Raw genomic sequence first — 112,241 nt, forward strand, 5'->3', positions numbered from 1 at the left:
GATGTACCAGTTGCTTTGCTGTGGCTTTTAAGTAAAGAATAAAGTGTCGTAGGAGGGTTTGCTTTTCTCTTCTGTACTGGAATTCAGTCCTTCCCTGCATAAACGATGAAGGTTACTTAGAGGTAGGAAAAAAAAAAAAAAAAAAAAAAACCTTAGCAGACAAGAGAGCTGTTCATGATCAAAGATGTCAGCAGCATGAGGAGAGAGCAAGATCAAAGGAGAAGAGGTGGCAGGGTAAAGTATCACAGAATACAGGGTATGAAAAGAAATACTATATAATAAAAGTCAAAAGTGGCATAAGAACAGTAAGGAATGGGGCGCCTGGGTGGCTCAGTCGTTAAGCGTCTGCCTTCGGCTCAGGTCATGATCCCAGCGTCCTGGGATCGAGCCCCACATCGGGCTCTCTGCTCCGCGGGAAGCCTGCTTCTCCTTCTCCCACTCCCCCTGCTTGTGTTCCCTCTCTTGCTGTGTCTCTCTCTGTCAAATAAATAAATAAAATCTTTAAAAAAAAAAAAAAAAAAAAAAGAACAGTAAGGATAAGGAAGACAGTGGATGAATCAAATGAGTTAATAAAGATTTCCAGCAAAGCCCTACAAATAATATAACAATAAGACACTGAGATGCTTGTAGAGACGTATTTTAAACATACCTAAAAATTCAGAGATGTTTAAGGTTTTTATTTTTCTTTATTTACTTAAGTAATCTCTACACTCAACGTGGGGCTCAAACTCATGACCCCGAGATCATGAGTCAAATACTCTTCTGACTGAGCCAGCCAGGCGCCCCGAAACCCAGAGATGTTTAAAATATACAAAGCATGACATTCGGGCAGTGGGATGGAAGAGGATGGCATGGGACAGCCCAGAGGATGGTAGGTGACAAAGAAAACAGAAGAGGAGGCTGAGGTGCTGTTCCAGCCTCCCGTCCATGTCCAGCCCTGTCTCCTCGCTGGGAAGAGTGCCCACAGACTGGGGTGCTTTGGACTGTTTTTCTATCCGGGGAAAGCCGCCTTGCCATCTGGTGCCCCCACGGCCGGCCCGGCAGCAGCCCCTCTCCTTGTATGTGGACTCTGACCAGGAAGTGGGGGGAAATGGGAGGTCTGAATAGGGACGGACGCACGAACATCAATTAGATAAATGTATATTGTGTTTGATGGCATTCCCAATCCAAACACCTTATTAATTAAAACACAAGTACTCTGGCTTCACTCATCACAGAAATGTCTTTTCTCCTACTTCATCCACAGAGGCGGCAATCATGTGCTTTGGCACTCGATTCCAACAGTTCTGCGGTCGTCGGTGTTCTCTGTGCCCATGTATGTGGTCTAACGAACACCAAGAGCTCCCATATGACAGGGTCTGATGAGACCAGTGTGATCTCGCAAATATATATATATATATATATATAAGCATTGTATAAAATAGTCAATACATCAGTAAGATGTACCATCACTGTTTTATTTGGCAGTAGTAGAAACACATCCATGTTACAGTGCTTATTTTAGCTAAAGAGCCAGTGCTATTTTTTTTTCTGCTACTGTAGTGTTTCACCTGTAAATTAATAAGTACAGTCCCTACATTTAGGAAATAGACACATTTACTAATATCAGCCAAGTAAGGACAATACATGGTTGTTCCAAACTAAGCAAAACATAACATAATAGAATCATTAGGAACAAAGAAAGAATGCCCTTATTTCCACTAATCACAGATTATACAAATTCTTAAGTCTCACAGAGAAATTTCTAAATGTAATTAATCCAAGCAAAAAACAAAAGATTTGAATTCAGCCTAATTCTTATAATCACTTTGAAATGTATATTCCAAATAATTTCCTAATATGTGTTCACATTAAAATAAAAGCAAATTGTCATGAACATAATTTAAAATTTCTGATTATGAAAGGTCACAGAGAAGTATATTAAATGTTACTTTGGCATTTCTATTTCATAGGTTTAAAGGAATAATAAACTAAATTCTTTTGTGATGCAAATAAGCACTCTTTAGGTAATCATTTAAGCAGAAAATGTGACATCTTTTTTTTCAATTGAAGTACAGTTGACAATGTTACATTAGTTTCAGGTGTGAAAATGTTACATCTTAAGGAAAGAAAAAGTTTGTAAATATTTTTTATAAAGTCATTTAACAATAGAATAAAAATAAATGGATGCAAATAAACAGTACTATTTTATGAGAGAAAGTTTTTTGGAGCTGACTATAACCATATGAAAAACTTGGCTTTTTTAAAAAAAAATCTCATTTTGACATTTAATAAACATATTGTAAGCCTTAAATGAAGAATTACTAGCTTTTTAGTTGAACAAAAATGTAGAGAAACCAAAATAGAAAGTTAAACATAAATCACCTGAACACGGATCTTTTGTCTTCCAGAAAACAAGAGGAAAAACCCATTTTCTCAGGATGAATTCAAGGCCCCCTGATGATCAGGTACACAGGAAGATGGTCGGTAGTAGGACTGGCAGTGGCAAAGGCCGTTCTCTGACTGTACCAGCGTGAGTGTCTAACGGGGTTTTTCCTAAAAAACTCTAGACTAGTTTAATCATTTTTTATTATTTATAACATTGCGTTAGTTGCTTAACCCGATTTCAAGGCAAACTGAAATTGGTACTTATGACTTAAGTACTCTGTTGTGGTCAGAACCATTTTTAAGAGATGTTTCTTTTAAAAAGTTCAAGTTTCTTCCCTTACAATAGAGAGGGGTTTTTTTCTATACTTATTACCCTGAAATTCTATTTGGTCACTCTTGTCTCTTTTGTTTTTTTTTTAAGATTTTTATTTATTTATTTGACAAAGAGAGACACAACGAGAGAGGGAACACAAGCAGGGGGAGTAGGAGAGGGAGAAGCAGGCTTCCTGCCGAGCAAGGAGCCCTACACGGGGCTCGATCCCAGGACCCTGGGATCATGACCTGAGCCGAAGGCAGACGCTTAACGACTGAGCCACCCAGGTGCCCCACTCTTGTCTCTTTTGTCAAAGGCCACAAAGAAAGCATTTTGCTGAAGTAGTAGCTATGTAACTGACCAGAAACGAATGAAACTCAAACACTGAATTTGACAAACTAGCCTCTTGAATATGGGCAACTTTTTTTTTAAGGTGAAGTGAAAAAAGAAAAAAAAAACACCTTCTGGAAAGCCATTCATCTTATCTGATGAAATAAATTCCCCAGAGTTATCTTATGTAGTAGCAGCATTATTAAATAGTGCAATTCTTCAAAATAGATTTCAAATAATATCTTCCTCAAATAAAAAAGTAATTAAGTTTACTTACAGCTTTGTTTATAAAACCACAGCTTAAAACAGTTAGCCCCCCCACAGGAAAATTAATATAAACAATACCTGTCTTGCCTACACAATGATGGGAATGTATGCGTGCACACACACGTGTGTGTGAATCATTCAAGGTCAATGGTACCTCAACAAGAAGCTAAAAATACAAGATATGAATTAAAAATTAAACAACACAATGGAATTTTTAGCTTTGATACTTCTAATGCTATTCCTCCATCAATAATAAGACTTGTGAATAGCCAATTGTTAAATTAAGAATATATGTAAGAAACGTCCGGAGCTAAATATCAGAGCAATATTTCATATTGTTTAATGCTGTAACCCACACATTATGGGACACAGTACATGCAAAGAGCATAAAGATTCTGAAACTCATAATTTGTAACTTAATATTACATAAATGTGGCACAAATGTAAATTTAAAACCTTAAAAGATTATGCTTTTCTCCCTCACTTTTTATTTTCTATTCATTAGTCAGAAACTAGGCACTTTAATCTAAAAATTCATTTTTAAAAAATATATTTTAGATCTTTCTGGGTAACTCCTGCTTGAAATGAATAAAGCCCACCTTAGGAGCAAATTCAACGAATCCAATCTGTTGATGTGCTGAGTGAGCCACTTTAAATAAGTGGTATATGATTTAGACACAAAATTAACACAGCTCTGAATGTATCTAATATACTCTGAAGAACCCTACTCATATGAACAACTCATTTGTTCATTTATTTATCATAAAGGACATGAAATATACTTCCATGCCATTAAAAAATATTTTGTTCTATATTCAGGGGAAACAAACCTTTAAAACCTCACGAAGATTCAAAGTATGAATATTTTTAAAATATGGGCATAATATGACAAATTCCCAGTGTGCTATAAGTTCTACAGAAGGAGAAAGGAGAAATTATTTTACTGTATCCAGATTAATACCTTCAGATATTGGGAAATAGTTTCAAAACTACACACAAAAAATCTTAATTACCTCTCATAGTTAATAAATGTTATCTTTTTAATCAATAATCATTCAAGGGAAAATGCTCTATTCTATAAAAAGGTAACAGAAATTTCTTCAGTCTCGTTATTCTAACTTATAGGACCAACAATAATATATTTTGGAAACTGAGTAAATCTAATATAAACTTCTAACTTGTAAACTTCTCAGTGTCAATTCATTTAAATGTTTATAATGATACTCAGCCATTACAATTTCTTTGATTCAAACATGAGCAAATGCACAAGCAATAATGTAAGCAGTACATATTAAACACCACTACTGCCTATACTTGATTGAATAATAAATAACTTTACAATGAAAAATACATTTTCAGGCAAAGTTCAATTTGTTGACACTAGGAGTAATATATTCTTACATAAGGGGGCCACAAAGGTCTTGGCTAAAGTGTATATTTTCAAGGTGCAAATATAAAAACAGAGCTTTTTAGAAGGATACTGGACTTTGCAGACAGCTTTGGGACGACAAATCAACTAACTCCCAAGTACTGGTTTCAATTCAAGCAATATTTCTATAAAATATACAGCATTTCATGACTTAAATTATTACCTAAAGACAAGAAAGCGCCACTTTGGATACAGTACACAGGGATTCAACTGACAGAACTTCTGTGTAAACACAGTACGATCACTCATTCTCTACCAGATGTCTTTTCCCTCCCTGAGTCCATATCCCCCAATTCCTTGTAACACGTGGTACAAAATCAATAGTTACCTTAACTATTTCATAGCACACTCCAATGGTATGGTTTTTATGGTACTTATTGTACTTTGGCTTCCAACAGGCCACTGGACATAACATGACCATGACTACTTAGACAGCTACTTGTATGCCTCAGTGCATCAGCTCCAAGATAGGCCGTTAACAGTTCAGTGCGGCGAATAAGTAACTGCATGAGGTCTTCAGCCAAAGTCTCTATACTGGAATAGCGCACCTTCTCGAAGTCAAAAATGTCTTTGAGAAAGAAAAGAACTTGATTCTGGAAAATGAACATAAAACAAATTGGCACTATCAGACCAAAATTACATTAATCTAAATAGTTACCAATATTGTAACAAGCACTGAATTAGGAGTCAGAAGGCCTGACTGCCAGTACTAGTTTCATATCCCATTGGAAAAGGGACCTTGAACAAGTGATTAAACCTTTCCTAGGTCTCATTTTCTTTTTCTGTAAAATACGGGATACTACTACTTGTCCTTTATACTATTCAGGGCTGACATGATGATGAAAAAAAAAAAATCTATGGGAAATGCCTGTAAACCTTAAAGCACTGTCTAAATGTAAGGGGCTATTATTAATTCTTTCTTAATAACTGACATTTTCAATGTTACCTCTGAACACTGGTACTACTTTAAGACAGAAGAGTAAACTATTTCCAATAGTTGGAACTTTTAAGATTTTTTTTGTCTTTTTTTTTTTTAAATTTGAGAGAGAGAGAAAGCACGAGCAGGGAAGGGGCAGATGGAGAGGGAGAGGCAGAGAATCTCAAGGAGATTCTGCGCTGAGCGTGGAGCCCCACTCGGGGCTTGATCCTATGACCCTGAGATCATGACCTGAACCAAAACCAAGAGTGGGACACTTAACTGACTGAGCCACCCAAGCACCCCTGTAACTTTTAAGTTTTTCTTTTTTTAATCTTTAAAAAATGTTTTATTTATTTATTTTTGTGAGAGAGTGAGCACATGCGCACAAGCAGGGGGAGCGGCAGGGAGAGGGAGAAGCAGGCTCCCCGCCGAGCAGGGAGCCCGATGTGGGGCTCAATCCCAGGATCCTGGGATCATGACCTGAGCTGAAGGCAGACGCTTAACCAACTGAGCCACCCAGGAGCCCTAACTTTTAAGTGTATATTTTTCTGTATATAAAAAACTTAAGATACATGAAAAATAAAAATTTCAGGTCTCAAACCACTGGAAGATCTGAAGGATATTTCATTTCAGTAAGTTAATACTTATGCTGCAACTCATTTTTTTACTGAAGTACGGATGAAATACAGTGTTTTATTAGTTTCAGGTGTACAACACAGTGATTCAACAAGTCTACACATGACTCAATGCTCCCCATGGAAAGTGTAGTTACCACCCGTCACCATACAAGGTTTTTACAATATTATTGACTATATTCCCTATGTTGTACTTTTCATCCTAGTGACTTATTTATTTTATAACTGGAAGTTTGTATCTCTTAATCCCCTTCACCTATTTTGCCCCTCCTCCCAATCCCCTCTCCTCTGGCAACCACCACTTTGTGCTATTTATGATTCTATGTTTTTTTTGTTCATTTGCTTTGTTTTCTAGTTTCCACATATAAGTGAAATCATGGCATTTGTCTTTCTCTGTCCGACTTATTTCACTTAGCACAATACCCTGTAGGTCCAATCCTGTTATTGAAAATGGCAAAATCTCATTCTTTTTTTCTAAAACTCATTTTAAGCAAGTTGTATACTACTAAGTCACAGGCTGTTATGCCATGATGGGGAAAAAAAAAAGTAATTCCAAACAACAAAAAACAGAAATACTTAATTTCTATCCCACAGAAATCAAGAGTTAAGAAGTACTAGGAAGGCACACTTCATAGATTTGCTTGACTCAGTATCTGGATGAGTTAGCAATCAACCTGTCGAGCCCTGTCATTTTATAGATAAAGAAAAGGAGGACAGAGCATGATTTGCCTAGAGTCAGGCTGTTCATTAATGACAAACTTAATTCCCAGTCCAAATTCTTCCCACTAAACACATACCTTACCTTTTGGGAGTTCAAAAAAACACGAGTCAAAAATTGATCAGTTTTGAATGACAGTAAAATAACTTTTCCTAAACACTTATACAAATGTTACATTAACAGCACATAAACATAATAATTTAACTTTTTAAATGAACAACAGAACGAAAATCCAAACTTTCAAACATCAAAAACTTTCAAATTCATACTTGATTATGTTTACTTTTATTTGCTCCTTGAAACTCAGCCTAAATTCAAGACAAGGAAATAATGAGACTTTTCTTGGCACCGTGCCAGGCAGAAAATTCTGCAAGGAGCTGTAACTTGTGTTTTGGCAAACTGCTAACGACAGGATATGACCTTAAACTCCCATGTTAGCTCTCACAACTGGGTTTTATCATTCATGTTACCTTAAACCAGAACTTCTAAATTGCCCACATGTGCAATAAAGACACATTATTATTTGATTTATACATTTCAGAAGAGTCCGAGGTGAAGAACAACTATCTGCAGCAACTTGATTGTAACAGGGTAACACCCACACAAAACCACGTCTCACACCACACAAAAGCACAAAGCCATTATAGAAGGATTTGATAAGGTGAATGGACTTGCTGAATCTACTCTGGGATAAAGCACCAAATCTATATAATAATGTTCCACTGGCGTTGAAACACTGAATTTAGGTGACTTTTATAACTACCTTTCATTAACATTCTTTTTCCTACAAAAGCAAAAACAAAACAGAATAAAGCCTCATCCACTTTTCGATTTAGAAAAAAAAAGAGATGATTCAATGACTGAACATACCTTAAAGAAGCAACATAAATCATAGAGAGAATTTCGAGGACCCAAAAAGCCCCAGGCGAGGACAGGGCTGATTTGCTCACAAATGGCATAAAAATGGGCAAAAAATCCATCTGGGATCTGTTGGGAAGTAAAGGAGAATCGAGTTATTTTTACCTTCTTGAATTAGCTATCTCTAGCAGAGAAACTTAAATTGCTATCCATCATATGATCAGCTTTTTGAGGACAGACCAAGGGTTAATGATGAGCCAGCCTACTAAGGAACTTTTAGAGTCACAGAATGTTTTATATAATTTTCATATCCTAGCCAACAGTTTCAAATGTGCTGAGGAACATTATTTCGTGAAGGCATTTTCACCTCATAAAAATACTTCATAAAAAAGTAATCATATCAGTGTTACAACCAAGCAATAACAAGAATGCTATAGTGTTCCTTAGCAGTATAATTTTTAGGATGAATGAGATTACTATGGTTTCAGCTGTTAAACAGTTCCATTCAATCACTTAATTAAATTACCTGAAAAAGACCAAAATGATTTTTAAATGACTAAGCACAAAAATATGCTTGTTAGAATCCTAACTTTTAGTTGAGGAACCAGGTATTATTGAAGCATTTAATTGTGTAATTACTACCTCTTTTTGTGCAATAATAATACATATAGTTGTCATTTAGGAACCTCTCTAACTTTATTAACTTTCTGAATTTACCTTGTTAAATAACATCCTGTGGGATTTGTCATATAGCATCAACTGGGGATAACTATGCCTTAAGATTCTGTCTCCTGGAGGGGTTATTTTCTATTTTATAGGCCCCAAAACATCTTCTAAACCTCCATTTAAAAAATATATATACTCTAGCAGCAATTACATTTAATGAGTACCCATTATATTCCAGATAATGTGCTAGGTTCTATTTAATCTAATAAAACGTTCCTGAAAAAGTAGGTTGTGTTAACATCATAGAAAGTGATACATCAGAGGAGTTAAGTAACCTGTCCTAAGTCACACAGAGCTAACCAGTGAAGGCCAAAAAGTTACGAAGGATGCACTGAAGTTATTATTTAGTCTGAGAGGTTCTGCATATATTAAAATTCTAAATCCCATAGACTCTAACTGTAGTAGGAGTTCAGACAGGTAGAACATGAGCATGAGCTGACTGAAGAGACAGGCTTCCCCAAGTAATAACATGAGCTGAACTCAACAAGAGGTAAGATATATTTAAATACAGAGGAAAGAGTACGGCATTCCAGGTCTAGAAAATAGTTCCCCAAGAGGTGAGATATATAGGTAATCTGTGGATATGGACAGAAGACTAGTCTAAGGTATAAGATTTATGCTAAGAAGACATAAAGTTATATATGTTATTATCATGATTATGGAAACTACTACTTATTAAGCTCATTTTTATATTTACTTTTCATTATGTTTAAATGAAGCTGGTTGATATTATCTTATTTCATTCTCACACCAAGCCTGTGAGGCAGGCACCAATTTCATCTGCAAATAGGAGAACTGGAGGTCAGCTGATAGTCAGCAACGTGCCCGAGGTCATAATAGCTAGTGTAAGAATCAAGCCCAAGTCTACAAGTCTGCTCCCTAGCCCCAAACCAGTGGTTCCCAAATGTTAAGAGTTTAGAATACTCATTTGGAAAGCTTGTTTAAAACACAGGGTCTCTGGAATCTTTTTTTTTTTTTTTTAAGTTTATTGAATGATAGAGTACAAAGCTCCCAAAGAGGGAGGGCACCTGAGAGGGTTGCCCTCTGGAATCATTTTAAACAAGAATTATTCACGTACATGGTCCCCAGAATTATCTTAAAAATTCTATCCGAGCCATTTCTAACCCTAAACCCTCTCTCACATAGTAGAAATCCCATACATGCCTCAGTTTTCTCTACTGAAAACTATACAGAATGTTAAGGAAGAGGAAGAAGGAATTCAAAACAGGGGAAGCCAATCCAGCATCAGTAAGTCACTCTCCCAGCTCGAGGGACAGTCCCTATGAGCTGCCATCCCCACTGGAGAACTGACTCAGCAGTTTCTTTGACAGGAGCCTCATATTACCCAAAAAAGAAGAAGTCGAAGGCATAGTGAAGTTTACCTTCATCTGCTGCCTTTTCTGTTTCAGCACTGACCAACAACTTGAAGCCACAGCCTAAATATATACAGAGGAGAAAAAGACTTACATTTATGACTGTATAAACTTTGCATTAGGAGTGATTTTTATTAGAAATTCATAGGTTTATGGGTTTAAAATGTTCAAAACATTTTAGCCAGTCCTGGTTCCTTCTATTGTTTGTGAATAAATAATGAAAAGGTATTTTGTTTTTATAAATTTTAAATTAAATACAAAGCCACTGAAGGAAAAAGGCTGAGCTCTGGCACCAAGAAACCTGGTTACCTATAATTGAACTCTCAGTTCTCCAGTTCTGTTCCTATGGGAAAAGAGTGAAACTATGTGTACACAGATACACATATACAACAGCTGTTTTATGCATAATAATAAAGACAACACAGTATTTTTTTTTCTTCAAGAACAGTACTGCTGGAAATAGTTGTGGGTAGAGCTAACAGTTATTCTAATAAAGAACTAAGAAATACAACCTTAATGATAGGGACTAAAATACCCAAGTGGATCTTAAGGAAATCTGGCATGGCCCAACTTTGATCAAGGTCACTTGACCAAATCAGTTAAGAAATGGGAGAACATGTAACTTTTATGGTTAAAACATATTTTGAGTGAAAAGTGGATTTATTAAAAATTCTTTAAAATTTAGTATCAGAAATTTCCAAGATAATTGTGAAATAGGCAGCTGGAACATTTTTTTAGAGGCATTCTAATTGCAGCATGAATATCTATTTTACCTACTTCCTTCCAAGTACATACTTAAAGCACAACAAAAAAATGTCAACTAGAGATTGAGTACAAAAAAACCAGAGAAACTGAAAACATTCAAAGTATAGAATAGTTTAAACCTGTTTTATTTTTGCATATGCCTATTTCTTTTACTCCCTTTTTTTTAATTTTTAAAAAATTTATCTTTAAGTCTAATCTAGACTTAAAAAATTTAAAAATCTATCTACACTCAACGTGAGGCTTGAACTCACAACCTTGAGATCAACAGTTGCACTCTCTACCGACTGAGCCAGTGAGGCGCCCCTTCCTCCCCTAATTTTTGATAGTATTTGAGAATATAAATCTCCATATTTTCCTCTAAAAAAATACATACTGTCTTTTTACAACTGCTGTATTTTAGGTTAGTCACAGAGACAGTTCAGTTACATTTTTGGTTAGGCCTGAACTGGTCTGAAGCCTGAGTTTGAGATCTGAAGAAACACTAGTCCTCCAGGTCAGCACAGGGACAGACAGAAGAGCCAAAGGGAATTTCATCCGAAGATGTTGTGTATCATACACATCTGATCCCAGTATCAAAGATTGAGCCGTTTCCACACTAGTCATTCTATAGGCAGATGTATAAGTAAATCTTATTGATCTTCCCAGTTCTGACCATTTCTCATCAAATTTAAATGGTTGAGAAAAAGGTAAACCACCACTTACAGTTTCTTTGAAGGAGGAGTTTAGCCAGCGATTATTTACTACATTCTGTATGGATGTGGGTGGGTTTTCTAAATCTTCAAAGGAATCCATTAATATAAAATCCAGAACAACATCATAAAAATTTAGATTTTTCACCTGCATTAAATTATGAGTTAAAACACAAATTATTGTTACATAGAGCTGAAATAAAGTCTGAACCAGGGCTTCATGCTTTATAACAGCAGGGTGTTTATAGTTGACTCAGATTATATCCCTGACGAAAAAAGGGGAAGAGGAGAGACAAATATGAAAACAACTCAACACCAGAAACTGTAATTCACGTGACAGCTATTCCTTCCTAGATGCCTTAATCTCTCCTTCACTGCATTCTAGGAGTCCTTTGTCTATGCTTTGCTTATGGTATCCACCATGCTCCATCTGCTTTGTTCTATAGCTCCTGGGATATCTGCCTATCTTCCCCACCACATCATGAGCCTCTTGCTCCTTCATTCAGTCATGCATATCATGTTGTATTACATGCTGTACCAGGTGCTCAGACCTCCATGGCAACCAAATGAGATGCTTAGAATTTAGTGGGAAAACAGACAGCAACAAATAATCCCACAAATACACAATTATAAACTGTGATAAACCCAGTAAAGGAAAAAGGACATGGGACTATGAGAGCTTATGATGGAGATTCTAATCTAGACTAGATGTCAGAGAGGGCTTTCTTTAGAGAGTGAGGCATCCCAGGTACGGGAAATACCTGTCAAAGTGTTTCAGGTAAGAAGGAACACAGCGGTGTTGAGTTGAAGAAAACCATCGAAAGTGTGCTGTAGCCTCTATAGCAAAGGGCACAGTGGCAAGGGGCTGGAGACAAGGAGAAAGGGCTAGGTCCATGTCTATAATTTTGGATTTTATCCAATATTTTGGAGCGGCAGTGGTAGAGGGAAGATGGATGATCAGATTTGCATTTTTTAAGGACCGTTTGGCAGCAGTGTAGAGATTGGAAATGGAGAGGAGAGAGGGTGACTGGGTAGAGGGATGAGTAGCCAGGGAATCTGGCAATGGAAAGACTCTGAGGCAGTCCAGGGAGAGAGAGTAGTTACTCAGGCTCAGCTATGCTGGCAGGATTAGAGAGAAGATGAAGAAACTAAAAACACTGACAAAACTCAGACATAAATATGATACAGTAGGCAAGGACCAGCGAGGTGTAAAGGATGAGTCCCAGGTTTCTGGCCTGCACAACTGAATGGATACCAATCCCTCCACCAAGTGAGGGAACACCAAAAAAAGAAAGATTATGTCTCTCTGTCTTTGTACCTACTATTTTCTCTGCCTAGAAAGCCTTTCAGCCCCTTGCAAATTCATTCTTTAAGCTTCGTTACAACAGAATGTTCCAGCCTCATTATGTACTTTCCCTATCCCAGTGCTGAAATCAGCCATTTTTCCAAGGAGTCCTAGGTTCCTTTTAGTGAACAGTGGTACTTAGAAGCGAACCTCCGTGTGCTAGGAGTAATTTTTTTTGAGGTGTTGCTGCTCCCAGACTCTCAGTGAACAGAACTAGGAAGTATTCATATGCTTCTAAATATGCAAACCTTTATATTTATTTCTACATCTTTATACACACACATATACACACACACACAGTAAACTACAAATTCACACGGACAGCTCCTACTCCAATCTTAGGCTTTTTATACCTTCCTTCCCTGAGAGTGCAAAACCTGGCTCCCATTATTCTCAATATATTTGATTATTTGTTTAATCCCGTGTAGCCAATCCCCCCCTCCTCCCTCTAAGCTGTCTGCTGTCCCATTCAAAACCATCCCTGCCCAGGCCACCATTCACCCTGCTAGGGCCTTCTTACTGATGAAAGAAGAAGGAAGGAGGGAGGGAGGGAGGGAGGGAGGGAGGGAGGGAGGAAGGAAGGAAGGAAGGACGGGCTTAAACAATTGTTTTCAACTATTGCCCAAAAGTATAAAGACTGTGGTTGTTATTGTTTATGACTGTGATAACCACTACCGCATAATTGGTTTTACTGTCATTTAACAAGGACAAGGAAACAGTGGCCTCAGATTATCTAAATATTTTATGTACATAATTAAGGGGAATGAATATACAAAAAATTGAAACTTACTCCTCTAGCAGCAAGTTCCATTTCAGTACTATCCCAGTGATCAGTTTGCTCTAAAAAATAGATCATTTCATCAAAAACATCTTCAAACTTCTTTGGATTCTGCAGAAGAAAACACACTTTAATCCTAAACTCAACTTTATAACAAGGCCCAAGCCTACAAAGTAAATGAGTTACTCTTCAAGTATGTTTGTTAGATCTTTATTCTATTAAGTAACTGAATTAAAATACATTTTCAAGGTTATGTCATATTCACTTGGTTTAATATTTTGTTGTTCCAACATTAGTAAAGTGTTGTAAGCAAACTGCTTACTAATCAAATATGTATGCCTATCTAGGTCAGTCCTTCAGATGAAAACTTGGTTACAGCAGATACTGTGTGATGCTTTTGATGCAGTTCTATTCCTCTTGGAGGAACTCTAGGTGAAATCACTGGGTTTAATCTGTCATGGAAAGGTCAAGAAAGCAACGTAAGATTTACACCGGGAATTACAAGTAGTGAATATCACCTTACATTTATTTTGCACTTTAAAAAAATTTTGCTTTCCCACTTACCATTTAATTAATGATCATAAGAACCCTCTGACATAGTGTACCATAAATATAATTCTATTATACAAATGAGGTAATTGAGGTTCAAAAGGATTGGGTCAGAAAACCATGTGTTCAAATGGCTCAAGGAAGGCCTGTTTTACTTGATTTTTTTTCTCAACATCTGGACACACCTTACATAAAGGGAAGTGGTTCCTTACAGTCTTAATGAAGTTCTTATGATTGCTCTGCTTCATTCAGTCCCATGAATAAGAGTAAGAGGCAGCTCAATTTGTATTTCCAGATTTCTGAGATCTACACTATTTCCTGGAACCTCACTGAACAGGATTTGAGGGAGGTAAGTGAAGAGGTATTAGGAAATAATAGTGGTGGCTATAGTATCAGATCTAATGATAATCCCCATACGACATTCACAGACTTTACAGCAAGCTGGGAATAACGTATGAGCAACAACTTGATCAAAATAGTGTAGACTTCATACATAGAAACTAAATCAACCCAAGTAGAAGTCAATGCTCTTTAGGTAATTTATTTTTAATATGTGAACCTTTGAAATGATCTACAAAAACTTTTTCTTCTATTAAAAATTCAATGTATTTTAATGTAATGTATGGTAATCTCCAGCAATCAACAGTAAAAAACTTGCCAACAAGTCAAGTTTACCTTTCGTGCTTTCACAATTAATGCTGATAAAATTTTCCTTCCACTCTCAGCAAGGAATATCCTGTTGGCTGTTTCTGAAAGTATTACCTGAAAAAATATCCAACCCCAAAGAGAAAAGAAACCTATAATTAATCTGAACGGACGTCTGACTCTATAGCACATCTACACATGAACGACCCTAATACAGTCGATGCATCGCATGGGCACTACGTCCGCAGGTAGGCCACAGAGAAAAGCTGTCATTTACTAAGGTTTTAAAAAGAGCTCTTGAAACCTATCATCGTAAAAGATTAAAGGGAAATAAATATGAATTAAATTCTGTTCAATTTAATATTAGAAAATCCAAAATAAATGTTATATAGTCCCCAAAACGTAGAAAAATAAAGATAATTTTTTTGTTAAGTGATCTTATGTCCTTTTAGGAAATCAATGATTTTACAAGTGATTCAAATACAAAACAATCTAGAAAGCATACTAATTGATAATAAGCGGATTTTTATTTTAGGCAGCCATCTCCAGCGTCAGAACACCCTGTTTGACAAAGTGTGGTGGACCTGGGAAGCCATGACAGAGGACAAAGACAAATGAAGGAACTAGCAGGCAGGAAAAATAAACTTAGTAGATTTTATAGTTGCCATTAAAAATAAGGATAATAAAGAGCAAAGAGCTGTCTTGTTTATATTCAGCTGGACTCTATAGCATGAGGGTGGGGATGAGTGGCTGGGTGAAGTCACTTAATGTTAAAAAAAATACCTGAAAAGCCTGTCGAATACAGTGAAGTTTGGCAAGAAAATCACTGTCTCCTAGGCACTCCAGCATTTCAGTTCTATGTAACAAACAGGGAAGACAACTGTTAAACTGCATTCAAGATCAAGCCCACTACAAATTTGGACTCAAATAAGGCTTAACCTCAGGACCTTAATATAAAACACATGTCTTTTCAATAATGACAAAAATGTAAAAAAATTTTTGAGCCTAAAAGACATTTCCCCCCATTCTCATAAACATCTTTAATAAATATTATACCAACATAGCAACAGCACCTTAATATTTTTCATAAACAAAAGCACAACTGAAATGGTACCTAAGCACTCTTGAGTAAATTTTCCCTTCTTCAACTAAATGCATGGCTTCTTCATAAAAAGGGCAGTGGCAGAGAGACTCTAGACTGTAAGCATGTCGTCCTTCTCTGTGTTCTGAAAGCTAAGAATACAGTGGGTTACAACAGATTACACTGATATAAGAAGAAAAACTTAGAAAATAGGATCTTGCTAACATCAAAACATACTCAATTTGAACAAACCATGAGAGACTATGGACTCTGAAAAACAAACTGAGGGTTCTGGGGGAGGGGATGGGTTAGCCTGGTGATGGGTATTAAAGAGGGCACGGACTGCATGGAGCACTGGGTGTTATACGCAAACAATGAATCATGGAACACTACATCAAAAACTAATGATGTGGGGCGCCTGGGTGGCTCAGTTGTTAAGCGTCTGCCTTCGGCTCAGGTCATGATCCCGGGGTTCTGGGATTGAGCCCCGCATCGGGCTCCCTGCTCCGCGGGAAGCCTGCTTCTCCCTCTCCCACTCCCCCTGCTTGTGTTCCCTCTCTCTCTGTGTCTCTCTCTGTCAAATAAATAAATAAAATCTTTAAAAAGAAAAAAAACTAATGATGTAATGTATGGTGATTAACATAACATAATAATAATAATAAAAAAATACTCAATTTGATTAAACCATTAAAATCATTCCGTAAGATTTTACAGCTACTGAGCTCTAACTTCACTTTATTTCAAAATTCAGTTGTAAACATGAGTAAAACTTTGTAACAAGCTTTTGAATTCCACAGCTTAAATCCATAGGATACACAGAAAAGCAGTATCTTATAGTTCAATAAGAATAACTGAAGATGAAGCATTGAGGGAAAAAAAGGGAAGGATTTTATCATCCAAAGAATGCTTAAAAGTATTAGAACTCACAATTGCAAATGGAGTAAAACTTCCTACAAAAATACTGCAATCTCAGTTTGGCCAATTCTAAGGAATTTTTTCTCATAGCCAGCTCTGACTAACCTTTGTATAACTGAAAAATAGTCATGCACCTCTGGCTAGCATAACAACGCTACACATGAAATTCCAGTCTTCTGACAATTCATTAAAAAATAACAACTGCAAACACCATAGAGTAGCCAGCTAAGCAAGAAAGCTTTGGAGTGATTTTTATTTTTCAATACCAGATGATCCATTTAAATAGCACGCTGTAGGGGTTTTTGGTTTTTTTGTTAAGATTTTTTTAAATTTTTAAGTAATCCTTGCACTCAGTGTGGGGCTTGAACTTACAATCCCGAAATCAAGAGTTGCATGCTCTACCGACTGAGCCAGCCAGGTGCCCCTGCATTTTTTTTTTTTAAGATTTTATTTATTTATTTGAGAGAGAGAGAGAGAGAGAGAACATCTGTGTGCATGTGCACACATGCACACTAGCATGCTGGCCTGCAAGCTGGAAGCAGGATGGGGAGGGAGCTGGGGCAGAGGGGGAGCGAGAGGGACAAGAACACTCAGCACTGAGTGTGAGTCCGATGCAGGGCTCAGTCTCAGGACCTGGAGATCATGACCTGAGCCGAAATCAAGAGTTGGATGCTGAACCAACTGAGCCACCCAGGTGCCCCTGTTTTTTCTGTGGGGTTTTTTGGTTTATTTTTAATAAACATTTTTTAAAATTTAAATTCAATTAATTAATATATAACGTATTACTGGTTTCAGAGGTATAGGCCTGTCATTCATCAGTCTTATATAATACCCAGTGCTCATTACATCACATAACCCTCCCCAATGTCCATCACCCAGTTATCCCATCCCTCCGCCCCCTTCCCCTCCAGCAACCCTAAGTTTGTTTCCTGTGATTAAGAGTCTCTTACGGTTTGTCTCCCTCTCTGGTTTCATCTTGTTTCATTTTTTTCCTCTCTTCCCCTATGATCCTCTGCCTTGCTCCTTAAATTCCACATATCAGTGAGATCATATAATTGTCTTTCTCTGACTGACTTATTTTGCTTAGCGTAATACCCTCTTAGTTCCATCCACGCCGTTGCAAATGGCAAGATTTCATTTTTTTGATGGCTGAGTAATATCTTTTTTTTAAAAATAGCTTTATTGAGATATAATTCACATACTATAAAATTCATCCTTTTAAGCATACAATTCAGGGGTTTTTTTTTTTTAGCATATTCACAGGGTTTTGCAATTAGCACCAACTTTTAGTTCCAGAATATTTTTACCACTCCAACAGGAACCCCCTTACCCATCATCAGTCATCCCCATTTCCCCTTCTCTCTAGCCCCTGGAAACTAATCTACTCTCAGTCTCTGGAGTTTCCTACTTTGGAAACTTCATGTTTACAAACAGTATGTGGCCTTTTGTGTCTGGTTTCTTTCACTTAGCATAGTGTTTTCAAGGTTCATCTATGATGTAGCTGGTATCAGTACTTCATTCTTTTTTATGGCCAAATTGTATAGATATGCCACTTTCTTTTTTTATCTATTCCTCAATTGATAGACATTTAGGTTGTTTCCACTTTTGTTATCATGAATAAGGCTACTTTGAACATTTCTGTAAAAGTTTTTAATATTTTCAATTCTCTTGAGTATATACCTAAAAGAGGAAGGGTCAGATGATTACTCTATGTTTAACATTTTTTTCTTAATTTTTAAATTTTTGTTTTGAGAGGGGGAGAGAGAGAGAGAATCTTAAGCAGGGTGTGGAGCCCGACGTGGGGCTCGATCTCCCAACCCTGAGATCATGACCTGAGCCAAAATCAAGAGTTGATAAGTCACCCAAGCGCCCCACTGCCAAACTGTTTGGCAAAGGGCTACACCATGCTCCACTCCCACTAGCGATGTACAATGATTAAGATTTTTTCACACCCTCACCAATAATTATATATTTTTTAAAGACTTTTTATTTATTTGAGAGAGAGAGCACACAAGCATACAAGCACACAAGCAGGGGGCGGGGGCAGAGGGAGAAGCAGACTCCCTGCTGAGCAAGGAGCAGAAGGGGCTCAATCCCAGGACCCTGAGATCATCACCTGAGCTAAAGGCAGACACTTAATGGACTGAGTCGCCCAGGTGCCCCTATTATTATCCATTCTTTACATTAGAGCCACTCTATAATTAAAAACATTTTTCATCTCCTTACTGGCCTCTATATATCTTCTTTGGAGAAATGCTTATTCAAATCCTTTGCCCATTTTTTTTTTTAAGATTTTATTTATTTATTTGACAGAGAGAGACACAGTGAGAGAGGGAACACAAGCAGGGGGAGTGGGAGAGGGAGAAGCAGGCTTCCCGCGGAGCAGGGAGCCCATTGCGGGGCTTGATCCCAGGACCTGGGATCATGACCCGAGCCGAAGGCAGACGCTTAACGACTGAGCCACCCAGCCTTTGCCCATTTTTAAATTGGGTTATTTGTCCATTTATTGTTGAGTTATAACCATTCATTATATATTCTGGATATGTGTCTTTATAAGACACATGATTTACAAATATTTCTCCCAATCTGCTGTTTTTTCACTTTCTTGTTGTCCTTTGAACCACAAGTTTTTACTTCTGATAAATTCCAATTAATCATTTTTTCCCCCACTTTTCTGCCTTAACTTTCACTCCCTGCTCATGCAGAACATCAAGGTCAGCCAGAGGTGAGGGGTCAGGGACTTCTTTGGTCTTTCCTGGACATATGCACAATCCTGCACATGCCTGTGGCCTTCTAGATTCCCAGGAATATGTTGGAACTTTTCAAAGCTCCCTGTCAAAATCTCATTGCCCAATTTTTCCTTTTAAGTTTTTTGGTCAGCCTCTTATTAGCCCTCACTGGTATCACCACCTCAGGTAGCTATAATGTTAAACAACTGCCACTGATTGTTTTCAACAAAGGCCACAGGAATAGGACTTTCCTTTGGAGCAAGCTCTAAATCAGATCAAATAAAGATTAAGTCCTGAGAATGGAACTTTACAGGGAGCTGCCATATAGGTCAAAATAGAATTTTGTGAAACTTCAAAATCATTAAGTTTCTTTTAGTGGTTGCCAGGCCTGGTTTTTGCAGTTATCACAGTTGTGAGATTTTTGGTTTTCAAGACTATGGAAGAGAGGCGGATGGGAAGAGATCAAGTTAAAAATCCACAAAGTTCACTGTTCTTAGGGAGATTCAGCCATTTTTCTTGAAATAAAAAGCCCCTTGAATTTCTGAAATGTCTTTCATTAACATTCAGAGTTCTTAAAATTTTGATTTTGACAATTCTTGCCAGTGTTTTCATTGCTTTTATGGAGGAGATTTTTGGAAATTGTTACTCTATCATTCTAGAAGTATTTCTCCATGCCGTAGTTTTGGCACTTCATATGCACCCAGTGCTGTGCTAAATGCATTAACTTGATAATTTGATTTTATCTTTACAACAATTCATAAAGTAGGTACTGTTATTATCCATAATTTACAGGTAAAGAAACAGAGATTCATATTAGCTGGAACTTGCCCCAAGTCCCACAACCAAATGTTGTGACCACAACCAATTTAAACCCAGGCATTTATTCCAGAGCTTATACTCTTAAATATCAAATTACACTCTCCTATCAGCCTTCTCCAAAAACCCAAGGGGAAAGAAGTTTAAGCATCAGCAATATTTAAGATAGTATAAATATGGCTACTGGTCAGAGGCAAAAAAGAGAAGTAAACAGAAATGACAATATCTGATATTATATATTCTCTGCTTTAATATTTCCCCCCATATTTTAAGAGAAACATATTATGCTAAAGGCAATGTGCTTCTGAGGTTAAAAAAACCTAATATGTTTTAATATAACTTAGAAATTCTTTAGCTATTAAATAGTTTAAAGTTTTGTACCACTATCAACACAAATAGGATTTATGTTCACCTGCTAGTAGGGAAAAATCTTAAGGAGGAAAGTGGGACTCCAACTAAACTTTCTACATAAAATAATTTATATTAATAAGAAATGAATAAATCCAACAATGAGAGATTCCAGAGTCAAGCCTCTTATTTATTGGACTACCTTGCTTATTGCTGGTTTCACTGAAGTGATCATTTAAATAAGTCTCTCTTTTTTAAAGAATTATTTATTTGAAAGAGAGAGAGAGAGCATACACATGCATGTGTGCCTGTGTGTGTGTGGGGGGAGGGGGGAATAGAGAGAAAGAATCTTGAAGCAGATTCCCCGCTGAGTGCAGAGCAGAGCCCGATGGCGGGAGGTGGGGGGCTCGATCCCACAACCCATGAGATCATCACCTGAGCCAAAACCAAGAGCTGGATACTCAACTGACTGAGCCACCCAGGTGCCCCCAAATAAGTCTTTTAAAATAAGCTTACAGGGCACCTGGGTGGCTCAGTCGTTAAGCGTCTGCCTTCGGCTCAGGTCATGATCCCAGGGTCTTGGGATCGAGCCCCGCATCGGGCTCCCTGCTCAGCGGGAAGCCTGCTTCTCCCTCTCCCACTCCCCCTGCTTGTGTTCCCTCTCTCACTGTCTCTCTCTATGTCAAATAAATAAATAAAACCTTTAAAAAAACAATAAGCTTACAGCTGTGAAAATACATCATATTGAAGACTTGATACTAGCATTATCATCAACCCTTTTTAAAAGACAACGATAGGGGCACCTGGGTGGCTCAGTTGGTTAAGCGACTGCCTTCGGCTCAGGTCATGATCCTGGAGTCCCAGGATCGAGTCCCACATCGGGCTCCCTGCTCGGCAGGGAGTCTGCTTCTCCTTCTGACCCTCCTCCCTCTCATGCTGTCTCTCATTCTCTCTCTCTCAAATAAATAAATAAAAAATCTTAAAAAAAATAAAAGACAATGATAACTCAGAGACATTTATTTAAATTATTAATTTCTTAGAGCAAAAAGCAAACTACTAACATGATGTCTTAAATCCTCATTTTAGACTATATTGTATAGGAAGAATTTTTTGACAAAATTGCCAAAAACTTTTTTAAAAGTTTTAGAAAAAGACTAACATTTTACCAAAGCTGAGATGTTATTTCTGAAGCAGAGGTCAGTAACACAGTTTAATTCCAGCATATGGAAACATGCAATTTACCATGAAAAAGGGTTTTGGGTGGGTTTGTGGTTTTTTTTGGTTTTTTGTTTGTTTGTTTTTTGCTAGCTGAAACTTGCAATGTCCTTTATTTCTAAATTATTCTTCCCCCAAAGGGCACATTTCAAAAACTCATTTTAATATTTTCAAAAAGAAAAGTAGTATTATATTGGTTTATACAAGGCATCATTTTACTTCACTAGTTATCTCTCATGGCTCACAAATACCATAAAAACGACCGTGTAAAAAATCAAGTAAGTCAATAACAACAGCAGCAACAATAAAAACAGACAAAATAGACAAAACCCATAAATGAAGCAACGTGAAAACAATGTTTTATTAGCTGCAGATTTCCAACATCTTAAATTACTTGTCTCTTATTCTCCATGAGATGCAAGAGTGACTTGGTTGGGCCTTATCTTCCTTGGCAAGCAATGACTTTGCTGAATGTGGAGTTACTTTTTTTTTTAAAGATTTTATTTATGTATTTGACAGACAGAGACACAACAAGAGAGGGAACACAAGCAGGGGGAGTGGGAGAGGGAGAAGCAGGCCTCCCACCGAGCAGGGATCCCAATGTGGGGCCCGATCCCAGGACCCTGGGATCATGACTTGAGCCGAAGGCAGACGCCCAGCGACTGAGCCACCCCGGCGCCCCTGTGGAGTAATATTTTTAAAAGCCTTAATATTTTTCAAGGCTCTGAACAACCATGAAAGAAATGTCCAAAGTCCCGAAACTATAAGTTGGGTCATGAAATAGGCTAAGTTCCATTTTAATATGGACTATTTTTTACATGTTTACATTTTCCTTTCAAACCAACCACCTAAAATTATAGGACTTACAGTTAAAGAAAGCAGGTGACCATATCCCCTTATCTCACTAAAAGAAAAGAAATTAAAAAGGAAATAAACCCACAATAACCACCCTCCAAAATGGCCCTCAATGATTCTCTCTTTCTGGTACTCATGCCTCATCCCACACCTGTGTAATCAACAGCATATTACAGAAATAATGAGTGTGAATTCTGAGGCCATGGGAAGCTAGGTCCCATGTTGTGATGACACTTCAGCAGTCCTACAGAGAAGTCCATGTGGTAAGCAATTTAGGTCTTCTGACAACAGGTAGCATCAGCATGCTGTAAATGAGCTATACTGGGAAGAGTTTCTCCAGCTCCAGTCAAACCTTCATGACTATAATAGCCCCAGTCAATATACTTGGATCATAACTTCACAAAAAAACTCAAGCCAGACCACCCAGATAAGCCACTTCCAAATTCCTGACCTTCAAAAATGATATAATAAATGTTTATTGTTGTTTTTGAATGGGAAAATAACTTTGGGGGAGTGGGCAGGTGTCCAGTCTCACAACTTCTCGAACTGCTTCCTGGTGCCAGCGGCTTAGCCGGCCTTGAGCACAGTAAAGCACATGGTTTGCTCAAGGGCCAACACTTGTCCGTTGTGACTACGTCACTGATCTCAATGTCTCCAAAGCAGGAGGACAGGTGTACAGACATATTCTTATGGCACTTCTCAAAGCAGCTGTACTTCTGGATGTAGTGAAGGTAGTCTTGGCAGATGACAACAGTCCCCGGCATCTTCATCTCAGGCACCACACCAAACAGGATCTGCCCCATTTACCACTAAAGGCACATTTCTTGTCAATATAGATGCCTTCAATGGCCTGCCTAGCCATCTTGCACCCCAGACCAACGTTCTTAAAGTATTGCAGGAGCTTCTCCTTGCTGATTCCTCCAAGCAGGACTCTCTTATTTTGAAAGATGGCCAGCTGCTTTTGTACGCTTGCTTAGTCCAAAAGACACTCCTTATCTAATATATGCAGGTTCAGAATTAAATTCTCAATCTAATTCCCTGAATTAGCCTTTAGGACTCAATTCTCACTTCCAAAAAACCATCCCATAAAACTTGAATTTTAAGAAAACAACTTCCAAAACACTCGAGCCTTCATTAGACCCCAGTGTAATGCAAAGAGATATGCCCTCTGCCCAATTTAATCCCCAGGAAATCAAGGACACCCAGAATTAACCCCCCAATTGGGGCACAGAGTCCTGCTATCCAGGACATGCCGCTGAGGCCTGGGGGATCCTCACAGCTTCAGCCCTAGCTCCAAGTCCACACCTGAGTTTTACTGTTGTCTTAAGACAATATGTTGTGGGTAATTATTACAGAGCAACAGATAACTAATATAATAGTGGGAACAATAAAACAGCAAAAGAAAGACACACAAATTTCCAAAAACTAGAAAACAAATGGAAGTGTGTGGACAGATGAAAATGATGAGAAACCCATAGTCCAGAATATATTTAACAGGGGATACAGTCAAGGGAGAGACATTGCTAAGCAGAGCCTCAAAGAGCACCAGGCTTGGAGTAGGCAGGTATGTGACAGGAGTGAAGAGGAGGGATTAAAAATGGGACATTAAGGGGCGCCTGGGTGGCTCACTTCGTTAAGCGTCTGCCTTTGGCTCAGGACGTGATCCCAGTGTCCTAGGATCAAGCCCCGCATCAGGCTCCCTGCTCAGGATAAATAAAATCTAAAAAAAGGGAGGTTAAATGAAAGTCTGTGTCCAAACAACTATAGTAGTCCCACATATCATTCTAATTCCTGCTCTTTCATCCCTGAATAGGAGAATAGCTTGTAGAAAAACAAATTTTCAACCAGATAACATTTCCCTTTAAAAATTATCTGGGGAGGGGCGCCTGGGTGGCTCAGTCATTAAGCGTCTGCCTTCAGCTCAGGTCATGATCCCAGGGTCCTGGGATCGAGCCCCGCATCCGGCTCTCTGCTCCGCAGGAAGCCTGCTTCTCCCTCTCCCACTCCCCCTGCTTGTGTTCCCTCTCTCACTGTGTCTCTCTGTCAAATAAATAAATAAAATCTTCTAAAATAAATAAATAAATAAATATTATCTGGGGAAGCAATGGACTCTTGAGTTCAGCTCAGGTCATGATCGTGAGTGGGGGGATTAAGCCCCACGTTGGACTTTGCACTGGGTGTGGAGCCTGCTTGGGATTCTCTCTCCCTCTGCCCCCCACCCCACCCTACTCTCTCTCTCAAAAAAGAAAAGTTACCTGGTTTGTCTGGGGAGAGTAAGTCGGCTAGGGTGAGGAATGGGCTTCCCAGAATAAGGCCTTTTTCATTCTCTATGGAGGTACATCCTGCCTACTAGGCTATTTCCAGACCATTATCCTAAAGAAAAGCCTACCAATCAACAGACCTCAAAGAAGTAAACGGAATCCAGTTAGTCTTCCTGTTCATGGGAAAGACAAACATTATAAAACACTGCAAATGCACACAATCTATCTAAGAATATCAATCCAGTCACCAATTAAGCTTTCAGATTTGAGAAGAAAAACATCAGTACAAGAATGAAAGCCCAAGATAGACAAAATTGACCCCAGAGGAAGGAAGACAATTCAGGAAATAGAAATATGAAATGGCAGATACAGCTCTCCCTTTCCAGATTATCATTATTCTAAATATTTTTCCTTGTCATTTTGCATATTATAATTAGTGTATTATTTTGGATTGCTATCAACAAGTGCTATCAAGTCAGAGAAGTGGGTATTAAAAAGCTTTTCAAGGGGCACCTGGGTGGCTCAAACGGTTGAGTGCCAGATGCCTGCTTTCCGCTACGGTCATGATCTCGGGTCATGGGATCAAGCCCCACATCTGGCTCCAAGCTCAGTGGGGAGTCTGCTTGAGATTCTCTCTCTTCCTCTGCCCCTCCCCCACCCTGTGCTCTCACACTTGCTCTCTCTCTCAAATAAATATTGTAAAAAAATAAAAAAATTAAATTTTTTTTTAAAAATTAAAAAAAAAAAAAAGATCTTCAAGCTTCCATTTAGTGTATAAGTAGAAGTATCTGGATTATAAGAAATAAAATTTTCTCTCATTTTTTTTTTTTTTTTTAGAGGGGGAGAGACTCTCAAGCAGACTCCATACCCAGTGCAGAGGCCAATGGGGGCCCATGATCATGATCATGACCTGAGCCTAAATCAAGAGTCCAACACTTAGGCGTGGGTGGTTGGGTGGTTCAGTTGGTTAAGTGTCTGCTTTCAGCTCAGATCATGATATCGGGGTCCTGGGATTGAACCCACACCAGGCTCTCTGCTCTGCTTCTTCTTTTCCCTCTGCCCCTCCCCCTTGCTCGCGCATGCGCGCTCTCTCTCTCTCTCTCTCTCTCTCTCTCTCTCTCTCTCAAGTAAGACACTTAACCAACTGAGCCACCCAGGTGCCCCTAAAATTTTCTCTTTAAAGAGCACTCTAGGGGCGCCTATGTGGCTCAGTTGGTTAAGTGACTGCCTTCGGCTCAGGTCATGATCCTGCAGTCCCGGGATCGAGTCCCGCGTTGGGCTCCCTGCTCAGCGGGGAGTCTGCTTTTCCCTCTGACCCTCCCCTCCTCATGTGCTCTCTCTCACTCAAATAAATAAAATAAAATCTTTAAAAAAAAAAATAAAGAGCACTCTATAATTTATATATTAAACACATATACATGCTGCAGTGTTAATTCTAAGAAAAACTGAATCCACAGCTAAAAATTACTCTTTGCAGTATTAGTTTCTACCTATTAAATGACAATCTCTTTAACAGATGGGAGACCTAGAGGCACTCCGTGCAGCAGTATCCTAACATTAAAAAGATCTTTCAGAACTTGAAAACATTATGCTAAGTGAAAGAACATCAAACCAAAAGGTCACATATTGTATGATTCTATTTATATGAAATGTCCAGAATAGGCAAATCCATAGAGACAGAGGTAGATCAGTACTTGCCAAGGGCGGGGGGTAGGAGAGAACAGGGTGTGATTTCTAAAAGGTGGGGGTTTCTTTTTGGGGTGATAAAAAAATGTTCTGGAAGTATAAAGTGTTACTGGTAGCACAACACTGTGAGTACACTAAAATCCACTGAAGTGTACACTTTTTTTTTAAGATTTTTATTTATTTATTTGACAGAGCGAGACACAGTGAGAGGGGGGAGTGGGAGAGGGAGAAGCAGGCTTCCCGCGGAACAGGGAGCCCGATGCAGAGCTCGATCCCAGGACCCTGGGATCATGACCCGAGCCGAAGGCAGACGCTTAATGACTGAACCACCCAGGCACCCCTGAAGTGTACACTTTTAAAACGTGAATTTTATAGCATGTGAGCTATTTCTCAGTAAAGCTATTATTTAAAAAAAGACTTTTCAGAGAAAAAAGGCTGTAGTTCCAAACCAATGTTTGGCAAAGCTTATATAGGAAAATCTTGTTAATCACTTTCACAAATCACTGACCTAGCTTAGAAAAAAGCCTATGCCAGGATTTCCTTAATCTAAATAGGCAAGAAATCTTTCTGGTAATTCTGAGTAAATCTTTCAAATCTTCACAAACTGTTTAACTTCCCAAGGAGTTCAGATCTTATTTTCTTAATAACTTTCTTCGTTAAAATGGTTTTCCCTAATTTAAGTATCTGGCATATAATAAATGTAATTAAAAATAATTTAACAAACATTTCTTAGAAAAGAACTTATTTTGGAACATTCACATTCCAAGATCATACATTTATACCCTAGAAGCATTCCTAAGATGTTTCTCAAATATTGACCCCTTCTTGTGCTTTTCATGTATTTTGTTTTCCATAAGGATTCTTTTTATCAAACCTCTGTAACTTAAACAACAAAGTAAGTATAATGAACACTTGGCAAAATATTTTTTAAAGTTGCATATTATAAGGAAACTGGACAGATTAGGTATATCATTCCTCACAGCAGAAAAATGCAAAGTGAGTAGAAATTCTCCTTATAAATCATCTAGGACATAAGTATCTACAGAACAGAAAGATAAAAAGTATTTGACAAAATAGAACATCCTTTTATGTTAAAAACTCTCAATAAATTTGGTACAGAAAAAATGTACCTCAATAAAGGCCAGAGTTAGTATCATACTCAACAGTGAAAGACTGAAAGCTTTTCCCCTAAGACCAAGATAAGAGTGCCCACTCTTACCACTCCTATTCAACATAGCACTTAAGTTCTAGCCAGAGCAATTAGGCAAGGCAAAGAAAAAAAGGCATCCAAATTAGAAAGAAAAAAGTAAAATTGTCTCTGTCTGCACATGATATAATCCTATATAGAGAGAATCTTAAAAGACCACCAAAAAACTGTTAGAACATAATGTGGTAAAGTTGCAGGATACAAAAGCAATGTAAAAAAATTAGTTGCATTTCTATACACTCACAACAATCAATCAGAAAGAGAAATTAAGAGGAACATGGCAGAGTAAGAAGATCCTAAGCTCATTTCATCCCAGGGATACAACTAAATAATACTCACATCAGTGTAAATAACCCAAAAACTGACTGAAGACTGGCTGAACAAACTCTCCAAAGCTAAATGTAGAGAATGAGCCACATCAAAGTGGGTAGGAAGAGCAGAGGTGCAGTCAGGAGCTAAATGGACCCATAGGGCTCTTCATGAGAGGTAGGGACACCACAGTGCAGAGAGGGAAGAGAAAAAGACCCTTACGCCAAGCACTCAAGCCACCTGAACCTTCAGAGTAAGACAACCAGAGGCTTTGATCCAAATTTTCAAGTTCTTAACAATTGGCGGGGCTTAACACCTGGAACTTCAAAAATCAGCAGGCTTGGTTCTGTATGAGCCAGAGGAAGACAGGAAACTGAGTCCCCACTCTTAGAGAGGCACCACAACAAATAGCCCCACTGAGATACAGCATAGAAGCAGCAATTTGAAAAATGCCTGGGGTATATGGGAGGGAGATTTGTTTACTAATCTCAGAGCATGTGCTGGAGAGGTGGAGATCTTTGGGAGAATTCTCCAGGAACAAAGGAGCTGGCAAACACTATTTCCCTTCCCCACCACCCAGACTAGATACACAGATACCTGCAGTAACCAGTGAAGCACTAATATCTGACAAATAACTTGCTAACAGTGCACCCTGCCCTGGTGTTCTCCTGTAGGCACACCCTCTCCTGCTAGGCTTTCCTCCAAGTCTCCTCCCATAGCAGACCTGCACAAACCTTGCTAACACACCACCTCTGCCCCTGATTTCTCCTGGAGTCCTCTCCCCTTCAATACACACTTGAATGGAGCCTGTCCAAAGTGATGTTCTAAGCCTGGCAGTCTGCAAGCAGCCCTGACAGGGGCCAGCACCACTCCAAAGTGACTCCAGCCTTGGGGAGAAGGAACAATAACTACACATAACGTCCAAATGTGGCTCCAGCACAGTGGACTGGGGACAGACACCATGTCTGACTGCAGGACCTGCCCAAAAGTGAAAGCTTCTTGGGGAAAACACAGGGCAAGTATCCTGCAGTTCGGGGCTACTGCATCTCCAACATACACCTGGTCTGACTCAACTCAAGCCCAAGGTGGCCCCAAACTGGCCCATCAGAAACACAGGGACCATGAGAAACAAACTGAGGGTTCTAGAGGGGAGGGGGATGGGGAGATGGGTTAGCCTGGTGATGGGTATTAAAGAGGGCACGTACTGAATGGAGCACTGGGTGTTACACGTAAACAATGAATCATGGAACACTACATCAAAAACTAATGATGTAATGTATGGTGATTAACATAACATAATAAAATAAAATTTAAAAAAAAGAAAAACACAGGGACATGCCCTGCCCACATCAGGCAAAGAGAGCCACTTCAGACAACTGGACTGAAGGCAAAAGCGGCTCAGCCACAATAGCTGGGCACATACAACACACAGAGACAACCCTGAAGCACCAGGGGACACTGCACTGTAGGACACTAGACCCCTTTTTTATAAGCCCACTATTTTCAAGGGCAGGAGATACAGCTGATAACTTAGACATAGAAATATATGCAGAGAGTTAGACAAAATGAGGACACAGAGGAATATGTCCCAAATGAAAGAACAAGACAAAATCAAAGCAAGTGAGCTAAGTGAAATGGAGATAAGTAATATGCCTGAAAGAGAATTTAAAGTAATGGCCATAAAGATACTCACTGGACTTGAGAAAGAATGGAGAATCTCACTGAGACCCTCAACAAAGAGATAGAAAACAAAACAAAACAAACACTCAGAGATGAAGAACTCAATAACTGAAACTAAAAATACAGTAGATGGAATAAATACTAGACTAGAGGAAGCAGAAGAACAAATCAGTGACCTGGAAGATAGAATAATGGAAAGCCATCAAGCTGAAGAGGAAAGAGAAAAAAAAATAATAATAAATGAAAATAGACAAAGGGAACTCGGCAACACCATCAAGCATAATAACATTTACATTATAAGGTTCCCAGAAGGAGAAAGAAAAAAGGAGGTAGAAAATGTATCTGAAGAAATAATAGCTGAAAAGTTCCTGAATCTGGAGAAGGAAACAGACATCCAGATCCAGGAGACACAGAGAGCCCCCAATAAGATCTTCCCAAGGAGGCCCACACCAAGATATATAGTAATTAAAATGGCAAAAAGTAGAGATAAAGAGAGAATTTTTAAAGCAGCGAAAGAAAATAAAACAGTTATATACAAGGGAAACCCCATAAGGCTACCAGCTGATTTTTCACCAGAAACTTTGCAGGCCAGAGGGAGTGCCATGATATACTCAAAGTGTTGAAAGAAAAAACAAAAAACAAAAACAAACCTGGAACAAAGAATACTCTATCCAGTAAGGGTATCATTCAGAATAGAAGGAGATAAAGAGTTCCCAGACAAACAAAAGTTAAAAGAATTTGTAACCACTAATTCAACCATACAAGAAATGTTAAAAGGGATTCTTTGAGTGGAAAGACCATATGCAGGAATAAGAAAAGTAGGGAGCACAAAAACAGTAAAAATAAGTATGTTTATAAAATTCAATCAAGTGACTCACAAAATAAAAGGATATAACCTATGACACCCTATGCTTAAAATGTTGGGGGGAGACAAGTAAAGAATGGGTTCAAACTTTAGTGACCATCAACTTAATATAGACTACTGCATGCATAAGATGTGATTACAAAATCAACAGTAACCACAAATCAAAAACCGGTAATACACATGCAAAAAATAAAAAGAATGGAATCCAAATATATCACTACATAAAACCAGCAATCCATGAGAGAAAAGAGGAAGAGAAGAAAGGAACAGAGAAGAACTACAAAAACAACCATAAAGTAAGTAACAAAATGGCAATAAGTACATACCTATCAATAATTACTTTGAATGTAAATGGACTAAACCCTCCAATCAAAAGATGCAGGGTGATAGAATGGATACAAAAGCAAGACCCATCTGTATGCTGCCTACGAGAGACTCATTTCAGACCAAAAAACACATTCAGATTGAAAGTGAATAGATGGAGGAGCTATTTATCATGCAAAGGGAAGTGGGGAAAAAAAGCCAGGCAAGCAATACTTCCATTGGACAAACTGACTTTATTTTTTTTAAAGTAAGTTCTATGCCCAAAGTGGGGCTTGAACTCATGACCCTGAAATCAAGAGTCATATGCTCTACTGAATGAGCCAGCCAGGTGCCCCAGACAAAATAGATTTTAAAAGAAATATTTATTTATTTTAGAGAGAGAGAGCATGAGCAGAAGGGGCAGAGGGAGAGGGAGAGAGAATCTCAAGCAGACTCTGTGCTGAGCATGGAGTCCGACAAGACAGTTCAATCTCATGACCCTCAGATGAAGACCTGAGGTGAAACCAAGAGTCAGATGCTTAACCGATTGTGCCACCCAGGCACCCCAACAAAACAAACTTAAAAAAAAAGACTGTTAGAAGAGAACAAGAAGGACACTATGTAATCATAAAGAGAACAATTCAATAACAAGATAAAACAATAGTAAATTTTTATGCACCCCCAACATGGGAGCACCCAGATACAAAAGCAGCTAATAACAAACATAAATGAAATGATCGATAGTAATACAATAATAGTAGGGGACTTTAACATCCCACTTTTCATCCAGAAAAGAAAAACAAGGAAACAGTGGCTTTCAATGACACATTGGAAAAGATGAATCTAACAGATATATTCAGAACATTCCATCCTAAAACAGAATATATATTCTTTTCAAGTACAAATGAACATTCTCCAGAATAGATCACATATTAGGTCACAAAACAAGGTCAACAAATTAAAAAAAATCAAAGTCGTAACATATATCTTTTCCAACCACAGTGTTTTGAAACTAGAAATCAAGAATAAGAAAAAATCCAGGAAAAAAAAAAAAAGAAAGAAAAAATCTAGAAATAACACACATACAGAGGTTAAGTAACATGATACTAAACAATGAATGGGTCAACTAAGAAATCAAAGATGAAATAAAAAATATATGGAGACAAATGAAAATAAAAACAAAATGGTCCAAAATCTTTGGGATGAAGCAAAATCTGTTGTAAGAGGGAAATTTATAGCAATATAGGCATAACTCAAGAAGCAAGAAAAATCTCAAATAAACAACCTGACCTTACACCTAACGGAGCTAGGAAAAGAAGAACAAACAAAGTGCAACACCAGTAGAAGGAAGGAAATAATAAAGATTAGAACAAAAATAAATGAAATAGAAACTAAAAAAACAACAGAACAGATTAATGAAACCAGGAGCTGGCTCTTTTAAAAGATAAACAAAATGGATAAACCTTTAGCCAGACCCATTAAAAAAAAAAAGACTCAAATAAAAGAAATGAAAGAGGAGAAATGACAACCACCACAGAAATACAAAGGATTACAAGAGAATATTATGAAAAATTATATGTCAACAAATAGGACAACCTAAAAGATATGGATAAATTCCTAAAAATATATAACCTTCCAAAATTGAATCAAGAAGAAACAGAAAATTTGAACAGACCAATTACCAGCAATGACACTGAATCACTAATCAAAAAACTCCCAATAACAAAAGGTTAAGACCAGATGGCTTCAGGTGAATTCTATCAAACATTTAAAAAAAGAGGTAATACTTATTCTTCTCAAAATATCCCAAAAAATAGAAGAGAAAGGAAAACTTCCAAATTCATTTTATGAGGCTCACATTACCCTGATACCAAAACCAGATAGTCAATACAAAAAAGAGAACTACAGGTCAATATCTGTGATGAACATAGATGCAAAAATCCCCAACAATGTTTTTATTAGCAAACTGAATCCAACAATACCTTTAAAAAATCATTCACCATGATCAAGTGGGGTGTATTCCCAGGCTGCAAGGGTGGCCCAATATTCACAAGTAAATCAACATGATACATTACATCAAAAAGAGAAAGGATAAAAAACATATGATCATTTCAATGGATACAGAAAAAGCTTTTGACAAAGTAGAATATGGATTCATGATAAAAACCCTCAACAAAGTAAGTTTAGAGGGAAAATACCTCAACATAATAAAGACCATATATAATAGGTAACATCATACTCAATGCTGAAAAACTGAGAGCTTTTTCCCTAAGATCAAGAACAAGACAAGGAGGGGCAGCTGGGTGGCTCAGTTGGTTAAATGACTGCCTTCAGCTCAGGTCATGATCCCAGGGTCCTGGGATCGAGCCCCGCCTCGGGCTCCCTGCTCTGCAGGGAGTCTGCTTCTCCCTCGCCCTCTGCCTGTCACTCCCCCTGCTTGTGCTCTGTCAAATACATAAAATCTTAAAAAAAAAAAAAAAAAGAACAAGACAAGGATGCCCACTTTCACCACTTTTATTCAAAATACTACTGCAAGTCCTAGCCATAGTAATCAGACAAGAAAAATAAAAGGCATCCAAGTTGGTAAGGAAGAAGCAAAACTGTCACTATTTGCAAATGACACGATGCCATGTATATATATGCCATATATAAAAATGCCAAATATATATATATATATATATATATATATATATATATATATATATATATCTCCACCAAAAAACTAGAACAGATAAATGAATTCAGTAGAGTCACAGGATACAAAATCAATACACAGAAACCTGTGTAATTTCTATACACTAATTATGAAGTAGCAGAAAGAGAAATGAACAAAACAGTCCCATTTACAATTGCACGAAAAGGAATAAAATACCTAGGGATAAACTTAACCAAGGAGGTGAAAGACCTGTGCTTTAAAAACTATAAAACACTGATGAAAGAAACTGAATATGACATAAATAGAAAGATTTTCCATGCTCATTGATTGGAAGAACAAATATTGTTAAAATGTCCATATTGCCTAAAGCGGTCTACAAATTTAATGCAATCCCTATCAAAACACTAACAGCATTTTTCACAAAACTAGAACAATCCTAAAATTTGTATGGAACCATGAAAGACCTTGAATAGCCAAAGTAATCTTGAAAAAGAAAAACAAAATGGAAGTATCACAATCTTAGATTTCAAAATTAACTACAAAGCTATAGTAATCAAAACAGTATGGTACTGGCACAAAAACAGACACACAGATCAATGGAACAAAGTAAGAGCCCAGAAATAAACCCATGATTATATGGTCAATTAATCTATGACAAAGGAGGCAAGAATATGCAATGGGAAAAAGAGAGTCTCTTCAACAAACTGTTGGGAAAACTGGACAGCTACATGCAAAAGAATGAAACTGGACCACTTTCTTATACCATACACAAAAATAAACTCAAGGGGTGCCTGGGTGGCTTAGTTGGTTAAGTGTCCGACTTTTGACTTCAGCTCAGGTCATGATCTCAGGGTTGTGAGATCGAGCCCCGCTTTGGGCTCCATGTGAATTAGAATTTTCTGTCTCCCTCTGCCCCTCCCACCCTGCTCATGTGTGCTCTCTCAAGAAAAGAAAAGAAAAGAAAAGAAAAGAAAAGAAAAGAAAAGAAAAAAAAACAACTTTAAGATAGATTAAGGACCTAAATAGGAGACCTGAAACCATAAAAATCCTAGAAGAGAGTACAGGAAGTTAATTTCTCTGACATAAGTCACAGCAACATTTCTCTAGATAATGTCTACTGAGGTAAGGGAAACAAGAGCAAAAATAAATTATTGGGACTACATCAAAATAAAAAGCTTCTTCACTGTGAAGGAAACAACCAACAAAATTAAAAAATAACCTACTGAATGGGAGAAGATATTTGCAAATGACATATCCAATAAAGGGTTAGTATCCAAAATATAAAAGGAATTTATGCAATTCAAAACCAAAAATCCAAATGATCCAATAAAAAATGAGCAGAAGACGTGAACAGACATTTCTCCAAAGAAGACATCTGAATGGCCAACAGACACATGAAAAGATGCTCAACATCACTCATCATCAGGGAAATGCAAATCAAAACCACAATGAGATATCACCTCACACCTGTCAGAATGGCTGAAATCAAAAACACAAGAAACAAGTATTGGCAAGGATGTGAGAAAAAGGAACTCTCGTGCTCTGCTGGTGAGAATGTAAACTGGTGCGGCTACTGTGGAAAACAATGTGGAGGTTCCTCAAAAAATTAAAAATAGAACTACCTTATGATCCAGTAAGTCAACTATTGGGTATTTACCCAAAGAATATGAAAACACTAATTTGAAAAGATATATGCACCCTTATACTTAATGTATCATTATTTATAATAGCCAAATTATGGAAGTGGCCCAAGTGTCCATCAATGGATGAATGGATAAAGAAGATGTAGTGTGTATATATACATACAATAGAATATTATTCAGCCATAAAAAAGAATGAAATCTTGCCATTTGCAACAACATGGATAGATCTATAGGATATAATGCTAAGTGAAATATATCAGAGAAGATAAATACCACATGATTTCACTCATATGAAAATTTAGGAAACAAAACAAACAAAAAAAACCAAAACGAATAAACAAACTCTTAACTATAGAGAACAAACTGATGGTTATGAGAGGGGAGGTGGATGGGGGGATGGGTGAAGTAAGTGAAGGGGATTAACAGTACACTTATCAGGGCGCCTGGGTGGCTCAGTCAGTTAAGCATCTGCCTTCTGCTCAGGTCATGATCTCAGGGTCCTGGGATTGATTGAGCCCTACATCAGGCTCCCTGCTTAGCAGGGAGTCTGCTTCTTCCTCTCCCTCTACCCCTCCCTCCCCACTCATGTTTTCACTCAGTCTGCTCTCTCTCTCATTCAAATAAATAAAAATTAAAAATCTTAAAAAAAAAAAAGAGTACACTTATCGTGATGAGCACTGAGTAACGTGTAGAATTGTTGAATCACTATATTGTACACCTGAAACTAATATAACACTGTATGTAAACTATACTGGAATTAAAATTTTAGAGAGAGAGAGAAATTAAGAAAACAACCTTATTATAATAGTAATAAAAAGAATAAAATACTTAGGAATAAATTTAACAAAGAAGGGGTGCCTCGGTGACTTAGTCAGCATCTGCCTTCAGCTCAGGTCAAGATCCCAGGATTCTGGGATCGAGCCCCTCATTAGGCTCTCTCTCTCTCTGTCAAATAAATAAATAAAATCTTTAAAAAAAAAATTTAACCAAGGAGGTGAAAATCCGTACACTGAAAACTTTAAGACTTTGTTGAAGAAACTGAAGTGAATAAAGTGAAAAGATACTTCATGTTCATGGGTCAAAAGATTTAATATTGTTAAAATCCATAAAGTCATTTTAGATTCATTGCAATCCCTATCAAAATTCCAGTGGCATTCTTCACAGAAATAAAAAAACAATCCCAAAATTTGTGTGGAACCACATAAGGTCCCAAAGAGCCAAAGTGATCCTGAGAAAGAACAATACTGGAGGCATCACACTTCCCGGTTTCAAACTATACTACAAAGCTATAGTAATTACACAGTATGGTACTGGTATAAAAACAGGCACATAGACCAACATAACAGAATCAAGAGCCTAGAAATAAACCCTTGCATATAAGGTCAACCAATATTTGACAAGAGAGCCAAGAATACTCAATGAGGAAACAATAGTCTCTGGGAAAATTAGATAATCACATATAGAAGAATGAACTGAACACCTATCTTACACCACTCAGAAAATTAGCTCAAAATGCAGTAAAGACTTAAACGTAAGGGGTGCCTGGGTGGCTCAACTGGTTAAGCCTCCAACTCTTGATCTCAGCTCAGGTCTTGATCTCAGGGTTGTGAGTTCAAGCCCCACATTAGGCTCCACACTGGGCATGGAGCCTACTTAAAAAAAAAAAAAAAAAAAAAAGGACTTAAACATAAGACCTGAAACCATGTAACTGCTAAAAGATAACATAGAGAAAAAGCTCTTTGACATTGGTCTTGACAATGATATTTTGGATATAACACCAAAATCACAAGCAATGAAGGCAAAAATAAGTGGGACTACATCAAACTGAAAACCTTCTGTCGGGCAAAAGAAACAATCAACAAAATGAAAAGGTAACTTACTGAATGGGAGAAAGTATCTGTAAACTATCTACTTGATAAGGAGTTAATATCCAAAATATATAAGGAACCCAAAGAACTCAATAGCAGAAAAAATCCAATTAAAAAACGGACAGAGGACCTGAATAGACATTTTTCCAAACAAGACACAAATAGCCAACAGGCACATGAAAAGGTGCTCAACATCACTAATCAGGGAAATACAAATCAAAACCACAATGAGAGGGGCGCCTGGATGGCTCAGTCGTTAAGCGTCTGCCTTCGGGTCAGGTCATGATCCCAGGGTCCTGGGATCCAGCCCGTGTCAGGCTCCCTGCTCCACGGGAAGCCTGCTTCTCCCTCTCCCACTCCCCCTGCTTGTGTTCCCTCTCTCACTGTGTCTCTCTCTGTCAAATAAATAAATAAAATCTTTAAAAAAACAAAAAACAAAAAAACAAAACCACAATGAGATATCACCTCACATCCATTAGAATGGGCTATTATCAAAGTCAAGAGATAACAAATCCTGGCAAGGACAAGGATAATAGGGAACCCTGGTGCACTGTTGGTGGGAATGTAAATTGCTACAGCTACTATGGAAAACAATACAGAAGTTCCTCAAAAATTAAAATAGAACTACCATATCATCCAAGCAATCCCATTTGTGGGTATATATCCAAAGGAAATGAAATCACTATTTTGAGATATCTGCACTGCCATGTTCACTGCAGCATTATTCACAATAGCCAATATATGGAAATAACCTAAATGTCCAATAACAGATAAACAGATAAAGATGTAGAGTGTGTAGGGGAATGTGTGTGTATGAGTGTATGAGTGTGTGTGTGTGTGTGTGTAAAGTATATTATTCACCGATGATAAAGAAGGAAATCCTGGCATTTGTGACAAGATGGATGGACCTCGAAGGCATTATGCTAAGTGAAATAAGTCAAAGAAAGACAAACACTGTATTCTATCACTCACATGTGAAATCTTTTTGAAAAAGCTAAATCCATAGAAACAGAGAGTAGAGGGGCACCTGGGTGGCTCAGTTGTTAAGCGTCTGCCTTCGGCTCAGGTCATGATCCCAAGGTCCTGGGATCGAGCCGCGCATCGGGCTCCCTGCTCTGCGGGAAGCCTGCTTCTCCCTCTCCCACTCCCCCTGCTTCTGTTCCCTCTCTCGCTGTGTCTCCCTCTGTCAAATAAATAAATAAAATCTTTAAAAAAAAAAAGAAAAAAGAAAAAAAGAAACAGAGAGTAGAATGGTGATTGCCAGAGGCTGAGTGAGGGAAATGGGGAGATGTTGGTCAAAGGGTACAAATTTCCAGTGAGAAGATGAAGTAATCCTGGAAATCTACTGCACAGCACGGCAACTACAGTTAACAATACTGTATTATATACTTGAAAGTTGCTAAGAGAGTAAACATTAAACATTCTCACCCCCCCCCATATACACATAATCCTGTGAGGTGAAGGACTATTAACTAATCTTACTATGGTAATTATTTCACAATATATATGTATCAAATCATCACACTGTACACCTTAAATTTATACATTATATATCAATTATATCTCAATAAAGCTGGAAACATTTTTTTAAAAAAGAACAGAAAGATAAAGCTGTCTACATCAAATAGTAAAAGGGAAGAGAAATATCTTTTCTACAAAAGAAGTAGATATGTTTTATCTATTGCAAACTTACAAATATAAAAATATAAGGAAAAATGTAAACAATTCAGGAGATGCTACTGTAAGCAATAACTAAAATAAACGTATACATATAAAGGAAATTCTTGAGAAGATTAAAGATTATGATCAGTACAGCTTTAAAAAAGGCAGAGGGGTGCCTGGGTGGCTCAGTTGGTTGAGCATCGGACTCTTGATTTTGGCTTGGGTCATGATCTCAGGGTCGTGGGATTGAGCCCCACATCGGGCTCTGCACTCAACACGGAGTCTGCTTGGGATTTTCTCTCTCCCTCTGCCCCTGCCCCCCACTCGCTCGCTCTCTCGCACTCTCTCTAATAAATAATTTTTTTAAAAAAATCTTTAAAAAATAATAAAATTAAAATTAAAAAGGCAGAATCAAGGCTTAGGGTACAAGATATTGGAATATTAAAGCTTTCTACACTACAGCATGAATTACAGGATGTGTGATACTATCTGTATGAAAAAAGACAGCATTAATATCCAAAATCTACCATAAAAATAAAGTTATTCTAAGATAAAATTGAGCATATGTGATTTTTTTTTTCCCTAAAACTGCAATTTTTTATTTTTTCTTTTAAGATCCCTTCATTAACAGGAGAAATGCTAATACTTTTTTTTTAATGTGATTTTTTTATTGTTATGTTAATCCCCATACATTACATCATTAGTTTTAGATATAGTGTTCCATGATTGAGCATATGTGATTTTTAAAGTTGTTTTAAGTAGAAAAAATTATAAAAAGATGAGCACTCTGCAAGCATTCTCTTTTGATACAAAATTTAAATCTCAGTAGAAAACAAATCACCTATAAATTTATAATTCATTGATCACCATTGTTTACACATTGGTGTATCTATATCTAGACTTGTTTTCTCTGCCTAAATTCTTATACAATATACTACATACATGTTTTTCTGTTTTATTACAAAATTATAATCATACTCTCTATATAAAGCTTTACGTACTACTCTTTTCATTTAACAAATGTTCCCATGTCATTAAAAATAAATGGAAACATGTTTTTGGCACTACAATATTTCAAATTATGTATACACCATAATTTGGCATTAGACTATTTCCAGTTTTTCATTATTACTAAAATGCCATAGTGATTATTTTTATATATAAATCTTTGAATCTGATCACCTTCTAGAAAGAAGTACCTAGGGGCGCCTTGGTGGCACAGTCAGTTGAGTGACTGACTCTTGGTTTCGGCTCAGATCCTGATCTGAGGGTCATGAAATAGAGCCCCAAGTGGGGCTCTGCACTCAGCATGGAGTCTGCTTGAGTTTCTGTCTCCCTCTCTCTCTGCCCCTCTCTACTGAGTGTTCTTTCTAATAAATAAATAATCTTTAAAAAAATATCTAGAAGTATGATTTCTAAGCTAAGAAATCTAAACTTTTTTTTTTTTTTTTTAAAGATTTTATTTATTTATTTGACAGAGAGAGACATAGTGAGAGCAGGAACACAAGCAGGGGGAGTAGGACAGGGAGAAGCAGGCTTCCCGCGGAGCAGGGAGCCCGATAGGAATCTAAACATTTTTAAGAGTCCTGATATAAGATATTACTTTCCATTAAGATACTTATATGCCTCACCCATAATCCACAGTATATGACAGTGTACCTCTAACGTATGTGTTTACATGTTTACCTCTCTAAAAAGACTATAAACTCCTGTGCAAACTCATGTTCATGTTATAGTCATCTTTGTAACCTGGTATCTACCACATAGTAAATACTACTTAAATGGCAACTGAATTACAGCACAGTGGCAAAACTACTCTCTGGGTGAAAAAGAATGAGAAATTCTCACTGGGAACATACTGTCCTACCTCTGTTGCTGAAGCAAAGGAATCAGTTGATGCAACACTCAAGGAGTCTCGAAGGCCAAATTCATCCATATTCCCCTTCATGGTGGTATCTGTATCTTTATCTTAAAAGTAAAAGAAGAAAAGTTAAGAAATTGATATTCCTTGTCACTGACATTCTATAGTAGGTCTGGTCTGGTCTTTTCTCTTTCTTTCTTTCTTTTTCTTTCTTTCTTTCTTTCTTTCCTTTTCTTTTCTTTCTTTTTTCTGTCCTTCTTTCTTTCTGTCATTATTTAGACTGGAACCTAAAAGAAAAACAGTAAATACAAACCAATGGGATATAATCTGATAAGATTCTCAAAGTGTATTCATTGTTTAACTGATTCTGAAACACTGCCAAGCAGAGGAGAAAGTACTATAAAGCAGATATTTTTTACTTTAAAAAGGGATTAAACTTAATATCAGATTTAACAAGCTTTTGGATATGTAATAATTTAAACTGGTATATAACTAGAGTTGGATTATCTGCCATACATTGTAAGATCAGCATATACCAGAGCAGTCTGAAATAGAGCAAATTAGTTGCAAGTGACCTTGCCCAAACTGTGAGAACGAGTAGGTGCATTCAAATTCAATAAATTATTAACATAAAATGTTGTCTGGCCAGTCACTTGTGATAAACTGATCAATTAAAACTATTCAAGAAGGTATCTCTAGGGATGCCTGGGTGGTTCATTGGTTAAGCAGCTAACTCCTGGTTTTGGCTCAGGTCATGATCCCAGGTCCTAGGATCAAGACCCAAGTTGGGTTCCATGCTCAGCAGGGAGTCTGCTATGGATTCTCTCTCCCTCTCCCTCTGCTCATTCTCTCTCTGAGTCTCAGATATATATATATATATATATTTGTTCTTCAGTCCTTAAGGCTTACTTTAAAACACTGAAAGGCCAAAAACAATCAGAGCTAGGTCCCCGATGTTTACTCTGGCTACCCGAGGGTCAAATATAACCATCCCAATGATTATAAGGGCTGAAAAAATTTAAATACTTTGGCAAATGGTTTATCTGGCCATGCCAAGACAGTCTACCTATTAACATATGCAGCACTCTGATTGTGGGTATCAATGTCTTCACATACTATCATCAGGAATCTGTTAACATTGAGTTTTCAAATAAATACTGAACTTGCTTACAGATGTGTCTACATTGTAGCAAACAACTAATATCCTTTAAAATTTATCACAAGTATGAAAAAGCAAAGAACAAAATATATACTAATTTTTCTTACTGACCCTCAATCTGCTAAATTTGTCAGATACTTTATCTTCTTTAAAAAGGAACCAGAGGGGTGGCCTGGGGCTCAGTCGTTAAGCATCTGCTTTCGGCTCAGGTCATGATCCCAGGGTCCTGGGATCGAGCCCTGCATCGGACTCCCTGCTCGGCAGGAAGCCTGCTTCTCCCTCTCCCACTCCCCCTGCTTGTGTTCCCTCTCTCACTGTGTCTCTGTCAAATAAATAAATAAATAAAATCCTTAAAAAAAAAATAAATTAAAAAAAAATAAAAAGGAACCAGAAATCTCTTTGGCTTTCATTAATCCAAATTTCTATTCCATCATCATTTTCCCCAAAATAAAGTTCATTACCTTTACCAGAAATTTTCCAAGTCCTATTTAAAACACTCAAGTACCAGAAAACACGGACATTTGTGACTCTATACAGGAAATGTAGAGTTGTGTTTTTTTTTAATGCAAACCATTAGTTTAGTTTAAACTCAAGTTTTGCAACCAATTTATATTCCACACTGTAAGCCAAGCAGAAAAGCAAGTAAGCCATAACTGGTACAAAGTTCATTCCTATTAGGTATTGAAAATAAATATACACGTATTTTTTTCCCCTACTTTATATTTAGGAGGCCTACATTTGACAATTTAACCATTTATCTTCCAAGTTTAAATTATAATTGTTTCCAGGGTTCCAGGGGCGCCTGGGTGGCTCAGTCGTTAAGCGTCTGCCTTCGGCTCAGGTCATGATCCCAGGGTCCTGGGACTGAGCCCCGCATCGGGCTCCTGCCCTGCGGGAAGCCTGCTTCTCCTTCTCCTACTCCCCCTGCTTGTGTTCCCTCTCTCGCTGTATCTCTCTCTGTCAAATAAATAAATTTTAAAAAACCTTTTAAAAAAAATTATAATTGTTTCCAGATGAAGGTTACATCAATCCTTTTAAAGTACCTAACTTCACAGCTTAAAATCCTTGTACCACTAAGTGAGTATTAATGGAACAAAATCAGAAGTTAAATTATTCTATTTTCAAAAATACATGTTCTTTTAGAAATTAAATTTTTCATTGAACTTGAGAACTAAACAACATAATTGGTTTTATGCTTATAAACAGCTATAAGATTGGTATTTTTGGACATTCAATTATCCAGAAAAATTCCCATTATTTTCTTTTCAGTGCACATACGATTTTTAAAAATGCGCACACAAACTTTGAGAGATAAATCATTTAAAAAATTGAACTGGCATTTACAACTTTCAAACCTTTATCTTCTTATTTTTCCATTGTTAGTATTAATTGTGCAAAATGAAGTCACAGTACAATTTTCATTATGCCAAACCACTTTTAAAGCAGGATTAAATTACAAGTCAATTAAGTTAAATCTTGGTTCCATATGACTTTTGCTATTTTCAGAGTGGAACACAGACATTTATCTTATGTCACTTTACCTTTCAGACATTACCCATGAGTTGTTAAAAGTCTGTTTTACTTCACTCGACAGTAACCAGCTAGTACTTTACTCAAAAAAACAAAACAAAACAAAACACAAAACACAACACCCTAACAAAGAAAAATGGCTCAGAGGAACTGGAAAGATTTATTCATTAAATATACTTTTGTAAACCACAGACCATACCTTTCATTTCAGTAATTGTTATGAGTCCTGGAATGGCAGCTTAAATTATGAAGGGAAATAATGTATCTATTTTTTTAGATAAGCCAATAAAAAGTATAAAGAAAGAATACTGAGTAATATCCCAAACTACCTGCTTTCATGAATCAAATTAAATTTTAAAATACTCTTTCTAAAAAGTATAAATTCTTGATTGTGGTACTAAAAGAAAGGGACAGCATGGAAAACTGAAAACTAATGGCTTCATGTTAGTTAATATTTTCAGAAACATCTTACCAAATTTTTCTTAGCAGAAAAACACAAAAACCACATTATCATTACACACCTGACAGAATAATATAAATTGGAAAAAATGGCAATTTTTTTTTGTTAAGGATGTACAGCAATGGAAACTCACATACCCCTGGTAGAAATGTCAATTGGTAGAACCACTTTGGAGAGTTTGGCAGTATCTCTGAAAGTTCAAGACTGCATTTTCTGTGATTAGCAATTCTATCCTTAGGTGTTTTTTACAGAAATACATGGTTATATATGCAAAAGAATGTTGGTAACAACACTACTTATAACAACTCCAAACTAGACAAAAAGAAAAAAACCCACAATTGTCCATCTACCATAGAATACACAAACTGGGGTATATTCAAACAATGAAATACTATAAAACAATAAAAGTGAATGAATTACTGCTATATGCAAGAATAAGGATGAATTTCACATGTTGAGTGAAGAATTATATGTATAATTTCATTCATATAAAATCCAAAACAAGCAAAATTAAACTACAGTGATCAGGACTACATTTAGTTGATCAAACTGTAAGAAAAGCCAGGAGGTAATTAGCATGAGCATCAGGACAGTGGTTAGTTTTAGGTGTGTGGGGGAGGGGTGTTGACTGGGACCAGGTATAAGGGGACCTTCTAGAGAGTTGTCAATGTTTTACTTTTTTATTTTTATTTTTTTAAAAGATTTTATTTTGGGGTGCCTGGGTGGTTTAGTCGGTAAAGCATCTGCCTTCGGCTCAAGTCATGATCCCAGGACACACTGGGATCCTGCATCAGGCTCCCTGCTCAGCGGGGAGTCTGCTTCTCTCCCCTCTCTGTCTACCCCTCCCCCCTGCTCATGCTCACTCTCTCTCTCAAATAAATAAAATCTTTAAAATTAAATAGAAGATTTTATTTTATTTTTAAAGATTTTATTTATTTATTTGACAGAGCACAAGCAGGAGGAGCAGCGGAGGGAGAGGGAGAAGCAGACTCTCCGCTGAGCAGGGAGCCCGATGCAAGACTCGATCCCAGGGCCCTGGGATCATGACCTCAGTGGAAAAAGACGTTTAACCAACTGAACCACCCAGGTGACCCAAAGATTTTATTTTTTAATTAGTCTCTATACCCAGTGTGGGTGGGGCTCAAACTCACAAATCTGAGATCAAGAGTCGCACGCTCCACCAACTGAGCCAGCCAGGTGCTCTGGCAGTTTTATTTTTTAAAGTATTTTTTTAAAGATTTTATTTATTTATATGAAAGAAAAAGAGAGAGCATGAACAGGGGGAGGGGCAAAGGGAGAGGGAGAAGCAGACTCTCCACTGAGCGGGGAGCCCTGGAGCCCAATGCAGGGCTGGATCCCAGGACCTCGAGGTCAGACACTTAACCCACTGAGCCACCCAGGCTCCGCAGCAGTGCTTTATTTTTTGATCTACATGATAGTTACACAAGAGAGTGGGATAAATCACTATGCTTTTTTGTTTTGTGCACTTCCCTCTAAGGGTTTACACAGAAGCAAAGAAAACAATGTATCTTTATATCTTGCCCCCAAATGGCTGAAAGCAGAAAAGACAATGAAGTATTTCAGTGTTGGCAGTAAAGCTATAAATTATTAGACATAAATTTTATTCCCGGATACAGGAAGCACCTATAATGATGCCAAGTTCAAAAAGTCAAAAGATCTGATGAGTCTGTTAAGTATAATAGCAAATTGAAAATAATTTATCTGTACCCCATAGTGGAATACAAATAGTTGTGGGAGACTCAAATGCCACGCAGATACCACTCACAACCTTTTTCCTCCTGGCTTATCAATATTTCTTTGCTATTTAATGATTAGTTTAGAATTTTAAGTGGGAATGTTCTGGTGGGAATAATCAACTATTTGCAGGAAGAAGACATGGAAACTAAGCAATGCTTGCTATTTAATGACAACAATAAGAGTGTGATGAAACCAATATACATTTATTTTGCACTTACTACTTGCCAGAAACCAAGTTACAGGCTTTACATACATCATCTCATAATTCTCACAATAATCCTTTATTTATTATTCTTTCTTTCATTTTATATATCAAGAAGTTAACGTACAGAAATGTTAAGTGATGGTCCATACTCACACAGTTAAGAAATGGAATGGCAGGATTCAAAACAGGTCATATGACACCAGATTCCATGCTATGAAACTATGGAGCTGTGGTGTCCCACACAGTAGTGCTAGCCACACATATCTACTGAGCACACGAAATGTGACTAGTCAGAACTGAGATGTGCTGTGAGTGTAAAACACACAATGGACTTTGAAAGCTTTGTACCAGAAATATAAAATCTTATTAATATAAATTGGGTTCAAAAAATATATTATTAAAATTAATTTCACCTCTTTCATTTAACTTTTTCATGTGCCTACTGGAAAATTTAAAGTTATATTTGTCGCTCACATTATATTTCTATTGGACAGTACTGTTAGAGCATTCCTTTCTCATATCTTATCTCAGTGCAAAGAGTTTACAAGTCCTTTACAGGATTCAGATTCAACTCACATTTTTTGAGTGTCTAATAGTAGTGCTAAATGCTTTCACAGGCTATTACACTTAATATGTGTAACTGTAAGGCAGGAATAGTCTAATTATTCACAGGAATAGTTTTATTGGAACTAAAACAAAAAAAGCCATTTTCTAATCACAATCTTCAATAGCTCCTCATCTGGTTTTCAAAGCTTTCCATAATTTCTGAAGAGAAATTATGTCTAATTAGACAGTATGCCTACTGTCTAATCTTGTTTTCTATTAATTAATAAAAGACCCCTGAGCTGTGACTGTACTATACTATATACTACCCTCTTATTATATACTACCATACTATATATTTTATAATGTGTCCTATATGCCATATAGTATACTCGGTACTATACTATATTATATACTATATATATTATACTATACTAATACTATTATACTTACACTATATTATATACTATACTATTCACTGTACTCTCACTTGCCTTAGTAATAATGCAATGGGTAAAAGCTTGGGCTTTCGAGTCAGCCAGGTAGCACTTGGATCCCAATTCTGATCCCAGCTTTGCTACTTGTTATCAAGGTACACTAGGGATAACGATACTGATTTCATAGAGTTGTCATAAGGATTAAATGAGATTCATGGAGGCATAGTACTTAGTACATAGTAAGTGCTAAATAATTTTTCACTGCTATTACTATTGCCATATGCATTCTTTTCAAGCCTTTGGTTCCTTCTGTATCTTCTCCAACACATAAATTTTTCCTTCTGCTCCCTTGCTCCATGCTACCCAGAAACACATGCTGTTTTATAATATGCAACTCAAGTACTATCACCCATTAAGTATCCTCCAAAAATTATCTAATTTTTTGCTTCTATATAAGGCAGTGCAGCAAAAGTGTTAAAAGTATGGGTTCTGGAGCCAGATTGCTTGGATTCAAATTCGGATTCTGCTTCTTAGCTGTATAACAACCTTGAGTAAGTTTATATTCTCCATTTCTCAGTATCCTCACTTGGAAAATGGGAATAAAATCTACCTCATAGAGTTGTGTAAGGATTAAGTGAGTTAATACATGTAAAGTAAGTGTTTTCAATAAATATTAGCTATTCACATTATTACATAAAAGGTAAGTATCATTTAATACACTACCTGAATTTTTTTTTTAGAGAGAGGGAGAGTGTGGGAGCATATGAGGGGTTTTGGGGGGGGCAGAGGGAGAGAGAAAATCTTAAGCAGGCTCCACGGCCAGCGCAGAACCTGATGTGAGGCTTGATCTCGTGACCCTGAGATCACAACCTGAGCCAAAATCAAGAGTCGGACACTTAACCAACTGAACCACCCAGGCACCCCTACACTATCTGAATTTTTACTTAACAATTGCCTGAATATATATATATATATATATATATATATATATATATATATATAGCCTGTCTGTCCAGCTGGACTGAAACAACTATTCATGGACTTCCTCATCTTTTTTCTTTTTCCTTCATTTTTTTTTCTGATGGTTCCTACAGTTCTCAAACACTTCAATATTTGTTGAAATAAACTAAATAAAACTTGTTATATAAAGTGGCCATCCCTAAGACATGAAAATCCCTATTTTAAAAAGCCTCTCCTGTATCTCCTCTGAATCATTTTGCTTATTATATTACTTTTACTTGTTTTCAGAGCCGTTAAAATTCTTGTTTTTCCAATACTCAGCTGTAAATTAATTAAACTTGCCATTTCTTGTAAACCTAAAATATGCAGCTTATGCCCCATAATGCCTAATCTTTAACCTTAGAAGTACCTAAAATACTTTCCACATAATTGGGGGATTAAATATAAAAAATACTATAAGTTACCACATTGACTCTGAACAGACAGTGGCTCTCTTCTCTCTCTCTCTTTTTTCTTTAGCAAGCTCTATGCCCAGCGTGGGGCTTGAACTCATGACCCTGAGATTAAAAGTAGCATGCTCTACCAACTGAGCCAGCCAGGTGCCCCAAACCTAAAACTTTTTAAAGCATTGCTTTACCTATCTCAATCACCCAGAATTTTTAAAACATTCATGCATAGACATAAACTATGTTCTTCTTTGGAAGGATACTGAAAGTATAATGTTTACTTTTAATTCAACAGTCATATATTTTAGGCCAAAAATCTGACTGGATTCAAGCCCTGCTCCTTCTTTCACAATCTCATAATTCACACATTACTTAAGTCTTTTTCAAAGCAGAATTTGCTTGAAAGTTAAAAAAAAAAAAAAAGAAAGAAAGAAAAAGAAAAAACGAGAAGATATTTCAGCCTTGGAACTTAGAACTTCAGGCCTAGATCTAGTTCTTTAAACCAATCCAAATGGGTTTTCTTCATGTCTCACTTTTGCCATCCCTAGGCACATTCTATTTTCTGTCGCTTAAGAAGCCATCAGGTCTATTTTAATCTCAGCAGATTCTAGTGGAGATTCCAAAGATGCCACTCTTCTTTTAAAATCCAGGCTGTCCACTGTGGATTTTATAACACCAGAAAGAAGGGGAAGGCTGCCAATGTCTCAATGTCATCTGACTTCTATGTCAACAGCTATTCTCCAGATGATTTTTAGCAACTTAAATATGATTTGGAACCTTGTCTTTTCTATGGTTTTATTAAAAGTGGAAAAGTTCCTGCTGCCGACAAGACAAGCTATTTTCCAGTCTGCTATCGTCTGCTAAAATAATTAAGAAATCTAGAAAACTACTGCTGCTCTTTGTCCATCTTATATGACTTTGACTACCTGCCCCAGCTATACTGTGGACAGCTTTTTACTTTTATTTGTTTTAAAATGCTATAGTATAGTTTCAGAGGAAAAAAAAAAGTTGAATACAAAAATTTAAACCAACATAATTTTAGGAAGTAAAAGAACTAAGAGAGCCAGGAGATGATACTTTCTTCATTTTTTCCTCAATGTACCTTAATACTGAAAAGAGTAACAATGAAATCCACTGAAACAAGAGAAAAAACTGATCAGTTCTTGATGTGTTATGACTTACAGTTTTGACTATGTGAAATAATACATGTACAAAACAACCTGATACTATTGATCTACCCAGAAGAGATTTCCATAACAGTTGTCTCTGGTGTTCCCTTTTTTTTTTTTTTTTAAGATTTTATTTATTTGACAGAGAGAGAGACAGCGAGAGAAGGAACACAAGCAGGGGGAGTGGGAGAGGGAGAAGCAGGCTTCCCCACCCAGCAGGGAGCCTGATGCTGGGCTCGATCCCAGGATCCTGGGATCACGACCTGAGCTGAAGGCAGACGCTTAACAACTGAGCCACCCAGGCACCCCTGGCATTCCCTATTTATCAGAACTTCTTATATGCCATGACTGCCCAATATAACAACTGTGATTCCTAACTGGGAAATACAGCTGCCAATGCAAAATGAATAATAGAAGGAAAGAAAAAGGAATAACAGCGTTTTCTACCATTTTTTAGCAGAAGAAATGACTGGATAACCCAAAGTGGAACAAAAAGTAATTAAGGTTAGGTCTGCAGTTACAGAGGCTTTAACAGGGTCACTAGCAAGAGTTGGTCACTCTGTACAGTACAGAAAGGCCACTGGCCAATGAGACAAGTCAGGGCAGAAATCCAGCCCATATCCTGGGCCTGCATCTTCTAGGAGGAAGGTGAACCTTTTTCTTATCACAAAAGTGCCCTTTCCAAGGGGCTACATGGGCCCTTTTCTAAATCATACAAAGGTCTCGTTTTAGTGAAGTCCTGGACTTAGAAATCCAAGCTGATAAGATGTAACTTAAATACAAAAGAGGCAAAGGCAAGGAGCAGGAATTTCTTGTTTCTGGCACCCCAACGATTTTCATTACATTGCTTTCAGCTCTGAACCTATTTTGACTAACAGTAGTCTATAGTATTATTAAACACTTTGAAATTAAGAGTATGAGCCTTAAAACATAGGAGGAAATTACTAATCCAAATCTTATATGTTCTGCAATTTGTACCCTGTATATTTAGAAGTCTGAGTATACAAATGAAGCCTGTAATTCATGTCACCCCCTAAAAATAAACCCTCGGGGAGTTTATCCTCCAACCACAGTGATTCTGCAGGAAAGGAAAAGGAGAAGGTCTTAGAGGGTCAACTCTGGGTTGTCTGACATTTGACTCAAGATCATAGATTGAGGTATTTCCTCTTGCTGCCAAGCTCTTTCAATATTGCTAAATGTTCTCTCTGGCCGCTTATCAAGAGAAGAATAACGTCTCTCTAGTGGTCAGGAGGTCCCACTTTAGTTTTCCTATTCTCTGCCAGAGAATTTGTGCAGTCAGTACTAGTGTGGAAAAACCTCTAATTTTTCCTTACAGGATGTGTCACTCTCTCAATGAAATCCTCTACATAAGAGAGCAGAAAGAAAGATGAATAAAGGGGCACCTGGGTGGCTCAGTTGGTTAGGCGTATGCCTTTGGCTCGGGTCATGATCACAAGGTCCTGGGATTGAGTCCCGCATCAGGCTCCCTGCACAGGGAGCCTGCTTCTCCCTCTGCCTCTGCTTCTCTCTCTCTCTCTCTCTCTCTCTGTCTCTCATGAATAAATAAATAAAATCTTTAAAAAAAAAGAAAGAAAGATGAATAAAATATTTAAACTTAACCAGTCAACACTTTCATAGTCTCCCACAAACACATAAATTTGATTATGACTTCTTATAATTCTCAGTGGCTCCCTTTTGCCTAAAGGTACAAAACAAGGACTTTCATGATTTATCTCCTGCCCACTATTCTCGATTCACTTCTCACCACTCTCCTACATATTCTGTATTCCCAAGACCTAACAGGCTTAATTCATGGTGTTTGCTCTGCTTGAAATGCCCCTTTCTCAAATGATCTTTCTTCAAGTGTCACACCTGTGAAGACTTCCTTGAGCCCCCAGATGAATAATCTACGCTTTTCTTTGGTGTTTTCGTAGCACTTTCTAAACACATTATTATAGTATTTACTCCACTGTGCTATATAATTTTCTAATGCCTACATAGACTCTGTGTTGCTTAAAAGCAAGGATGAAGATTTCATCCTTATTTCTCCAGTGCCTTATAATATGTCTGACATATATTAGGCAATCAAATGTTTGCTAAATAAATATTTGAGACCTAAGATCCTAGGAGTTCATTCTGTTCAAAAAACAGATTATAATGAGGCCGAAACACGTATCTGAAACATGCAAAGCAATACTGCAAAACTATAAAAATTCCTGGTTTGTTTTTAAGGGCTAAATTTGTTCCTACACATCAGTATGAAAGAATCTCAAAGTTCTTTGCTCAGCCAAAAAAACAATATTTATCAAACTTATGGCTTCAGATTTGCCTGCTAATACAGCTATTGCAAATACACATTACTCTTTATAGAAAACATAAGCAAACAAACTATGAAGCCCAATTAATTTTAGAAGAATTCTAATTACAGTGTAATTAACAAGCCTGAACTGAATTTCCATAAACTGTTATCACCTAGAGGCACCTGGATGGCTCAGTTGGTTAAGTGTCTAACTTTGGCTCAGGTCATGATCTTGCCTGGGATAGAGCCCCACATCAGGCTCCCTGCTCAGTGGGGAGTCTGCTTCTCCCTCTCCCTCCAACCCTCCCCAACTCGTGCTCTCTCTTTCAAATAAATAAAATCTTTAAAAAAAAAAAAGCATATCAACTAAATCATGTCCCCAAGAAACTGCTAGCAAGCTTCATTTGTTGTTAATCAGGTTTATTTTTACACCAGTATTAAATTCAGCAATTTGGTCCAGCCCTAATAGCCTAAACAAAGTGAGTAAAGCATAATCTTAATCCTGAATGTGCTGTTACTGAAATAAACTACCAAACCATGTAATAATGCATACCCTGCATGATAATGATGATAACAGAAGTCTCCTAAAGTATAAATCATTCCTTGATGTTAGGTTTTATTCCCATATTCTACCAATCTCTCACTAGTTGTTGTGAACAACTAAAGTCTAATTTTTCCCAAAAGAATTAAGATAATAACACAAATTCCTGTTTAATATGAAAGATAAATATACTTTTATTGTGCAATATTTGATATGTACAAAAATCATATATGTAGCATAGATGTGTATTTTGAATCAAAATAGTACAACAAACATTTTTTTTTTTAAGATTTCTTTATTTTAGAGAGAGAGAGCAAGAGAGCATGTGCATAAATGGGGGTAGGGACAGAGGGAGAGAATCTCCAGCAGACTGCCCTGAATGTGGAGCCAGACAGTGGGCTGATCCCACAACCTGTGAGATCATGACCTCAGCTGAAACCAAGTTTCGGATGCTCAACCGACTAAGCCACCCAGGTGCCCTAATACAACAAACATTTGTAAATCTACCATCCATTTACAGCCACTCTTCAAAGTTTACAAAAATTATTTACTTAAAAGGAAAAATAATGTAGTCATGAAGTACTGTACATATCTTCTTACCTGATACTCATAATATGTATATGCGTTTCCAAATGAATTTAAAACATACTCAGATATTTCACCAAAAACAAACAGTAGCAGATAACCAAAGATAACCACATGTCCCAAACCACATCTGTTTACTTTCAAGTTCTTATCTTAGGCTCTTAAACAGGCCAAGGGCACTTCAGTTGGGAAGTACAAAAAAGAATGGAGGTGGGAAGGAAAAGTTAAAAGAAGGATCTTATGCTTTGTGGAAGGAGTTTAGACTGAGTCTTATGAAATAGCTCAATATTGAGGCATATACTAACCTATATTGCTCTCTAACTGCTTCATAAAAATAAGTCTTAAATGGCCAGTCATACCAGAGGCAACCTGAAGACAGGGACTTTAGTCCTTATTTCATCTGAATACCATCACATATAAGGCAAAGAGTAAAGTTAAATAAATAGTACCGAGTTGATTTTTAAGCAATCATTTGCCTTCACAGTCTTCATGCGTCCCTGCCATCAACACTTCTGTACCTTACTGGGGAGCCACAGCAACAGGGGCACAGTCTTTGATTCTGTGCAGCAGGACAGCTAATTCATAGTCCTTTCTACCCAACTCTCTTCAGAGGCAAAAAGAACTGTAAGAATCTACCCAAAGTAGTAAGATGGGTGGTGTGTGTGTGGGGGGGGTGCATAAAAGAAGAAGAGAAAAAGAAAAAGAAAGCATATGTGTTGAAAAGAAAGAAATAAAAATAAACATGTTATCATCCACAGGTATGTATTCTAGATAAAAATTCCAAAAGAAATTATAACAAGTTATTGGTGGCAGAAATAATAAGAGTTCAGAAGGGTTGTTGATAATATTCAAATACAAATATCAGGAACATTTTAGATAATGACAAGAAAAAAAATCAGTAGGGCGCCTGGGTGGCTCAGTTGGTTAAGCGACTGCCTTCGGCTCAGGTCATGGTCCTGGAGTCCTGGGATCGAGTCCCACATCGGGCTCCCGGCTCAGCGGGGAGCCTGCTTCTCCCTCTGACCCTCTCCCCTCTCATGCTGTTTCTCTCTCTCTCTCTCTCTCAAATAAATAAATAAATAAAATCTTTAAAAAAAAAAAAAAAAGAAAAAAGAAAAAAAATCAGTAAATGTAAATTTTAAAAATATAACATGTACAATGATAACTAAACTATAAGGGCTCTAGGAATGAAAATATGTAAGACCTTTATGAAAGAAATTATAAAAAGTTATGAAAAACATAAAAGACTTAAAGAAATGAAGAACCATACCATGTTTCTAGATGGAAACATTAATGTTATGAAGATTAATTCTCCCACAAGCTAACCTATAAATGCAATGTAATAATCAAAATCCCAAGAGAGGTTTTCATGAAACTTGACAAGGTGTCCTAAACTTCACATAGAAAAGCGAAGGGCTAAGAATAGCAAAGCAATTCTTAAAAAAGAACCCAGTGAATGGACTCACCCTGCCAGGTGTCAAGACTCATAATAAAACTAAATAAAGCTACAGTAAAGAAGACACTGTGAAACCAAGGCAGGGACAGACAGACTAATAGAACAAACAGTCCACAAAAGACACACAACACATAAGACAACTTGACATAGGACAGGGGCATTTCAAATCATTAAGAAAAAGATATATTATGCATTGAATGGTGCTGAGGCAACAATTTATTCAAATGTTAAAAAAACAGTAATAATATAGGTTTAAAAAATCAGCTCCTGGCAGACTAAACACGTAAATATAAAAAACAAAACTTCAGAAAACTTCTGGAGTAGATTGTGGAATAGAAGGATCCTAGGTTTACCTTGTTCCACAAATACCCCTAGATAACACCCACATCAATGTAAATAACCCAGAAAACGACTGAACACTGGCAGAACAGACTCTCCATAGCTAAACATAGAGAAAAGACCACACCAAAGACAAGAGAATTTACAACAAAGCTATAGTAGTCAAAACAGTATGGTGCTGGCACAAAAACAGACACATAGAACAGAAGAGAACAGAATAGAAAATCCACAATTATATGGCCAATTAATTGACAAAGCAGGAAAGACTATCCAACGGAAAAAAGTCTCTTCAACAAATGGTGTTCAGAAAAGTGGACAGCTATATGCAAAAGAATAAAATTGGACCACTTTCTTAGACCATACACAAAAATAAACTCAAATGGGTTAAGGACCTAAATGTGAGACCTGAAACCATAAAAACCCCAGAAGAGAACACAGTAAATTGTCTGACATAAGCCATAGCAACATTTTTCTAGATACGCCTCCTGAGGCAAGGGAAACAAAAGCCAAAATAAGCTATTGGGACTACATCAAAATAAAAAGTCTCTGCACCACAAAGAGAACAACCAGCAAAACCAAAAACAACCGATTGAGTGGGAGAAGATATTTGCAAATGACATATCCAATAAAGGGGTACTATCCAAATATATAAAGAACTTATACAACTCAACACCAAAAGACAGATGATCCAATTAAAGATGGGGTAGAAGATATGAACAGACATTTCTCCAAAAAAGACATCCAGATGGCCAACACACACATGAAAAGATGCTCAACATCACTCATCATCAAGGAAATGCAAATCAAAACCAAAATAAGATATCACCTCACATCTTCCAAAATGGTTAAAATCAAAAACACAAAAAACAACAAGTGTTGGCAAAAAAGGGAAAAAAGGAACCCTCGTGCTCTGTTGGTGGGAATGCAAACTGGTGCAGCCACTGTGGGAAACAGTATGGAGGTTCCTCAAAAAATTAAAAATAGAACTGCCCCATGATTCAGTAATTCCACTACTGAGTATTTACCCAAAGAATATGAAAACACTAATTTGAAAAGATATATGCACCCCTATATTTAGTGCAGCATTATTTACAATAGCCAAATTATGGAAGCAGGCCAACTGTCCATTGACAGATGAATGGATAAAGAAGATGTGGTATATATATACACAGTGAAATATACTCAACCATAAAAAAGAGAAATCTTGCCATTTGCAACAACATGGATGAATCTAGAGGGTATAATGCTAAATAAGTCAGTCAGAGAGAGACAAATACATACAATTTCACTCATGTTGGAATTTAAGAAACATATAAACAAAGAAGAGACAAACCAAAAAGCTGATTCTTAACTACAGAGAACTGACAGTTACCAGAGGGTAGGTGGGTGGAGGGATGGGTGAAACAGGGAAAGGGGATAAAGAGTACACTTATCATGATGACCACTGAGTCATGTACAGAACTGCTAAATCACTACATTGTACACCTAAAACCAATATAACACTGTATATTAAAATTAAAAAAAAAAAAAACTTTAAAACTTGCCAAAGAAAATACAAAACAATTCTCTTTATATCTTCTAAACAATACACAAAAAGTACAAACCATAAAGGAAAGATTGATAAATGTGGTAAAATTAAAATTAATGATAAGTTTATCATTTATATATCACTTGAAAGACCTCTTAAACAGAAATGCACATGAGAATCATCTACTGAACTATGAAATACCAATGTATTTCACAATCCAAACCCCAAAGTTTCAAATTCAATAGATCTGGAGCAAAGCCTAGGAATCCATGTTGTTGAAAAGCTACAGAGGTAATTCTGATAAACATTTTGTTAAGACCCTCAGACCACTGAGTATCTATACTACAGTGAAGCCACAGTATCAGGCATTGAAAAGAAGAGAATTAACTATTCCATCTGCCCACAAAGAGTTTATGGTCTAATATAAGAGACTGGATATGTACATAAATAACTGTAATTGGGACACCTAGGTGGCTCAGTCAGTTAAGCGTCTGCCTTCGGCTCAGGTCATGATCCCAAGTCCTGGGATCGAGTCCCACATCAGGCTCCCTGCTCAGCGGGGAGCCTGCTTCTCCCTCTCCCTCTGCCTGCCGCTCCCCCTGCTTGTGTGCTCTCTCTCTCTGACAAATAAATGAATAAAATCTTTTTAAAAAATTGTAATTTACTGTCAAAAGTAACCAATTCCACAGAGAAAACCATTAAACCTCCCACAGTTTCATATTTCATATGCGACTTCCACTCCCATCGTCTTCCAGGAAGAAGCTATACTGGATTAACACGTGCTATTTGCTCCTCCCTATAGGAAGAGTAACTTAGCTAATGTTGAGAACCTGAATGCCATTAAACAGAAGGAAATGGGATAAAGTCATTGTTCACTGCATGGCTCTTGGTGTACACTAGTGTTTGTTCTCTCTCAAGTCTTTTAGAGAAAGGTCTAGGTCTGCAAACTTTGGTGCTGGATCGCACTCTCCTGAGCTGGACAGAGTGTTTGCAGGGATTATAGGGCAGGCAGGGAATCCCTATGCAACTGGCTAAGTGTGCTAGGCATTTTCTCTGCATTCTCAGCTTTTCTCCAGAGAATTTTTTTGAGGGGAAGGCAGGACAGTGTAGGAAGCCTTACCACATTTTCCAATCCAGACATTAGTGAAAAAAGTTCCAAATAAAGTTAAAACTATTGTTTAATCAATATCAGGCTCTTTTTGTGTTTTCAGTTTATTCAGAAATCAGAGAGACAGAGTATCACTAAGTATCACTATAAATGGTATCACTAAGACAACAAATATTATTACGGAACAGAGAAAGGTATGAGAGGTTTCCTCCGGCTGAAAAAGCAGAGAAGGATGCACGAAGGAAGTAGTTTTGAACAGAGTGGTATTCTATAGGCAGAAAAAAATGCTTTGGAGCATGTTGAATTATGCAAAGGAAGAGTATCAGAAAAAGAATGCAAAAAAAAAACAAGAAAAATTTACTAAATTTACTAAATTTACTAAAAACCTGAAGTTGATTATATGACTAAAATCTTAGAGAAGAATTTCATTTCTGGAAGAGACTCTGTTCAGTTTGGCTGGAGTATATGGGAGAGAGATGGGAGCTCTGCACCAAGAAGATAACTCTAGAAACAAGGTACACATGTACCAATGGGAGAGCGACCAGAAGAAGGAACCTAATTAGGAGATTATTAAATCCGGGCAAAATTTAATGAGGGTGCAGAGAAAAGAGAATGAATGAGAACTATATTATGGAGGCAGAATCAAGAGAATTTGCTAAATAATTATACATGCTAACAAAAAGTATATCCATTACTGTTTTTTGTTTTTCTCCTATGCATATGTCAAGATCATGAATCAAAGAAAGCCAGTAATTTTAGCTATATCTAGAATAAATACTTTTGCAAAGTACTTGTCCTTCAGGATGACATTTTCTTTTCTAACACAAAGAAAAAGTATATTTATAAAGAGTATCTTCTTTCTCAAATAAATTATTTTTTTAAGTTTATTTATTTTTAGTAATCTACACTCAAGGTTGGGCTCGAGCTACAATCCTGAGATCAACAGTCGCATGCTCTTCCAACTGAGCCAGCCAGATGCCCCTCAAACAAATAGCTTTATTTTTTTTAGATTTTATTTACGTATTTGTGAGAGAGAGTGCATGCATGAGCAGGGGGGAGAGGCAGAGGGAGAGGGAGAAGCAGATTCCCCACTGAGCAAGGAGCCCGATGCAGGACTCGATCCCAGGACCCTGGGATCATGACCTGAGCCAGGCAGATGCTTAACCGACTGAGTCACCCAGGTGCCTCAAACAAATTGCTTTAAACATGACTTAAATACCTTGTTTTAGGAAATGCAAATTTAAGTTACCACTTTAACATGAGAAAAATCAAATTAATTCCCAGAAACAATGAATGTTGTCTGGAGAATATGATTGAACAATATCACTGTAAAACAAGTTATGAACATGTGACACCAATCTACCTGTAACCATGCAACTTTAAAATAATCTTAGAACAGGCTCATGGGGCGTCTCGGTGGCTCAGTCAGTTGAGCAGTTGAGCATCTGCCTTTGCTCAGGTCATGATCCCAGAGTCCCAGGATCAAGCCCCACCTTGGGCTGCCCAATCGGCAGGGAGTCTGCTTCTCCCTCTGCCCTTCACCTCGCTCATGCTCTCTCTCACTCCCTATCAAATAAATAAATATAATCTTAAAAAAAATAAAACAGGCCTCATAAAAATGCTAGACTATAATATGAAGAGATAACAAGTGTTTACCATGTGCCTATACTAAAATGATACATGTTAAGAGAGGCAAACCCGAAAACAGACTCTTAACTATAGAGAACAAACTGAGGGTCGATAGAGGGGAGGTGAGCAGGGAATAGGTTAAATGGGTGATGGGTATTAAGGAGGGCGCTTGTGATGAGCACTGGGTATTGTGATGAATCACTAAATTCTACACCTGAAACTAATATTACACTGTATGTTAACTAACTGGAATTTAAATAAAAACTTGAAGGAAAAGAATCAAATAAAAATAAATAAAATGATATAGTTATCTCACTTAATCTTCACAATTCTATGAAGTTGATCCTAATATAGTCCTCCATCTTACTTATGAAGAAGCTGAGTCTAAGAAAGGTCAAGGCTTGCTTAGGTTTCTTAGTTACTAAGAGTCCTAGAGCCGGGACCTGAACCCATGTTTTGTTTACCTCCAGAGCCTATGTTCTTTTTTTTTTTTTTTTTAAGATTTTATTTATTTATTTATTTGAGAGAGAGAGAGAGAGAAACAGCACGAGAGGGGATAGGGTCAGAGGGAGAAGCAGGCTCCCCGCTGAGCCAGGAGCCCGATGTGGGACTCGATCCCAGGACTCCAGGATCATGACCTGAGCCGAAGGCAGTCACCTCCAGAGCCTATGTTCTTAATCATTAAGCTATACTGTCTATAATTGAAATCATGTTGGATTTTTTTGGTTTGAACCTTCAAAAATTACCATAACTAAATTATAATTTAACAATTGTAATTTAACAATTCTCTGAAAAACTACATATAAACATAACGCTTACAGATGCTGTTAGCTGGAAGAACTTAAACACTAGTGGAAACTTACACTAATGTTATTTCAAGTCTGTGCATCATATCCATGCTCTCACTCTCAGTTACAGTAGCAGGTGTATACAAAACATGCCAGAAAAAAAAAATGTAGTGACCTAAATTTAACTTCCAGTGCTAGGAGTAGCACAGAATGGCATTTGTGAGTCATAGGCTTTTAATATGTAGATATAATGTGCTGCCCTCTAGTGATTTCAATACCTTGCATTTAACACTGAACAGTCTCAATAAGTTAAACATTTTTTTTTATTATTAGAGAATTCAAATCTTCATTTCATTTTATAGTAGGAGTAATAGAACAAATAATTATCATTTAAGCCCCAAGCAAAATTTTGATGTGTAAGAGCAAATATAGAAATACAGCTGACCCTTAAACAATATGAATGTTAGGGGCGCCAACCCCCATGCAGTTGAAAATCTGAATATAACTTTTGACTCCCCCAAAACTTAACAAATAGGCTATTGTTGACCAGAAGCCTTACTGATAATATAAACTGCTGATTAATAAATATTTTGTATATGTATTTTATACTGTATTTTTATAATAAAATAACCTAGAGAAAAGAAAATGTTAAAATCATAGGAGAAAATACAATTAAGTACTACACCATATTTATCAAAAAAGATCTATGTATAAGTGGACCTGAGCAGTTCAAACCTGTGTTGTTCAAGGGTCAACTGTACATCCAATAATGATTTACTAATTTCAGAATGGTTAAGGAAATACCAGTACGGAACATTGCAAAAGATGAATTAGAGAATAAAGAGTGGTTACATTTTATGCAAGGAATTCATGCCTTAAAACCCTGCCTAATTCAAAGTTATTTTCCTATAGGAAGAAATATAAAGAGGAGTTGAAGTAGATCACAACTACTGTGCTGTATTTCTTTTTTCAAGCATAGTTTTAAAGCACAGTAAATGACTATAATAAAAACATTTTTTAAGAATGCTTTTAAAACATTTGTAGTATTTGTAGGAAGTTTTTTGTAATGCTATCCCTTTCCAAATATCAAAAGTATTTCCTATTTTAACACAGATGATAGCTTGGCTTAGGAGTACATTAGTGGTTGTAACTTTTTTTTTTTTAAGATTTTATTTATTTATTTAAAGAGAGAAGGAGCAGGGGGAGGGACAAAGGGAGAGGGAGAGAGAATTTCAAGCAGATTCCAGGCTGAGCACAAAGCCCGATGCAGGGCTCAACCCCAGGACCCCGAGATCACAACCTGAGCTGAAACCAAGAGTCAGCTGCTTAACCGACTGAGCCACCCAGGTGCCTCAATGGTTGTGATTTTAGCCAGGTTGCCAGAAGTTTTTAACTTTTAAAATAAAAGTGCTCTTGCTTTAATTCTGCTAGTGCCAATATTTCTAGCATGCTCAGTACTAAATTAACAGCAAGAATATCAGCAGTTATTTGACCTTTTCAGTGCTTTTAAAATTTAATGACCACTTGGACGACAATATTACAAAATATAAAAAAGGCTCTAAATTTAACAACAGAAGTAAAAATAATAGCAGAATCACTAAAACCACTTGCAGAAGTTTCTGTGCCGATAAACATTAGTATGGTTCATAGGACATTTATAAAGGATACTTAGTATTTCTAGTTACCAGCTGAAGTGACACCACCTACAGCAAACAGTTTATAATTCACCAGGCCCAAAGCTTTGAAACTAAGTGATTCCTGAATTTTTAAAAAGTTTTTGGGATTTGCATTATTTAAAATTTTTAGTATAAAGTGATGTTTTGAACTAATTCAAATTCATGAAAACTTACTTAAAATTAGCTTAAAAAGGGGGCGCCTGGGTGGCTCAGTCAGTTAAGCATCTGCCTCCGGCTCCAGTCATAGATCCCAGGGTCCTGGGATTGAGTCCCACATCGGGCTCGCCGCTTGGAGAAAAGCCTGCTTCTACCTCTCCCTCTGCCACTCCCCCTGTTTGTGCACATCCTGTCTGTCAAATAAATAAAATCTTTAAAAAAAAATTAGCTTAAAACAACCATACTGTATTTTTTTTTTTTTTAAAGATTTTATTTATTTATTTGACAGAGAGAGACACAGCGAGAGAGGGAACACAAGCAGGGGGAGTGGAAGAGGGAGAAGCAGGCTTCCTGCTGAGCACGGAGCCCGATGTGGGGCTCGATCCCAGGACCCTGGGACCATGACCTGAGCCGAAGGCAGACGCTTAACGACTGAGCCACCCAGGCGCCCCTGTATTTTTTTTTTAAAGATTTTATTTATTTATTTGACAGAGAGAGACAGCGAGAGGGGGAGCACAAGCGGGGCCAGGGGTAGCTGGAGAGGGAGAAGCAGGCTCTCTTCGGAGCAGGGAGCCTGATGTGGGGCTCAATCCCAGGACGCTGGGATCATGACCTGAGCCAAAGGCAGACGCTTAACCGACTGAGCCACCCAGGCACCCCAACCATACCATATTTTTAATAGCTTTACTGATGTATAATTTACATACCATAAATCTCCCCCTTTCTAAATGTAAAATTCAGGGGTTCCTGGCTGGATCAGTCAATGAAGCATCTGACTTTGGCTCAGATCATAATCTCAGGGTCCTGGGATCAGGCTCCACACTCAGTGGAGAGTCTGCTTGTCCCTCTGCCCCTCCCCCTGCTTGTGCTCTCTCTCTCTCAAATAAAATCTTTAAATAGATAAATAAATGTACAATTCAATGAGTTTTAGTAAATGTATAGAGTTGTGCAACCATTATCATAATCCAATGCTAGAATCATACTATGTATTTTTTCAATCGTTATTAACTTCACCTATCTAAAGTAACCAAATAATTTATAATACCAACAACTCAAAAGTTTTTGGATCTGCTATCTTTAAAAAAGAGAATAGATTTAATTCACTTTTAATTAACACTGTTATCTAAAAAGAGAAACGCTAAACATACTGAAAGAATCGTGCTGAGGAGGATTTAAACTGTCCTCCTCATAATCTGGTCTACAGTGTTAACTTGGCAGACTACTATAGATAGTGCAGATGTAAAATTAAATAGAGTCCCTTTTGGGGCGCCTGGGTGGCTCAGTCATTAAGTGTCTGCCTTCGGCTCAGGTCATGATCCCAGGGTCCTGGGATTGAGCCCTGCATCGGGCTCCCTGCTCTGCGGGAGGCCTGCTTCTCCCTCTCCCACTCCCCCTGCTTGTGTTCCCTCTCTCGCTGTCTATCTGTCAGATAAATAAATAAAATCTTTAAAAAAAAAAAAAATAGAGTCCCTGTTTATATTTTGAACTCCAAATTAGTGAAATAAGTTTTGCTGAGGTTCTATGTAGTCAATAAAACCTGACACATGTGACTTCTAAAACTAAGATGATTTACAAGCGAGTATAAAACCAGCTATAAAGACTTAATGGCTTCTCTCTCTCATTCTCTCTCTCAAATAAATAAATAAAATCATTAAAAAAAAAAATAGAAGGGGCACCGGGGTGGCTCAGTTGGTTAGGCGACTGCCTTCGGCTCAGGTCATGATCCTAGAGTCCTGGGACTGAGTCCCACATTGGGCTCCCTGCTCAGCAGGGAGTCTGCTTCTCCTTCTGACCCTCTCCCCCTCTCATGCTCTCTCTCTCTCATTCTCTCTCTCAAATAAATAAATAAAAATCTTATAAAAAAAAGACTTAATGGCAAATACTCGCCTACAAAATAGCTCAGTATCAGCAATATTTCCCAAAAAATGTGCATTGATATTAGCCTTTTTTTTTTAGGGGGGGAGTTGGAGGAGGGGCACAGGGAGAGGGAGAGAGAGAATCTTAAGCAGGCTCAATTCACAACCCTGAGATCATGACCTAAGCCAAAATCGGATGCTTAACCGACTGAGCCACCCAGGCGTCCCCATATTAGTCTCTTTAAAAAAAAAAAAAATTTACATTTTCCTAAATTAATGGTTAAGTATATAAATACACACTCATTTTGGCATGATATATAAATAAGTATTCCATGATCTTTTTGTGATCAAGATGAAAAAATGTGAAAGTAGAATCAGTTGAATTTATTGCTGGTTGAACAACAAAGTGTCTTGATAATTCTTAGTGACATAAGGCAACTTGAAAGTATCATACCTCAGATCCCTGACTCTGGCTTTGCCCACTTTAAGATGTGATATTGTGACATGATAACATATATTGAATCCCAATTCCTGACAAAGAGCTCCTAAAACTCTTAGGATCTCCTAAGTGATGGGGGTGAGGGGAGCATCTTTGTTATTCATAATAATCTCCTATCACAACCATACCAGAATTTATGCTAATGAGTGACTTCTGGAGGTGGGGGATGGTTGCTAAGGGACCAACCATACGACTAGAAGGCTGGAATTTTCAGCTCCAAACCCAATCCCTGAGGGGAAAAGAGCTGAGGATCACATTAATCAGCAATGGCCAATGATTTAATCAATCATGCCTCCATAATGGGAGTCTCCATAAAAACCCTAAACCAGGGTTCAGAGAGCTGCCAGGTTAGAGAACACATCAAAGTATTGAGAGGCTTGGGGCACCTGGGTGGCTCAGGTCGTGATCCCAGGGTCCTGGGATCGAGCCCCACATTGGGCTCCCTGCTCCGCGGGAAGCCTGCTTCTCCCTCTCCCACTCCCCCTGCTTGTGTTCCCTCTCTTGCTGTGTCTCTCTCTGTCAAATAAATAAATAAAATCTTTAAAAAAAAAAAAGTATTGGGAGGCTTGTGCACCTGGAGAGGGCATAAAAGCCCTAGGCCTATTCCCCATACCTTGTCCTATGCATCTCTTCCATTTGTTCCTGAGTTAGTACCTTTTATAATAAACTGGTGATAGTAAGTAAAGTGTTTCCCTAAGTTCTGTGAGCTGTTCTAGCAAACTGTCAAACTTAAGGAGGGAACTGCAGAACTCCTGATTTACTGATGGTTCGTCAGAAGTCTGGGGAACCTGGACTTGTAATTGGCATGTGAGTAGAGGGCAGTCTTGTGAGGCAGAGCCCTTCATCTGTGGGGTCTGTGTAAACTCTGGAAAGTTAGTGTCATAACTGAATTAAACTGTAGGACATCCAGTTGATGTCTAAAGAGAACTGGAGAATTGCTTCATATGGGAAACATACACTTGGCATCAGAAGTGTCATGAGTAGAAGGTAACAAGCTTTCCTTTAAATACTTTGTGTTAATGGTTTCGATGAGAGCACTGATGACCAACTAGACCAAACTGACCAAACTAGAGACTGATAGATGAAAGGGATATCAAATCAAAATCTAAATGATCTTAACAATTCGGAATGATGACTCAGAAGTAACAATTTAGTAAGAATAATAAATATAACATCTAAAACTTGGGTCCAAAACAACTGCACAAGAATAAATGAGGGAATATATACCTTAACAACAAATCTAACAATAACAAAGAACTTACAAGTTTTAGTAACTATAAGCTCAACATTAGCAATGTTTGAAAGCTAATGTAGTCCTTGGGCTCTGATTATAATGTCCAGAATTTCTACTTCAAGATAGTAGAGCATAGGCATTTACTTCTCCTTCTTCCCAAAGGCCCATTGAAAATGACAGAAAAGGAGCACCGGGGTGGCTCAGTCAGTTAAACAGCTGCCTTCGGCTCAGGTCATGATCCTAGGGTCCTGGGATCAAGCCCCACGTCGGGCTCCCTGCTCGGTGGACAGCCTGCTTCTCCCTCTCCCTCTGCCTGCCACTCTGCCTACCTGTGTTCTCTCTCTCTCTCTGTCAAATAAATAAATAAAATCTTTAAAAAAATGACAGAAGGGGCGCCTGGGTGGCTCAGTCGTTAAGCGTCTGCCTTCAGCTCAGGTCATGATCCCAGGGTCCTGGGATCGAGCCCCGCATCGGGCTCCCTGCTCGGCGGGAAGCCTGCTTCTCCCTCTCCCTCTCCCACTCCCCCTGCTTGTGCTCTCTCTCTCGCTGTGTCTCTCTCTGTCAAATAAATAAATAAAATCTTTAAAAAAAAAAAAAAAATGACAGAAAAAAAATTAATGGAAAAAATTATAGCATCACTGGACAGCAGGAAGATGTTATCAGTGGACAAGAAATTATATTTTTTTATTTTTTTAAAGATTTTATTTTTAAGTAATCTCCACACCCAACATGGCACCTGAACTCACAACCTTGAGATCAAGAGTCACACATCCTACCAACTGAACCTGCCAGGCACCCAAGAAATTTTAAAGAATACCTCGAAATTAGCAAATATAGGAATAAGATAAAATAAGAACATCAAAAAACCCACAGCCTTCCTGAGTGTCCCAGAGAAGTTCCAAATTCCAACCCAATAAACACTGTTACCTGTACCTAGCACTTTATATGTATTATTTCATTTAATCCTCATAATTATTTTGAAAATAGGTATTATATGCCCATTTCTCAGATAAGAAGGCTGAAGTTTAGACAAGTTATATAATCACACAGCTCATAAATGCTGAAGCCAGGATTTGAACCCAGTTAGTGTGAATCTGGACTCTCTGCTTTCGGTTATTATGGAGATACAGGCCAAAGGGTAATCCATTAGAGTAATCATTAAAATACTACACTAAATTCAGCTGCTACTGGGGCCCCTGGTTAGCTCAGTTGGAAGAGCATGCAACTCTTGATCTCAGGGTCATGAAATTGAGATCCACATTGGATGTAGAGATTACTAAATAAATAAATAGAAACTTTAAATTCAGCTGGCACTATTTCCCTCAGGTAAGAATAGTAGCTCTCTTCTTTTGTCCTTGGATTAAACCTTGATAACTTCCTTCTACAGAATGAGTGAGTATGTCTAGAGTGCCTAGGGGGCCTGAGAGAGGAAGAAAGATACAAGAGTTAATCTCAGATCCTCACACACATATGGAAGAAGGAAAAATTTTTAAGGAAAGGAAGATCCACATTAAATAAATACCACCACAGGGACGCCCAAATGGCTCAGTTAAGTGTCCAACTCTTGGTTTCAGCTCAGGCCATGATCTCAGGGTCATGAGATCAAGCCCCCTGTTGGACTCTTCGCTCAGCATGGAGTCTGCTTGGGATTCTTTTCTCTTCCTCTCCCTTGCCCTCTGCCCTTCCCCCATCCCATTCATGCATCTGCACGCCCTCTCTCTCTCTCTCTCAAATAAATAAATAAATAAAATCTTTTTAATAAATAAATACTGGGGCGCCTGGGTGGCTCAGTCGGTTAAGCGTCTGCCTTCGGCTCGGGTCATGATCTCAGAGTCCTGGGATCGAGCCCCCTAGTCAGGCTCCCTGCTTAGCAGGGAGTCTGCTTCTCCCTTTCCCTCTGCTCCTCCCCCTGCTCATGCTCATTCTCTCTCTCAAATAAATAAATAAAATCTTAAAAAAATAAAAATAAATAAATAAATAAATAAATAAATAAATTACTTACTACCACAAGAAATGTTTCCTTTCTTTAGCAGCTGTGGGGTTTCCAGGCTGCCTGCTCCACGATTACATCTCCTAAAGGGAACTTTGCCAGTAGGCATACTCTACTCACAGAGTTCACAGTCAATCATCCCATTCAAGGAAGGTATCTGTCTTATAAAGTAGTGAGGGAATCTAGTGTGGTGGTTCGGAATATGAACTCTGAAGTTAGCCTGCCTGGGTCCAAATATGGGTTCTGTCATTTAATAGCCATGCAACTCTAGGGAAGTTACTATCTCCTTTCCTCTTTCCCCATCTGAAAAATGAGGATGATAACTATATTTATATTAAGTTGCTGTGAAGATTAAGTGAGATAATTTTCACTCAGTGTAGTACCTCAGGGAAAGAAGAAACTACAATGTATGTAAGTGCTCAGCAAAGGGCCCCGCACATGGTAACATGCAAGCAAAGGCAGGTGTTAGTTATTAAGTACAGGACAGAGGGGAAAGGAGATAAATTAGATGACTGCTGAGAAATCTTCTAACCTTGAAAACCTATCAAATTCTTAAGAGAAAAAAATATATAATTTCATCAAATAAGACAAAATAAATTCCGAAACAGTGAATTATTCACTGAAATAAGATCAATACTTGGTTTAAATTCACTCCTGAACCTCTGAAGTTATTTATTAACATCTTTACTTATGACTATTAGCCATAAGTTGCCTCCCAGTAATATAAATTAAATGTGTAAAATGAATTTGGATTTAGAGAATGAGGAGAGCTAATTTACTTCTAAGCAATTTTGATCAGTATCAACCAACAGATATAACAGAGGTACTCTCCTACCAGAATCCTGACCATAGATTGAGTTGTTTCAGTCCAGAAGTTCAAAAATGGAAACTTTCAAAAAGAGAACAATTTCCAAAGAACTCCCAAGAAGGAACAAAATATAACAGCTTCATGTCAACTGGAATCCTCAGGGCAATAACAGGCCAAGGCACTGCAGGAAAAAGCCAGTCAGCTTAGAAGCCAGTGACAGCCCAGGTTAAGACATGGGTTGGGTTGGGAATTTATTCCAAACCTAAGCTAACCAAATTTATGGATTGATTATGGGTTCCACTGTAGGAATCCTATCCATTTAGAGTTCCAAATTAACAATTTACTCAGAAACAACTTGAAGGCTCTAGAAATTAAGCCATCTGCCTAGGGGACTTCTTGTCCAGAACAATGTGAACCCAAAGCAGACCTTTTGGGGCAGCACCTAAGAAATCTTTATAACCTGATAACCTAAAAAAAAATCAGAGATGGACTTTGCCAACCTCCATGGTCAGTGGAAAAAAGAAACTCTGGGCATGCTAAACAGAGTCAAATCTGAGATGCACATTACAAGAGTAACAAATACAAGAACTACACACCTACATGATCCTTACCATGAGGCTGGAAAGAAATTGTAGGTAGACAATTAGAACAGTGAGGGCAAAGCCTCCATTCCTAGAATTAGACATTAAGCCTTGGGGCCCTTTTCCTCTCCCCTCCTTATAATTTTTTCCTACTCCTTTTTCTCTGTGGTTTTCCTTGCCACTTAACTACTTTCCTATCTTTTTCCAGTTGTTCCATTCCATTGTTACACTTGAATTCTTTTAAAATTCCTTCTCTCTGTCCTTTCTAAATGTCATTATAGTAAGTTACAAAAGAAACTGTGTAGAAAAAACTATAAATATAAAATGAAGGCTTTGAAAAATTCTATTTGTTGACATGAATACTGTCTACTTTTTTTCTGCCCTGTAACCTCCACATGTCAAAACATTATGCCATCTATGATAAGAACAGAGAAACTATTAAAAAATACTCAAGCCTAATGAATAATTTTGTTGACGATACAGTATGAAAAAGGAAAGAGCAAAATAATACAAAGAGGCTTCATATAACACTATGACATATAGACAATAATTCTTTTAAGTTTTTTTTAGTAATCTCTATACCCGATGGGGGGCTCGAACTCATGACCCTAAAGAGTCACACGCTCCTCCAACTGAGCCAGCCAGGCACCCCTACACAGTAATTCTTAATTCTAATACGAATGAAATCTTTTACCTAAGTAACAATTCCCCTCAAACCTAAAAAATATGTATTTTTACCAAAAAGAGATGCAATGTAATTTTGTCTTCATTCTTTGGAACATTTACAGAATTCAAGGAAGCAATTTTAATCATTCACCCCTTTGAAGACGTCACTTAAGAAGTCTTTTCCTAAGTTCTTTTCTCTTGAAAGTATAAAATAAAATGGTATATAATAATGCATGTCCTGAGGGCTGATATGAAAATCTAGCCTGCAGTTAAAATGGGGTCAAGAAATAGAATTACTTAAAATATTTTAAATGTATGCCATGAGCTACATGCATATTTTTGAGATGTGTCTCTGTCCCATTTTTATATTATTGTTTATTTTCTTCCTCTCTCCAACACTTGGACTGGGATTCCTTCCCTTAGAATATAATTTTAAAACAAAGTCCCAATCCTACCTATGGTAAGCATTTGACATTAAATCTTAAGGGCATTAAGTTCACTCTAGAAAAATAAAACTGAAAGAAAAAAACCAGTAAATATGATAGAATCTTTTTCTCTTACTATTTTCTAAAAAATATGTAATCATATTAATACCCTTAAGCAAATGATGCCAAGAATATAAAAGAAAATTTTCACACATTTCATAAAAACCATATAAAATACCATCTTACCGATATCATTAACAAGGGAATTAGAATCAGATGCCCCCAGGGTAGCTTCAAACTCCTCTTGGAGACGATATGCTCTTTGCAGCAGAGCTTCAAGTTTATGGATAAATTCAGTACTAATAATATCCTACAAGGAGAGAAAAAGTACACACAGCTAATATTAGATTTGAACACTAAAATCCTCAATACCTTTCACTCTTAAATGAAAGGCAGAGAAAGTGTGGGATGATGCGCAACGACTGTTGGGTGGTGACAGCACTGGGTTCTAGCTGGGCCTTTGGCCAGGTCACCTCAGTTCTTAGGGATTCAGCTTCTCTATCTGTAAATTTAAGGGTGGGACTCGATCAGGTGTTCTCAAAGTAAGATCCCTGACCAGCAGCATCAGTATCATCCGGGAAGTTGCTAGAAACACAAATTCTCAGGGCCTACCCCAGCCACTGAATTAGAAACCCAAGTCTGTTTTAACAAGCCTTTCAGATGATTCTGATGCATGCTCAAATTTGAGAATCACTAGCCAAGATGATCAGTAAGTACCAGTCCAGTTCAAACTCTAGGTGACTTTTATGAATATAATGGCACTTAATTAAACATAAAGTATAAAACAGACTTTTAAAAATCCCTTTAGAAATCATATTAGCTTGGGGCGCCTGGGTGGCTCAGTCGTTAAGCGTCTGTCTTCGGCTCAGGTCATGATCCCAGGGTCCTGGGATCGAGCCCCGCATCGGGCTCCCTGCTCAGCGGGAAGACTGCTTCTCCTGCTCACACTCCCCCTGCTTGTGTTCCCTCTCTCGCTATCTCTCTCTCTGTCAAATAAATAAATAAAATCTTAAAAAAAAAAAATCATATTAGCTTAATTCTACATATTCTTGGAAAATCAGGGAACTTGATTATGAATTGCAAATATGGGATTTAATAATTCACGGAACAGAAAAAGCCCAATAAGACATACACCCACATAATCCCAAGGGAGACAAAAAAAAAAAAAGAAAAGAAACAGTTGTATTAAATGCCACAAAAGCAAGTACACTGAATCAACATTAAACATTGTTCAACTCTTCCAATATTATAAAGGCCATTCTCAGATAAATCTTACATCTACACTTTCTTCGGCAATGGCATCTCCTGCACCCAATTTAATGGAACTACAGGCTTCATCCTCAGCCTGTCTATTTCGAAAGGTGAGAGCTTGCTCCCATCGACGCAACGCCTCTTCAAACAATTCCATACCTATGAATTAAGAACAGAACAGTTGTAAATAAGAAAAACCAATGCCAAAAGAAAATTATTATGGGCTGGAGTCTTTCTCATATAGTTACCAACAATGGCACAGTCTGACTATAATTTTGGCACTAAAGAATAATTTTATGTTCACCTCATTTCATAACAGAATTATAATTTCCCAATATATTCTAGGTCTATAGTTCCAGTCAACCAAAAATCAGAGAGAAATAACCAATATGGTTTTTTGGTTTTTTTTTTAAGATTTTACTTATTTATTTGACAGAGAGATAGCAAGAGCAGGAACACAAGCTGGGGGGGTGCGTGGCGGTGAAAAGCAGGCTTCCCGCTGAGCAGGTAGCCCGATGTGGAGCTCGATTCCAGGATGCTGGGATCATGACCTAAGCCAAAAGCAGATGCTTAACCGACTGAGCCACCCAGGCGCCCCATAGAATAAAGTTTTTCCATCTTTTTTTACCAACAAAAGGTTTCTTAAACTACATGATACCAACTTGTTGATTTGGATGGATAAACTGTTCAGTCAGTTAAAAATCTACAAGACAGTTGGAAAACCCATCAAGAGTTACAGTCCAAGTAGAAATTCCAAATCCCCTCAGCTAGACAGCTTTTATGGGGGGAAAAAAAGGTGAATATGTGCTTCTTTTTCTCCAAGTAAAAAAAAAAGTCTTACCAAAATAATTATGTATTTCAAACAAAACGAAAATATTTCAAAACTTCAATTTTTCTAGACATATAAAAGAAAAAGATTTTTAAAAGCTACTGGATTTGGGGGTGACTGGTTGGCTCAGTTGGTAAAGCAGGCAACTCTTGATCTCAGGGTCATGAGTTCAAACCCCAGGTTGGGCATGGAACCTACTTAAAATAAAAATAAATAGAGGTGCCTGGGTGGCTCAGTCAGTTAGGCATCTGACTTTTGGTTTCGGCTCAGGTCATGACCTCAGGGTCATGAGATCAAGTCCTGCATCAGGCTCTGTACTTAGTGCAGAGTCTATTTGAGGTTCTTTCTCCCTCTCCCTCTACCCCTCCCACTGCTTTCTCTCTCTCTAAAAAAAAAAAAGTAAATCCTAAAAAAAAAAAAAAAAAAAAGAATCAATAAATCAGGTTAGATGAGTGTAGCAGATTGAATAATGGCCACCCAAAGATGTCAGGTCCTAGTCTCTGGAACCTGTAAATATTACCTTACAAAGAAAAGGGGTCTTTGCAGATGTGATTAAATTAAGGAATTTAACATGGGGAGATTATTCTAGATTATTTGGTGGACCCAAAATCCAATCACAACTGTCCCAGTAAGAAGCAGAGGGAGATCTGGTACACAGAGAGGAGGTGATGATGCAAGGTAGAGATTGGAGTCACATGGCCACAAGCCAGAAGCCATCAGAAGCTCAGAAGAAGCATAAGCCCCTAAGCCTCCAGAGGAAGCATAGCTCTAATGATACCTTGCTTCCAGCCCAGTGATGATTTTGGTCTTCTGGCCTCCACAACTCTGAGAGAATACATTCCTGCTGTTTAAATGACCATGTTTGTGGTAATTTGTTAGAGCATCCTCCAGAAACTAATATAATAGGTTTTGTTATGTACTCTAGATTCAACAGATATAAGAACATTTTAAAATTATGTTGCTTTCCTTAAAATAATTCATCATTCTTTAGTTTCCCATTAAATGTGAGTATAGTATCTTAAAACTTTTTTATGTTATTCCTACCCATCAAGTATAAGTTCTCAGGAGTGGTCACAGGAATATTAACAAGTTTAATATCATCTTCATCTGCTTTGTCCCAGGAGTTAGAATTGCCGCAAGCACAGCTATGACAAGAATTTACACTCTGGACCTAAAATTAAGATCGACAAAAGTTACTTCAAAATCTGTTTTGTGACAGCATTTTGCCATCTTTTATATTTTTAAGTTATTTATATAAATCCTATTCCTGGTAAAACAACCCATGTAATTCCTACCTGAAGAAATAAATCTAATTATATTCAGTTAGGAGTCATAAGACCCTAAGTATTTTAAGCCTTTGTTTGCTCAAAAATACACAAAGAGTATTTCAAACAAAAATCAGTTATTTCCAAAAAAAATCAAGCAGTTATTTTTATAGTTTACTGTTTTATTAAGTATTTAATCATAAATTTTATCCATACTTACTTTGGTTTGAGGTAACTAGCTTATTTCCTTTTTAGAATTTATTAACAATGCTGATTCCCAGAGCTAGGGGAAAGATGGCGGAGGAGTAGGGGACCCTATTTCAACCAGTCCCCGGAATTGAGCTGGATATCTACCAGACCACTCTGAGCACCCACGAAACCAGCCTGAGATGTAAGAAGATCTGGATCTCCACAAAAGGAATATCGCAGGAGGTTGGTTTTGAGGTACAAAGCGGGAAGCGGTGATTCCGCAGGCAGTTATCGGAGGATAAACGAAGCGGGAGGGTGCCTGCCCGTGGGGATCCTACACCGCCAGTGAGCAACAGCCTCGCGTGCTGCGGACAGGCACAGACTCGCAGACCGGTAGCGGCAGGAAAAGGACTCTAGGGCAGCCCCCGGGGCGGAAACCTGGAGCTGCAGGGTGGCGCGCGGGCGAACTGGGAGTGGCTGGCAGTTTTAGAAGCACAAAGGGCAGAGACGTGCCCCGACCTGGAGGCAGGACTGGGAGCGTTGTGGAGGGGCGCACAGCCCAGGATGCTGCAGTTTATAGCAGCACGGACAGAAACGGAGACAGTGTGGCCTGGAGTGCTCACTGAAGAACAGACAGGTCTCTGCTCTGAGGCAGAAGGTTGGAAACGGTCTCTTCTGCTCTGACTCGCGGAAGAGACGCGGAAAGCCGCCAGGGAAAGCCGTCAGAGAACAAAAGCCCCAAAAACTGATTCCCGCTGAGCCCATCCCCCGCCACAGGGGCGCAGGGCAACTCCGCCCAAACAGCATTGCCTGACTAACAGCGCGGCAGGCCCCAGAAGACAGGCCGGGAAAACAAGAGGCCAGCAACCCTAAGGTCCCAAGAAAACAGGTGCATCTTGCTTGGGTTCTGGTCAATAACTTGCACTCTATACATTCCCTCAAACACCCATCAACAGAATGACTAGGAGGAGGAGCCCCCAAAATAGAAAAGACTCAGAGATTATGACTTATGCTGCAGATTTACAAATGGATGCATATATAACCAAGATGTTGGAGATGGAATTCAGGCTAGCAATTGTGAAGACAATGGCTAGAATGGAGAAATCAATTAATGGCAACATAGAGTCTCTAAGGGCAGAAATAAAAGGTGAATTGGCAGAACTTAAAAATGCTATCAATGAGATCTAATCCAATCTAGATAATCTAACAGCTAGGGTAACTGAGGCAGAAGAGCGAGTAAGTGACCTGGAAGACAATATAATAGATAAAAAGGGAAAAGAGGAGGCCAGGGAAAAACAACTCAGAATCCATGAAAATAGAATCAGAGAAATAAGTGACACCATGAGGCGTTCCAATGTCAGAATAATTGGAATCCCGGAGGGATTGGAGAGGAGAGAAGACTAGAAGATGTATTTGAGCAAATCATAGCTGAGAACTTCCCTAATCTGGGGAATGAAACAAACATTCGAGTCCTAGAGGCAGAGAGGACCCCTCCTAAGATCAAGGAAAACAGGCCAACACCCCGGCATGTAATAGTAAAACCTGCAAATCTTAGAACCAAGGAAACCATCTTAAGGGCAGTTGGGGGAAGAGATTCCTTACGAACAGAGGGAGGAACATCAGAATAACGTCAGACCTATCCACAGAGACCTGGCAAGCCAGAAAGGACTGGCAAGACTAAATGAGAAGAACAGGCAGCCAAGAATACTTTATCCGGCAAGGCTTTCATTTAGAATGGATGGAAAGATGCAGAGCTTCCACGACCGGCAGAAACTGAAAGAATATGTGACCACTAAGCCGGCCCTGCAAGAAATATTAAGGGGGGTTCTATAAAAGGAGAAAGACCCCAAGAGTGATATACAACAGAAATTTACAGGGACAACATATAAAAACAACGTCTTCACAGGCAACATGATAACAATTAATTCATATCTTTCAATAATCACTCTCAACATGAATGGCCTAAATGCTCCCATAAAACAGCACAGGGTTGCAGATTGGATAAAAAGACAGGACCCATCCATATGCTGTCTACAAGAGACTCATTTTGAACCTAAAGATACATCCAGACTGAAAGTGAAGAGATGGAGATCCATCTTCCATGCCAGCGGACCTCAAAAGAAAGCTGGGGTAGCAATTCTTATATCAGACAAATTAGATTTTAAACTAAAGTCTGTAATAAGAGACACACAAGGACACTATATCATTCTTAAAGGGTCTATCCAACAAGAAGATCTAACAATTGTAAATATCTATGCCCCCAACATGGGAGCAGCCATCTACACAAGCCAACTGTTAACCAAAATAAAGAGTCATACTGATAACAATACGTTAATTGTAGAAGACCTCAATACTCCACTCTCAGCAATGGACAGATCATCTAAGCAGAAAATCAACAAGGAAACAAGAGCTTTGAATGATACATTGGACCAGATGGACTTCATAGATATTTACAGAACATTCCACCCTAAAACAACAGAATACTCATTCTTCTCGAGCGCACATGGAACTTTCTCCAGAATAGACCATATACTGGGTCACAAATCAGGTCTCAATCGATACCAAAAGATTGAGATTATTCCCTGCATATTCTCAGACCACAATGCTTTAAAACTGGAACTCAATCACAAGAAAAAATTTAGCAGAAATTCAAACACTTGGAAGCTAAAGACCACTCTGCTCAAGAATGTTTGGGTCAAACACGAAATCAAAGAAGAACTTAAACAATTCATGGAAATCAACAAGAACGAAAACACATCGGTCCAAAACCTATGGGATACTGCAAAGGCAGTCCTAAGGGGGAAATACATAGCCATCCAAGCCTCACTCAAAAAAATAGAAAAATCCCAAATTCACCAACTAACTCTAAACCTTAAAGAACTAGAGAAAAAGCAACAAACGATGCCTAAGCCATGCATTAGAAGAGAAATAATTAAAATTAAAGCAGAAATCAATGAATTAGAAACCAGAAACACAGTAGATCAGATCAACGAAACTAGAAGTTGGTTCTTTGAAAGAATTAATAAGATCGATAAACCACTGGCCAGACTTATCCAAAAGAAAAGAGAAAGGACCCAAATTAATAAAATTATGAATGAAAGGGGAGAGATCACGACTAAGACCAAGGAAATAGAAACAATTATTAGAAATTATTATCAATAACTATATGCCAATAAACTGAGCAATCTGGATGAAATGGAGGCCTTCCTGGAAACCTATAAGCTGCCAAGACTGAAACAGGAAGAAATTGACAACCTGAATAGGACAATAACCAGTAATGAGATTGAAACAGTGATCAAAAACCTCCCAAAAAAGAAGAATGAAGGGGGGGAAATCGGAGGGGTAGACGAACCATGAGAGACGATGGACTCTGAAAAACAAACTGAGGGTTCTAGAGGGGAGGGGGATGGGAGGATGGGTTAGCCTGGTGATGGGTATTGAGGAGGGCATGTTCTGCATGGAGCACTGGGTGTTATGCACAAACAATGAATCATGGAACACTATATCTAAAACTAATGATGTAATGTATGGGGATTAACATAACAATAAAAAAAAAAAAAAAAACCTCCCAAAAAACAAGAGTCCAAGGCCTGATGGATTCCCTGGGGAATTCTACCAAACATTCAAAGAAGAAATAATACCTATTCTACTGAAGCTGTTCCAAAAAATAGAAACAGAAGGAAAACTTCCAAACTCATTCTATGAGGCCAGCATTACCTTAATCCCCAAACCAGGCAAAGACCCCATCAAAAAGGAGAATTTCAGACCAATATCCCTGATGAATATGGATTCCAAAATCCTCAACAAAATCCTAGCTAATAGGATCCAACAATATATTAAAAGGATCATCCACCACGACCAAGTGGGATTTATCCCCGGGATGCAAGGGTGGTTCAACATTCGCAAATCAACCAATGTGATAGAACACATTAATAAGAGGAGGGAGAAAAACCATATGGTCCTCTCAATTGATGCAGAAAAAGCATTTGACAAAATACAACATCCTTTCCTGATTAAAACTCTCCAGAGTATAGGGATAGAGGGAACATTCCTCAAGTTCATAAAATCCATCTATGAAAAACCCACAGCAAATATCATCCTCAATGGGGAAAAGCTGAGAGCCTTTCCCTTAAGATCAGGAACACGTCAAGGATGCCCACTCTTGCCACTATTGTTCAACATAGTACTAGAAGTCCTAGCAACAGCAATCAGACAACAAAAAGAAATAAAAGGTATTCAAATTGGCAAAGAAGAAGTCAAACTCTCTCTTTTCGCAGATGACATGATACTTTATGTGGAAAACCCAAAAGACTCTACCCCCAAATTACTAGAACTCATCCAGCAATTCAGTAATGTGGCAGGATACAAAATCAATGCACAGAAATCAGTTGCTTTCTTATACACTAACAACGCAACTGTAGTAAGAGAAATTAGAGAAACGATTCCATTTACAATAGCACCAAAAACCATAAGATACCTCGGAATAAACCTAACCAAAGAGGTAAAGGATCTATACTCCAGGAACTACAAAACACTCATGAAAGAAATTGAAGAAGACACAAAAAGATGGAAAAATATTCCATGCTCATGGATCGGAAGAATAAACATTGTTAAAATGTCTATGCTACCCAGAGCAATCTATACCTTCAATGCCATCCCGATCAAAATTCCAATGACATTTTTCAAAGTGCTGGAACAAACAATCCTAAAATTTGTTTGGAATCAGAAAAGACCCCGAATCGCCAAGGAAATGTTGAAAAAGAAAAACAAAGCTGGGGGTATCACATTGCCCGATTTCAAGCTATATTACAAAGCTGTGATCAACAAGACAGCATGGTACTGGCACAAAAACAGACATACAGACCAATGGAACAGAATAGAGAACCCAAGTATGGACCCTCAACTCTATGGTCAAATAATCTTTGACAAAGCAGGAAAAAACATGCAATGGAAAAAAGACAGTCTCTTCAATAAATGGTGCTGGGAAAATTGGACAGCCACATGCAGAAGAATGAAACTCGACCATTCTCTAACACCATTCACAAAGATAAACTCAAAGTGGATGAAAGACCTCAATGTGAGACAGGAATCCATCAAAATCCTACAGGAGAACATAGGCAGTAACCTCTTTGACATCGCCCACAGCAACTTCTTTCAAGATACATCTCCAAAAGCTAGTGAAACAAAAGCAAAAATGAACTTTTGGGACTTCACCAACATAAAAAGCTTCTGCACAGCAAAGGAAACAGTCAACAAAACAAAGAGGCAACCCACAGAATGGGAGAAGATATTTGCAAATGACACTACAGATAAAGGGCTGGTACCCAAGATCTATAAAGAACTTCTCAAACTCAACACCCAAAAAACAAATAATCAAGTCAGAAAGTGGGCAGAAGATAGGAAAAGACACTTCTCTGAAGAAGACATACAAATGGCTAACAGACACATGAAAAAATGTTCATCATCATTAGCCATCAGGGAAAGCCAAATCAAAACCACATTGAGATACCACCTTACACCAGTTAGAATGGCAAAAATGGACAGAGAAAGAAACAACAAATGTTGGAGAGGTTGTGGAGAAAGGGAAACCCTCTTACACTGCTGGTGGGAATGTAAGTTGGTACAGCCACTTTGAAAAACAGTGTGGAGGTTCCTCAAAAATTTAAAAATAGAGCTACCCTATGACCCAGCAACTGCACTACTGGGTATTTACGCCAAAGACATAGATGTAGTGAAAAGAAGGGCCATATGCATCCCAATGTTCATAGCAGCAATGTGTGCAATAGCCAAACTGTGGAAAGAGCCGAGATGCCCTTCAACAGATGAATGGATAAAGAAGATGTGGTCCATATATACAATGGAATATTACTCAGCCATCAGAAAGGATGAATACCCAACTTTTACATCAACATGGATGGGACTGGAGGAGATTATGCTAAGTGAAATAAGTCAAGCAGAGAAAGTCAATTATCATATGGTTTCACTTATTTGTGGAACATAAGGAATAACATGGAGGACATTAGGAGAAGGAAGGGAAAAATGGGGAGGGGGAATTGGAGGGAGAGATGAACCATGAGAGACTATGGACCTGAGAAACAAACAGGGCTCTAGAGGGGAGAGGGGAGGGGGGATTGGTTAGCCCAGTGATGGGTATTAAGGAGGGCACGTACTGCATGGAGCACTGGGTGTTATACGAAAACAATGGATGGATCACCACATGAAAAACCAATGATGTATTGTATGGTGACTAACAACATAATAAAATTAAAAAAAAAATGCTGATTCTCTGCTAAACAATAACTAAAATTGAAAAGCCTCTATCATCTTCCCTTCCCTAGCAAGGTGCACTGAGCCAATCATTTAGGTCACCTCTATGCAAATGACTACGTAGTCTCTACTTCCAGTTTTGTGTCCTTTTTAAATAAATCTAGGGGGGCCTGGGTGGCTCAGTCAGTTAAATGTCTGACTCGTGATTTCAGCTCAGGTCATGATCTCATGGGTCATGAGATCAAGCCCTGTGTTGGGCTCCACGCTCAGCGGGAAGTCTGCTTGGGATTCTGTCTCTGCCCCTCTCCCCACTCATGGGCGCTCTCTCTTTCTCAAAACAAATAAATAAATCTTTTAAAAAATAAAAATAAAGAAATCTAGCCCTTTTTTCCATCTGGTGGAAATATTTGGTGATTCTACTCAGCTCTTCTGCTGGCATCTTAAGCTGCCTATATCAAAAAGGAGCTCTGGGGGTGCCTGGGTGGCTCAGATGGTTAAGCAGGATCATGGGATCGAGTCCCACACTGGGCTCCTCTGCTTCTTCCTCTGCCTGCCGCTCCCCCGCTTGTGCTCTCTCTCTCTCTCGATCTCTCTCTCTGACAAATAAATAAATAAAATCTAAAAAAAAAAAAAAGTAGCTCTGTATCTTCCCAAAACAAAAACTTTTCCTCCTCTCAGGTTCACTAATAATACTTCCATCCCCATAATTTCCCAAACTAGAAAACAGAAAGTCATCTTTAACTTCTCTTCCCACACTTCTCATATCCAATTACCAAGTTTTATGGACCCTGTCCCCTCCTTTCCACATCTGTTGCCTTGTTTGGGCACTCAGTAAAAGGCAGAAATCTGGGTTCATAGCCCTGGCACTGGAATGATGAGGTCGCTTAGGCAAGTACAGTAAAGTGATTCTAAAGACTTTCTACTCAAATTTATCATGAAACTCCCTTTCTCTACTTAGTTAAGAAAAACAGCTTCAACTTTCAGTTGAAAAGTTTCAAAACAGAGGCACTTCTCTGACACAGAGTAAATCCAGATTATAGAATGGGCATATATTTCATTATCCTGCTCAGTTTTAAAGAGGAACTAAAAGCCTGCAGGCCTTTGATCTAGATGTTCCTACCACAGAATAGCCTTTAAAAATTTAGTATATTTTTAGGCACTTAAGAATGGGGCAGCTATATATTCCAACAAAACATAGAAGCAAGGTACAGAATATGGTGTTCAATAACTATTTAAAATAATGAATATATATGATGGTAGAGGCATACCCTCCCAGAAGTATATATGTAAGAAATTACCAGTGTTGTTTGTTGAACCAAGAGGATCAGGAACACATTTATCACTATACTTTTTTTTTTTTTTTGCCTCTTCTTTATTTAGTAGTAAATGTATATCTTACTTATTTAACAAATTTTTTAACTATATTAAACTTCAACAATACTAACTTTATTCCTCACTTGTCAATCAATACTATATTAATGCTCCAAAGAACAAGGTGAGGAACTCCACATTTGGCTTCAGCAAGCCACACACTTTTACCTACTCAGGCTCATTATTTTGTGACCTAGTACAAAGTCTGGCTGTTATCTTCCAGCTTTTTTGCAGAACATCTAGTTTTAAAGCAATACTTCCACATCAACACTATTCTACAGGATCCTGTGTGTCCACATCACTTACTCAAGAAAGCTGGAACCAAACTGGCTGGTTATTCAGCAAAAGGAAAATTTTACTTGCTTAAAGAAAACAGACAAAACCAGATGATTTAAGATTCTTTCCATACTAAGAGCTATCTATAATTATATGACATTTAAACAAATAGATAACAATAGACACAAAAGTAGATCTATAAAATAATAAATTATTTTCGTTACTTACGGAGGCTAAACTCTGTGCAGAACCTGAGTATTTACTGAAAAGTCCTCCATTAGCATAGTTACAAGACTGAGATCCTTTGTCTTTGGCAGAACTTAAAGATAATGTCAAATTCTGTCTACTACTGGAACAACTTGAACCTACCAAACAAATATATCAATAATATTAGAAGTATTAGTAACTCCAATGATAAATTTCAGATAAAATCTCAGTAAAATCTCAAAGTTTACATTATATTCATTCAGAAAGCTTCTAATTTTAAAATTCATCCCACTCAATTGTGTAAATTATTAAATGTACACCATTATTAAAATCTACATCTCTTCACAACTGCTTTTAACACTGCTAAACTCTGCTTCTTAAATTAAGAATAAAATATTCATCTAATTAATTAGAGCAATATTTGATTGATCTATTGTAATCAGTATAAGAATACTGGCAACTAGGGGTGCCTGCCTGGCTCAGTCAGTGGAGTGTGTAACTCTTGATCTTGGGTTTATGAGTTCAAGTTCCATGTTGGGTGCAGAGATTAATTAAAAATAAAATCTTTAAAAAAAAAATACTGGCAACTATGAACCTTCAAGTTACAAATTAACAAAACAGGGGTGCCTGGGTGGCTCAGTCGTTAGGCATCTGCCTTCGGCTCAGGTCATGATCCTGGGGTCCTGGCATCGAGCCCCGCATCAGGCTCCCTGCTCAGCGGGAGGCCTGCTTCTCCCTCTCCCTCTCCCACTCCCCCTGCTTGTGTTCCCTCTCTTGCTGTGTCTCTCTCTGTCAAATAAATAAATAAAATATTTTAAAAATTTAAAAATAAATAAATAAATAAATTTAACAAAATATAAGCACTTCCTTTCCTGAGGATTAAATTACACATTACATTGTAATTAGTTTTTTATAGTTCTGTCTCCCCTAACCATCTATCTATTCATCTGTGGCAGACGCTGTGTCTTAGTTCATCTTAATGCAACAGTTAAGACACTCCTCATCTCCTGGACTTATATGACCCTGAGCAGGTCACTTAAGTTTTCCTTATCTCAATTTTCTTTATGTTTAAACACTAACACAGGATGTAGTCCTAATTCATAGGATTGCTATAAAGGTTAAATAATGAAGTGAATACACAGCATTTAGTACTACACCTGAGATCTAGTAAAATCTCATTAAGTGAGAACCATCATTACTGTAATGTTCACTGTACTTGGCACAAAATAGTCATTCATTGATTATTTACTGGACAAATTAATCACAAAAGCATATGATCATTGGGGGCACCTGGGTGGCTCAGTCGTTAAGTGTCTGCCTTCGGCTCAGGTCATGATCCCAGGGGCCTGGGATCGAGCCCCACATGGGGCTCCCTGCTCAGCCGGGAGTCTGCTTCTCCCTCTCCCGCTCCCCCGCTTGTGTTCCCTCTCTCGCTATGTCTCTCTCTGTCAAATAAATAAAATCTTAAAAAAAAATTTTTTAAAAAAAGCATATGATCCTCTAATAAATTAAAAATAATTAAAAATTTAAAAAAATAAGAAATTCAGCATGCTCAAGAAATTATTGTTATTAATACACTTTGGCAGTATGTACTGTATCTCTAACAAAAACTACAGATCTTTTAAAGACCAGCAATTCTACTTCTACTTATATACTAAGAAAATAATCAGACAAGTATATGCAAAGCAAAAAAAAAACATTCTAAAGGGAACAAGAGGGAACTGCTTAAATAAACTGGTGTATATATTTACAAATTTAACACTAGGTACATATTAAAAATGATAGCATAGAAATACATTTGTTGACCTAGAAAAACATTCTTACATATTATTAAATATCTTACAAGCAGGCTACAAAGGTATAATTATAATTTTACTATACACCATTTATTTGTACATAATATAGAATTTTATGTCTCAATATATTTAAATGCAAATAGAAATGGATATATACCATAGTATTATCAGTCATTACTTCTGGGTAGCAGAATATCAGGTGATTTTAATTTTTTGTTTGCTTATTTGTATGTTCTAATCTTTCTAAAATGAATCTGTATAATCTGTGAGTTAAATATTAAGGAAAGGAATTTTGGAGACTAAAACACTGAAATCACTCCAGTTATGATTTATATATAAAATTTCCTTTGTAGACTTAATTCAGCTATCTCCACATACCTTTGTCTGATGCTGCTCTTTTAGTGTATTCAAGTACAAGGTGCTCTGGTTCCCATGGTAGTATTTTTCCTTTCTTCTTTCCACGTCTTCTTTTAAAGTGATGGGCCAGAAAAATTACAGATACAGCACTCACTGCAGTTACCACAAACAACTTTTTTGCTACTGGTGAAAATTTTATCTGGAAAAGATGCAGGTAGACTGAAAAAAGCTTCTTATATTTGTTCACTTAAAATAAAGACGTAAGAACAAAACTTATTCTTAAGTTAAGAATGAATACTATATTAGTACTAGTTCTAAGTACTACCGAGAGAATATTATTTCACACTCTTTAAATGACAACTAGCCCAACCTGAATTTTAAAAACAAGCAAAATGTATTATTTATTACTTTCTGAAGTTCTTAGTTAAACAATATTACCACAAAAGTCAAAAGGAACACAAAATAATTCAACTCCATTAAAACCTATTGAACTAATGATTTTCATGCAACTAAATGTCTGAATCATTGCAAGATTTTAAATTACAGGAATGACTAATTCAGAGTTTTGCTTTGTTTTGTTTTTGTTTTTTGAGTAGGCTCCATGCCCAGCATGGAGCCCAACGTGGGGCTTGAACTCACAACCCTGAAATCAAGAACTGAGCTGAGATCAAGAGTCAGACGCTTAACCAACTGAGCCACCCAGGCACCCCTAATTCAGAGTTTTAAAACAAACCAATTTTTTTTTTAAACTATCTGGAAATCTGGACAAACATGAATTAACTCAATTTCTTTTTTTTAAGATTTATTTTATTTATTTATTTATTTATTTATTTGAGAGAGACTGTGCCACCCAGGAGCCCCAAATTAACTCAATTTCTAAATGCTATCTGAATAAACCCTTTATGCATGAATTATTCAACAAATATTTACTCAGCATTTTACAATGTACCACACTGTGCTATGAAAATTAAAATTAAAATCTTACTGTAATTTTCTTCAACAAGCAAATATCAATGCCTTTCAATGATCAGGAAGTACTAGGTATAGAGGACACAGATCTTGCCTCCTTCAAGCAGTGTGCTAATAGTAGAGACAAATATATTCACAGATAATTACAGTACAGTGTGATAAATACAGTAATATAAGTATACACTAAGTATCAACATCAGAGCAAGAGGTAATTAACTTTGTCTTAGGGGACAGACACTATCAATAGTAAAAAATACAGGAGAGCAATAAAATAAAGCCATAGTCTTGAGGTGTAGAGCGCTGGAAGGAGTGTCACTTCCAAACTCACAATAACAAAAAAGCCAGACAAATGGCAAATTTTCATTTTTTCTTGAACCCATCACAATGCTGAGGTCAAAGGGCAATCAACTGGCCCTAAAGAGACACAGGTATCTCTGCATGAAGAGACAGGACATAAGCTCTGGCATGCAGAGATAAAACACAGCAGGACATCAGTAAGATGAGTTCAGTTAGTTTGCCTGGTAAATTGGTAAAGACAGTGTGCACTGGTGAGAGAGGATAAAGTACCCCCGGGGAGCAGGGGGGATGCTGCAAAGATAGGGGTAATCCATACTTTTTGCAGGTTTTATCTTCGTGAATCCCACCAGGCTCTACTCACAGAAAAGACTGCTAGAGCCCTAAGTCTCCCTAATGGTATAGGACTGGAAGGAAACAGGAGTTTTGTGGAGGGGCATGAACTGCATCAATACCCTTCTCTATCCCTTCCAAAGAACAAAACACCTAATCTGTGGGATGCAGCTTTAACTTCCAAAGGAAATTTATACCATTAAATGCTTATATTAAAGAAGAAAGGTATCAAATCCATAATCTGAGTTTTTGCCTTAAGAAACTAGAGAAAAGAACAAATTCAATCCAAAGCAAGCAGAAGACAGGAAGTAATAAAGACTAAACAGAAATCAATGAAATAGAAAGACAAATCAATAAAAACAAAAGTGTTTAAAAAAATCAATAGGTTCACTCCCAATAGGTTTCAGGGGGAAAAAATAAAACTGACAAAGCTCTAACCGGTCTGACCAAAAACAAACAAAAAGAGAGAGAGAGAGAGGGAGAGAGAAAAGACACATATTACCAAAATCAGAAATAAAAGAGGTGTCATCACTAAAGACTTTACAGATATGAAAAGGATTACTATAAACAACTCTATGCCCATAAACTCAACAATTTTAGATGAAATGGACCAATTTCTTGAAAAATAGAAACTATCAAAATTCACTCAGGAAGAAATAGATAGCAAAGAAATTGAATATGTAGTTAAATAAAACCTTTTAACAAATGATATGGCAAATTCTACTAAGTATTTAAGAAAGAAATATCAATTCCATTCAATGAGGGAATTCTTCCCAATCATTTTTTGAAGCCAGCATTATTATTAATATCAAAACCAAAGACATTACAAAAAAATTATAGGGTAGTATCTATAATGTTGATTTTTTAAAAAATCCTTCACAAAATATTAACATATTGAATCCAGCAATATATAAAATGAATACTATAGATGATCTAGTAGTGTATATCCTAGGAATGCAAATCTGGTTCAACATTCAAATATCAATCAATGTAACTTACCATAATAACAAACCAAGAAGAAACGCCATAATATAATCTCAATAAATTCAAAAAGAACATTTGAAAATATTCAACATCCACTCATGATTTTTAAAAAACTCAGCAAATTAGGACTAGAAGGTGTGTGGCTTAAATAGTGTCCCCCCAAAATTCACATTAACCTTGAATATCAGATTATGATCTTATTTAAAAATAAAGTCTTTGTCCATGTAATTAAGGTAAGAATCAAGATGACATCACATTGTTTTAGGGTGGACCCTAAATCAAATAAGTGCCCTTATAAGGGATTAAAGGACACATAGAGACACAAAAGAGAAAGCCATGTGAAGAGGGAGGCAGAGATTACAGTTATGCTGCCATAGCCAAGGAATGCCTGAAGCTACCAGAACCAACATCATATTAAAAGTGCCAGCCAATATAAAAAGTCAAGAAGAATAAAAGGAATACACATTGGAAAGGAAGAAGTAAAACTCTGTATTTGCAGACAATTTTGATTGTCTACATGGAAAATCCAAAAAAATCTACCTAAAAATCTCCTAGAACTGATAGGTAAATAGGCTACAAAGTCAATAACAGCAATAAGCAACTGGAAATGAAATTTAAAAAGCAATACCATTTATAATAGCACCAAGTAAAAGAAAACGAAAAAAATACTTAGCAATAAATCTAAAAAAAAATCAGTGCTAGTAAACAAAACACTGATGAAAGAAATCAAAAAAGATAAAAGGAGAGATACATCATGTTTATGGATTATAAAATGTTGTTTCTCTTCAAACTGATGTACAAAAACCAATATAACCCTAATCAAAATTCCAGCAAAAATTTTTTTTAAAGATTTTATTTATTTATTTGGGGGGGGAGCACGAGCAGGGGGGAGGGGCTGAGTGAGAGGGAGAAACAGACTCCCTGCTGAACAGGGAGCCTGAAGCAGGGCTCGATCCCAGGACCCTGAGATCATGACCTGAGCCAAAGGCAGATGCTTAACCAACCCAGACACGCCCCAGCAAAAATTTTTGTAGGTATTAGTAGCTTATTATTAAAAAAAAAATTAAGGAAAGGCAAAGGAACTAAAATAACCAAAATAACTCTGAAAAAGAGAAAGTTGGAGAACTTACTCTAGCCAATTTCAAAACTTAACTATAAAGCTACAATAATTAAAACAGTGTGGTATTGGCGAAACAATAGGCATATAGATCAACGCAACAGAACAGAATTCAGAAATAAACCTGTACAAATACAGTCAACCTATTTTTGTCAAAAGTAAATTCAAGGAAGAAATTTCTTTTTTTAAAGATTTTATTTATTTGTCAGAGAGAGAGCACAAGCAGGGGGAGCGGAAGGCAGAGCAGCCAGAGGGAAAAGCAGGCTCCCCACTGAGCAAGGAGCCCCAATGCGGGGCTCGATCCCAGGACCCTGGAATCATGACCCGAGCTGAAGGCAAATGCTTAACCAACTCAGCCACCCAGGTGTCCCTCAAGGAAGAAATTTCTTGAAGAAAACACAGAAAATCTATGTAGTCTAGAAATCCACCAAGACCTACAAACGTCCCTCCACAGATAAATGGATAAACTGGTACATCCATACAATGGAATGAATACTCAGCAATAAAAAAGGTCATAATAGTCAGACACACAACAATGTGAATGAATCTCAAATGCATTATGTTAAGTGAAAAAAGCCAATTCCAAAAGATTATATACTGTATAATTTCACACTACATACATTAATTCACTCATGGATCATAAACCTAAAACTATAAGAACATAAAATCTAAGACTATAAAAGTTCTAGAAAAAAGCATACGAAAAAATCTTTGTGACCTTTGGTTAGGCAAATATTTCTTAGAGATGACACCAAGAACCTGATCCGTTAAAAAAAAAGAAAAAAAGTTGACAAATGGACTTCAGAATTAAAACCTTCTGCTTTTTAAGAGGCATTGCTTAGGGGTGCCTGGGTGGCTCAGTCAGTTAGGCCTCTGGCTCCTGATTTCGGCTCAGGTCATGATTTCATGGGTCATGGGATCAAGACTGCATTGGGCTCTGCGCTCAGTGGAGTCTATTTGAGATTCTTTCTCTCCCCTCCTTCTGCCCTGTCTCCTGCTCACACAAGCTCTCTCTCTAAAATAAATGTTTAAAAACATATATACATACATAAATAGCACTTTCCAGAAGTTGAAAAGACAATCTACGGACTAGAATAGTTACAAATGATAGATCTGATAAAGGAATTGTACCCAAGGTATATAAGGAATTCTCAAAACAACCCAATTAAAAAATGGGCAAAAGCTTTGAATAGACACATCAACAAAGATTTACGGATGGCAAACAAGCATACGAAAGCACGTTCAGGGGCGCCTGGGTGGCTCAGTCGTTAAGCATCTGCCTTCGGCTCGGGTCATGATCCCAGGGTCCTGGGATCGAACCCCGCATCGGGCTCCCTGCTCGGCGGGAAGCCCGTTTCTCCCTCTCCCACTCCCCCTGCTTGTGTTCCCTCTCTCGCTGTGTCTCTCTCTGTCAAATAAATAAATAAAATCTTTAAAAAAAAAAAAAATTAAATATATCTCATGGTGCCTGAGTGGCTCAGTCGGTTAAGCGTTCACCTCTTGGTTTTGGCTCAGATCATGATCTCACTGCTCAGTGAGGAGTCTGCTCCAGATTCTCCCTCCTTCTCCCTCCCTCTCTGCCCCTCTCTGCTTGCTCTCTTTCTCAAATAAAAATTTTTTTAAATGTTTAAAAAAATTTTTAATTAAATATATCCCTATCTTATGATTCAATCGTTCCACTCCCAAGAGAAATGAAAGCATATGTCCATACAAAGACTTGTATGGGAATGTTCTTAGCAGCTTTACTTACAATTAAAAAATAAAAACAGGAAACAACCCAATGTCTACCAACAGCTGAACAAACTGTGGTATATCCATACAATGGAATACTATGCAGTAATGAAACAGAATTAACTATTGATATATACAACATGCATATATTTCAAAGTCAGACTAAGTGAAAGAAAAAAAGACAAAAGAAAGTACATATTGTATGATTCCATTTTATATAAAACAGAAAATGCAAACAAATCTATAGTGATCAAAAGCAGATCAGTGGTTGCCTGGGGGAAAGTGAGGGAGGGGACTTGGACAGGGAGATGCAAAGGGAGAGGTTACAAAGGAGAATGAGAAACTTTTGGAGATCGTGGATATGTTCATTATCCTGACTGGCAAGAATTTCACAGATATAGAGACGCCTGGGTGGCTCAATCTTGATAAGCGTCTGCCTTCGGCTCAGGTCATGATCCCAGGGTCCTGGGATCAAGTCCCACACCAGGCTCCTTGCTCAGCAGGGAGCCTGCTTCTCCCTCTGCCTGCCTGCGCTTGCTCTGACAAATAAATACATAAAATCTTTAAAAAAAAAAAAAGAATTCAGTTATAATATACACATGTATGTCAAAACTTAAATCGTATTTTAAATATGGACAGTGCAATGTGTGTCAATTAGACCTCAATAAAGCTATTTTTAAAATAACATCTGGGTTCTACACATAAAAATTGCTCATTTTCAGGGTGCCTGGGTGGCTCAGTCAGTTAAGCGTCTGCCTTCAGCTCAGGTCATGATCCCAGGGTCCTGGGATCGAGGCCCACGTCGGGCTCCCTGATGAACAGGGAGCCTGCTTCTCCCTCTCCCTCTGCCTACCGCTCCCCCTGTTTGTATTCTCTCTCTGTCAAATAAATAAATGAAATCTTAAAAAAAAAAAAATTGCTCATTTTCTGGAATACCAGAAATGATTTACTTCCATTTGCCATTAGCATGTGGCCTCAGTGACTATGATCTAACAAAAAATTTAAAACTATTCTTACTCTACTTTTCCTCCAAGTCCATTTAAATTCCTTCAAAACTATCAAGAAGGGCGCCTGGGTGGCTCAGATGGTTAAGCATCTGCCCAAAATTCGGCTCAGGTCACGATCCCGGGGTCCTAAGATTGAGTCCCACATCAGGCTCCCTGCTCAGTGCAGAGCCTGCTTCTCCCTCTCCCTCTGCCATTCCCTCTACTTGTGCTCTTCTGTCTATCTCTCTGTCAAATAAATAAATAAAATCTTTAAAAAAAAAACTATCAAGAAAATATAGAACATTCCAATACCACCTCAAATTTTTTTCCCTTCACAAACTTGAAGAATTATTCTCTTAAGCAATGTCTCTATTACAGGCATTAGCAAATTTTTTTAAGATTTATTTGAGAGAGGGAAAGAACTGGGGGGAAGGGCAGAGGGAGAAAGAGAGAGAGTCCCAAGCAGACTTCACACCAAGTGTGGAGCCCGACCCAGGGCCAGATCTGAAAACCCTGAGATTATAACCCAAGCCAAAACCAAGAGTTAGACGCCTAACCAACTGCACCACCCAGGAGCCCCATAAATTTTTATTTCTTTAGATTTGTTTTTCCCTCTGGAACCATACCTTCAGTGTTAAGAGCAACTAAATGAGATTTGGGGAAAAAAACAACAGTTCCTTGAATCTGGGTGCTAAAGACCCAATAATAAAATAAATTCTAAAAATAGCATTATTATTGGGGCACCTGGCTGGCTCAGTCTGTGAAGCATGGAACTCTTGATCTCAGGGTTGTGAATTCAAGCCCCACATCGGGTATAGAGATTACTTAAAAATAAAATCTTAGGGGCGCCTGGGTGGCTCAGTTGGTTAGGCGACTGCCTTCGGCTCAGGTCATGATCCTGGAGTCCCAGGATCGAGTCCCGCATCGGGCTCCCTGCTCAGCGGGGAGCCTGCTTCTCCCTCTGACCCTCCCCCTTCTCATGTACTCTCTCAGATCTCTCTCATTCTCGCTCCCTCACATAAATAAATAAATAAATCTTTAAAAAAAATAAAAAAATAAAAAAATAAAAAAAATAAAAAAAAAATAAAATCTTAAAAAAAATTTTTAATTAAAAATAAAAATAGCACTATTAAGAACATCTTCTTAATTTTCAATATATTTTATAAACTGCCATGACCTCATTATCAAAAAAATATTAATCTTAGATCAAATGTAAAAATTAGTACTTACTGCAGAAGTAAATGTAAGATAAGAAAATTAAGACCTCCATTAAAGTAAATAATCTATTAATAAAGGCCCAGTCACAGCTAAGTGATTGTGTCTGCTTAAATTGCCAGTTCTAGGGGCACCTGGGTGGCTCAGTCGTTAAGCGGCTGCCTTCAGCTCAGGTCATGATCCCAGGGTCCTGGGATCGAGCCCCACATCGGGCTCCTTGCTCAGAGGGAAGCCTGCTTCTCTCTCTCCCATTCCCCCTGCTTGTGTTCCCTCTCTCGCTGTGTCTCTCTCTGTCAAATAAATAAATAAAATCTTAAAAAAAAAAAAAATTGTCAGTTCTACTATATCCAAGGGCACTGAAGTTAAAAAACCACTGAGATATAAATATGAAATTAAAACTACTCCATCAGACATATAATGTTCTTTACTAATATAAATTCAAATACCATAAAAATAAATTCACTTTTATTAAGATCCAAGTTCGGTTTATATGTTAGGTATTATTTTTACATAAAAGACGTATTGAAGTTTACAGTAATAATCTCATGAAAAAGAAACTTTTTCCATGACAAAAAAAGCAACAAATTTCCCAGAGAAAATGTTTATCCTAAGTAATCTAGAAAACACAACATTTGAAAGTCTCTTATATTACTCTTGCCTATCACTTCTTGTTTTGTTACTTTTTTCCCTCCCTGAGGGAAGTCAATTACTTCCTATATCATTGCCTGGAACATTGGAAATAGCATCTCAGAATCCCAAAGCTCAGAGGGGCTTTCTGTGGTGATACAGTCCATTTCCTCACCTCCAGACAAATGAAAGCTAGACACATGTCCTATTCATTCAACATGAATTGAGCATCTATTTATGGCCCAGACACTGAGAATACAAAGGAAAAGAACACTACTCCTTATGCTCAGATTTCACACTTCATAACCTGATGCTATTGTTTAATGCTCTTGTCAAGTCCCCTACCATCTAATGTTCTCTGGAGACAGAGAATAGTCATGCACAAGTTTCCTCCTCCAATAACTTTATTTCCCTTTACTCAGCATAAAGAATTCAGTTGATCTATTCCTCAAACACAGTACTTACACCTTTATTTGGGGGAGAAGGGGCAGTTTCTACAAACTTTATTGAGGTTCTAAGCTCAGTAAGGGCTAGAACTATGCCTAGATCTTGCTCACCACTTTATATCTTGACTGAAACATAATAGAGGCTTAATAGGTATACTTTGAATGAATCTCTCTGATAACTAGAAAACACTACATGCAAACTGTAAACTCTTGAATAAACAGGAATAACATCTTCCTCATAGGGTTGTTTTGGATAGATAACATACATAAAGTAATATCTGACACATAGCAGGCATTCAAAAATGTGAGCTATTATTTAATGTTAATTTATTTTAATTAAAAAATGTTTAACAGTTTGAAACTATATTTTTATTTTTTTTGAAGACTTTATTTATTTGAGAGAGAGAGAGCACAAGCAGGGGAGGGCAGAGGGAGAGGGAAAAGCAGACTCCCCGCTGAGCAGGGAGCCCAACATGGTGCTCAATCCCAGGACCCCAAGATCATGACCTAAGCCGAAAGCAGACACTTAACGGACTGAGCCACCCAGGCGCCCTGAAATAATTTTAGATTTACAGAAAAACTGCAAAGATAGTATCTTTGCATCACTTAGGATTTTCCTGATGTTAACATCTTATAAAACTAAAAAATTAACATTAAAATAAAACTAAAAAACTAACATTAGTACAATATTATTAACTAAACTATAGACTTTATTCTGATTTCACCAGTTTTTCCACTGATGTTCTTTTTCTATTCCAAGACCAATTCAGGATGCCACACTGCATTTAGACAGATTTTTATTTTTTAAGTGCTTAGTTAATTCTTTGTCTTTCTCACTTAACACTCTGAATTTGGAGAATCAACTAAACTACTTATCTCTTTATGTTGTGTTGTCCAGCTGAAAAACAGAATCTGCTTGTATTAACACAATAAAGTAATACCATCTCAATGACCTTAAGGATACCAAAGTAATCCTTAAGAAAACTACAGAAGCAAAAGAGACTTAAGTATTTTGTTTAGAGTATGTATTCACTAAATGAAAGAACAAATACTTGGAAAATGTATTATTCCTTAAATAAACGACAGGGAAATATAATAGGAGTTAACATTTATTGGGGTGCTCACTCATCTTTATTGCATGTCAAACACGATAAATTGGCTTCAAAGAGGTTAAGTAACCTGCCAAAGATCACACAATTCCACAGTGGCGAAACATGAATCAAGATGCATCATCGAAGGTGTTTAAATCCATGCATGTCTTGCATCATCTTTTTTTTTTTTTTAAGATTTTTTATTTATTTATTTGACAGAGAGAGACACAGCGAGAGAGGGAACACAAGCAGAGGGAGTGGGAGACGGAGAAGCAGGCTTCCCGCCAAGCAGGGAGCCTGATGCGGGGCTCGATCCCAGGACCCCGGGATCATGACCTGAGCCGAAGGCAGACGCTTAACGACTGAGCCACCCAGGTGCCCCTTAAATCCATGCATGTCTTGCATCATCTATTAAAATTACTTCAGTCACACAGATGACATCTCACTATGCAATTAAATATATAACTGAATTGCATCCAACATGGCTTCTCAATTTTTGGAGGCTGAACTAATGAACGAAAAAATCTTACATGTCTTTTTTATTTTAAAAAAATCAATCCAATTCTAAAATTACAGAACAAGAGCTCTGAGCTTTTCTTTGGTCCTTTCTTGGGTCATTTGTGCTATTCAAACTATAACCTGCTCTCTCAGTGCAGGAGTCAACAAACTTTTTCGGCATAGGCCAAGTAGTAAATATTTTAGGCTTGTAGAACATATCATCTCTACTGCAACCACTTAGCTCTGTTGTTATAGTGCAAAAGCAGTCACAGATAATACATTAACAAATGAGTATGGCTGTGTCCCAATAAAACTTTACTTGCAAAAAACAGGTGGTGACCTTGATTTCACTTAGAGGCTGTTTAATTTGCTGACCTATCTTAGGACACTGATAGCATGGAATGAGTTTTGAATACTAAGTGCCATGGCTGAGAGTAAAGAATGTATCCTTAAGTTTACCTGCAATGACTCTTTACATTATTTTTAAAAATATCTCATGGAACAAGTTGGCCGATACACCTGGCCTTAGAAAATTACTCTTAGCATTGAAAAGTAGGTGGTATAGTAGAATCATATACGCAAAGGATACAAAAGTAATTTCTAAAGAAGAAATACCAAATGCTAAGAAACATTTAAAAAAACACTCTGATTTCTAGACTGTGAAAAAAGACATCATCAAATGATTAAGATTGATAAAGACTGTGCATTGGTATAGCCAATCTGCAGAGCAACTTAGGAATGACAAACAAAAGCCTTGAAAATGTTCATAATTAATACAAATTGCTCTTAAATCTATGAAAAGATTCTCAGCTTAACATATAAGAGAGATATAAAATTAAAATCATGATGAAATACCATTCTCACCTACCAGAATGGCAAAACTCCCCAAATTTGGGGAGTACAAAATAATACTATTCCTACAGAAGGCAATTTAACAGTATCTATCAAAATTCAAATACATTTACTCTTTGGCCCAGAAATTCAAAGTCTAAAAATTTATCCTGTTGCCTATACCTGTAACCCACGCCTATGCCTGTATGAATTGAGGTATATCAAACTTACTCACTATATCACTGTTTGTAACAGTACAAGATCAGAAATAACACAAATGTGTATGTATACAAATACTACGTAGCTGTATGAATAAAAAAAAGAAAAAGATCTATATATATTAATACGGAAAGATCTCCAGGAAATTAAGTATAAAAAAGCAGGAACATAGGTAATGCAGGTAAACTTAAGGATACATTCTCTACTCTCAGCCATGGTACTTAGTATTCACATTTATTTATTTATTTATTTTAAGATTTTATTTATTTATTTGAGAGAGAGAGAACACAAGTTGGGGGAGGGTCAAAAGGAGAAGCAGACTCCCTGCTGAGCGGGGAGCCTGATGTGGGACTCGGATCTTGGGACTCCAGGATCATGACCTGAGCCAAAGGCAGTCGCTTAACCAATTGAGCCACCCAGGAGCCCCATGGTACTTAGTACTCAAAACTCATTCCATGCTTTCCTTTTTTATAAGAAAGAGGAAAAAATAAGTATGTAATTGCTTTTGCAGATATGTGATTAAGGAAACCCTAAAAGATATTCAAGTAATCCAAATGGCTACCTGTAGGAAGTGGATGGGGACCAAGACAGTAAAACATTTCCATGTATGTATATGTACGTGTGTGTGGTTTTGATATATGAACCATATAAATGTATTAGCATTTTAAAGAATAATATACGTTTATAAATAATACATTTTAAAGAATAATATTACTTTAGGATCATTGTAAGGATTAAATAAATTTGTAAATGTACCTAATATAAAATGTCTAGCACAGTGCTTTACATACAGTGGAGCTACTAGTCTTTTAAATGTCATCCAAACAGTATGATAACATATACAATAAAAGAATACCAAATATTTAGACTCAATATTTTCATCTCTAGAAATACACTATAATAAAAAATCTAAAAATTGGACAAAGACTTATATATAAATAATAAACTGTTGAAACAAACCAGAAACACAAAAACAGAGAAATATTCAATAGACTATAGTACATCTATATTCATAAAGCATTTCTAATAACAGAAAATGCTCAAAATATAGAACTTTATAATCTCAAATGGGGGAGCGGTCTGGGGAGTGGAGGGCAGAGAGATATTTACAAAAATAAAAGACTTAGAGAAGGTATAGCAAATAAGCTTTTATAAAGGAACTGTTGATAATTTTTATTTTCTCTTTTAATTCTTTTCCGTATTTGTCAAATTTTCTTTTAAGCATGTAGTCCTGAAAAAGGAGAGAAAGGAAAAGAGAGAAAATGGATTTGGGGATCACGGAGGTACGAGTTAAAAACTCACATTATTATTTCCACTTTTAAAATAGGATCCACACCCAGCTTGAACTCACGACCCTGAGAGGAAGACCTGATCAAGAGTCGGATGCTTGGGGCGCCTGGGTGGCTCAGTCATTAAGCAACTGACTCTTGATTTCGGCTTAGGTCCTGATCTCAGAGTCCTGAGATCAAGCTCCGCGTGGGGCTCAGCGTGGAGTCTGCTTGTCCCCTCCCTCCCTCTGCTTGCACACTGTCTCTCTCAAATAAATAAAATAAAATAAAATAAGAGTCAGATGCTTAACCAACTGAGCCACCCAGGTACCCCTATTATTTGCCCTTTTAGACAAGTTAATGAAGCTCTTGAAGCCTCCAGATCTGTAAGATGGAGATGATTTCCAAATTCCAGGGTTACTTTGTGGATTACAGACATTTTATGTATAAAGGACATAAATAATGTCTTAAATATAGTGAACACTAGGTAGTAATTACTATTCTCATACCTCTTAACTGTGCAACATCCTTTCCTATACACATGTAAAATTACACTATATTTCACCCATCTGAGATACTATTCATTTTAATATGTAAGTAAGTTTTACAAATATTGAAATGTCAAAAATGATCATCTTGGATTTGATGAAATTTGGTATAACTTTAGTGAACTAAATACCACTTTCCATATGTACCTTTTTCTTTAGTACAATGAAGCACAAATTGCATTAGAAGCAAATATTAAAAATAAAGGGACTGCTCCCATGGAAGATATACAAATGGATAATAAGTGCATGAAGAGATGCTCAACATCACTAATCACTAGGGAAATGCAAATCAAAACCACAATGAGATACCAACTCATACCCATTAGGGTGGTTACTATCAAAAAGCCAGAAAATAACAGGTGTTGGTTGAGAATGTGGAGAAACTGGAACCCTTGTCCACTGCTGGTAGAAACAAAAAGTGATGGTGGAGCCATTATGGAAAACAATATGCCAGTTCCTCAACAAATTAAACATAGAATCACCATATGATCCAGCAATTTCACTTCTAGGTATATATCCAAAAGAACTGAAAGCAAGGACTTGAATAGATATTCATACAATTATGTTTATAGCACCATTATTCACAAGAGCCAAAAGATGGAAGTAACCCAAATGACCAGCAGTGGATGAATGGATAAACCAAATGTGGTTTACGTCCATAAAATCAAATGTTACTCGGGCGCCTGGATGGCTCAGTTGTTTAAGCGACTGCCTTCGGCTCAGGTCATGATCCTGGAGTCCCGGGATCAAGTCCCACATCGGGCTCCCTGCTCAGCGGGGAGTCTGCTTCTCCCTCTGACCCTCCCCCTTCATGCTCTCTCTCTCTCATTCTCTCTCTCTCAAATAAATAAATAAAATTAAAAAAAAAAAAATCAAATGTTACTCAACCTGGGAAAAGGAGTAAATTTTGACATGCTACAAAATGGATGAAACTTGAGGACATTATGCTAAGTAAAATAAGCCAGTCCCCCAAAGACAAATATTACATAATTCCATTTATGAGGTACCGGGCTCCCTGCTCAGTGGGGAGTCTGTTTCTCCCTCTCCCTCTAACCCTCCCCCCGGCTCATGCTCTCGTTTGCTCTCTCTCAAATGAATAAATAAAAAATCTCTTAAAAAAAAAAGTAGGACTATTTTTTCTAATTTAATTTTATTTAAGTAAGCTCTACACTCAACATGGTGCTCGAACTCATGACCCCAAGATCAAGAGTCACTTGCTCTTCCAACTGAGCCAACCAGGCACCCCAGGACTATTTTTTTAAAGTAATACAATCTCCTTTAAAAAGTTCTTAATATGATAACAACAAAAAACCATGAAATAAAAACCAAATTAAGTATTAAACTACCTTAATAAACATTTTGACTGAACCATTTAAAACCTCAATTGAAATTTAAATACTATAAACAATATACTATGCTCTGAGCAATAAACTTATTATTCAACTTCATGTTTCTTTCTTTCTTTTTTTTTTTTTTTTTACCTGGGAGAGAGAATAGTACCAAGACAGAGGAAGATCAAACACTCTTAGTACTGCTGTCTTCAAGGAAAACTGTGATTCGCTTACTGTTTCTTCTGACATGACTCCTCTTCTAATCTTCATTAAATGAAACATAAAAACATATGAGCCACTAAATGAAAGATACAAATTGAATATTTAACTCTATCAGTTTTTTTCTTTTTGCAGTTAATTATATTCATGATATACTTCCCTGAAGAAAATTATGAGCCAAATTTATCTGAGCTAAAAGTTTATTTATTAATCACCAAAGCACCCAAAAAGAAAATGAGTTAGATTTCAACTAAGAGTTCAGGTAACACATTTTCCTTAGAAAATTTCAGGTTCTAGATTCTCTCTTTTCTGGTTAAACATTTTGGCTTTTAAATAGTAATTTAAAACTGATTTCTTCTCACCTATTTCCTACAAGGGAATCTGATTAGAACCAGGACCCCTGGGGCTAGAAAGTAAACTCAGTTCACTGAACTTCGGAACTCAGGGACTTATTCTCCTACTAGCCCATTTTAAAGATCTTCAAAGAAATGCCACATTTATGCTATGAAATTTTAATATTGTTTCAATGCCTATTTCTATTGAAACCGAAGAAAGAGAAGTCAGATGTCTACAGAGAAAGCAGCTATCTCTCAGAAAGGCCCTTAACGGTAGCAGAACCTTCATAGAAACATGATGGTTCAGGCTCTGGGTCCATGCTTTTCAAAGCCAGAAACTCAATTTTATCTTTGTACCTAGCTGGACATACACTAAACAAATTCACATAGAATTAACGTATAAATTAGCTTACAAATTTATTCATTTATAATAAGGAAATATACTATCCAGTAAAAGAATACTTACACATGTCATTAAAACATACCCTCTCTAAAATAAAAAACTGTAAGGAGGTAAATTTAAAAAAAACTTAAAAAGGCTGCCTGGTGAGCACAAAATTAATGGATCCTGAGGAATATTTTATCTAGGCCAGTTAAAAGCCTGAGACAGGTCTCTGGTACACAAGAGAGTAGGTTTCTCCAGTAACCAGAATGTTTATGTCTGCCAAATCTAGTATTTCTTTTCCTTGAATAGGACCACATAAACATAACTAAAGAGAAAATAAAAATCATTAGCAATCTCTCTATAAAAAGCTTATTGGGCTAGCTATACTTTAAGTCCTTTATTTCTACATATATCTCTCCTCTTTTTGTAGACTCCAACAGACTACTCTTTTCTGTTAATATCTTTTCTTCACACAAGTATCAAAACCACTGATTAAGCAGTTGTTCCCTTTCAAACCAAGCACAGTAATACTCCCTAAGGTGGGTTACTGCTACTGACACTAACCTTATTCCCTACTAGTGACACTCACAGAGTATAAACTTAATCCCCCCCACGCATATTCTAATTACAATGTTCAGGCTCAGTATAATTCTAATTGATGTACATTTATTCCAACCCACAAACTTTGACATAAACATATTACTGAGAAATACAAAGGAATCCATGAAGAAACAATTAAACAAGAAAAAAATGGTCCTCTGGGGAATGAGACTAGGGGAGTAAGGGAGGTCGGGCAAGGAATCACTCCTTTCCATAGGTCTTCTCAAATATTTGATTTTTTAAGCACCTACATTTATCACTTTCTTTTAAATGTTACACTAAAAAAAAAAAAAAAAAAAAAAAAAGCACACTTATCCCCTCCGCCCCCAAAATTGACAACTGCTTGAGAAACATTTTTAGTAGTTACATAGATTCTGGATCATTAAGCCATCTATGCTACATTAAAAAAAATAAAATACTGAGTAATTCACCCAAAGTGACTTTCTCCATAATAGAGGGTTCGAATTTTTTAAGCGGAGAAGAAAGAAAATAAAGCAAACATTTCAATTTAAGCTGCCGGGGTTTTCTTAAAAGAGTTCTGACAAATCTCCTTTTTTGCATTCTAACTACCTCATTCCCTTTAACTTAAAATCACTGAGGGAATGACTCCAAACTTAACAACTGAATAATGTAAAAAAGAAAAACCAAACTAATCATTTCAGTTGCTTTCGTAAGTATTAAGATGAACACTAAGGCAGTTTAATTATTATTCAAATTTGTAGAGAGACTAAAACATCACCAAAAATACTGTATTATGTAATATTACTCGCTTCTCTCCAGCTAACTACTGCGGAGCTAAAAATGTATGAGAGTTTGTTTCTTAAACAACCTAAAATTCTATTCTACAGCTTGGACTTTATAATTTAAGCAAAAATGAAAGTCTGAAATCCCTAAAAAAATTTGACGTGAAACCTAAACCCATACAACCGAACTCTGAGAAAAACACAGCAAAAATGCTTTGTTGCAATAATGAAAGAACAATAATAATGAAAGTCTGTGCAAGAGCAAGATCTTCTGGAGTCCTCCCTCCAGAATATAAATGTTGAGCAACTTTATTTACAGAAGGGTCCCAACGCCACAATCCTCTCAATGCTGCATTATTCTCTGAAAGCACCAGCAAAGAAAGCGTAATCTTCCCCCATTCAAAAACCACTCCCTGCTCAAACCACTGGCATTCAAGCAGAAACATGGACCAACCAGCGGCACCTACCTCCAACAAGACCCCCACCCCCGACCCCCACAGGAGTCTCCTCAGCGGTCTCCCTTCTTTAGCAAGAGACCAGAAAAGGGGTCTCCCGCAGGCTCGCCCGCCCAGGCCCTCAGTCAGGCTATGAGCGGTCGGGAGCCCACCCTGATTCAGCGCTGCCCTTGCGGGCCTCCCTCCGGCGTTGGGACTTCCCTGGCTTTCTGTTCCTTCACCTGCACTGGGAATCTTGAGGGCCAAGGCCGGGGCCGCAACCCGCGCCCCACCACCACGCCCAGTCCCGCTGCCTCGGCCCCGCGGGCGTAGCGACCCCACCCGCCCCCACGCCCGCCCCCCCCACCCCTGTACCTGGTGCTCCAGGCCAGGTGCGGCTGGCCCACGCCTGCTTCCCCGCCGCAGCCCCGCGCTGAGCAGCCGCCTGGCCGCGAGGGCGGAGTCCTTCCGGGGTCAGCAGTGGGAAGGTGGAAAGAATGTTGGCGGGGGCCTTCTAGCCTTTCTGCGTGAGGGGCTACGTGTGAAGCCGCTCCCGCCATTTTTGTTTAGGGCAGGAGATTTCTGCCTTGCCCAATGGATCTAAGGACCACTTAAGAAAAACTGCATTTTTACAATGCTGTTAACTGGTATCGTATTTCGTAGCCTTTTGAGGGATCTAGGACTATTCGGCGAATCTGGTGAAAACTAGGGGACTTTATCGCAGAAAAATGCTCATAGACACGCTCATACATTGTTAAAAGAAAAAAATATATACAGTATATACAAGTTCAGACGCCCCAACACCAATCCATGGATCCCAGATTAAGAACTTCTACTATATATCCGCAGCACTTGAATGAATGTTAAGAGGCATTCTAACCCTGTATTGATGAAGTTATTGATTTCAATTACTCTTTTTTCTCCATGTTTCCCACTGAATTAGAATATGTAAATATAGGCAGAGTATATATACCCTGTTCTAAGGTTCTAACACACAAGTAAACAAATGGGCGGTGGCGGGGGCCGGGGCGGAATGGAGAACGACAACAAAAAAAGATGCTCTTTCCATGTGCAGTCTTCAGCCAAAACATTCCACCAAAACTGCGGATTTAAAACTTCAATTGCATATTTGTGGTGAAATGTCAAAATAATTTTGTAAGGATAACTAAAACGTGACAGCAGTTTTTACTATTCCTACCTAAGGAACAGGAATGAATAATCATTTCTGTTAGTTTTCAAAATTCCTATTTAGTCAAATGGGAAATAGGGAGGGAGAATGACAATGCTATGTGTGACATTGCTAGATGAATAATAACTGAAAGTGCACAGAATTCTGTGTGAAAATATTTTGCACTTATAAAGTAAATGGTACTGTTGACATCTGAAGAACCTGGAATTTGTAAGTCTGTTTTTTGTTTATTCTCCCAATCTCCTTTCTGCTGCCTCCTCCCTACTTCCCACAACTTCCAAACACTCAACATAACGGGAAGAGCGGTAGTAATTATAACTACCACTTAAAGCAACTTTACTGAGAACATTACCTCTTTTAATTCCACAATAAATGTTATGAAAGAGATATTAGTACATACCCATTATGGATTTTGCTCTTTAACAAGGGAACAAGAAATACCATATTTTCATTACTTTTCTAAATCAATGTAACTTGCTCCAAGTCTCCCTTCTCCTGGGTTGGCAGAGTATTTAATTGCTAAAATTAATGAAGGGAAACCTCACTAAAGTGGACTCAAGATGATATAAGGAGAAGCTGGAAGGGAAAGCTTTACCACTCAATGTCAGTTAGGGAAAGAGTCATCAGTCACAGACCCCAACAGGAAAGATACACATTGCATCTTCCACAAGAAATCGACTACGGCAACCCAGCCAGGGACAAACCATCATCATCCCAAACCTTTGCTTTTCTCCAAGGGACTTTTGTTCAAAACAACCCCTCCCATCTTTCTCCTCCATAAGATAATGTTCTTCTGTGTTTGTTTGACTTGCCTATGGCTTTGCCATACCTTGCTTGTCTCGAATTGCAATTCTCTGTTATTCCCAAATAAACCTATTTTTGCTGATAAAATAATTGACTTATTTTTAAGGTTAATACACAATCTTAGGGGCACCTGGGTGGCTCAGTCGTTAAGCATCTGCCTTCGGCTCAGGTCGTGATCCCAGGGTCCTGGGATCAAGCCCCGCATCGGGCTCCTCGCTCTGCGGGAAGCCTGCTTCTCCCTCTCCCACTCCCCCTGCTTGTGTGCCCTCTCTCGCTGTATCTATCTCTGTCAAATGAATAAATAAAATCTTAAAAAAAAAATACACAATCTTAGTCGTTAGTAGGTACATCAGTTAGGATGCTGTTAGCTACCAGAAAAAAGAAAACCAAATAGTGGCTTAAACCATAGGACAGGGTATTCCATATGGATGCAGCATCAGGGAGGCACAGTCTCTTATTTGGATATGATGTCTTTTTTTTTTTTAAGATTTTATTTTTTTTAAATAATCTCTACACCCAACCAACATGGAGCTCGAACTCACAACCTGGAGATCAAGAGTTCTGCGCTCTACTGGCTGATGCAGCCAGGTACCCCTGGATATGATGTCTTATGTTATCCTGGCCCAGGGGAAAAATGGGGCTTGGTTAACTCTAAAGGTCTGTCCCTCACCCAAAGTGAGGGGAATCATTAGTCAACCATCAATGAATTTGTAAGATCCAATATGTATAGTACCAAAATAATGCTGTAGTTTTAGACTGCCCACGTTCAAATCCTTTCTCCACCTCTTACTAGGTGTGTGGTCTTAGGCCAAGTACTTAACATCTTTATGCCTCAGTTTCCTCATTGGGGTGTTAGGAAGATAAATGTAATAGTTCTTGTAAAGCACTAAGATTCTTACGAAAATTTTTAACTTGAGAAGTAACTCCATGGGATCTGAGGATAAAACTTTATTGCCATATAATTGGTTTCCTTTGTAATCCTATACATTTTGTTTTATGCATGTAGAAATGTTATGTGAGAAAGGGGTCCCTAATTTACCATTTACCAGAATGTCAAAGGGATGCAAGATACCAAAAAATGGTTAAGAACTTAGAACAATCCTGGTACAAATTTCTAAGATGTAGGTCATATTCAGTGGGACTTTTCCATCTCCTTTGGCAGAAGCTCCAAAGCTAAAAGAAATACCTGCTGGGGGTGCCTGGGTGGCTCAGTTGGTTGAGTGTCTGCCCTTGGCTTGGGTCATGATCCCAGAATCCTGGGATCAAGTCCTGCGTCGGGCTCCCTGCTCCTCGGGGGGCCAGCTTCTCCCTCTGCCTCTCTCTCTCTCTCTGTCTCTCATGAATAAATAAGTAAAATATTAAAAAAAAAAAAAAAAGAAAGAAAGAAAGAAATAGATGCTGGGCGCTTCAGTGGCTCAGTCGTTTAAGCATCTGCCCTTGGCTCAGGTCATGATCTCAGGGTCCTGTGATCCGGCCTGCATCTGGCTCCCTGCTCGGTGGGGAATCTGCTTCTCCCTCTCCCTTTGCCTCTCCCCCCCACTCATGCTCTCTCTCGCTCTCACTTTCTCTCTCTCTTAAATAAATAAATAAATAAATAAATAAAATAAAATCTTAAAAAAAGAGAGAGAGAGAGAGAAATAGATGCCAAGTGTCCTATGTATTCTTAAAAAGGATGCTAGACCAACCACACAGGGTATGCTAGGAATAACGTGAAGCTTTAGCAATCTTCAGTCCTCACATACCTCCAGGGAATGATACAGCAGAATTGATCAAAGAAGACTGAAAAATGAAAATGCCTAAGAGACAGTTTTCTGAGTGCTGTGTGTTTTCCTCCCCCTTCCCCAAGAGTGAGGAGAGGAGAGTGCATATCCCATCTTACCCCCACCTCAAGCCAAGTGAAAGAACTTATAGAAACTCAGACAATTTTTTTTAAAGGTTTTATTTATTTATTTGACAGAGAGAGCTCAAGTAGGGAAAGCTGCAGGCAGAGGGAGAGGGAGAAGCAGGCCCCTTGCTGAGCAGAGAGCCCAATGCGGGGCTCGATCCCAGGACCCTGGGATCATGACCTGAGCCAAAGGGAGGCGTTTAACTGACTGAGCCACCCACGGGCCGCAAACTCAGACCATTTGACTCTGTGCTCTGTAAGTTTATGTCACCTGAAAAGTATAAAGATAATAGACTATTCAAAGAGGTCTTTGATGGCAGAGCAGAGAGAGGGCTGCAGTGGAAGTGGCCTGTATTACAATTTTGTAAGAAAAATTATCCTGGGGGCCATGTGAATGCCACAGAAGATAGCCAGATTTGAATGACCTTAAGAGGTTATATCTTTGAACCAGGAGCTAAGTGGACTATCCAAATGGTTAACCACAGATTTTTGTCCCCAGTGGTAGGAAATAATACAGTGAGAGGTCCCAGCAGGAGGGGCACTCATTGAGGAACCCACAAAAGGGCCCTATAAGAAAAAAGCCAGCATTAAGGAATGAGTCACATGCAGAAGGCACCCAAGTCAGATTTAATGCACTGATTGTGTATATCTGACATTTCATTTAGGGTATTTCAGATCACTGCTCACATTAATATATGGCCAATGAACTTCATGAACTATTGGTGGAAACAGCACTTATAAGTGGAAACATTAAGCCTGACCAAAGTCTAGCACTTTAGTTAAAAACAATTGAATAGATTAATTATTTTAGGTAATTCTTATATACAATTACTTTTTCCATTAACTGCTAAAACCTGGCAGAGTCCCCAGAAATAACTTGGGGCCTCCTTTTAAATCTATACAATGCCAAAGGGTGTATACTGGCCATTCTATCTTTGTTCTCATTACCAACCAATAAGTGTTTGGCAGACTCCTCCACAAGTCAGAACTAAGCTGACCAAGGCATTTATAACTCAGACTATTGTTCCAGATGCTAATTTAGAATGTGACTGTATACATCCAAATATTACAGATTCAGTTCCTCAAAATATTAAACATAGTGATACCATGTGACCCAGCAATTCCATTCCTAGATAATACACAAAAGAAAGTACAAGATACATCCACATAAAAACTTGTACATGAATGTGCATAGCAACATTATTCATAATACCTAAAAAGTGAAAACAACCCAAATGTCCAACAACTAATGAATGGATAAATAACAAGTAGTATGTCCATATAATGGAATATTATTTGATCATAAAAAAGGAATGGTGTACATGCTACAATGTGAAAACATGCTAAGAAGCCCATCATGAAAGATATATATATGTATATATAATATGGTTCTCTTTATATGAAATGTCCAATATAGGGAAATCTATAGAGGCAGAAAGTAGGTTAGTGGTTGCCTAGAGCTGGAAGGGTTGTGGGAAAATGGAGATTGCTGTTAAAGGGTATGGGACTGCTTTTTTGTTTTGTTTTGTTTTTTTAAAGATTTCATTTATTTATTTATTTGAGAGGGGGGAGTTGGGAGGAGCAGAGACAGAGGGACAAGCAGACTCTACACAGAGCACAGAGCCCAACTCAAGGCTCAATCTCATGACCCCGAGCTGAAATCTAGAGTCCAGCACTTAACCGACTGAGCAACCCAGGTGCCCCTGGCAGTGAAGTATTCCAAACTTAGATTGTGCTGGTTGTACAAATCTGTGAATATACTAAAAACTATTGAATTGTATACTTTAAGTGTGTGAATTACATCTCAACAAAGCTGTTACCCTCAAAAAATTATTATCGTCATTTCTTAGATCAAAAACATCGAGGCTTAAAGAGTTTAGGAAAATGGTAAAAGTTAAAGATCTGATGCCAAAGGGTGACTTAGAACATGATCTCCCTAGGGTGCCTGGGTGGCTCAGTCGGTTAAGTGGCTGCCTTCGGCTTGGGTCATGATTCCAGGGTCCTGGGATCGAGCCCCATGTCGGGCTCCCTGCTCAGCGGGGAGTCTGCTTCTCCCTCTGCCTCTGCCTCTCCCCCTGCTTGTGCTCTCTCTGTCAAATAAAGAAATAAAATCTTTAAAAAATAAAATAAAGAACATGATCTCCCTGGACTGCCTCAGTAGTTGTCAAAATGCCATGCTGCTCTAATAAGAAGCATGTATTCTATTAGATATTTACATCAAAATGTAAAATAATCAGTAGACAACACAAATGTTTCTCTAGTAAGAGCTTAGGTAAATAAGTTTATTTCAAAGTTACTTTAAGACAAAGAACAGTAAAATTAAAATTAAACCACATGGAAACACGAGTTCCTATTTTGCACATTTAGAAACCTTATATTTCAAAAGTCTAGAAAACCATGTTCTATTTTTAAAATTAATAAAATTAAAAGAGTTGCATCTGTTATCTATATATTTAAATGATGAACATTTTGAAAAGTATAAGAAAATTACTCTCTCCCCAGGTTAGAAAATATATTTCATATTTCTTTCATATTTTCATAGTCACTCATCTTCAATAGCATGTTTATTGATTTGTTCATTTTCTACATTATACCATGTACTGTGTTGAATGCCAGATATACTAGGATAAGTAAGAAAAAATCCCTGCCCACAGTTTGGTTCAGGAGATGGAAAAGTGAACAAATCATTGCAATGTATAATAATGACATTATAAGGTATAATTTATAATTAGTAGTATAATATCACTAAGGAATATTCCCAAACAGCCTGGAGAAGGTGGCTTCTCCTAGGAGGTGAACCTTGAAGGATAAGTGTTCACTTTTATTTTTTATTTAAGAGATTTATTTATTTATTTATTTATTTATTTATTTGAGAGAGAGAGTGCGAGCATGGGGAAGGGAGCAGAGAGAGAGGGAGAGAGAATCTTAAGCAGGCTCCACGCCCAGCACAAAGCCCACTATGGGGCTCAATTCCATGACCCTGTGATCATGACTTGAGCCGAAATCAAGAGTCAAATGCTCAACCGACTGAGCCACCCAGGGGCCCCAGTGGAATCCAATTTTTTTTTTTAAGATGTTATTTATTTATTTGACAGAGAGAGAGAGAGAGCACAGAAGCAGGGGGAGCGGCAGGCAGAGGGAGAAGCAGGCTCCCTGCTGAGCAGGAAGCTGGATGTGGGACCCGATCCTAGGACCCTGGGATCATGACCTGGCTGAAGGCATATGCTTAACTGACTGAGCCACCCAGATGTCCTAGGTGTCCAACTCTTGATCTCAGCTCAGCTCTTGATCTCAGGGTCCTGAGTTCAAGCCCCGCCATGGGCATGGAGCCTACTTAAAAAAACAAAAAACAAAACAAAAAAAACTATCCCAGACGAGCTTGAAGACTGCATGTTTGATTGGGTGTAACAAAAGATGAGATAAGAGGAGTAAATTTGGATGGAACTGACTCTACGAAGGGACTGGGATAAGGCAAGCAAGGTGGCTAAAGTACACAGATGTTCTGTTTCAGGCAAGTGCAAGGTCCTTAGATATTGCACCCGATGCACCTTGCTTATCTCATCCTAGGACCTTGATGAGAAAAAAAAGTCTGGGGCAACAAGGAATCATTGAAGTGTTATGCAATTGGATTTATGTTTTAGACAGAGTTGTGTTCAGAATAATGGCATTAGATTAGAGGAGAGACTAGAGTCAGACATGGAACTATCAAAATAATCTATGCAAGAATGAAAAGGATCTGTACAGAAAAATCTTCCTAGGTTCCATTCCCCATGGAGTCAGTTGTACATCTATTGATTTTATCTCCTAAGTAGCTCTCATGGCCATCTCCACTGCTAGGTCCTTAGACTCCCTTGTCTGTATACTACAATAGTCTGCCTCCATTTTTGCCGTTCACAGCTCTCCAAGTAATCCAATATATAAATCTCATCATGTTGCTTCCTTTCTTAAAGTTCTTCATGGATCTCTAGGGGAAAAAGTTTACTTAGCAGACAAAATCACTCATGATCTGCCTTCTCTGTCTAGCCTATTCCCTGACTCCTTGCCCTCAAACTCTGCTCTAGTAAAACTGATCCCTTATAGGTTCCCATATCTAGCATACTATCTCTTGCTGATATCCCTTTGCCTATGTTCTTCCCTCTGTCTAAAAAAATCCTTCCTCCTCTGGCCCATCAGAAATCTTTTTACTTAGCCTTTAAGCCAGTATCAGGGTTTTTTGGGTTTGGTTTTTTTTTTTTTTTTTTTTAAATAATATTGGGTTGACCTGGCCCCTTATTTTCTCTCTTGGAAACTTTCATTCCATCCATCCACATAATTGTCATTGGAGCTGCTTTGTTCTTCCATGACCATAATCCTCTGGCTGAATGCTTCTGAGCAGCACTTAACCAAGGTGAAGACAATAAACCCATTATTTGGGATTTTTTTAAACTAGGAATTCTGTTCTTGGAGAAAACTGCAAGATGGCAAATTCAAGAAATGACTGATGAAGACACCATGGGGAATCCTAGTAATGTTCGAGTGCCCAGTTCTAGTTAGCCTTCCTTGGATTTAAAGAGCCAATAACCAAGATGAGATAAGAGGAGTAAATCTGGCCTTAGAGCCTTTTTTTTGCCAAAGAGCATCTCAAGTGATGTACCCCAGCCCACTGATGTGCTTCAAGTAGCTTACGGTATACCCAGATGGTGATCCCTGCTGGAAACCTCTAATTGTAAGCATTCTTGTCTATTGACCTAATTTTCTGAATGATCTAATCTGATAATCAGAAAAAAGTTTGAGAAGCACCAACCCAAACTAAAGCAGTAATTCTCAAGTGGGGGTGATTTTGTCACCAGTGGGAGGAGGTGCTATTGGCATCTAGTGGATAATACATATGCTGCTAGACCTCCTACAATGCACCAGAACCATACCCCACAACAAAGAATTAATCAATCGAAGATGTCGGTAGTGTTATCTTTGAGAATCCCCAAGCTAGAGTAAACTGAACCCTTACCCTATTTGTGAATAGATAAAAATGGATTTTCTTGGCAGAGGCCTCAAAAGCCAATGTCAAACACTTTCCCATCCAAATCAAGGTACTATAATGAGGGTAGAGAGGTAGATGCCTCCCCCTCATCTCAAGCCAAGTCTGAAGGGCTTTAAGAGGACCATTTTGAAAAGATGACATGTGTCCTTTGGCATATTAGACAGACAAGACTTGGTAACTGATTCTCATTTGAAAAGTCTTAAGTCAATTGGCTAAGATTGCTTCCAAGCAAAAGATGCACACAGGCTGATTGGGAACAGCACATACTTCTGTGAAAGATACACATGTGCTTTTTGTGGACCAAATGAGGACCCCATGTAAGAGAGCTGGATTGGATCATCTTGAGAGAGGCTGTCCAATAGGACTGTCTTCATGGGTGAGATGATCCTAACCTTTGGATGGATCCCTGGAAACCAGAGAACTGAGGCATATGAGTCATAAGGTACACCAGAAGATATACTGCTTGTAGGTGATTGTAGATTGTAGATTGTAGGTGAGTGATGATTCCAGGAGAGAAAGATCAGCCTCAGACCTCAACTATACCCAGAGGGCAATGACATCAGGCCAAAACTGTTCTAGTCAGGAAAGATCCTTTCTGTCCCTGTCTTCTTCAACCCAGGAGGGGCCCAAAATGAAAAGCCAGTCAGGGGGAAGGGTAGGGAGGGAATGGCAGATAATTTTTCACCTGTAGGGTTCTGGGATTTTTGACGTTGCCACTGGACAGGATTTTTTAATACCAGGGAGAAAAGACCATTTGTTTATTATTAGAACATGACTCTAGGACTTTTTAATTACTTGGGAAAAGCTAAAGTCTTTGCCTAAGGTTTTATCCTAGGAACGGAGAGGGATCTTCAGAGATTTTCAGAGACAATAATGAGAAACAATAAAATTGGTTTCTGTCTGCCCCCTGCCAAATCCATCTTGTTTAGCACGTTAGGAACAATAGTTTGAGTTTCTGTCACTAATATCCAAAAACATATTATAAAGCCTCAGTTTAAATCAGGGTTTCTCAATAGTGGCACTAATGATGTTTTGGACTCTCCCGTCATGTTAATGCAAAGGAATGTAGCTGGTTTCTCTTCCTCCAGTCCTCCTCAGGAATTTTACCACATATCCACCATGGGGGGAGCACCCACCACCCCCAGTTGAGAATCAACAGATATTTGAGTCTTTCAATGCTGGACTTTGAGAATACTGTGAACAAGACAGAAATACTCACTGCTCTCACTGAGCTTTACAGTTCCGAGGATATAGGCAAAAAATTAAGTACACACAAAAACCTTAACATAATTAAAATTTACAATAAATTGTCTGAAGGAAACAAACAGGATGCTGAAATGAGGAATAATGGGGTGAATAGTGTTGCTTTAAACAAGGAATATCCATCCAGGGGCGCCTCGGTGGCTCAGTTGGTTAAGCGACTAAGTCTTGATTTCAGCTTAGGTTGTGATCTTGGGGTTGTGAGATCCCTTGGGGTTGTGAGATCCGGCCCCATGTTGGGTTCTGTGCTAAGGGAGGAGTTTGCTTGAGATTCTCTCTTTCCCTCTCCCTCTGCCCCTCCCCCCGCTCATGCTCTCTATCGCTCTCTCTGAAAATGAAAAACAAAATTAATAAAATCTTTAAAAAAGGAATATCAGGGCTGGAGTTAGGCAGGTGAATGAGGGATCGAAGTTTGGAGTATCTGGTAATAGTATGTCTGACTAGGGGAATAGCTTTTGCCAAGGCTTATTCCGTCTCAGGCATATGAACATCAAATATATGTTTTGTGCCATTTTCACTTGCCATTACTCAATTGCAAAAATGAGAAGGTATTTGTCTTTTTTTAAATTTAATTTATTTTATTTTTCAAAAAGATTTTATTTATTTATTTGACAGAGAGAGACACGGTGAGAGAGGGAACACAAGCAGGGGGAGTGGGAGAGGGAGAAGCAGGCTTCCCGCTGAGCAGGGAACCTGATGCGGGGCTTGATCCCAGGACCCTGGGATCATGACCTGAGCCCAAGACAGATGCTTAATGACTGAGCCACCCAGGTGCCCCTGGAGAAGGTATTTGTCTTGATATAACCACTTAATTGTCTTCCTTTCTCCCTCTTCCTACCCATATTTCTTTTCTTCTTCCTTTCCTTCATTTCTTTTCCCCCACCATTTTTACTTTGATTAAATATTAAATGTCCACATTAAAAAAATTTTGCAACTAGCATATTGATGAGAGCCTCTTGCTATCACAGCAAATGTTAGAAAATCTAGAACACTGTCTTTTTCTTTTTTTTTTTAAAGATTTTTAAAAAATTTATTTATTTGATAGAGAGAGAGTGAGAGAGCACAAGCAGGGGGAGCAGCAGAGGAAGAGGGTGAAGCGGGCTCCCCGCTGAGCAAGGAGCCCAGGGCCCTGGGATCATGACCTGAGCGAAGGCAGATGCCTCACCGACTGAGACACCAGGTGCCCCAACACTGTCTTTTTTCAAATAAATCCACACAATTCTCCTTTAAGTCTGATACCAGATAACAAGACATCAGAGAACAAATGTTTTTCATGATCACTCTTATCTCTTAACAAAGGAGTAATATTTAAAACATTTAGATAATCGATTTTTAAAATAAAAATTAACCACATTGCTTACATCCTGTAGTATGTAAACATAATATTTTGAAATATGCTGAAAAAAAAAAGAGAGGAGTGGTAGTGTCATAGGCATCCTCCAAATTGTGAAACCTCCATCCTCTCTCAGTGAACCCAGGTAGGTGACCATTTGTGGTGCAAACCGAGGTATTGG

At 37.8% G+C, this 112,241-nt stretch overlaps 1 protein-coding gene and 1 pseudogene across 2 annotated transcripts; both read right to left on the minus strand.

The window, feature by feature from the left end:
- Window positions 1–3,846: 3,846 nt before the first annotated feature.
- Window positions 3,847–101,106, minus strand: MIGA1 (mitoguardin 1). 2 transcript variants are annotated; one of them, XM_032425535.1, is made up of 16 exons: window positions 100,945–101,106; window positions 98,004–98,112; window positions 83,387–83,564; window positions 81,234–81,370; window positions 72,682–72,808; window positions 70,834–70,967; window positions 69,744–69,867; window positions 40,673–40,773; window positions 15,821–15,939; window positions 15,490–15,562; window positions 14,737–14,823; window positions 13,525–13,623; window positions 11,403–11,537; window positions 9,945–9,998; window positions 7,849–7,965; window positions 3,847–5,299 (listed from the first exon to the last, which is right to left on the minus strand). In XM_032425535.1, the coding sequence occupies exons 2-16, from the start codon at window positions 98,100–98,102 to the stop codon at window positions 5,081–5,083; spliced, it is 1,803 nt and encodes a 600-aa protein (XP_032281426.1). In that variant the 5' UTR covers window positions 98,103–98,112; window positions 100,945–101,106; the 3' UTR covers window positions 3,847–5,080. The 2 variants fall into 2 exon arrangements, with proteins under 2 accessions (XP_032281426.1, XP_032281422.1); XM_032425531.1 differs by having other exon boundaries at window positions 98,004–98,117; window positions 100,945–101,105.
- Window positions 23,197–25,491, minus strand: LOC116641348 (annotated as a pseudogene).
- Window positions 101,107–112,241: the final 11,135 nt, after the last annotated feature.

The sequence above is a fragment of the Phoca vitulina genome, unplaced genomic scaffold (genome assembly GCF_004348235.1).
Source record: "Phoca vitulina isolate PV1807 unplaced genomic scaffold, GSC_HSeal_1.0 scaffold2, whole genome shotgun sequence".
Lineage (NCBI taxonomy): Eukaryota > Metazoa > Chordata > Mammalia > Carnivora > Phocidae > Phoca > Phoca vitulina.

What these genes read in the sequence shown, in the direction of transcription:
- MIGA1 (XM_032425535.1), bottom strand. Translation starts at nt 98,102, where the DNA reads ATGTCAGAAGAAACAGTAAGCGAATCACAGTTTTCCTTGAAGACAGCA. An exon ending in TTCCCTTGTTAATGATATCG is followed by an intron (nt 40,774 to 69,743) that starts GTAAGATGGTAT and finishes TTTACTTTTAAG; the next exon opens with ATAAAGATACAGATACCACC. An exon ending in AGAAAAGGCAGCAGATGAAG is followed by an intron (nt 7,966 to 9,944) that starts GTAAACTTCACT and finishes ACTTCCCAACAG; the next exon opens with ATCCCAGATGGATTTTTTGC.